The sequence below is a fragment of the Pinus tabuliformis genome, chromosome X (genome assembly GCF_031772625.1).
Source record: "Pinus tabuliformis cultivar Carrire ecotype Pingquan chromosome X, CPIR1, whole genome shotgun sequence".
NCBI lineage: Eukaryota > Viridiplantae > Streptophyta > Pinopsida > Pinales > Pinaceae > Pinus > Pinus tabuliformis.
This window is the reverse complement of record NC_142308.1, coordinates 554,641,807-554,785,985: the sequence shown is the minus strand read 5'-3', so window position 1 is coordinate 554,785,985 and position 144,179 is coordinate 554,641,807. Positions and strand designations below refer to the sequence as shown.

General features: G+C 39.0%; 4 protein-coding genes, 1 long non-coding RNA gene and 3 pseudogenes across 11 annotated transcripts; 5 read left to right on the top strand and 3 right to left on the bottom strand.

The window, feature by feature from the left end:
• The first annotated feature begins 1,903 nt into the window (after positions 1 to 1,903).
• Positions 1,904 to 4,141, top strand: LOC149141212 (uncharacterized). Its single transcript, XM_089451179.1, has 3 exons — positions 1,904 to 3,005; positions 3,301 to 3,352; positions 3,688 to 4,141. The coding sequence occupies exons 1-3, from the start codon at positions 1,904 to 1,906 to the stop codon at positions 4,139 to 4,141; spliced, it is 1,608 nt and encodes a 535-aa protein (XP_089307305.1).
• A 21,365-nt stretch (positions 4,142 to 25,506) lies between these two features.
• On the top strand, positions 25,507 to 113,216 carry AAK6 (P-loop containing nucleoside triphosphate hydrolases superfamily protein). Its single transcript, XM_089449462.1, has 3 exons — positions 25,507 to 25,922; positions 112,340 to 112,485; positions 112,681 to 113,216. The coding sequence occupies exons 1-3, from the start codon at positions 25,725 to 25,727 to the stop codon at positions 112,868 to 112,870; spliced, it is 534 nt and encodes a 177-aa protein (XP_089305588.1). The 5' UTR covers positions 25,507 to 25,724; the 3' UTR covers positions 112,871 to 113,216.
• A 2,210-nt stretch (positions 113,217 to 115,426) lies between these two features.
• On the top strand, positions 115,427 to 116,047 carry LOC149141210 (putative pentatricopeptide repeat-containing protein At3g23330 pseudogene; annotated as a pseudogene).
• Positions 116,048 to 117,912: 1,865 nt separating this feature from the next.
• Positions 117,913 to 118,547, top strand: LOC149141209 (putative pentatricopeptide repeat-containing protein At3g13770, mitochondrial pseudogene; annotated as a pseudogene).
• A 271-nt stretch (positions 118,548 to 118,818) lies between these two features.
• Positions 118,819 to 119,529, top strand: LOC149141208 (pentatricopeptide repeat-containing protein At2g22070 pseudogene; annotated as a pseudogene).
• Positions 119,530 to 121,593: 2,064 nt separating this feature from the next.
• Positions 121,594 to 126,081, bottom strand: LOC149141207 (uncharacterized). Of its 7 annotated transcripts, XM_089448780.1 has the most exons (9): positions 125,617 to 126,050; positions 125,456 to 125,582; positions 124,757 to 124,852; positions 124,452 to 124,521; positions 124,214 to 124,367; positions 122,408 to 122,503; positions 122,238 to 122,302; positions 122,034 to 122,102; positions 121,594 to 121,949 (listed from the first exon to the last, which is right to left on the bottom strand). In XM_089448780.1, the coding sequence occupies exons 1-6, from the start codon at positions 125,711 to 125,713 to the stop codon at positions 122,496 to 122,498; spliced, it is 552 nt and encodes a 183-aa protein (XP_089304906.1). In that variant the 5' UTR covers positions 125,714 to 126,050; the 3' UTR covers positions 121,594 to 121,949; positions 122,034 to 122,102; positions 122,238 to 122,302; positions 122,408 to 122,495. The 7 variants fall into 7 exon arrangements, with proteins under 7 accessions (XP_089304906.1, XP_089304905.1, XP_089304904.1 ...); XM_089448779.1 differs by having other exon boundaries at positions 122,238 to 122,503; XM_089448778.1 differs by having other exon boundaries at positions 122,034 to 122,302.
• On the bottom strand, positions 121,921 to 143,523 carry LOC149141205 (uncharacterized). The gene is made up of 9 exons (XM_089451178.1): positions 143,505 to 143,523; positions 143,140 to 143,239; positions 142,888 to 143,055; positions 140,191 to 140,286; positions 140,021 to 140,085; positions 139,826 to 139,895; positions 139,574 to 139,741; positions 134,145 to 134,240; positions 121,921 to 122,175 (listed from the first exon to the last, which is right to left on the bottom strand). The coding sequence occupies exons 1-9, from the start codon at positions 143,521 to 143,523 to the stop codon at positions 122,163 to 122,165; spliced, it is 795 nt and encodes a 264-aa protein (XP_089307304.1). The 3' UTR covers positions 121,921 to 122,162.
• LOC149141206 (uncharacterized) lies at positions 135,988 to 137,032 on the bottom strand. Its single transcript, XR_016264591.1, has 3 exons — positions 136,769 to 137,032; positions 136,511 to 136,580; positions 135,988 to 136,426 (listed from the first exon to the last, which is right to left on the bottom strand). It is a non-coding gene; the product is annotated as an uncharacterized LOC149141206 (long non-coding RNA).
• Positions 143,524 to 144,179: the final 656 nt, after the last annotated feature.

Here is a 144,179-nt window from a genome sequence, read left to right as displayed (position 1 = left end):
TGGAGGATAAGGCCTTCCTCCATATTGTCAGAAATCTGTGGAAAAGAAGTGAAGGGCAAGCTGTTTCAGCCCGTGGTGCGTCAGGAGGACTGGGCACCCTTTGGAATGCAAATAAATTTTCAAAGATCAAAGATGTCGCCAACACCCATTGGCTGCTCACTAAGCTGCAACATGTAGATTCAAATGAGACCCTCTGCCTCTTCAATGTGTATGTTCCAACCAACGCAGGTGAGAAAAAGAGCTGTTGGGAATCCATCAGAAATATGGCAGATTCGGAAGATTTAAGGAATGTCATCATCGCAGGGGACCTTAATCTTACCCTCTCTCTGGCTGAAAAGCATGGAGGAAGCGTTGTAAGGGATCCAGCGCGAGAATGGGTTGAGGACCTGCTTCAGGACTGGGACCTGATTGACATAAAACCCTCGTCGAGAAAATACACCTGGTCCAACAAAAGACTCGGTCCGGGACACATCGCTGCAAGGTTAGATCGTTTTTTTGTTCAAAGTACTTTTCTTCTCCTTGGATTAGAATCTAGAATGCATATTCTTCCATGCAGTGTATCTGATCACAGACCCATTAAGCTCGATCTACTGGAACACATGAATCAAGGCCCTATTCCATTTAGATTCAGTCCCCTCTGGGTTAAAGAACAGACCTTCATGCAATTAGTAAAAGATACTTGGAAGCAACCAATTAACGACTCTGCCTTCTTTGTATGAGAGGAAAAGATTAGGAGAGTGAAAGTTGCATTGAAATCTTGGGTCAAATCCCTTCCAAACCCAGCAGTGGAAAGGAAAAAGATCCAAGAATGTCTTGAGACTCGTCATATGAAGTTGGAAAATGAAGAAATCACAAAAGAAACTCTAGATAAGGAAGCTGAGCTACAAGGAAAATTTCTCAAGGCAAGTCTGGCCGAGGAAGAGTACTGGAGGATTAAATCCCGTAGGTTTTGGCTCAAGGCTGAAGATAGCAACTCCTCCTTCTTCAATAAGCAAGCCCAAGCCCAAAAAAGCTTCAACTCCATCTCATAAATCAAGGAAGAGAATATAAGTCACAAAGACATACAAAGCATAAAAAAGGTTGCCTACCTCCATTTCAAAAAGCTATATAATGAAGAAGAGGGACAGGGGTTTGCATCAAATTCAGTGGACGAGGTACCTTCTCGATCACTACCAGAAAGAAGCAGTTTTTGGAAGTAGAAGTCACCAACAATGAAATAAAAACCGCTCTCTTTGCAATGGAGCTAGATAAGGCCCCAGGGCCGGATGGCTTCACTACCAAATTCTTGCAGAACTGTTGGCAGATAGTGGAAAAAGATTTATGCATAATGGTCCGGAAATCTCAAACATGTCAGAAAACTGGGGGAAGCACCAACTCGGCTTTCCAGGCCCTTATTCCTAAGGAGAAAGGCGCCAAATCTTTCACCAGATTTCGCCCTATCTCCCTCTGCAATATAGGCTATAAGTTGATAATAAAAGTGATTGAAAACAGATTAAAAATCATCCTTCCTTACATCATCCCCGAGAATCAAGGAGGCTTCATCCAGGGAAGACAGATTGTTGACAATTTTATTCTGGTCCAAGAGGCGATTCATTCAAGCCTAAATAGGAAAGAGAAAGGAATGGTTATTAAACTAGACCTTGAAAGTGCCTTTGACAGGGTAAGACACAGATTCTTGTTCGAGGTCCTCCATAAATTTGGCTTTGGACTCAAATTCATCAATTGGATCAAAGCTTGTATTAGTGAGCCCTGGATTGCCCCTTTGGTAAATGGGAGGGCTACTGACTTTTTCAAAGCCTCTAGAGGGCTGAGACAAGGGTGCCCCCTCTCCCCCTTGCTCTTTGTCCTCCAAGCTTCTGTTCTTAGTTTCCTTCTAAACAAAAAACAGAATGATCAAGAAATAATGGGACTGAGCATTGCAAGAGGTGTAAAAAATATAAATCATGCGCTATTTGCGGATGACTCCCTTCTGCTGGGTGCTGCCTCCTTGACCACTGCTAATCATTTCAAAGAAGTGCTGGATGCTTATTGTGAAGACTCAGGAAGCAGAATTAACAAAGGCAAATGTCACATCTACTGTTGGAATTCTTCTGCCAGATCCCTTCAAGCTATCTCCAACTGCTTTGGCTTCGCAGCCTCCTCTTCTTGGACCTCTTTCAAGTATTTGGGGCTCCCTGTTTTCCAAAAAAGGGCCCTCAGCAAAGATTGGTTGCCGTTATTGGAAAAATTTAAGCTCAAAATTCACTCTTGGGGCTTCAATTGGCTCAATCTGGCTGGCAAGACAGTGCTAGTCAAAGCTGTCTTGAACAGCCTTCCCATATACCAATCTGCAGTCATGATGGCCCCTGTTGGTATTATGAGAAAAATGGAGGATTATATCAGGAATTTCTTTTGGAAAGGCGGCAAAGCTAATGAGAAAAAAATTCCCCTTTTAAACTGGGACACAATTTCCCTGCCCAGAATGGAAGGAGGCCTCAATTTCAAGAACTTCAGTAAGCAAAACATTGCTTTGGGCGCAAAGCTTCTGTGGAGGATAATCGCCCCAAATCCGGGTTGGGCTCAGGTTGCGATGTGGAGAAAATACTTCGGTGGGCAGAGAACCCGCTGCCTGGACAAACCCAAACCAAAAACCGGAACGATGGTTCACAAATTGTGCATCAAAGCGGCCCCCTTGATCAACCTTCACGCGCACTGGATTCCTGGAAATGGTAAGCGCATCAACATTTGGGATGACCGCATCATGGGTAGTGAGCCCCTCTCTGAAGATCGCTCTCTGGTTATGTTGAGAGATTGGATGGACAGAGCGGGTCTTAAAACGTTGTGGGATATTTCTCACTGGGAGAATGGCAAATGGCAGAACTGGATTAATCTTGAGGTTCCTCACAATCTCTCCAGCGATCTCGTCTCCTTCCGTTCCCACTTAGCAGGCAAAGCTCCATTGAACTCCAGGAAGCCCGACATCAGGGGATGGGGTCCGACACCTGGACGCTACACAGTTGCGCAAGGTTATAATCAACTCTCCCTTCGACCTCATGTCCACCCCCCCCCCCCCCCCCCCCCCCCGATCCGAAGCCTTGGCAAGGTATATGGTCCCATACTTCAATTCCAAAAGTAGATGTTTTATGTTGGCTTTTATGCCACCAAAGAATATTTACAGATGACAGGGTTCGAAGAAGAGGATACATAGGGCCATCCCGCTGCTCGTTATGTGGATCGATGAGGAAAACACCCCCCATCTTATGCTTCGCTGCAAGTTTTCTTTTGAACTTTGGACTGAAGCCTTAAAACCGTGGAATGTAGACTTTGCCTTGCCAAACCGCTGCGCAGATTTGTTTGCAAACTGGAAGTTAAGGTACCCAGGTGGCTCCCCTCAGAACATCCACATCAAAGAAGCCTAGCTCATCCTCCCTAAACTAATCTGCTGGCATATATGGCTGGAAAGAAATTAGAGAATTTTCAGAGATAAAAAAGTGATCTCAAGATCATATGGGAAAAAATCAAAAGCCATCTAAGAGATTGTTTGGGTGATCAGCTTGACAGGGCAGATCTAAGCAGCCAAGAAGTTGTATGGGGCGCTTACCTTAATCTCCAATTCACTGATATTGCCAGACTTCCTCCTCTCCTACCTCCTCTCCTAAAAAACTGGCAAATCCGTCTTGAGGTTGTAGAATTTTTTGAGTTTTGCAGCGAGAAGGAAAGATACACTCTCTTTTTTTACGGGGCAGCAAAAGGTAATCCTGGTATATACGGTGCAGGTGGAGTAATCAAAAGTGCAAAGAGCAGAACTGAACTAAGATTTTCCTGGGGAGTGGGCTTCAATACAAGCATCCAAGCTGAAGCACTGGCTCTCTTTCAGGGTCTCAAACAGCTCACTTCCCTGGGTTTCAAAGAGGCAACTGTTTTTGGGGACTCCCAATCCATCATAAAGATCATTGTAGACAACTCTCTTCCTACTGATCTAAGGCTATCAAGATTGATGAGCAGAATTAGAATTCTGATAAACTCTTTTCAAAACCTGGAATTCCTTCATGTAAAGATAGACAACAATAAAGAAGCCGACGCTGAAGCCAACAAAGCGGCTCTCCTCCCACACGGAGTCCTGCTAAGAAATGAAGACGAATGCTGGGATCCTATCCCTTGACTATTAGTTTAAAATGTTTTACTGTCTTTTATTGGAGCAGTTTGTTTGCATATGTAAATTAGGAAAGATAGAGAAGACCAATCGAATGATAGTCCACAGAATTCGCAGGCTCACTAGGAGGGAAACCATTTGGTTCCTATCTGAAGAGAAAACCGAGCTCTGCCTATTTTATTGTAACCTGAAATGAGGCATTTCTGCCAAGAATTAATACACCAAACTAACCGCTTCTGCCAAAAAAAAAACTAGTAATTAGTTAATGAAGAGGTATGTCCCTAAGGACATGACCGTTGGTGAAGGGGTATCTACCTAGGTATATAAGCAAGCCTCACCCTAATTTGTAACATCTCATATCTCATATATCAATTCTTTTATAATATTTAATATACAATTACTTGTCATACTATGGATGTTTACGTCTTCTAAGTATTTTGAAAGTTACTTCGTTGCATATATGAACCTTGTTCATTACATTGGTATTAGAGTTGTTCGATCCTTTGGCTGCTCAACTGCTACACAAAATCATTTTGATCTGGTCTTTGGTCATTAACTATTCGTCAACCTTGTTGCCATCACAATTCAAGTGTTTCGCTATATAATTGAAGATTATCCATTCAAGTGTCTGTGTATTTGCAATTTGATCGATCCGTTGCCTAAATAACATAGACACAACCAGCACATGAGTCTGTAATACCTTCAATTAATAATTCTTAACTAAGATCACTCACAGGGTGATTTTTAGATCAGTTATATATATATATATATATATCTATATATATAACTAATTACTAGTTACTAGTTAATTAATCATACATATATATATAGATATATATATATATATATATATATATATATATATATATATATATATATATATATATATAATATATATATAATATATATATATATATATGTATGTATGTATGATTAATTAACTAGTAATTAGTTGAGCGAAGACAGGCACGGAACGAACGCGATAAACCGCCCGGACGCTTCTATCAACACCTAAGAATTCGATGGAGATGAGTGACTAACATCGGATTGATTTAAATGAGAAAAACTGATGACGGGAATATAAATTTGGTATTTCCCTAAGAGAGAATATACCTAGCTCTGCACCCGCTGCGCTCGAGACCTGCCTCGGCCCTGTGGCCGCCTCGGAGGTTCCCTGCGCGGATCCGTCTCTGTGTGGCACCTCCCTTCCTGCCTGACGCTCCCTCTTCGAGTTGATCCCCAACCTGTGCGGTGTCCCATTGCTCCTCTGGGTTGGATTGAAGGACTATGAGATTTGAAGCCTAGGCAAGCTCGCCCCGCCCGAGCTAAGCCGTCGGTGAAATGGACCCGACATCGCCTCCCCTTACTGATGCTGAGGCTTTCATAAAGTTGCTGGAATCTCTCCCAAAGAAGAAAGCGACTGAAGCCGCGAAGTTTGTCAAGCGCCTGGATGACATTCCTGAGATTGAGCTCCCTCCTGAGGGGCCGATTCAGGTCGCCCTCTCATTGGCAGAGCGAGCTTTGGTTGGACAGTTCACTGGACTCTGGCCCTCCCCCAAAACCACGGAGAGCTGGGTAGCAAGGAACTGGGCACCGCTGATCAAAAGCAGAGTCACCTCATATTTTCTAGGGAAGGGTTTCTTCCTCTTTGAATTCTCTGAAAAGGAGGATAAGGAACTGATATTCCGCAATGGACCCTATTTCATGGGCCCTCAAGGGCTGTATCTCAACAAGTGGACGCCTGATTTTGATCCAGCAGTCGACGTTCCCACAGCCGTCCCTGTGTGGGTTAGATTGCCCAACCTGCCAATGCACTGTTGGAACTGGGAGTCCCTCAAACACATTGGGAATACATTGGGCAAGTTTATAGACCGAGCCAACAGCAAAGATCAATTCGATTGCGCTCGAATCTGCGTTGAAGTGGATCTTGAGGTGGGCTTGCCTGAGGCAATAAAGATAAAGGTTGGAAACTGGGTGCATCTCCAAAAGCTGGACTATGAGCAGCTTTCGTTTAAGTGCAGAAAGTGCCATGTCTATGGTCACTTTGCTAGAGGCTGTCCAAAGAATAGTGAAGGGGAGAAAAACAAGGAGGAAGGATGGACACAGGTCAAAAGGACCAAACCCGCTCATAAAAACCCTAGAACCGGAAATAAAAATGGCAAAGCCCCCCAGTCAGGCCCTGGGGCTCAATCTTCCCTCATGGAAGAACAAGGAAACAAATACACGCTATTAAGTTCAGCATCAGAAGACCCTCAAGAAATAGAGATTCAGAATGAAGTATCGCCTCACATGGAGCCCCCCTCGGGATCAAAGCAAGTTGAACCTAACTCAGACAAACAGAAAGAGATACCCACAGAAGAGGCTGAGGAAGAGCAAGGATCAGAGGACTCAGAAGAGGAAGGTGAAATAGGGGATTCACAAACTTCGGCTAGAAGATCACTGAGAGGCCGAAAATCAGCCCGTGAGAAAAGAGAACAGGAGACTTACAAAGATAAACTTCAAGGAAGCCAACCAACCCTCGAGAAGCTCTTGGCAAAAACTCCGAAGATGACCAGAAACCAGTCTCAGAGCTCTAAAGGAGCTCCCCACTCAAAAATCAAGTGATGAAGATCGTCTCCTGGAACTGTAGGGGTATGGGGAGCAGAATAAAAGAAGAAGCCGTCAAAAGCCTGATAAGAACTGAATCTCCTGATATACTCCTCATCCAGGAGACTAAAATGGAGGATAAGGCCTTCCTCCATATTGTCAGAAATCTGTGGAAAAGAAGTGAAGGGCAATCTGTTTCAACCGTGGTGCGTCAGGAGGACTAGGCACCCTTTGGAATGCAAATAATTTTTCAAATATCAAAGATGTCGCCAACACCCATTGGCTGCTCACTAAGCTGCAACATGTAGATTCAAATGAGACCCTATGCCTCTTCAATGTGTATGTTCCAACCAACGTAGGTGAGAAAAAGAGTTGTTGGGAATCCATCAGAAATATGGCAGATTCAGAAGATTTAAGGAATGTCATCATCGCAGGGTACCTTAATCTTACCCTCTCTCTGGTTGAAAACCGTGGAGGAAGCATTGTAAGGGATCCGACGCGAGAATGGGTTGAGGACCTGCTTCAGGACTGGGACCTGATTGACATAAAACCCTCGTCGGGCAAATACACCTGGTCCAACAAAAGACTCGGTCCAGGACACATCGCTGCAAGGTTAGATCGTTTTTTTGTTCAAAGTACTTTTCTTCTCCTTGGATTAGAATCTAGAATGCATATTCTTCCATGCAGTGTATCTGATCACAGACCCATTAAGCTCGATCTACTGGCACACATGAATCAAGGCCCTATTCCCTTTAGATTCAGTCCCCTCTGGGTTAAAGAACAGACCTTCATGCAATTAGTAAAAGATACTTGGAAGCAACCAGTTAACGACTCTGCCTTCTTTGTATGGGAGGAAAAGCTCAGGAGAGTGAAAGTTGCATTGAAATCTTGGGTCAAATCCCTTCCTAACCCAGCAGTGGAAAGGAAAAAGATCCAAGAATGTCTTGAGACTCATCATATGAAGTCGGAAAATGAAGAAATCACAAAAGAAACTCTAGATAAGGAAGCCGAGCTACAAGGAAAATTTCTCAAGGCAAGTCTGGCCGAGGAAGAGTACTGGAGGATTAAATCCCGTAGGCTTTGGCTCAAGGCTGGAGATAGAAACTCCTCCTTCTTCCATAAGCAAGCCCAAGCCCGAAAAAGCTTCAACTCCATCTCAGAAATCAAGGAAGAGAATATAAGTCACAAAGACATACAAAGCATAAAAAAGGTTGCCTACCTCCATTTCAAAAAGCTGTATAATGAAGAAGAGGGACAGGGGTTTGCATCAAATTCAGTGGACGAGGTACCTTCTCTGATCACTACCAGAAAGAAGCAGTTTTTGGAAGCAGAAGTCACCAACAATGAAATAAAAACCGCTCTCTTTGCAATGGAGCTAGATAAGGCCCCAGGGCCGGATGGCTTCACTGCCAGATTCTTGCAGAACTGTTGGCAGATAGTGGAAAAAGATTTATGCAGAATGGTCCGGAAATCTCAAACATGTCAGAAAATTGGGGGAAGCACCAACTCGGCTTTCCTGGCCCTTATTCCTAAGGAGAAAGGCGCCAACTCTTTCACCAGATTTCGCCCTATCTCCCTCTGCAATATAGGCTATAAGTTGATAACAAAAGTGATTGCAAACAGATTAAAAATCATCCTTCCTGACATCATCCCCGAGAATCAGGGAGGCTTCATCCAGGGAAGACAAATTGTTGACAATTTTATTCTGGTCCAAGAGGCGATTCATTCAAGCCTAAATCGGAAAGAGAAAGGAATGGTTATTAAACTAGACCTTGAAAGTGCCTTTGACAGGGTAAGACACAGATTATTGTTCGAGGTCCTCCATAAATTTGGCTTTGGACTCAAATTCATCAATTGGATCAAAGCTTGTATTACTGAGCCCTGGATTGCCCCTTTGGTAAATGGGAGGGCTACTGACTTTTTCAAAGCCTCTAGAGGGCTGAGACAAGGGTGCCCCCTCTCCCCCTTGCTCTTTGTCCTCCAAGCTTCTGTTCTTAGTTTCCTTCTAAACAAAAAACAGAATGATCAATAAATAATGGGACTGAGCATTGCAAGAGGTGTAAAAAATATAAATCATGCGGTATTTGTGGATGACTCCCTTCTGTTGGGTGCTGCCTCCTTGACCACTGCTAATCATTTCAAAGAAGTGCTGGATGCTTACTGTGAAGACTCAGGAAGCGGAATTAACAAAGGCAAATGTCACATCTACTGTTGGAATTCTTCTGCCAGATCCCTTCAAGATATTTGCAACTGCTTTGGCTTTGCAGCCTCCTCTTCTTGGACCTCTTTCAAGTATTTGGGGCTCCCTGTTTTCCAAAAAAGGGCCCTCAGCAAAGATTGGTGCCATTATTGGAAAAATTTAAGCTCAAAATTCACTCCTGGGCCTTCAATTGGTTCAATCTGGCTGGCAAGACAGTGCTAGTCAAAGCTGTCTTGAACAACCTTCCCATATACCAATCTGCAGTCATAATGGCCCCTGTTGGTATTATGAGAAAAATGGAGGATTATATCAGGAATTTCTTTTGGAAAGGCGGCAAAGCTAATGAGAAAAAAATTCCCCTTTAAAACTGGGACACAATTTCCCTGCCCATAATGGAAGGAGGCCTCAATTTCAAGAACTTCAGTAAGCAAAACATTGCTTTGGGCGCAAAGCTTCTGTGGAGGATAATCGCCCCAAATCCGGGTTGGGCTCAGGTTGCGATGTGGAGAAAATACTTCGGTGGGCAGAGAACCCGCTGCCTGGACAAACCCAAACCAAAAACCGGAATGATGGTTCACAAATTGTGCATCAAAGCAGCCCCCTTGATCAACCTTCAAGCGCGCTGGATTCCTATAAATGGTAAGCGCATCAACATTTGGGATGACCGCATCATGGGTAGTGAGCCCCTCTCTGAAGATCGCACTCTGGTTATGTTGAGAGATTGGATGGACAGAGTAGGTCTTAAAACACTGTGGGATATTTCTCACTGGGAGAATGGCAAATGGCAGAACTGGATTAATCTTGAGGTTCCTCACAATCTCTCCAGCGATCTCGTCTCCTTCCGTTCCCACTTAGCAGGCAAAGCTCCATTGAACACCAGGAAGCCCGACATCAGGGGATGGGGTCCGACACCTGGACGCTACACAGTTGCGCAAGGTTATAATCAGCTCTCCCTTCGACCTCATGTCCCCCCCGATCCGAAGCCTTGGCAAGGTATATGGTCTCGGACTTCGATTCCAAAAATAGACGTTTTCTGTTGGCTTTTATGCCACCAAAGAATATTGACAGATGACAGGCTTCGAAGAAGAGGATACATAGGGCCATCCCGCTGCTCGTTATGTGGGGTCGATGAGGAAAACGCCCCCCATCTTATGCTTCGCTGTAAGTTTTCTTTTGAACTTTGGACTGAAGCCTTAAAACCGTGGAATGTAGACTTTGCCTTGCCAAACCGCTGCGCAGATTTGTTTGCAAACTGGAAGTTAAGGTACCCAGGTGGCTCCCCTCAGAACATCCACATCAAAGAAGCCTGGCTCGTCCTCCCTAAACTAATCTGCTGGCATATATGGCTGGAAAGAAATCAGAGAATTTTCAGAGACAAAAAAAGTGATCTCAAGATCATATGGGAAAAAATCAAAAGCCATCTAAGAGACTGTTTGGGTGATCAGCTTGACAGGGCAGATCTAAGCGGCCAAGAAGTTGTATGGGGCGCTTACCTTAATCTCCAATTCACTGATATTGCCAGACTTCCTCCTCTCCTAAAAAACTGGCAAATCCGTCTTGAGGCTGTAGAATTTTCTGAGTTTTGCAGCAAGAAGGAAAGATACACTCTCTTTTTTGACGGGGCAGCAAAAGGTAATCCTGGTATATCCGGTGCAGGTGGAGTAATCAAAAGTGCAGAGAGCAGAACTGAACTAAGATTTTCCTGGGGAGTGGGCTTCAATACAAGCATCCAAGCTGAAGCACTGGCTCTCTTTCAGGGTCTCAAACAGCTCACTTCCCTGGGTATCAAAGAGGCAACTGTTTTTGGGGACTCCCAATCCATCATAAAGATCATTGTAGACAACTCTCTTCCTACTGATCTAAGGCTATCAAGATTGATGAGCAGAATTAGAATTCTGATAAACTCCTTTCAGAACCTGGAATTCCTTCATGTAAAGAGAGACAACAATAAAGAAGCCGATGCTGAAGCCAACAAAGCGGCTCTCCTCCCACACGGAGTCCTGCTAAGAAACGAAGACGAAGGCTGGGATCCTATCCCTTGACTATTAGTTTAAAATGTTTTACTGTCTTTTATTGGAGCAGTTTGTTTGCATATGTAAATCAGGAAAGATAGAGAAGACCAATCGAATGATAGTCCACAGAATTCGCAGGCTCACTAGGGGGGAAACCATCTGGTTCCTATCCGAAGAGAAAACCGAGTTCTGCCTATTTTATTGTAACCTGAAATGAGGCATTTCTGCCGAGAATTAATACACCAAACTAACCGCTTTTGCCAAAAAAAAAATAACTAGTAATTAGTGAATGAAGAGGTATGTCCCTAAGGACATGACCGTTGGTGAAGGGGTATCTACCTAGGTATATAAGCAAGCCTCACCCTAATTTGTAACATCTCATATCTCATATATCAATTCTTTTATAATATTTAATATACAATTACTTGTCATACTCTGGATGTTTACGTCTTCTAAGTATTTTGAAAGTTACTTCGTTGCATATATGAACCTTGTTCATTACATTGGTATTAGAGTTGTTCGATCCTTTGGCTGCTCAACTGCTACACAAAATCATTTTGATCCGGTCTTTGGTCATTAACTATTCGTCAACCTTGTTGCCATCACAATTCAAGCGTTTCGCTATATAATTGGAGATTTTCCATTCAGTTGGATTCGTTGTTAAGCCTTTAACCATTGGTTATATATATATGAAATAAAAAGTCAAAAACAAAATTAACAAAAATAAATAAATAAATAAATAAATAAATAAAAAATATATATATATCTATATATATATATATATATATATAAAAGCAAATTAAAAAAAAAAAAAAAAAATATATATATATATATATATATATATATATATATATATATATATTAAAAAATATAAAAGATTTTTAACCTTGTCGGATCCCTCATCATTTTCCCTTGAGCCCCCTAGACACAACGACGCAGCTGCAACCGCAACATTCCCGAGTCGTTGTAGTCACCACAACACCCGTCCTGTTCTGAACCACTACCGCAACAACACATGCAGTGGAATCTTGTTCGAACCACTGTCAGAATCCTGTCTATCATCCACGCTGCCACACTCGAACCAGTCGCACCTGCAGCTGGCTGATTGAACAACCATCGCTTAACCAACCAACGCCACTGGCACGATTGTTGAATATCATCCGACTTCCACCCCTATAGCTGCTGAATATTTTTGTTTATGTAACAGAACTTGTTGTAACGACTAAACCATGTAGTCATTCCCTCCAAGCCACTGTAGCCATCATATGGTGGATTGCACAAAAATGAATCTAAAGCAGTAGAAAGTAGAAAGAAGAAAAAAGGAAAGTAACAACGTTTAGAAAAAGGTACGACAATCCAACAACTTAAAACATTTTTGCTCCAAATTTGAATTAAGAATTAATTAGAATTGAAAAAAAAGTGGTTTGGCTTGATACATCCACGTCCGTACACGTGGAATATAACAAATATCATTATAATACTTCATATATAAAGTGGGGACAGACCTACCAAATAGTTATAGTGTTCTTTTATTATGTGGTATTATAGGGTATCATAAAATATATAAAAGGGAAAAATCGTGAAGATAGTTATAAAGTAGAAGAAAGTTATTAAAACGGGTATATATATAAGAGTTAGTTTATATATAAGGATATACAAGGCTACATCTTATAATAATAATAAGAAAAAGGAAGAGGTATTATATTATTATATTTTCTTTGAAGAAGGGGTATATCAGCAGAAAAAACATAAAATTTTTAGTCAAATGTTCAAATTATCAATGAATATAAAATGAAGTTTAAATTGGAAATAATGGAAGAATGATTTTCCTATAAGGGTATTTTAATCACACCTCACAAATTAGTTACATTAAGAGGGACTATCCAATGGAACAAAGTTAATATCGCTATTAGTACAAGCAATGACGAAAATTTCATAAATATTAATCTAGTGAATCAACTGTTAATTTCAGAGGCCAATGTAGGCGAAACAACATATTTTTTTGGAAAAAAATATGAAATTAATTATTTACAAATAAAAGTAGATCATTATGAGTACATATCCCAATTTTGTGTTGTAAAAATTTATGGCATAAAGGTTGACATAATTCTTGGTCAACCTTATCTTAGAGAATGGGGTGCGTTTATGTTATATATAGGGAAAAATGATCACATTTCGAGACATGACAATGAAGTCAAAATCGATAATGTCATCACTAGAAGACTTTAAATATATTATGAAATTAATACCTCAAAAGAATCAAAATACAATACCGGAGAAGCAAAAAGAGCTCGAAGAGGTCATATCCAATAAAATCAAAGAGAATTCTCGTTTAAAAGATCATATCCATAAACTACTTGCACAAGTTAGAACAAGAAAAATAAAGTTCTAACAAGAAATTCAATGAAAGTCTATCACAGAAAGAAGAAGAAAATTTATGCTTGAAGGACCTTAACAAAAAATTATTAGAACAAATCAAGTGTTTAAAAGGCAAGAAGCTTGAATGCCAAAATAAAGTTGACTCAGAAATTGAGGAACTCTTATGTCTCAAAAATCATAATCAAAGTCTACTCACTCAAATTAAGAAGCTTAAAAATGATGAGAAATCATTGAACAACAAATTAGAAGAATCTATCATGAAGGAAGTGTCAAAGTCTTCAATCCAAGTTGAAGAAAAAAATACGAACTCTAACCCAGTCAATATCACAACTCATGAAGAAGAGAAACCTATAGAAGTTAAAAACAATTCAGATATTGCAGTTAAAACAATGGAAATTCCAAGTGATGATTTAGTAACCAACTCAACAACAACGATACTTGATGTAAATCGGAAAATCAACACAAATAGATTAGTGCAAGATCAAACAGTAAGAGCTCCTTATCGACATCTAAATCACAAGAACAGACAACTAAGTCAGTCTACATATTTGAACTATTCAAAACAGAAGCAAATGATTTATGTTCCAAGGAATACTGAAGTTTGCAGGATCCAATCCTATGATAACAATTCATTACAAAATTTCAGCGATTAGATGATTCCACAGAAGGTTAATCTAGGATGGTCTAATCCATTCTCAATTCGACAATCTTGTTTATCGCTCAGAGCATCATATTGACTTTTATCAACAAAGACGAAAGTTCAAAGATGAGAAGATATTCAAAATAGGAAAAGAGATCAAGCCCTTTCATCAATAAAATTTGAGGATAAAGCTTTTTGAAGAGGAAGACAATATTATGAATAATATATATAAAAAATAATATAAATAATGTAAACAATAATAATAATAATAAATAATGATTAATTAACTAGTAATTAGTTAATGAAGAGGTATGTCCCTAAGGCAATGACCGTTGGTGAAGAGGTATCTTCCTAGGTATATAAGCAAGCCCTCACCCTTATTTGTAACATCTCATATTTTATATATCAACTATTTTATAATATGTAATATACAATTACTTGTCTTACTATGGATAGTTATGTCTTCCAAGTGTTTTGAAGATTACTCTGTTGCGTATACAAACCTTGTTCTTTACAACCCTGAGTTATATTTTGATGTTAAAAGGCAAAAATTAATCAAGGTCGTGGGACATGTATTCCAAGCTGAATTAGGGGGAACATCACATTGGGGGTCATTTTTGGTTAATTAATGACTATGGAAATTGACGTTGAGCATTGACAAAGGCAAAAAGGCAATAAATGGCAATTATTATAAGAAATAAAGGAAAAAAGGAGAAAAGGAAGATGAAGGGACATGAATATGCATGCAAGGAAAATTAAAGAGAAAAGAAAGGAAAAAGAAAGAAAAGAGGAAAGGGAAAGGAAGAGACACTAGACATTAATGATTAAAAAAGGCACCCGAGAAACAATTGACAAATTTTGATCAGTGTTCAGTTTTGACAGCTTTAGTTATGCTAAGGAAGAAATCGAACTCCAAGAGAGAGAACAAACAAGGGAGCATGCAAGCAAAGAGAGAGAGAGAGATGTGTATAGGGGGCTGAGATAGAGAGACAAATAAGGAGTGATGGAGGGAGGTATAGATATAGTGGTAGGGGGAGAGAGGGAAGAAGTTAAAGATAGAAAAAGGGAGGGAGAGGCAAAGAGAGAGAGAGATGTGGGAGAGAGGGGGGGGGGCAAGAGAGGAGGAGAGAGGGAGGGAGATAATCATAGAATGGAAGGTGGAGAGAGAGGGAAGAAGAAAGAGACACATAAAGACACATACATACATATAAGTTAGATCTAGAAAGTCATGAATATTTTGGTTTTTTACTAAACCAGATTTATTGATTTAAGTGTAGTTGTTGATTTCTAATCTTGTTTGATGACTTGCACTAGATGCATTGATTTCAATGTAGATGTCGATTTATAATCCTATTTAATACATTACACTAGATGCATTGATTTCAATGTAGATGTGGATTTCTACTCTTATTTGATTGCTTGCACGAGATGCATTGGTTTAAGTGTATATATTGATTTTTAATCCTATTTGATCGCTTGCACTAAATGCATTGATTTCATTGTAGATGTTGATTTGTAATCCTATTTAATACCTTACACTAGATGCATTGATTTCAGTGTAGATGTTGATTTATACTCCTATTTGATTGCTTGCACTGGATGCATTGGTTCCAATGTAGATAATGATTGTTAATCCTATTTGATTGCTTACACTAGATGCATTGATCTCACTGTAGATATTGATTTCTAGTTCTATTTGATTGTTTGTATTAGATGCATTGATTTCAGCGTAGATGTTGATTTCCGATTTGATGCAACTAGATGGATGATGTACATTAATTTCAAAGTAATTAGTTTAAAAGTGTGCATTTATTTAAGTGTAAGCACATCTATGCCCCCTCCATCTATATCTCTATCTCCCATTGTATCTCATTCTTTATCTCTCTATCTCACCCCCCAAACACACACACAATCTCTCCATATCTCTCTCTCTCTAACACTTCTCTCTCCATATATATATATATTCCTCCCTCCCTGTCTTTGCCTCTTTCTTCTTCCCTCTCTTTCCCCCTCCATATATATCTATATCTCCCCTTGTCTCTCCTTCTCACCCCCAAAACATACACACTCTCTCTGAGTGTAAGCACATAAAAATGATTCATGACGTGCATTGACTTCTGCGTTACAATAATTCAACCATAAATACAACTTGAATTTTCATCCTAAATAAAATGTTCACTTACCTAAAATGTTTGCTCCTTGAAACTGTAGACTATTTGTAATTGGCTACATTTTTATTATTCCCATTTTCCAACATTTAGCATTGTTAATCACTTTGCATTCAAACGTGGTAATATAAAATAACTACCATTGAAAATTATTTGGGGTTTAACACTCCATAAGTCATAATGATTGACTCTGGAGAAAATTACTATTAATATGGGAGAGCAACAAAGACAAAGTATGATGTTATAATAGCTCGAGTTAAATATTTGAATGGTCTATGATTTCAACTGACATTTTCATATGATCGATATGAGAAAATGGAAAAACTAATAGGTGTGACAATAAGAACAATAGAAGAAAATAGTTTCATATTGATCGTAATGAAGAGTGCTTGTAATTGAATATATTCTTATTATTCGTATTTTCTATCATTCAACATTGTTACATTGTCACTTTGCACTCAAAATTTTTATTTAATCATTTTTCATCATTCAAGTTACTAATAGTTTCTCTCATCTCAACAAACTAAGGTAACTAAGCAAATTTAAAATTAAATTGACCAAATTAATCTTAGACATATTTAACATATTTAAAATGATCAAAATAATTAGATGTTCAACAAATTTTGTATGACCGCACACGACTGAAACCAACCTATATCCATCTTAACCCCAGATCTATCAAGCACTGAGAGGGATCAAATCTCTTGAGGTGCAAACCTTTCCTCAAATTTTGCACTAAAAAACGAGGTTTGCACCTCGAGAGATTTGATCCCTTTGGACGCTTGATAGATCCGGGGTTAAGATGGATCTAGGTTGGTTAATTAAATTTAAAGATGGTCATAGAATCATTATTTTAATTTATATGGTAAAATGAATGTTTTTTTTTTCTAAGTTAAGACTAACCTAAGTACCCACGGGGGATTTGAACCGGTGACCTATCGCAAGGAGTGCCTTAACAGAACACCCATTCACCGTCAATCCAAAACCCCGTGGGCTATGGTAAAATGAATGTTAATTTATAAGTACTATATATTTTAATGTGATATGTATATTATATTTTCTTTTATCTAAAAAATTATTGCTGATTTTATTAATAAAAAACAAAATTACAGTATAAAAAAAAATTGAATTTAAAAATTATCTCACACCCACACATCTACCCTAATATTCTGTTGTATAGTGCCTCTCGCCCAATAACTTTTGTTTTAATTAATCAAGTAAAAAACATAACTACTTTGAAAACAAATCTCAACTATTAATTTGTTTATAGTAATAGGAATATTTTAATTTCCACTGAACTTAAATCCCTATCAAGTATCTAATAATTATTGATAATTAAATTAATTTTTTTGAAACCCTATTTGAGAATAAAGAAATGACCAACATTACAAGACACTATATTCTTAATATTGAAATAAGTAGTGGTCTAACTCATTTTAATAGAAAAAATGAAATTATATTTTATGAAAAATATAATTCACTAATAAAAATAAATAAATGTAGGTTTAAAATTAACTATTATTAAATTTATTTTAATTATAAAAAAATTATAAATATAAAAAATCATGTACAATATAAATTTATTTTTTTTGCTAAAGCAAGAGTCGAACCTTCTATTGACTTGGGAATGAAAATAAGTTACAACAGGTGTTAAGATGACTCATTAGGGAAGAAATAAGTAAGCACTTAGTACCCTTGAAGCAGCACTTAGGCGAACAAAAGGAAAAATAAAACCAAAGTACAAAAGATTTTGGATCCGCCAGCTGTCACATGTACCCACAAAACTGCTCGACTCTTAGTAGCCGTTGATCTGCCTCCTCCTGATCAAACGGATAGTATCCATATTGCGTGGAGCAGTAGCCGAAGGAATACCCGCCCGATGAGGGCGGTATTCTCTCTCCTCCCATCACCACGTGTAGATGTTTGAGTGGCATCACATGCAAATCGCAAAAACCACTTAAGGATTTGAGGGTGCCTGATAAGGGTGGTAAATCAGAAGTTGATTTGACCTTCATTGACTACCACCCGGACCCACTGACCTGCTCGACAGTCTATAACTGTCGATCTTCTCCCTCTTGAGCCGACGACCAATATCCATATCGCGCGGCACAAAGGCCCAAGGAATACCCGCACGATGAGGGCATTATTCACTCTTCTCCCCCAGCCACGTGTAGACAGCTGAGTGGTATCGCTTGCATTTCATGAAAACCACTTTAGGATTTGAGGGTGCCCGATAAGGGTGGTTTGGCAAAAGCTGTTTTGACTCCTGTTTCCTTTTCCCTGGACCCCCAAACTCACTCGACTGCTTATAGCCATCGATCTGCTCCCTTTTGATCGAACGGCCCATGGCCAAATCGCGCGAATTTGTTGCCCGAGGAATACCCGCCCGATGAAGGCAGTAATCCTTCTCCTCCCAAAGCCACATGTGGACAGTTGAGTGGCAACGCAAGCAATTCGTAAAAACCACTTTTGGATTTGAGGGCGCCCGAAAAAAGGTGGTAAGCTAGGAGCTATTTTGACTCCCATTGTCTTCCTTTCAAATTCACCATCCATCTCGATAGCCTATCGCCTCCGATCTTTTTCCTCATGAGAAAATGACCAATGGCACGAGGACTTCCTCTGGCCAGGCTTCCAGTAGCACTTGTGCTAATGCAAACGATGTTGATTTCCTTTGAGATCCTTAAGTTCCCATACTCTGTGTAACTTTCTAATGTACTCTTATTCTTCATTGACGAAAGGTGATATTCCATTTCCTTGTCTGTTCTGATATTGCTCCCTGTCTATGAGGGCTCGAGATGATCATCCTTCTCACATTTGTCTGTCTGTTACCTCCTCCCACTTGCAACACATGTTGGTTCGTGTGCATCTAACCCCTTCATTGGCAAGCCAGTCCGCTACTTTGTTGGCTTCCCTGCGAACATGCACAAACCTGAGAGTTCTTAGAATTCTTAGGTGTGATTGAATTCTGTAATAGACCTATAGAAGCCTCCAGTGGCTTGAGATTTTCTCTGGTGTTGATCCCGAGCCTATCCGCTTGATCGAATTGATGACTAATTCCGAGTCAGCCTCGATGATAACATTATGCGTGTTGTGCTCTATCAGTATTTCCAAGCATTGTTCCATAGCCATGAGTTTAGCCATATTGTTGGTGGCTTTTCCCAGATGACTGTGAAAGATTACTTGTATGTTGCCCTCCTCATCTCTCATGACTCCTCCATAACCTGCGTCTCCAGGATTGCCTTTAGAGGCTCCATCTATGTTGAATTTTAAAAAACCCTGTGAAGGGGGTTGCCAGAAAGCCTTTCCTTCTGAAGTATGCTTTGTGGTCTGATGAGGACTCTGAGGGATATGTGTCTGAAGCTCCAACCTTTCCAGGATGCTCGCCTCTCTGTGTCCAATGTGCTTTCCTGTAGAGAATCCCCCAAGGGTGTTGACTGTCTCCTTGAGTTGTTTAAGGATTAGCGTTATGATGCTACTCATTGGGCCCTTTTTATCTTTAAAAATCCTGTTGTTGCGCTCTTTCCATACATTCCAGATCAAGAACCCTGGAGTCAAAGCCCAGGCTGTGTTTGTTGTCTCATTGTCCGAGAAATTTCTTCTCCAATTTTTTAGCGTAACAATGATATTATTTTCATTCCTGTCTGTCTGCTTGAAGACGTCTCCAACCCAGTTCCATAGTGTTGAAGTGAAGGAGTAGAGATTGAGAAGATGATTTGTGGTTTCTTCCTGCTGACCACATAGGTGACATCTTGAGGGGCTAGCAAAACCTCTCTTTCTGAGATTCTCCCATGTTAGAATCTTGTCTTGTTGAACCAGCCACCTGAACAGTTTGATCTTCATCCATTGTGGGTTATTTCTGAGGTCTTTCCAAGTCTTGTCGGTGTTTGGAAAGTTAAGACCCGTAGCTATTCTTTTGGCTTCTTTGAGGTTGAAGAGACCCACAATATTTCTTCCCCATCTTAATTGGTCATCGGAGGTTGAGGTCAAGATTTTCCTTTTTACCATAATATATTCGAGGGCTTTAGCTTGAGTTTTCAGCGTGGTCAGCTCATTGTAATCTGGAAGTTTCCATATTCTCCATTTGCCATTGTTCCTTGACTTATCCCAATAGTCACTTACCCTCTTTAATCCTTTGTTATTGGTATCAGTATGGATACTTTCTAGTTCCTCGTAGCTGAGATTATCTTCCTACTGCCAATTGCCCTCCCAGAACAAGGCCACATTTCCACTTCTGATCTCCCAAAAACTGTGTTTTCGTACCAAGTCTCTATTCTCCTAGGCCATGTTCCAAATTTGAGAACCTTTTACTTGTCCTGTCATTCTTATGAGGGTCGTTTCTTGCCAGTTCATTGCATACTTTTGTTTCCATAGTTTGGCCCAGGGGATTTGTATTTCCTTTAGCCATCTCCACCACACTTTTGCTCCCAGAACTTTGTTTAGAATGCCTGGGTCATGTAGACCCAAGCCACCATGGGATTTGGGTTTGCATATCCTGTCCTAAGCCACCAGAGCCCATTTCTTTTTCTCTTCTCCTTTCCCCGAGAGAAAGTCTCTTTGCATGTTTCTGATTTTTTAAAGGACTCCTGTTGGGGCCGGAAGGGCTGATAGCATGTAGATTGGGATGGTTTCGAGGATCGCCTTAGTGAGGACCAACCTCCCTACTAGGTTCAAGGCTCTGTTTGTCCACTTGTTGATCTTGTCTTTCAATTTGTTTATTACTGACTCCCAGATGTCCTTGTTCAACGGTTTGTCGGTGAGGGGAACTCCCAGATACTTCGAGGGCAGTGAATCTCTTTGAAAGCCTAAAATTCTGGAGAGATTTATCTGAATAGAAATATCGGTATTGAAAAAGAAGATCTTTAATTTTGTGAGACTTACCTTAGTGCCAGCTGCCATTGCAAACTCATACAAAATTTGCTTGAATGCTTTGGCTTCCTTGACTGTAGGTATGCCTTGTAGCATAGTATCGTCCACAAATTGCTGATGTGTCACCGTGTCTCCATCTCGAGTGAGTCTCAGTCCTTGTATTCTTCCTTCCTCCTTGGCAGCTCTGATCGCTCTACCTAACCCTTCCATGATGAGAATGAAGAGGAAAGGGGAAAGAGGATCACCTTGTCTGGGACCTCTTGTAGGCTTGAAGGTTCTGGAAGGAGAGCCATTAAGAAGAATTGAACAACTGGCAGTGGTGACAAGAGCCATGACCCACCTTATCCAATTATGGTCAAAGCCATATGCTTTTAGAACCTCCCTTATGTAAGCCCAACTTAGTTTATCATAAGCTTTCGCTATGTCCAACTGTATTATCATCCCTGCTTGCTTGTTGGTTTTGAGGGAATGAACCACTTCATGAGCTTGAATTATGTTATTGAGAATTTGTCTCCCTTCCACATAACCCGTTTGCTCCTCTGACACCAGAGTTGGGAGGTGGGGCTTGAGTTTGTTGGCAATGACTTTGGAAATGATTTTGTACACCACATTGCATAATGCTATGGGTCTGAACCTGTCTGGAGAGGTGGCTTTTTCCTGTTTGGGGATTAAGGTAATGAAGGATTCATTGAGCGCCCTCAATACTGATTTAGAGCTTCTTGAGTCCTCCACTACCTCCAGAATATATTGTTTTACAATCTTCCAGCATGTTTTGAAGAAGTCCACATTGAAACCATCAGGGCCTGGAGCTTTCCCATTATGCATTTCTTTGATAACTTCCTTGACCTCTTCCTCTGTTACTGGTCTGTTGAGATTATAATTGTCTTCCTTGGAGACCAGTTTAGGAATATATTGAGTAAATCTTCTCGTGAATTGGGATCTATCTGCTATAGTTTCCTTAGGAATTCTCTGAAAATGCTGGACTAGAACATCTTCCATTTCCTCATGTGTATTTTTTTCTATTCCTTGAGGATCTGTGAGTTTCAAAATCCTATTGTTATTTCTGTGAGCTATGGTGGATTTGTGAAAGAATTTGGTGTTTCTCTCCCCTTCCTTAATCCATTGGACTCTAGATTTTTATCTCCAGAAGATTTCCTCTTGTAGACATTTGTTGTCCCATTCATGTTGAAGTGAGTTTGCAAGCTCTTTTCTTTCCTCTGTGAAGCCTTCTGTAATGAGAATTTGGTTAATTTCCTGTAATTTCTTTCCCACTTCTCCTTTAGCTTTGAAGATATTTCCAAATTCATTTTTATTCCATTCTTTGAGTCTACCTTTGATGTGTTTGAGCCTGAGATGTAGAAGGAACATCTTCGTGCCTTGAAAGTGTAGCTCTTCCTTCCACCACTTCTCAATGTTTGTGAGGAAATTAGAGTGAGTGAGCCAGACATTCTCAAACCTAAAGGGTCTGTTTCTAGGTTTGCCAGTTAAGGAAGCTTCCAGTTGGATGGGTCGGTGGTCTGAACCTCCAAAAGGTAGGATGAACACTGTCAGGCTTATTCTAGTGAGTAGAAGTTCTTCTGAGATTATGAATCTGTCTAATTTTGAGGCTACTTGGGTAGAACCCCCTCTTTTGTTATTCCAAGTGAAAATTCCATTGCCAGTGTCCATATCCACCAGTTTCATATTGGTGAGGAAGTTCTGGAAGGCAACTGAATCTCAACCAAGTGTTCTGGTTCCCCCTTTTTTTTTCGTGAGAGATTTGATCATGTTAAAATCTCCCCCTAGAATCCAGGGTAATGCTGGGTGTCTTTTTTTCATTTCCTCCAGAGAGGTGAGGAGCTGGAGTTTATCTTCCAATGGTTGAGGTCCATAGACATTGGTGATCATATAACACTCCCTATCACCCACCGGTTGGATAATCAAAGAAAGGTGGTGCCTAGACGCCTTCGCATCAAGAATACCAAATTTTTGAGGATTCCATAGAGTGAGAATGCTTCCAACTGAGTTAGTTGCTTTGACCTCAAGATACTCATATTTATTTAACCATTTGCTATGCTTTTCTCTGATATTCTCTACTAAGCATTTTGTTTCCTGTATGAACACTATGTCTGGTTTTTCCTCTTTGATTCTATTACTTTGATTTCTTTGTTTCCTTCTACTCCCCAGTCCTCTGATGTTCCAGGTTGTGAGCTTCATTGAGGGGGGTTTGCGAATGAGTAACTGGAGAGATGTTTCATCCCGCCTAAGTCAATCATGAGTTTTCCACATTCTAGAAGCAATTCTTTCTATCTCTTTCTTCCTCTTTTCTTGCCTGGGTTTTTCGCTGATTTTCCTATTATTAATCCCATTGAGGTAACCCCTTTGCTTTCCTGATTGTCATGTCCTCTTTTGACTCCTAGAGCTTTTTGATGTGACTTGTTAAGGAATAGCTGTTGCACCCTATCAACTTCCTCCTGTGGTAGAGAGTTAATTCCCTTATTGTCTCCTTGTTCTAGAAACTTTTCTAGTTCAAGGTTCTCCCTCTCAAGGATCTCTTGTAAGTCTTGGTCCTCTGTGCCACTTTCACTCTGAGTCATCTCATGGTCTCTTTCTATTTCCATGGTACTCAATGGGTTTGTTTTGTGTTCATTATGTTCCTGAGTGATCTCCATGCTAATCTCTTTTCCTTTCCCCCTTTCTTCCTGGTCCTTTGGTTTCATTTGAGTTCCCTCCTCTTCTTCTACTTCTTCTAGGATTTCAAAACTGTTATGACTTCTTGCTTTGCTTTCACTAGGGTTCTTTTGGGTCTTTTTTCCACCTCCTTTCCCTTTTCCTCCCACTTTAATAAAACCTGTGGGGTCTTTCCCTTTGTTGGTTTTCTGGTGTTCCTCCCTTTTATTAAGAGGGCAGTCTCTGAGTAGGTGTCCATGTTCATGACATTTGCGACATTTGAATGGTATGTGTTCATAGTCCACTGCCTGAACCCATTCATCATCATAGACTTCCAGGATGACTTCATCTGGGAGTGCTCCTGATAAGTCCATCTCAACACATATGCGGGCAAAGGAGGTATACCTTCCTCGGAGAGTTGCCTCTGAAATCTTTAAAAAATGACCTAATTTGTTACCTATAGCTTTTAAAGATTCTGGCATCCAATAATCTAAAGGTAAGGAGTATAGTCTGATCCATACCGGGACCGATGTGAATGTTTCTCGCTCTGGAACAAAGTTCATCGTCCATGGTCGCATATAGAGACTAGCAACCGCATAGAAGTATGGTCCTCCTTCAAAAATTCTGTCCCTGTCTTCCAAGTTCGTGAATACCACCGTAAAAAAACCTTTGGATCCAAGATGTATATTTAACTCTCCTTTTGGTTTCCAGGTGTATTTTATCCAAGTGTACAAAGCTTTCTCCGTCGGCCAGATTCCCATAAACTTGCATATTATCGCATAGTTTGTCATATGATCTATGTGCTCCTGCAGAGCTGGATCATTTAGGATTACCCTCGGTTTAATATTAGACTTTGGTTTACAGGGCCCCATCTTGGCTTTATTCTCATATCCTTGACCTCTGTCTTCTGCTTTCTCCTCCTGTCGGACTTCCTCGTGGGTCCCTTCCTTTTCATGGGGTTTGCTGCCCTCCGCCTTTTGGGTGTCAGAAATTTTTGTCTTGTTCTCCGAGGGGTTTTGAGGCTTGTTTCTATTCACTGCTCTGCCTCTGTTTGAAACCACATTACTGTAGGAGGGAGTGGAGCTCCCTCCTCCTTGCCCTTCCATGGTTATCCGCTTACTTCTGTCGCTTCCTGTGTTGAACCCTAGTTTTTCCTCTTAGAGCTCGCGTTTCGGTGTTTCATGTATAATATAAAATATAATTGAAAACAAATAATTTATATTATTATAAGGTGTTGTTTATTGCAAATTTGAAAAATTCCTTGAAATTGAAAGTTGATTTTTTTTTTAATAAATCTTACATCTTATTTTTCAGAGTGGAAATAGATTTAAGACTATGAAATCTTAAAAATCTTACATCTTATATTTATGAATGGAAATAGATTTAAGACTATAAAATTTAAAAAATCTGCAAATAGATTTAAGACCATAAAAACTTATAAATAATTGTAATTTAAATTTCCCAAAATTTATTGTGAATTTTATCAAAATCTTGATTAAGAGACAAATTACAACCTCGTTAGACTACGCGTTGATATAAGATTGATAAAAAAGTACATTTTTTTGTGCCGCTGGACTACAAGACCATAAAAACTTATAAATAATTGTAATTTAAATTTCCCAAAATTTATTGTGAATTTTATCAAAATCTTGATTAAGAGACGAATTACAACCTCGTTAGACTACGCGTTGATATAAGATTGATAAAAAAGTACATTTTTTTGTGCAGCTAGACTACTGTAATTGTTGAGAGCCGGGCCACATGACATCGTGTAGTATCACCATAATGATGACAAAATCATACAGGTGAAATTCCCACGATAATAAATGTAATGTAGCCTCAACCCATGTTTATATGATAAATGTAATGTAGCCTCAACCCATGTTTATATGCAAGGAATCTGGAAGCTAAGTTGCCTTGGAGTGTCTAAGAGAGTTGCCTTCCGCATTTTCAGTCGATTTGATAACAGAATCCCTGGTTAGTACTGAGGGTCTATATATATATAGATAGACGGTAAGGAGTACGAAATCAGAGGTTTAAAAAATATTTGTATACCGTCGGGAAGACAATATCAGAGGTTTAGGCAAGCAAAATGGGTTCAGTTCGGAGGAAACCGAACATTTTAGTGACGGGGACGCCAGGCACAGGCAAGACCACCATCTGCTCTCTGTTAGCGGACGACCCAAATCTCAACCTCCGCCACATTAACCTTGGCGAATTGGTCAAGCAGAAGAACCTACACAATGGCTGGGACGACGAGTTTGAGTGCTACATTCTCAACGAGGACCTGGTTTGCTTCTTTCTTTCCTTAACTTCCCATTCTCGTATTCTTCTTTCCTCTGAAATACTACTCATATAGAATGAGTGAGTATTTATTATCCTCACTTACCTAATCTTTTGCTTGCTATTATTTTTGCCCTTTTTTCTTTTGGGTAAAATAGCCTGTCTATAATCGTTTTTCTCTAACTGAACCCTTTGTGTGAGCTATAATTTGTTTTATTACTTTATGTATAAGCATTCCTAGATTACAGATTTTGTGTACGATCGGTGGAAAGTACAGCTAAAAATAAAATTAGGTATTCTCAATTTATCAATTCTCTGTCTTGTATTTTTTTCTTTTCTTTTTACTGCTTCTCTGTTTTTTGCCAATCTAGAAGCTAGCTTTGGGTGCAAGTCCCTGTGGCGTTGTGATAACATCTTCTCACTCAGGTACTAGTATGAGAGGCGGTTTTGATGTCATGGCTTGTGGGCCCCTTTTATCTTCTGGTTTGTCTATGTGGTATTCGTAATAATTACAAGTACCACTACTATAATGACATCTCTTCAGTTGGAATTTTGTTTCCATAACAGTACTCTTGCACTTATTTTTTTTTTGTTTTTTGTTTTTTGTTTTTGAGGCCAGGGTTCGGAGTATTTATCCAGAGTCGGTGGGAGGGGAGTAGCATTGGTGCTTGTTAAATATTCGTTTGCATTTTAGTTTATGACCCTTTATGAAAAATATTTCTATGAATTCCTTTGTGTTCGTAATCCCGAAGAATGGTAAGACCTATATTGTCAGAAACATGAAAGGTTTCAGGGTTTGACTTTGAATCCTTCGAAGGATAAACAATTGAAGTTGAAAATTTCAGGGAATTGTGAATAATGAAACATGGAATCTCAAATTCGATTTTTGAAATGCTGAATAGTAAACACTTAACCAAAACTGGAAAACCTCTGGATTGTAATTCATAGCAATGGAAGGAAGGAAGAAATGATATTGACCTCCTGAGATTGACATAATGAGAGGTAGGGTAGAGTGGAAACTAACATGTGACACTATATGAGACAGGGCAGCTGGTTGTCTAATGAGTTATGTGCGAGCAAACGTGAACCACTGTTTTGAAACAAGATGAAATATGTCATTTCACAATACTACTGAAATGCATTACTTACGTATGTGACAGTGGCACTATCACAAGACATTTTCACACTAAATTCTCTCAATTGAATACCAAAGATGATGCTATCTCCAGTATACCAAAGAATCAAAGTATATTTTTTCCTGGTTCATGTTAGAATCACACTACATTCTCTCAACTGAATACCAAAGATGATGCTATCTCCAGTATACCATCATAATTATATTTGTACTTCTATCAATGTAAATTTTATGAAAAAGAAAAGAAAAGAGAAAACAAATTTCATTTATTATTATTATTTTTCTAGATAAGCATGTTGTTCATGCTTTTAGGGTTTCTTGTGTCAATAAGAAATTGTGTCATGAGTCAAAGCCCCTTTCGGGCATTTTGTAATTAAAAGAAAATACTCTTTTTGAGTATAGAACATTCTATTTGATCCCAAGACCAAGTCGGCCCTACCAAAGAGAAGTCAGCCTAAAGGAGGCCTAATTCGACCACATGAAGATGCTATATATAGGAGAGACTTTGTTCTCATTTGGATATACACTCACAAGTTCGATCTCCGAGCAAGAGAAGCAGAAAAAGTGCGAAGGTCAAGAAGAAGAAGTGCAAGGGCAAGCAAGAAGAAGATCTTTCAAATTTTGTCATCTCTTATTCACACGTGCGTTCTGGGGCATCTTTTGAAGTTGCAAGGCTGGAATTTTCTGAAATTGCAGGGCCGAAGTTTTTGTGAAGTTGCAGGGCCGAAGTTTTTGTGAAGTTGCAGCGCTGAAGTTTCTGTGAAGTTGCAGGGCTGGAGTTTTAGTGAAGTTGGGCTGAAATTCTGAAGCTAGGCTAGTTTTGAAGCTGTTGACCTTGTGCACTTTGACTTGTTTGAGGAAGTATTCTTTGGAGGATTGACTTGTTTGGTGGAAGTGTTCAGTAGTATCAAAACTGTGGGGCGTTTTTTGGCCAGATTGGGCAATTCACACTGTTGGGGTGATCGGGGGTCAGTGGATTCAACCCAAACCCTTTCTAGGTTTTTGCGGGTTTATCGAGAGGAGTCTCTGACTAATTTTACAGATTTTTCTAGGCGATATTCAGGGCCAGAATCCTCATTCTTATTGCAAGGCGTATTGCTGATTAACTGATAAATTTGCATCATTTTGTGGGTTCAGTTTTGGCTTGGAGTTGGGCCAAACCCTTTATGGGTATTTTTGGGTATGAGGAGTGGAGGACGTGGTTGCAATTTCAGGGCAATCTAGGCATTTTTCAGAGCAGAATCTTTAGTTCCATTCTAGCAGCAACAACAGTAATTTCCTAGGTAGTGCATAGTACTAGTTTGGGCCAATATTTCCTCTAGATCAAAGTTGTCTCACCTGGGTTTTGCATAGCTTGCAGTAGCAAACCCAGGTTCCATTTTCCTTGCTCATTTTACTCATCATTCTCGAGATTAATAAAATGGCTCAATTGTTCTGCTTTGTTTTCCGGGTGTTTTGATATGCACGTGTGGTATTTGTTTATGGTTGTTGTTCCTTTTACACGTTTATGTTATTTGCTGTAAATATATTCAATTTGGAATATTACACTATGGCAGAAAAATCTCTTGGAGAACATCAATATTATGTTACCTCCATTGCTGATCACTCTAGAAAAACATGAATATATCTGCTCAAGTCTAAAGATGAAGTGTTTGAAAAGCTTCAAGAATTCAAGGTATAAGTGGAAAATCTGACAAAAAGAAATATAAAGATTTTGAGATCCGATAATGGGGGAGAATACACTTCCAAAGATCTTGTGGCTTTTTGCACGGAAGCTGGAATTAAGAGCGAGCTAATAGTTCCCTACAACCCTTAGCAAAATGGTGTAGCAGAAAGGAAGAACCGATCGATTGAAGAATGTATCAAAACCATGCTTCATGATCAAAACCTACCAAAGTTCCTATGGGGAGAAGTAATAGTTATGACTATATATTCAAAATCGAAGCCCTCACAAAATTCTCGATGACAAAACTCTAGAAGAAGCATTCTCAGGAAAGAAGCCCAATGTTGACCATCTTCGAATATTTGGATGCCCTGTATATATTCACATTCCAAAAGATAAAAGGAAGAAGTTGGACCCTACAAGCATGAAAGGCATCTTTGTTGGTTACAATACATCATCCAAAGCCTATAGAATCTACATCAAGGAAGAGCAAAGAATTGAAGTAAGCAGAGATGTTATCTTTGATGAAAGCATTGCATATAAGAAATCCAAGGACATTCCTATCGACTCTGATGAAGAAGAAGTTCCAATCTTTGAAGAAATCTTGGAAAATGACAATAATCAAGAACCTACAACAAACCATGAAGATGTTGAAGGACCAAGTGAACCTTTGCAGCAAGTCATCATTCCAGAGACTCGTAAAAGACCAGCTTGGTTAAGAACAACTCTTCAGGAAGCCGAAGGACATGCAACAACAAGAGGAACTTTTAGAGAAAGCAAGAAGCCAAAAAGATATTTAGGATATGCAGCTTACATGACTAAGCTCATTGAAGTAGAACCATCTACTTATGAGGAAGCAACAAAACATCAAGAATGGAGATGCAAGAAGAATATCGATCCATTATGAAGAATGATGTCTGGGAAATTGTTCCTAGACCAAATGACAAATCTATTGTCACTTCCAAATGGATTTACAAAATTAAACATGCAGTTGATGGGAGCATTGACAAATACAAAGCAAGGTTCGTAGCAAGAGGCTTCTCCCAAAAGGAAGGAGTTGATTATGAAGAAACCTTTGCTCCTACAACTAGATATACAACCATTAGATCATTAATCTCTCTAGTTGCCACTATGGGATGGAATATTCATCAAATGGATGTTAAAACAACTTTTCTAAATGGAACGATAGATGAGGAAGTCTACATTGAACAACCCCAAGGATTCAAAATCCACAATAGGGAATCACATGTTTGCAGATTAAAGAAAGCTTTATATGGTTTGAAGCAAGCCCCTAAAGCTTGGTATGTAAGAATGGATGCATATCTTCTAAGACTTGGCTTTGTTAAGAGTTCTGCAGATCCAAACCTTTACATCAAAGTAGTCAAGAATGAACCTGTGATCATACTACTATATGTGGATGACTTACTTGTTACAGGTGTAGAGCATCGTATTCAAGAATGCAAGAAGTAATTGGCAACCGAATTTGACATGAAGGATCTTGGGCTTATGCATTACTACTTGGGATTGGAGGTATGGCAGAAAGCAGGTGAAATCTATCTTGGACAAGGAAAATATGTGATCAAAATATTGCAGAAGTTTGGCATGATGGACAACAAACTGATGACCACTCCAATGATTACAAATTTGAAGAAGTTAAGAAGTTCAAAATCAAGCCTTGTTGATCCTACATGTTATTGACAGTTAATTGGCTCCTTAATGTACCTAGTGAACACTAGGCCCGACATATGCTTTGCAGTAAATGTTCTTAACTAATTCTAGGCGGAGCTAACACATATTGAGGTATCTTTGTGGAACGATACATCTCTGCTTGAAATATGTTGGTAAGGAAATTTAGCTAGTAGGCTATATAGATTCTGATTGGGGTGGCAGTGAGACAAATGGAAGAAGCACTACTGGTGGATGTTTTAGTTTGGGATCCTCTATGATCTCATGGATGAGTAGGAAGTAAGATTCAATTGCATTAAGTAGTGTTGAAGCATAATACATTGCAGCATGTGAAGTTGGAAGAGAAGCTGTTTAGTTGAGAAAGTTGTTATCAGATTTGTTCGAAGGACCAATGGACCCTACCACAATATGTTGTGATAACCAGAGTAGTATAAGGCTGACTGAAGACCTAGTATTTCATGCCAGGACAAACGATATCAATAATAAGTATTGTTACATTATAAGCTTGGTGTAGGATTTAAGAAACAAGCTTGGACTCGCTGACATCTCCTCTCTAATTGAAAGGGAGTGATATGGGACACTATATTCTCTTCCTCATGTGTCATGCAGTAGGCCAGGACTAATAGCCGTACGTTTAGTGAAGACCATGGAGGAAGAATGGAGATTGGAGGATTGATAAGCATCGGGGACTAATACTCCTTGAGGATTGGGAATCCCAAAAAGGAAGTAGTCCCATGGACTGATACTCTTTGAGGATGTGGTAGGGTATCCAAGAGAAGAGTAGTTGAAGAGGACTGATATTCTTTGAGGATTGGAATCCAAGATAAGAATAACTCCTGGGAGGACATACCTTGTGAACATCCGAATGAGGTATGTGCCTTGAGAGGCTGAGGTGTCCATATGTGTATACCTCTTAGCATTGTGCTCTAATCTTGTGGAGAGTTAGAGCTTGTTAGTAAAAAAGGCCTCATTATCTTGGTATTTTACAATGCTGGTCATGATGTTGATGCTTATAAGATGGCTTATCAATCCGACTCTTCTTATGAGAACTTTTCAATTTGAGAATTCATGTACCTTATTTTGAAATTATGAATACCTCCCTAGTTAAGAGGGAGTGTTAGAAAAATGTAACTAGGATCGGTCTTCATAATTATATTCTTACTTGTATCAATATAAATTTTATGAAAAAGAAAAGAAAACAGAAAAAGAAAAATTCATTATTATTATTATTATTTTTCTAGATAAACATGTTGTTCATGCTTCTTGGGTTTCTTGAGTCAATAAGACATTGTGTCATGAGTCAAAGTCCTTTTCGGACAATTTGTAATTAAAAGAAAATACTATTTTTGAGTCTAGAAGATTCTATTTGATCCCAAGATTAAGTCGGCCCTACCAAACATAAGTTAGCCTAAAGGAGGCCTAATTCGACCACATGAAGAGGCTATATTACGAGAGACTTTGACCTCATTTGGATATACACTCACAAGTTCAATCTTTGAGCAAGAGAAGCAGAAAAAGTGCGAAGGTCAAGAAGAAGAAATGCAAGGGAAAGCAAGAAGAAGATCTTTCAATTTTTGTCATCTCTTATTCACACGTGCGAAGTTCTTGGGCATCTTTTCATGTTACAGGGCTGGAATTTTTTGAAATTGTGGGGCCGAAGTTTCTAAAATCCTAGTCCTTGCTTCGGTGGACTTCGAGTGCCAGCCTAGGAGGGAGTTCTTTTTTCGGCCCAATTCGTACCAACAGCTGCCAACAGGAGGTCGATTTGCAGCAACAGAGAGAGCCACAACAGCGTAGGGAGTGCGCAGTCATTGCTAGAGGCACTCCGAGAGTTTGTGGAGTTGAGGGAGTTCGAGTTGGAGATTCGGTGGGAAGCCTTGGGAAGCCTTCTAACAGGGTTTGTAGGCATTTCAACAACAAATTATTCAGGAGGTCGAATTTCCCAACAGGAGAGCTAGTCAAGCTCAAGGGGGCCGAAATTCTGGGGTCAAGCTTTGGCCAAACCCTTCATGGGTTATTTTGGGTTTCTTAAGTAGAGGCCAGAATTAAATTCTCAGAATTTTCTGAGTAGTGGAGAAGGCTCTAGTAGTGCTTCATTTTAGGTAGCAACACCATTTTCTGTGAATTATAGTGCAACATTTGGGCCGAATTGACAGAGCTTGGAGGAGGGTGATTCAGGGATCATTGTGCGCTTTGCTAGCTTGCTAAGAGCAAGCCCAGGTGCACTCACTCCAACACCTTGATTGTACACCTTTTCCATTAATAAAATGAGTATAAAATGTTGTCTTGGAAGAATTTTCATGCTCTGATTGTCTGTTCTGGTTTTATGATGTGTTTGTCTATTTTGCTTTGAATATTTACTGTTAATTTTCCCTTAGGGATATTACAATGGTATCAGAGCTCATAGACTTGGCACAGCCTGTGGGAGTAGCGCAGTCTATGACACCGGAGGATAGGCAGAACGTGACATACCGGAGGCAGAGGTACAAGAGCAAAGAATGACAGTTAGAGATCACCCCTGATCCTGTGACTACAGAACTAGAGGTAGAGGAAACCAACATGGGGGATAACGAAGGAGACAAAAGGGATGAGGAGAAGGAGTTTGCCCAACTCCTATTGAAGGCAGTGTAGGATTTGTCTTAGAACATTGAAGGAATGGGGCAGCGAAATAGCAATGGCAACAAGGGTAAAGGAGTCCAAGGGGATTTCCACTATGGAGAAGGGTTTGGCACATCACACCACCATGCATCTCTCCATGCCAACATGCCATTGGTCCAAAACACACCCCCTAGATCCACCATTCCCACGTTCCTACAATCTGGAGCAAGAGGGCAACCAAAGCAGGAGGAAGCACCCTATGGAGACTATTTCCTGGAGTATCAATCTTATGGGCCTGAATTTGGGAGGGCCATCACTTTCAAAGATTTCTGTCAGCTGAAGGGCAACAACAAGTCCAAGGGACAGAATGGAGGAGGTTATATGCAGGGGACAAACTTGCAACGCACGGTGGGGAGGCTATTTCTCCCAACCTTCGATGGGTCCTCCAAGAGCTCGGCCAAGGCTTGGGTCGAGAAGCTGGATGTTTATTTCCAACTGAACCAAATGACAGAAGGTGAGGCAATCAAGATTGCCACGTTGCATCTGGAAGGGGAAGCCCACGACTGGTGGTTCCACGGATTGACCACGTTGGGACATGCTGGGGTGACTGCCTATGATGATTTCACCAGGAGGGTGTTGGAGCGATTTGAGAGGAAGGATCCGAAGGAGTTTTTGGGGAGCTGACTAGGATCAGGGAAACCGGGAGTGCATAAACCTACATCTCTGAGTTTTTGCATTTGTCTGTGATGGTCCCAGACTTGTCAGAGTCTAGGAGGATTTTCATGTTCATAGATGGGCTAGCAGAGCCATTGCGTGGGTTGGTGAGGTCCAACAGGCCCACTACATTGCAGGATGCAGTAGGGAGAGCCCGAGACCTATAGGATGCCCTACCCAGGACAAGGGCACCATTACCCCCTAGACAGGGCTTCCAGTAGAAGGGGAAGGACATCAGGGGTCCACCATCGAGAGCCAATCAGGGGTGTGGACAATTGGATGATGAGACCCGGAGAGACCTCAGGCGAAGGAAACTATGCTTCACTTGTCAAGAGCCATGGGCACCGAGCAAGGCCCACTATATAGAGGTCTTTTTTGATAGTGATGCAGAGGAGGAGAATTATTTTGAGATAACTGGGGGGACAACGCAACACCACGAGGAGGAGGACCACCACCACCACCACCACCAACAGGGGGAGTTTCCTTCACACCTACTAGAGGGGTACCCAAAATATTTGACCATGAGGATTAGAGGCATTGTTTAGTGGCAACGTGTTTCAGTGGTGGTGGAGAGTGGGGCTACCCACAACTTCATTGATGCGCAGCTGGTTCAGAGGAGGTGCATCACAACTGAGGAATTCGAGGGATTCTCAGTTCTTGTGCCAGGGGACAGAACCATGCAGTGCACTCGCTATGTGCCAACCTTGACAGTGACCATGGGGAACTACTCCATGACAAATAATTTCTTTGTGGTGGATGTACTGGACACCAACGTAGTGTTGGGGATCCAATGGCTCTATACGCTTGGCAGAGTCACAACAGACTGGCAAAAGCTGGAGATGGAGTGCGTAGGGCCAGATGGGAAGACTGTGTTGCTTTGGGGGATGCACTCATATCCACCACAGACTGTTTCGGTCCATAGGATGGGGGCTGACTTGGGACATGGAGACATTGAGTGGGCTATGGAGCTGAGGATCTCAAAGGCCGGGGGAAAGCCCAAGCCACCACATTCGGAGATACAGGCTATTCTTAACAGGTATCCAATGGTTTCTGGGGATATACCATCGGGACAACCACCAGATTGGGGGTTTGGGTCCCACCCTAACCCCCTTATTTATGTAATGGGATCACGTCATAGTCAAGAGTCAATAAAGCCCATATTAATAACTGTAAGTGGTTAATCCACAATTAATGACGGAACCACAGTTAGTTGCAAATGGGCCGTAGTATTAGATAGATGGTATTAATAAAACCCACGGTATTGGCCCGTGGTATTGCATGTATGAGTCATATATAAAGGATAGAGACTCCTTGCGAGGAGCATCGTGTCTTATTTTGTAATCGAGCTCTGCTCTATTGGAGGTTGCCCCCTCGAAGAGGCAAGTGAACATTACTCTATGAATAATAAAATCATTGCTATTCTGTGTTCTGGGTATCTTTTCTTTGCATATTTTGTGTTTGGGTATCATTTTTGCAGGTTAAGAGCATAACAAGTGGTATCAGAGCACTTTCCAAGGCCGGTGGGATCTCCATTTCTTAGCAAATTTTTTTTTTTGGCTAGAGACGTGTTCCGGCGTCTTTAAACCACGGGATTTATCGTTGAGCGCATAAACCTGCGGATTTGGGGAGGCATGCACGCAGGAAATACAAGAGGTGGTCACGTCTGTTGGACTCCCTTGTAACCCCTGTGGGTACCCCTTCGAGTAGTAGCGCATTAGACAGAACCGCGCACGGACTGTCTTCCATGTACCCTCTGGGTATATCGGAAGCCCCCTAGGCTCCCTTGAAACCTCACCATAGATAAACCGTCGGTCATCTCGCGGCTACAGTACACCGAGAACAGCACTCTCAGAGATTACTCGCCCGTACGATAGGGTAGTCGGGTTGTACGGCTAAGGGTACGGTCGATCCTCCTTAGTTAGAGCCCTGAAACATTGGGCCTAGTACTACTGCCAGACCCTTATGTATATTGCGATCTGTAGCACCTGACACTCCTCAAGACCATAGTTCCCTTTTCTATCGGGGGATCACACATCATCTCTTCCAGATCCGCTTGTGCAAAGAGGTGCAACAGCAACAGACCCGCAGTCTTGAGTTCGTAGATCAGCCATTCCGATCTATTAGATCCATCAGATCTGCAGAAGCAGTCTGTTCCGCCGCCCAGAGCTATCAGATCCGCCATTCAGATCTCTCAGATCCACCAGATCGGAGTCGTTGTGAAGGGTTCCTATATCGGGGTATAATTTTCGCAGGACTTTTGGCCGCATTGACATTTTGAGGATTTGGCCACCGCAGTATTGATAAGGAAGGATTTCAACAAAAAAAAAGAAAAAAAAAGAGTCTGAGATCTTTCGCCCAAGGTAATAATGTAATAATGAGATGGGCCATAGTAATAAATAAGGTGGTTAACCCATATCATGTAAGGGACCACATGTAGTTAATAATAATGTAATGGGCCCATGGTATTAGTTGATGATATGAGGGAACCATGGTAATGACCCATGGTATTGTATGTATGAGGCCTATATAGAGGCTAGAGACTCCACATGGAGATAGTGAAGGATTATTGTATGAACAGGCATATGGCTTGTGGAGTGTTCTCCTTCCTTAAGGAGTGAATGTATGGTGTTGCCCTACCTTAAGGGTTTGATATCAATAAAGAATCATTTCTATCTATTTCTATCTTGTTATTCTTGGGTTATTTCTATTATCATAATATCTTTGGGTTAGATCTATAACAGGCCGGGGGATAGCCCAAGCCACCACATTCGGAGATACAGGCTATTCTTGACAGGTATCCAATGGTTTCTGGGGATATACCATCGGGACAACCACCAGATTGGGGGTTTGAGCACACTATTGAGTTGAAGCCAGGGGTGCAGGCCGTCATCACCACCCATTATCAACATCCCAAGGCTTATCGAGATAAGATCAAGAGGGCCATCCATGAGCTATTAGCACTTGGGCACATCAGACCCAGCTCTAGCCCTTTTGCTTCATCAATTGTGCTAGTGAAAAAGAAGGACAGGTCCTTACGAATGTGCATTGATTACAGGGCCCTCAACAAGAAAACGATGAAGAACCGCTACTCCATTCCCCATATAGATGAGCTGATGGACGAGTTGAGGGGGGCGAAGTTCTTTTCGAAAATTGATCTGTGGTCGGGGTACCACCAGATCCGAGTGAGGGACCAAGATGTCCCGAAGACAACATTCTGATGCCATTATGGGCACTTTGAGTGCCTGGTTATGCCCTTTAGGCTGACCAATGCCCTTGCAACATTTCAGTGATGCATGAATGACATGTTTCGTGGGCAATTGAGGAAGTTCGTGCTGGTTTTCTTTGACGACATACTAATTTACAACCAGACGTGGGAGGAGCATTTACAACACCTTGAGACAATACTGCACATTTTGGAGGAGCAACAGTTCTATGCCAAACTGTCCAAGTGCGAGTTTGGGCTGACTGAGATGCTCTACCTTGGGCACATCATTGGGGAGGATGGTGTCAGAGTGCATGAGGAGAAGATTAGAGCTATCGGGGATTGGCTAGAGCCCCGAAATGTGACCAAGCTGAGGGGGTTTGTAGGCATTTGCACCTATTATAGGAAGTTCGTGAAGGGCTTCTCACAGTTGGCTGCACCCCTCACAGACTTGACGAAGAAGGGGGCTTTCGAGTGGACCACTAAAGCACAAAAGGCATTTGATCGCCGCAAGGAGGTCACGAGTAGCTGTCCGGTGTTGGCACTTCCTGATTTCACTCAGCCTTTCGTGTTGGAGTGTGATGCATCAGGAGTGGGTGTGGGGGATGTATTGATGCAAGGAGGGCCCCCCATAACATTTGAGAGCAGGAAGCTATTGCCCCATGAGCTAACTTTACTCCATCTATGACAAGGAGATGCTGGCCTGCATGCATGCATTGGCCAAGTTCAGGCAGTATTTGGTGGGGAATAGGTTCAAGGTCAAGACCGATCACAACAACCTCAGGTTCTTTTTGGAGCAAAAACAGCTACAGGAGAGGCAACAAAAGTGGGTGAGCAAACTACAGGTGTATGACTTTGACATCGAGTATGTCAAAGGGAAGCACAATGTAGTTGCTGATGCGTTGTCTAGGAGACCAACCACTTTGTCCTTGATGAGCATTGCCCTAGACTAGAGGGCGCAATTACTAGTTGAGTACTCCAAGGACAAGTTTGCATGTGAGGTCCTTGATGGGTTGGTGATGGATGATCGGTATCGGGTGATGAACGAGGTGATCTACTACCGAGATCGGATTTACTTGGTACCCAACTCCCCACTGAGGGAGAAGATTCTACAGGCTGCCCATGATTCACCACTAGCAGGGCACCAGGGATTTACAAAGACATATCAGACCATCAGGGAGCGATTTGCATGGAAGGGCCTCAAGGAGGATGTTCTGAGGCATGTCCGGGAGTGTGACACATGCCAATGGAACAAGGGAGAACAAACACACCCGTTGTCTACTACAGTTGCTTCCCATTCTGGAGGGGAAATGGGAAAGCATATCGATGGATTTCATCACCGGGTTGCCCACCGTACAGGGCAAAGACTGCATCTATGTGGTGGTAGATTGCTTGACAAAGTATGCCCACTTCTTTGCCATTCTAGCTCGGTACTTGGCCTCACAGGTGGCCGAATTGTTTTTTAGGGAGGTGTTTCAGCTACATGGTCTCCCCAAGACCATCGTCAGTGACTGAGACAACAGGTTCATGGGTGGGTTTTGGTAGGAGTTATTCAGGTTGGTGGGTACTGAACTCACCCTGAGTACTAGTTACCACCCACAGACGGATGGACAAACGGAGATAGTTAACAAGTGGCTAGAGGGCTACTTGCGTAACTATGTGGCAGGGCAACAAAAGGCATGGATACAATGGCTGCATTTGGGGGAATACTGCTACAACACCACACATCACATGTCTATAGGTATGTCACCGTTTCGAGCCCTATATGGTTATGATGCATTGTATTTCGCTGACGTAATGTTTGGAGACAGCAGGGCCCCTAGGGCCAAGGATTGGATACAGGAGAGCCAAGACATCTTGAGGGCTCTGAAGGACAATCTGCAAATGGCCCAGAATCAACAGAAGCTTTATGCAGACAGGGGCAGAGTTGAAAGGCAGTTCGAAGTTGGGGAGTTGGTCTTTTTGAGGCTCCAACTGTACAGGCAGTCTATGCTCAAGCAGAAGGGGGCCGAAAAACTCAAACCCCGCTTCTATGGGCCTTATCGTGTCACTCAGAGGGTGGGGGAGGTAGCATATGAGTTGGAGCTACCACCAGGGAGCCAGGTGCACAACTTTTTTCATGTGTCTTGCCTGAAGAAGGCACTAGGGCAGCAGGTCACCGCTGCCACAGAGCTACCCCCTATGGATGATGAAGGCCATTTGGTGTTGGAACCAGAGGCTATTTTGGATACCAGAGAGAGGCACCTGCGTAACAAAGTCATCAGGGAATTTTTGATTTGATGGAGAAATCTACTAGATGAGGATGCCACCTGGGAGGGGGAACAGGTACTGCAACATCCTTCTTTGCAGTTGCTTGAGGACAAGCAACGTTTTGGCGGGGAGGACTGTGATATTCCTGCTTAGTGTTTCACTAAGGGAATATCGAAATTTTGCTCAATTTTGGCATTTCGCATTATTTCACTTAGGGAAAGTGGGCCTAGGGGACCCATACGTGATTTTTGGCCTAAGAGGCACTCCAACTATAGTGCTCAGTGAAAGATTGCGGCTTTGGTGGAATGTGGGGGCCACCACGAAGGCATTTTCGGCCCACATGGAGAGTACGCTCTCATTGGCTCAAAGAAGGTGGGATCATTCATCATTTCAGAATTTGTCTTTGACAAGAGCACGCTTGAGCAGTGAGCCAAGTCTGCATGTGCTGTTCAGCACACTGGGTGTTTTTAAGTGGAAATCCTAGGTGCCAGCCCTAGGAGGGAGTTTTTCTTCAACCCAATCCGTAGCAGCAGGAGGAGGTCGATTTGCAGCAGCAGAGAGAGCCATACCAACGGGAGTGCGCAGTCACTGCTAGAGGCACTTTGGGAGTTTGTGGAGTTTAGGGAGTTCGAGGTGGAGATTCGGTGGGAAGGCTTGGGAAGCCTTCTAACAGGGTTTGTAGGCATTTTGGGGGCATTTCAGCAGCAGATTATTTAGGAGGTCGAATTTCCCAGCAGGAGAGTTAGTCAAGCTCAAGGAGGCCGAAATTCCAGGGTCAAGCTTTGGCAAACCCTTCGTGGGTTATTCTGGGTTTCTTGAGTAGAGGCCAGAATTAAATTCCTGGAATTTTCTGAGCAGTAGAGAGGGCTCTAGCAGCTCTTCATTTCAAGCAGCAGCACCATTTTCTGGGAATTACAGCGCAGCAGTTGGGCCGAATTGACAGAGCTTGGAGGAGGGTGATTCAGGGATCATTGTGGGCTTTGCTAGCTTGCTAAAAGCAAGCCCAGGTGCACTCATTCCAGCACCTTGATTGTACACCTTTTCCATTAATAAAATGAGTATACAGCGCTGTCTTGGAAGCATTTTCATGGTCTGATTGTCTGTTCTGGTTTTATGATGTGTTTGTCTATTTTGCTTTGAATATTTACTGTTAATTTTCCCTTAGGGATATTACAATGTAGTTTTGTATGCATTACACCTTAGCTCTGCAAGGCAAGCTGTAATAAGTAAACCTGCTTTCTCCATTACTGTGTAGGGTTTTCTACTATGCTAAGTAGACGAGGTTACTTTTCTTTGGTGAATTAACCATTAGTCAATAAAAGTGTAGGAAACTAGGGTGGAAAGAATACATGGTGGACTTTGTTACAAGGTGCACAGTGCACACACATTTACCCAATGGTGGAAAGAAAATATATGGTGGACATTATTGTTAATGTTGCAAATATATCTCTCATAAACATCGATGTCTTACATTACATATTGATAGCGTCCGAAAGTGGTTAAAGTGTTTTAAGTTTTAACCATCTAACTCCTAACCAGAATACCAAACATTACATTGGTGACATGTCTAACTTATATTGTGACCCAAGTATGAAGACTTATAAATATTCTAGAGCGTCGTCTCTTTACGACCTTTCCTTAACATATATGGCTTGTTTTATTTTTTCTTGTATTTTAATTTTTACCTTCTTCAACACAATATTTCAAAATTTTACTATACAAGAATTTTACAAAATTATTGATGTGAAGATTGCATATGGGTCAATTTCCATCCACTGGGTCCCCTGGGTGACCAGTCGTACTGCCCATGGGTTCTAGAAGAGCCACCTGGGTACATGTAGTGCTTCAATGCAATTGCTTGTCCTTCAGACCCGGGACTTTCTTAGTGCTCTATCTGACTAGCACAACCCTCTTGTTGAAGTTAGATTTCCACATTATTCCACTAAGTCATCTCCCACTGTCAGATTTCCATGACTCTTTTTCTTTGAAGGTAGAATATAATTGATCCCCTGAGCTAATCAATCATGTTTCAACTAGGCATACTTCCTCAATACCCTTCATTTGAAGACTTTTACCAGCTACTCAAAATATGTAGTATAAATTAATTTTTATTATTATCACATTTTCCATCCCTTTTCCTGTCTGTCATAATTCCCTTAGATAAAATGTTAAAAACAAACTACAGGGGTAAACTGAAAATATATATTGCAGGGCTTACGGAACAGTTTCTTCTGTTGGGATAAATACTTTTCTTTTTCTTAACAATTGTGACAAATATCCAACATGCCAGAAGGAAACTATATCTCTGCTAGCAACACCATTTTCCAAATATGCACCTGCTGGAAACAAATTGTGGCATGTTTTTCAACAGAAGAAGTATTGAACAGCCATGTTGACATTTCTAGGAAGAAGTAGAAATATTGAATACTTGTATCAACACTTCACACCTACTTCTCCGTTTCACATTACATTTCCTCCGGCTGTAGGCTGATTCATGTTTGTCATCTCCAAATGAAGTAATTTTTTAATTTTGTTTTTCTTATTTCTTTTTCCCATTTCTTTATTACTTTTCCTAACTTTTTTATTTAGCAACATTAAAATAATTAAATTGCCCTTTCATTTTATTCCCAAATTAAAAGATTTGACTTGTGGTCTTTATAATTCTGGATTTCTTCGTCTTGCCTTTTTTGCCTTAACTTGAGGCTCAGTGCACTTGTCTTTGATTTCACATGCTCTAATAATAGTATAGATCCAATACCATGTAGGAAATCAAGGTGTACACACATTTACACAAAAAATAATGGAGAGAGAAAATATAAGATATACTTTGTTAATGAGATTGCAATGATATCTCTCTACATACGTATCAATGTCTTACATTACATATGTATAGTGTCCTTACTCAGTTAAGGTGGTTTAATCACCTACAGGCTACCTCCTAACGACAACAACTAAATTACTAATGTTACATGAGTTAACATTCTCTTTTCTATAACAGAAACATAAACTTTATACGTTTTCAAAAGGCTGCAGCCGAGGCTAGCAGTGGACTAGACAGTGCTGATTCAAAGTTCTTTCACAAGCATAAACCATTGTCTGGGGTTACAAAAAGCAGTTTGCAACAGATTAAGAAGTAAATATCCCAAATTTGCATATAGGTGGCCAGCTTCACAAAAACATCTAACAACATTATAACACAAATACATAGAAATTAGCAATAAGCATTAACACTGTCTGCTTCTTCCTGACGATCATCAGAGCGTGGAAGCTCTGCTTCTCAATTTCCATTGGATCCTTCAACTGGTGGACTGTCTCTTCCTCTTGAAGCTCGACTTGCACTGAATTCTCTGAAGCCCTAATATTTGAACCCATAATTTATAAATATGGTATCCTTTTGAAAATTAAGAACCAGGTTATAGCGCATGTTACATTCTGCCTCAAGGATATTAATACTCTTCTACTGCTGCACTAACAAACTCATTATGTTTGCTTGCTGAGAGATACATAGATGCTTGTTTTCTGTGACTTGTGAGGTTGCTGAATGCACTGTGCTTTTATTTGGTGGATGAGATCCTTGTATCTTCTCAATACTCTTTGGAATTCCTGCATGTCCCTGTTATCCATGCCAACCAAACCTGCACAGTTAAGTTGGTGAAGAGAAACTAAACTAGCACTAGTTCTGTCCAGAGAAACACAGAAGTTGACAGCAGACCTTCTGATTGCCCAGAAATCAAGACCCAGAACATCAACAGAAAAGTTTATTCACCAAAGGATATGACTCATGAGTTACTGACCCAGAAACCAAAGGAGGCGAGTATGTATTGCTCCTAAACCAGAGTTCAAGCACCTCCCCTTTCTAGCAATTGTTACCTTATCTTCACTATAATTCCAGTCCTCCACTTATACCCATTTTTCACTGAAATTCTTTTGAGAGACTAAACTGAGAGGGAGGGTGGGGAGTAAAATGCAAAAACCAAGGTAGACCGAGCAAACCAGATGGGGACTTTAGAACAGAGGCCAAGGTTTCCCCAATACTCAGTCTCCAGTGTAATGTTCCTAGGGGATTTTGCCCTTAGGGCTATTAAGATCAGAAGATAATTCTACTGATTTTGCAGTATTCTATTCAATTTTAGGCAGAGATAATATAGGACACACAACAAGGTATTCATACTGTATCTTCACAGTACAGCAATAGTTCATATCAGCTGCAATTTAACAATTAACCCCAGGGCTTTTACACCAATAGGCCTGGTTGTATAGCATCAAATCCTCCTAGCAATTTATAAATTATTTCAACCACAGTCAATAACAACCTGATCCAAATACTCTCTTACAGGGTTGCTTTCTCGGAGACAGCTTGACATCGACCTTACAGCTACGATAATAAGCCGTAGCAGCCCTTTATCTAGCTGTCGCCTTCTGCGGTACGCCTTGCTGCCACAAACCCTGACTGATGCCCAGATTCATCCACAATTGCCTTCACTGCCTCAGAAGATTCTGAAAAGGGATTAGACACCAGCTCCATATTGAATCTTAGGCCTTGATCTTTCCTCAATCACTGATTTGGTGATCCGGTTGTACCAGTTAAACAAAGGATCTTTGCTGTCTATAAAGATGACTTTCGCTGCTCCCTAAACAGAATTTTTTGACCTAAATAAACCTCAGAAAAACCACAGAGAGTCTCGCTGCTTTTAATTCTCTTCAATCAGACGTTTTGTGGCCAGACAAACCACAGAATCCATTTCCTTGCTTTGCCCAAATCAGATCATAGATGCCCCAAGATAATATGCTGTAATAGAGATGAGAAAAGAGTGGATATTAGCTAGGGTGGAATCTCTCACCACCGAAACTAATCAATGAGAGAGGATTAACTAGCGTGGGATCATCACCACCAAAATTAATCAAAGAAGAAGGGGTCTTAAAACCCTTGGAGCCTCATTTCAAGAAAACAGAGATATTCCAGTCCACAATGGTGATAAAATGATTTGATCTCTCTCTTATTTATAGATTCCTCATGGGGGTCTATTTTCCTTAGTTTAATGTGAGTGATTACAAGTGTAGCCCCTAATTTTCGGTTTTTGCACCAGCCACCCCAAAATATACCTAGTGTTGCCCCAAAACATTGGACAATGGGTTTCCCCCTTATCAATAGACTATAGCCTGTGGGGTTGGATAGGCTATTTTGTCCTTCCGTGGGCAATTAATCAATAGGTAACATTATAGTCCTCCTCCCTGAAATTACCCGTCCTCAAGCAATTGCAAGTTTGGGTGCTGCCAACTTTGTTCTCCTCCCTTGATGTTAGAAATCTGACCAGTTAGATGTTCAACCATTTTGAGGGCTCCTTCAAATTCACACTTCTCATAATCATATCGTCCATAGGTTGCCCAATGTTCTTTAGCAGTGTCTGCGACAGATACCAACTTTTCACCAACCTTCTTGTCTTTATTCTTATAAGCAATAATTGAAAGCCAAGCTAATACAGCCCAAATTTCATCCTTCTCATGAATGTGATCAGAACTAGTCTCAAAACTGCCCTCCCCACATAGTGACAGTCTCCCTGCATCCATGAGATTGCCAAGGAATCTAGCAGCTCCAATTTTTGGTGCATCTATTCTAAGCATAATATTCAGCAACTCCTTAGCAGGCGTTAGCTTGGTGTCTGTATGTCCATTCCCAAAGTCCTCTAAAGGAATTTTATTGAATATAAAGTCTGCATTTGCCCTGAGTTGATTCTCAAGGATAGGCTGAGTGTAGTCACCGGTTCTGGCATGCATTGCATCAACTTTGATCCTGAGGGCCAGCCGTGTTATGAAGACCTTTATGAGTTCAAAATCAAAGACACTCTCTAGCATCTCCATGTATTAAAAAGTAGGGCCAACAACTTCTAGAATAAAGCTGTGAAACTTGGTAATTCCAAATCTAGATAAATACATCTCTAAATTGTTTACCATCTGGATTTTTGAAATGGGCTGAATGCTGCCATATATTTTGTCAGTAATAGATTCAGTTGCTGGTTGGCCACTGTTGTAAATAAACCTGATACCCTAGTTGATTTCTGGTTCTCCAAGATTGTGGCTTGCACTCAATAATAAAACCCCTATCAGACTTATGTACAACTGGTGGACATTAGTCCATCCTAGGTGATTAGAGGTGGCTCATATTCCTGTCTTTTTGGAGCCTTGAATGATGTTTGTTGAATGGGATCTGCAACTTTCCATTGATTCTGCCATTGCCTTAAACCACGGTTCAAGGTACCAAACTCTTCCTTAATGGCCTGCACATTCCTTTCTGCTTGAAGGATCTGCTTTTTCAAGAAATCCAATCTTTGATCCAAAAAATTCACGCTTTCCTGAATTTTATCAGTGTGGCGGAATGACCCTTTCATATCAGGCAACAACTTTTTTTCTTCTTGTAAAAGACATACTCTCATGCTTAATTCTATTTTGCATTTGGTTTATCCTCTCATCCATTCCTTTCAACCTTTGTTTCTGTCCAAAATTATTCACAAGATAGACAGTGGAGTTTTCCTTTTTTGAAGAATCATCTGAGTTAATGAAATTCTGCTTGGGAGATGGGTTGGGCTTCCATTTGACAGCAGGCTTCAGTATACTAGATGTTAGCTCAGGTTGGCCCTGTAATCTCTTTGACATATGCTGAAACACACAATATCCTAATTTCCTTTTGTCCAGTCTTGAATCTATAACCTTGTAGAAATCAACATAAACCTTTCCAGAAAGATTAGTGTTGTCCTTGATACCTTGAATCATTCTAACTTCGAAACCACGATGCTTGCTTTGTTTAAGGGCAAGATTGCCTCTCTCAAGCTTTTGATCAAGGCTCTGCTTCTTATCTGCAATGTAATTACTCCCGCCTTGCCTAGTGTAGGTCAACACATCACCCCACCCCAATCCTCATCATTTCAAGGTTGTCTTCTTAACTGGAATGTGAATATTGAGTATCCAGATGCTTTTTTATCTAGCCAATATTTCTCCATATCATAAAGCCAATCATATGTATATATTACATTGATAGTGCTTTTTTTGTTTTCTTGATTTCCAGTATTTTTTTGCTTGAATCCACATATAATTCTTATAGGTATCATCCTGTCTATGCTGTTCTTAAGAGCCAAGTTTCTGTGTTCAAGTTTCTGGTGATTGTTCTGCCCTTTGTCCCCACAGTAGTTATTTCCACCATGGCTAGTGTATATCAACAAATCCCCACTGCCGAGTTCTTCATAACCCCTCCTGATGTCACGATGCTAGTAGCCAATTGTACATTTCCTCGTTTCAAGAAATCAACCCCAGCCTCTATCTGCTGATGGATACCCATAATGCAAAGTTCAATTCTATAATGAAATTGGTCTCCAACTTGGGCTTTCTGGTTTTGCAACAATTTCTGACAAATGACTTGAAATGATTAGAAGGCTTCTTTAACTTTTGACTGGGTGGTCAGCTCTGCATTAGTCAGAGATTTAGAGGCTGGAATCCTTGGGGAATTTGTCACAAACTTAGGCAGATAGAGTTGATCTCTGGGTCTGCCATTCTTTAAAAATAACTCCTTAGGAGTTGCAACACCCTTATATGAAGCCACTTTATTGTTTTCAGTTGTATTATGTTGAGAACATAACCCTTCAACCTTGACTGTAGAATGTCCTGGTTTAGCTTTTGTCTTGATCATATGGGCCAACTGATTAACATGCTCTGTTTTAGGTGGCACCTTGAAATGTCCCAAGGTTGTGTATGTTACTTGACTAGAGTGTTGAGAAAGATAATGTGATTCTTTCAATGCTGGTCTACTAGACTGGATGATTTTATTCTCTCGGTTTCTAAAAGACATCATGCTTTTCTTCCCTCTGTTTCTAGCACCATCTTCTTGGTTCACACAATTAGTCTCAAGGTTTCCTCTATTTTCAGATTGCTTTACAGGGCAAGAACCTTTTGTATTTCCATCATTGGCTAAACTGGAAATCTCAGGTCCTCTACTAATATTATTGCTTACTAGTTCCAGATCCATTGGCTGACCCACTTCATCATTAATAGCATGACTCATATCACTTTCACCAAGAGATATATTTTTCTACCTTTTCATGTTTGTGCCTCTTATCCTCTAATTCAGGTGCTTGATCAATCTTGGGAGTCACGGTTGTTTGATTCTTGCAATCTTTTTCATGACTTTGCAGTTCTGTCGCAACCTCTCCTCCACCTGGAATTTCCATGCCATTTTTCCCACTTAATGATGCTACCTTTGCATTCTGTTTTTTGTTTTTGTTTTTGGCTTATCATCAACTAGCCCAAAAATCATTCCAGTTTCTTACGATTGCTTTCTGTTGCGTGCTCTTACCATCAAGTTCAAGAGAATGATCTCTTTTATTCTCTTTTGGAGGATATAGCCATGGCAAATCATTTGGGTGTGCCTTCCCCATGCTTCAAATTGTTTTGTCTTTCATGCTAGGTTCTTGTGATATTCTTCACATTTCCACCAAGACTCTGTGTACTCTTTTCTAACAACCAATTCCAACAGCTCCATTTTTGAAATAACACCTCCAGGCTGGCAGGAGCACCAGCTTTGATACCACTGTAATGTGCCTAAGGGATTTTGACCTTAGGGTTATTAAGCTCACAAGATAACTCTACTGATTTCTCAGTATTCTATTCAATTTTAGGTAGAGATACTATAGGACATGAAACAATATAGTCATACAGTAGCTTCACAGTATGTCAATAGTTCATATCAGCTTCAATTTAACAGTTAATTCAAGGGCTATTACACCAATAGGCCTAGTTGTATAGTATCAAATCCTCCTATCAATTTATAAATGGTTTCAACCACAGTCAATAACAATCTGATCCAAATACTAACTTACAAGACTTGTTGTCTCAGGGACAGCTTGACAATGACCTTACAGCTGTGATAATGATGCCTTAGCAGCCCTTTTATCTAGCTATTGCATTCTGCGGTATGCCTTGCTGACACAAACCCTGACTGATGCCTAGATTTATCCACAATTGCCTTCACTGCCTCAGAAGATTCCCAACAGGGATTAGATGCCAGTTCCAGATTGAATCTTCAGCCCTGTGGCCTTGCGGCCCTTGGCCCTGATCTTTCCTCAATCATTGATTTGATGATCCGATTGTGCCACAGAAACATAGAGGATCTTTGCTGTCTATAAAGGTGACCTCTTGCTGCTCTTAAACATAAGGAGCAAGAGACACCAAAATCCAATAGATTCTTAGATTTATTCACCCAAGGCACCATTCAACAAAATTATCGGATTATGAGATTAATGTGCTTTAGAGAGTGAGCTTATTTGTGTAAAGATTGAAACCATGAAACTTAAACAACTCACAAGAAACAACAATGTATTAGATGCTAGCAATCTTGTTCACAATAGCACATTTAACAATGTAAACAAACCCTTTCCACAATGAGCAATAGAGCATAACCAAATGAAAAGCTTTATGTTACTTATATTCCAATCACATCCAATGAGCAACAAGTAAATTTTATGACAGCAGAGAGTAAATTAAGTTTAGGGCACTTAAGATACAAAGTGTGATATGCCTATGAGTGCTCAAATGCAAGAGAGATATGCTTAAGTGTTAGATTATTTTTCCAACACAAATTTCTTTGATGGTTGGGTTCCTTTTTAGATGCTAATAGCACTGTTTCACTTCAGACTTTAGCATGCAGTCCCAAAAGAGATGACAGTCATCAAAATAAGTGAAATTTATCCAAATGATGAATGCCCAATTTACACAAGTGACTTGTCTGTGTGCAAGATGATTTATTGGTTGATTTTATATCACTTAAATGATGTAAATGTCATTGTTATCAAGAGATCAGAGGGCTGCAAGTGAACAGTTAGGAGGAAAGGGTTTGGGAGGCAAACCAAAAGGCTTGTACCCTTGTTGATGACTTGAGGACCTGTTTTGTCCAACTTCCTCCACTTGCAAAAGAATTGTTGCCATCAAAACCTCTGCAAAACCAAGTATTAGTAATGGGAATCCACAAAAATCAATACAGTCACAAGTCAAGAGTAAGGATGAGGGGTTTCAAGGCCTATTAGGCCCGCGACAGCCAAGGAAGAAGCCAGAGGCTTGGCATCAAAGTGGAGGAGGGCTAGAAGAAGGCTCAAAGGCTTGCAACAGGGGCTAAGGAAGGCTATCGTGAGGCAACGTAGGAGAAAAGGGACAACATAGAGGAGGATGAGGCTAGCAGATGAGGGGATGAGGCAGACGACAAGGGTTAAGCAACCCTGATGGCCTATGACAAGGGTGAGGGAGGTAGATGGAGGGCAACAGAGAAGAGGTAAGGCCACGACAGGGCTAGAGGGGCCCACGACAAGGTTTCCAAGGCCTAAACAAACCAGCGTCTAGCCAAGAGACGATGAGAGAGCTGCGACCAAGGTTATGGGAGGCAAAGCTAGGCTTAGGAGGCCCAAAAATTAGAACTCCTACAAAACAACTCAAATTTGCTTCAAATCTTGAAATTTCTCCACAAATCACCACAAAAAAACTCCCTTGACCTTGGAGGAGAAAAAGATGGTGGATCTTGCCTTCCTAGGCCTAGATCCACCTTTAGAAACCCTTACGAAAATATTCCAAGGCTTGAAACCCTTTAAATATTTAGATCTAGCTTGAAGCTCAGTTGGACAAATAAAAACAAGAATACCCAAAACCCCACTATAAACAAAAATTCAAAAATAAATCCCAAACCTCAATAGCTGCAAAACAAGGGTTAGAAAAATATTTTATAAGAAATTATTTTACAAAAATATATTTACAAGATATATGCAAATATACAATGCTTGTGATTTTTTTTTTAAACGACAAACACTAACACTAGATCAAATGTGTTTTGAAAGTTATGGTATTGCATACAACCTTGGCGAAGTAAGAAAACCGTACAAAAATACCCAAAGCCCAAACAAGGTCGGCTCTTCTGTGAACTTGGAGCTTAAGGGCCGGTGTACCTGCAAACTCTATATATTTCTTCAATCAAACTTGTTGAACATATGGTGAATCAGATCACCTAAGATAGACCCAAAATCTACCAATAAAATGTTTTTATCAGTGACAAATGAATAAATAGGTTTATAAAAATTTTGAAGGACAATATAGGAAATCACATAACCAACACGTACCACAGATCATCGGACAAAGAACACCATGCACTGAACCCCAAAGTCTTTTTATTATGAAATTCAATCGATCCCAACATATCAGTGGATCAATAATAACGTTACAAAATTACATAGAGCAGAGTCAGAAATTTCATCATGACTTGAGAAGCAAAATCGCTTCTAATTTATAGATAAATCCTTCAAGTGGAAAATAACGACTAGTTGGTTTGATGCCTATCAAAATAATCTCGATCATCGATAAATATTTGATCATCTTTTATTCTTTGCCGTCGAAAATATTTGTTATTGAGGAATTTTCAAATTTCTCATAAAATCTAAATTTTATTAATCCAAAAAAAATATTTTTTGGACCAATTTCCTAAAAATATGATTTTGACTTAATCACCAAGGTCCAAAAGCGTAATTTAAAAAAAAAAATCCATTTCTGCCTTGGTGGGGGACCTCCAAAAATCGGCTTCTTTTTGACCCACGAATTTTTTGGTGATTTTCCACTTGGAGAGATTAATTTCTCTAAAATAATTTTTTTGACTCTAAATTAATTAATTTTCTGGCTTAAGATTTAATTTAATTTTTGCCAGAAAAATTAATTAATTGACACAAGAGGGGATTGGTTATTGTTTCACTCTCGAATACTTTAGCCAAGGTGTCTAATTGCGAGGGACCATGCACAAAAATATTTTTTACATCTGATAATTAGAAATTCAACCCTCAAAGGGGGAATACCCATTTGTTATAGACCTTCAAAATAATTACCCAATTCTGCGACACAATATGATCTAGTAGACCAAGAGATTTGTAATAAAATAATTTAGCTAAATAACTTAAATTATTCCCAAACCACTTTTACAAAAACTTGATATAATACTAGGATTCACTTAATCATTTGTCAATAAATTCCACCCTAGCTTTGGGGTTTACGCTGGTTTAAGCGGTGAGACAAAAACCTCCTAGGATGAAATTCATTGCCAAAAACAGAGGCTTACCTAGGTTGTTACATAATAAAACGACCGTACCAGCATCATTTACATTATAATTTCCAGAAATTGGGTTTACAATGATATAAGAATTGGCTGGCTGATGATTCTAAACTTTGAAAATTTTTGTACAACTGCTTCCGTGGGCTTGTGACAAAACAGGTGCAACATCTTCAAGATAATATGTTGTAATAGAGCTGAAAAAAGAGTGGAGATTAGCTAGGGTGGAATCTCTCAACACTGAAACTAATCAAAGAGAGAGGATTAGCTAGGGTGGGATCATCACCATCGAAACTAATGAAAGAAGAAGGGGTCTTAAAGCCCTAAGAGCCTTAGCTCAATAGAACAGAGAGATTCCAATCCACAATGATTGCAAAATGATTTTATCTCTCTTATTTATAAATTCCTTAGGGAGTTTATTTTCCTTAATTTAATGTGAGGGGTTACAAGTGTAGCCCCCAATTCTGGCTTTTTGCCCTAGCTACCCCAAAATTTACCTAGTGTTGACCCTAAATATTGGATAATGCGTTTCCCCCTTTCTCAAGAGATTATAACGTATGGGGTTGGATAGGCTATTTTGTCCTTCCTTGGGCAATTAATCAATAGGTAACATTACATCCAGACTCAACTAATTTCAAAATATGGGCATTCCAAAACACTATATGAAGGTTAATACTATAAATGTAGACTACAACCGACACCTAATCCTCACTGAAGTTCTTTTGAGGGATTAAACTAGAAGGGAGAGTGGTGAACAATGTACCAAAAGAAAGGCAATCCCATAAATCTGAGATGAAACGTTTGAATGACAAAGGCCAGGATATCTTTGACACGTCTCCAGACTCGGACAATTTCACAATATAAAAATTCCAAATCAAAACATTGAGACTGATAGGCTACCTAAGACCCTGAGATTTACTTACTAGATGGCTAGGCACACCAACTGACTTGTTGATTATGTGTCCATATCCAAGCTTTGGTCAAGCCATTATACAACAAGCTCTGCATCGCGCACCAAGTGAGCATTCATTAACCATGAGTAGGGAGACTACTTGCATGTTGCAGGGCTTATATCCTATCCTTGACTCCCCCATCTTAATACGACTATGCTGCGATGTGAAGATTTGGTTCATGTATTTATAAATGAGAATGATTTACCCATTCAAATGTTGAAATTTGGTAGCTTAGGGATGATTTTCCTTATAAAATTTCATTTCTAACAATTCTGGAGTGACTTTCTAAAATTAGAAAGTCATGTCTAGCATCTCAAGCATGACTTCCCAAAAATAGTAAATCACCTCGCATCAATTGGTAATCAAGTATAGATGTTGGGAAAATCTTAATAATTCAATTTTTTACTTAATCATCAATATTATCATTATGTTTATTATTATCCTTATGATACTATGACATTATTATTATTAAAAGGAACTTCAAGTCACCTTACCTTCATCACTTAATCGCTTCGTACCTCTATGTCTCACATAGCGCATCGTAACTCTCTCTCTCTTAATAGATACATTTCACTCTCATTAAAGTCTTATCATAAAAGATTTTCTTATGCTTTCATTAATGCAAACGTTACCCTCTCTCTCTCTTACGCACTCATTTAGACATGACATATTCCTCTTACTCACAATAATAGCATGTCATAAAAGATTCCTCTTACATCTCCTTAATGACATGAGTTACAAAGGCATGCATACCTCCTTAATGGCATAAGTTACGATGACATGTGTACCTCCCTAAATGACACATGTAACTCCTCCTCAAGGCATGCGTATTGCTCCTACTTTATGACCATAATTTGTGCTCCTCCTATATATGTATCTCATATCATGTCATTCTCACTAGTTGTGAATTGTGAAAGAAGGATTCGAACTTGAGCGAGAGAGTTGGGGAGACTTGAAGAAGACTGTGAGAGAGACACTTGGAGAGTAGAGCAAAACTTTAAGGTTGATTTAGTGTTTGCATCAACTATTGCTACCAGTGATCTTCATGCTACAACTTCTTCAGATTTTGGGTGAACTTATTCATTCTCTTGATCTCTTATTATACTTTGTATCTTTGCTGAACAATTGATATCTAATAGAAGAAGAATCTGATTGGGTTTTCCCTTGTGAATTTTTCCCTCGTCATTGAACCTAAATTCTCTGTCTTATCTTGTTCTTGGTTGTCTTCAATTGTGCATTTGGTTTATGTTCTATCTACAATTTCTTAACTTATATTGCAACAAAAAGAAGCTTTGGAATAAGTAATTGTTTCGACATAGAACATCATAATGTTAACATGGTATTAGAGCTTTGGTGAAGATAAGCCCAAGAATATAAGAGTTGTCATCCTTCTATTTTCTGCTGAGATATCAGTTGTTGCTCCTCTTATTTACTGTTGAAATATCACTTGCTGTTGACTGGATCGTGATGTCTTCTTCTTATAAAAAGAATGAAGAGAAGCTGAATGTTGTTTCGAATTTTGGCCCATGGAAGGCAAGATTAGATATTACTCTTGAGGAACATGATATACTGGAATATGTTGAAGGTGAGGTAGTAGAACCACCAAAAAATTCAAATGTTGCTATCAAGGCTAGATATAAGAAAGGAGAAGTCAAGGCTAAAAAGATTATCCTTGATTTTCTTGGAGACCATCTCATCACGTATGTCTCCAACTTAAAGAAATATAAGGAAATGTATGACAAGCTAATTGGAATGTATCAAGTAAACAACTTGAGTGAAATCCTTGCTTTGAAGAATCAACTCAAGGACATTAAGATGAACAAAGGAGAGATCATTCAAGCATACTTCATGAGGATATCAAAAATCAAGGATTAGTTGTCAACTGCTGGTGAAATTGTATCTGATAAATAGCTGATGCTGATTATGCTTGGAGGTCTTTCTCCTACTTGGGAGACTTTTATTACTACCATTAGCAACAATGATAAGTTTCCCACATTTGATGAGCTTGGTATGCCTGAATTGATAGCTTCTTGGTGAAGCATGGTTTTATCAGAAGCAATGCTAATCCAAATATCTACTTCAAGACGGTCCAAAGTATGACTTTGATTTTGGTAATTATATGTTGATGACTTATTCTTGATTGGTGGAGAACCTCTTATCCTCTAGTGTATGAGGGAGTTAACTTCTGAATTTGAAATGAAAGATTTTTATTTGATGCACTACTTTTTGGGCCTAGAGGTATGGTAGAGATGTGGTGGGATTTTCTTTTTTCAAGGAAAATATGTTGTCAAGCTTCTGGAAAGATTTGGTATGACAAAATGTAAGTCCATGAACACACCAATGGAAATGAATTTAAAAAAGTTATGTGGTGAAGTTGCAGTACCTGATTTGGCTAATCCTTTCGAGTATCGACAACTGATTGGGGCACTAATGTTCTTAGTGAACACTAGACCAAACATATGTTTTGTGGTCAATACTCTGAGACAATATATGATTAAGCCATCACATGCACATTGGATTGTTGCAAAGCATGTGCTGAGATACCTACATGGGACCATCAATCTTGGATTGAGATATACTGCCGGAGATGTGAGACTACATGGGTACTCTGATGTTGATTGGGCTAGTAACTCTGCTAATAGAAAGAGCACATCTGGATGCTGCTTTAGCTTGGGATTTGCCATGATATCTTGGATGAGCAGAAAACAAAAGTTTGTAGCCCTTAGCACGATTGAATCCAAGTACATTGCTGCTAGCGTGGTTAGCTGTGAGGCAGCATGGTTGAGGAAGCTCTTTGAAGAGTTGTTTGAGCATGTGCTAGATACGACATTAATACACTGTGACAATAAGAGTGGGATTCGACTTGCAGAAAATCTCGTGTTCCATGACAAGTCCAAGCACATTGAGATCAAATGTCACTATATTCGGGATATGGTGCAGAGAGGAGTAGTAAGACTCCATCATATTGCAACTGATGATTAGATCGCTGACATACTTACCAAGCCTTTGCCGAAAAGGAAGTTCTTGGTATTCAGAGAGCAACTTGGACTAATGGATGTGACCCTTCTTGGTGGGGGCAGTCATGGATGATCGAGAACATTGAGCTATGCTCTTCCCTCTTGTTTGAACTCCCAAGTTGGGAATGGAGCCAAGAGAGCTCCTAGGGTTGAGGGAACTCTTGATTGTAGGTTGTGCATGATCCTTGTCTTATGTTGACAAGTGGTAATCCCCCCTACCATCAAGTCTGGGACTTGCCAAGAGTATACCCTAGTATGCATCCTACCCACAAGCTAGGCTTGTTGGGAGTACCACCCATCTGGCCAATGGGTGTGGTAAAGCTTGGTTGTGCGTGATCCTTGACAAGTGGTAATCCCCCCAAGCAGAGGTGAGACTTGGTTGTGCGCGATCCTTGTCAAGTGGTAATCCCCCCAAGCAGAGATGAGACTTGGTTGTGCACAATCCTTGTCATGTGTTGACAAGTGGTGATCTCCCGCAAAGTCCATGGATGCAAGTGTTGTACCACTTGACTATTGTGGTAAAGCTTGGTTGAGCGATCCTTGCCATGTGTTGACAAGTGGTAACCCCCCCCCAAGCGGGGGTGAGACTTGGTTGTGCGCGATCCTTGTCATGTGTTGACAAGTGGTAATCCCCCCAAGCAGAGGTGAGACTTGGTTGTGCGCAATCCTTGTCATGTGTTGACAAGTGGTAATCCCCCCAAACCTGTGTTAAGATGGGAAGATAATTGGATATAAGCTGATAGATGAATCTCACCTATGATGATTCTTCTTCATTAGATTGTGACATCATTGTTCCAGAGTAGAGATGATCAGGGGTGTGCAGAGAAAGTAGAGATCTTTGCTACAAAAAGAAATTCCTCCCTAGTTGAGAGGGAATGTTGAAAATTGACAGCTTAGGGATGAATTTTCTTAACTAATTTCATTTCTGACAATATTGGAGTGACTTTCTAAAATTAGAAAGTCATGTCTAGCATCTCAAGCATGACTTTCCGAAAATACTAAATCACCTTGCATCAATTGGTAATCAAGTATAGATGTTGGAAAATCACTTAACTTATCATTAATCAATCTTAATAGTTCAATTTTTGACTTAATCATCAATATTATCATTACCTTTATTATTATCCTTATGATACTATGACATTATTATTATTAAAAGGAACTTCAAGTCACCTTACCTTCATCACTTAATCACTTCGTACCTCTATGTCTCACATAGCACATCGTAACTCTCTCTCTCTCTCTCTCTTAATGGATACATTTCACTCTCATTAAAGTCTTGTCATAAAAGATTTTCTTACACTTTCATTATTGCAAACATTACTCTCTCTCTTATGCACTCATTAAGACATGGCATATTCCTCTTACTCACAATAAAAAAGATACCTCGTACATCTCCTTAATGTCATGAGTTACAAGGCATGTATACCTCCCTAAGTGGCATATGTAACTCCTCAAGGCATGCGTATTGCTCCTTTATGATCAGAATTTGTTGCTCCTATATTTGTATCTCATATCATCTCATTCTCACTAATTGTGCATTGTGAAAGAAGGATTCGAACTTGAGAAAGAGAGTTGGAGAGACTTGAAGAAGATTGTGTGAGAGAGACACTTGGAGAGTAAGAGCAGAACTTGAAGGTTTGGTGTTTGCATCAGCGGATGCTACCAGTGATCTTCATTTTACAACTTGTTCAGATTTGGGTGAACTTACTCATTCTCTTGATCTCTCATTGTACTTTGTATCTTTGCCGAACAATTGGTATCTAATAGAAGAAGAATCTGGTTGGGTTTTCCCCTTGTGGGTTTTGCTTTGGTCATTGAACCTAAATTCTCTATCTTATCTTGTTCTTTGCTGTTTTCAATTGTGTATTTAGTTTATGTTCTATCTACAATTGCTTAAATTATATTGCAACAAAAAGAAGTTTTGGAATAAGTAATTGTTTCAACACAAAACATCATAATTTTAACATTAAAATTAAAACTTAGGGTATAGGTGTGGTCTCATACCCCCCATTTTTAATCAAGATTCTAAGACTTTGTGACTTGTTTAGCCCATCAGTTACTTCATCATTGGGATTTCTTTTGATGTGATAATAGAAGGTCTTGGATAAGGATCCGGCTTCTTGCTTTATCCAAGTGATGCTATTGTTTAGTTTGCTTCCTTGCGGAGAGGATTTGCCAAGCATTGTCTTGATGACAATTGCTGGGTCTCCAAAAATAGAAATGACGCTAACATTTGCTTCTTTGGCCAAGATAAGAGCATGCAAAAGAGCATATGCCTTTGTCAGGTAATTTGTTGCGTCGGGTTAATGAAGAATATGCATAAAACCTTGATGCAAGTAAAATTTCTGCTTTCTTTGGTTCGTAGACATCAAAACTTATTTTCTTCTTCCTTTGGTGCATTACACTCCTCTTCCATTTGATTTCTTCATTATCTTGTAACCCTTTTTTAACCAAGCAATTCCCACATCAATTTTTATGTGTAAAGGGCGGCTTTGTGCATCAAAAGTTCAATGTTTTCCTTCCATTGCCGAAAACATATTATAAGAAGGGCTTTACATGTCATTTTCACCACTGAGATGCAAGCTACCATTGAATTTGAAAAATTTGCCTCGACAAACAAAGATCTGAAAATTGATTTCTTGAAGATGGTACATTATCTTGGGACCTCTAGTGATTACAACACTCTTAGTAATGAGAAAAACACTTGCTTTCTCGCTACAATGGGTTTGTATGTGTGTAGGGTTGCAAAACACAATGGAAATAAGAGAAAGCAACCAGCAATGCGAAAATGGGAAATGAGAGAAACAAAGGTAGCGTTGAGCATTAAATGGGTCCAATGCTTCATCTTCTAGTAAGAAATAAATGTTTTACATAGCAGGTAGCTTAATTATCAATCTCAATTTTTGAGAATGAATGATGATAACTAAATCATTGAGGAAGAAGGGCAACTTGCAAATATTAAGTGAGTGATTTGAACAAGAGGGGCAAATCATTGAGTAAAATTGTCATTGGGGCCAATCGTTGAATATGAGAGGCAAGTTGTGCTTCACAATTGTTGATCTTAGGTAGCTAGATGACCTGATCACTGTCCTTGGAGGCTTGTTAGCCCCTTAAGGCAATGATTTGCCTTGCCTTAGCCATTTCATCAAAAATAGTAATTTTTAGACATCTTTCTTTGCCCTAGAGTGGAAATTTTTGCTCACCTCTATCACCTAGGGCAAATGTGTCACCTTGAAGGCTTGTTGGCTTCCATATTCAACGATTTTCCCTCATGAGACAAATTGCTAACTTTAGAAGCTAACATGCTTGGTAAGTGAGTGATTTTGTCTTGTAGTATGCACTTGAAGAAATCACTTTTGAAGCAAAGGAAAGCCTTCAACTTGATGTGCAAACATAATCTTCATCCTTTAGTGCTAAATGATTTCTTTTCGGCTGAAGCATTCAATTCTTACTATTGTTTGGTGATTTCATGGTTTTTTTTCAGCTTGCCGACAATTATGGAGACTCATTGGATTTTGGTAAGTCCATCTCTTTCTATACTTTGCAACAACACTTAGGAATTGATTGTTTATCTCTTAGAGTCATCACCATGCTTTATGAGTGAGATTGGAATCGAAAAGAGCCTTGGATTATCTCTAACAAACAACTAAAAATTAATTAAAATTGAGCGTCAACAAGACCTTGTGGTTTGTTTCCTTTATATATGTATTTATGTATAACAAACTAGTGAATTACATGTACAAAAGTGAAATATATAGACAAAGATTCAAATATTGTTAGAATTAGAAAATTTATAAACCTTATAAAGTTTAAACCATAAAAAGTGCAATTTAATATTACAAATAATCATAAAATGCAATGTCTTCAGTACACATGATGGACATACAATCATGGTTTGTCTAAGAAAGAATCACAGGTGGGAGAGGAGTAATGAATCAGGTGTGAAAGGAGCAAACACCATTGCATATGCTTGGTGAACTATGGTAAGAGTGGAGTAATGCTATCCAGTCTTCTTGTTGGATACAAAGCAATGTTCCACCAAGAATCCGGTGCGGGTAGATGCGGGTGTGGGGAGATGCACAAGGGGGACGTGTGGGAGTACCTTCAAATTTTAGGAAAGTTTTGGGGGTGCGAGGGCATATGTCGGACACAATTTTTGGCATGTGTCCTCTGATTGAGGTGATACCTTTCCAACAAGTGGTTGGAGACACTATTCTGACTTTGTTTTGTTAACTTTCATACAATAGAAGTCATGCTACTTTACTTGCAAGTTTTTTTTTTTTTATTCAGTGTTTTCATTGTTGTAGCCCCTAGAATCAAATTTTGTTGATTTCCTTGAGTTCGTATGCCCCAAAAATTTCCAAGTAGCCAAAGTGAGCTTGGTAGATCACAAAAATGGCGCGAGAAAGGCCCTTGGAGGCTAAGTAAGAATGTTTCTTCACTAGAATCAAAGTTGCTCTACACAAATTTCGACCATGTTATATGGAATTTGATTCAAGTGCTTGATTGCTAATTTTATTTATTTATTTTTAATATATGAAACAAATTTTAATCTACGAAGGAGGTCTTTGGGCCCCAAATGCACTTATGGGGAAAACTAGGCAAAACTCGTCACTTCAACTTGAAGCTTAGCCACAAGACTTCCACTAACCAGTCATCCTTTTTTTTAATACCTGTTTGGTGCTTTTTCTTAGGGCATGGGTCCTAAATGCAGGGTATAAGTAGGGCACTTGTCGGACATGAGTTTTGGCATGTGTCTTGTGACTTAGTTGAGACCTTTTCAATGAGTGGTTGGAAACCCTATTCTGACTTTGTACAATAGGGAAGCCAAATTGCCTTACTCTTAAGAATTTTATTTTTTAAGCGTTTTCAATGTTGTAGCCCTTGGAATTGAATTTTGTTGATTGTTTTGAGTCCACGTGCCCCATAAATGTCCAAGTAACCGAAGTCAATAGGGTAGATCACAAAAAAGGTGTGAAAAAGGCCCTTGGAGGCTAAGCATGGATTTCATGCAAAATGTCGCTTCACCATAATTTCTCTACACAATCCCCCCCCGGCCCCCATGTTATATGGAATTTGATTCGAGTGCTTGATGTTGATAATTTTTTTATATATGAAACATATTTTAATTTGCGAAGGAGGTCTCTTGATATGATATTCACCCTATGAGTGCCATCAGTTAAAGATTTATTAAACTAAAGGTATTACAGACTCATGTGCTGGTGTGTGTATTCTGTGTTATTGAAACAACGGATCAATCAGATTGCCAATACACAAAAAATAAAATGGAAAGATAGTAGAGAAATACAGTAAGCAACACAAAGACACAAACAATTTTAATAAGGAGTTCACCCTATTCTCCAGGGCTACGTCTCCGGTCCAGCTTCATTGGTGGCCTTGTTTTATTGTGTCTTTCAGCAGAGAGATTACGATACAAGGACTCAATATGAGTTCTCCTGAAGCAGATTTTTGCTTGGCAGGGTGGTTCTTGGATTCCCCAAGCCACTCGGAGTACACATACTCTTTTTCTTCCTACTAGCTCTGTGACCCTTGGTCTACAGTGGAAAGAGCCGAATGTGATGCTCAGTCCGGACAGATTCCTCTATGGGAAGGCTTGAATCTTCAAGCTCTCTGGTGCTCGACGCTGCCTATGATCAGCTCGACCCTTTGTCTCTTCTGCTTGGCTTTACTGTTCTCTGTGTTCAGTCCTCCTCTCAAGGTTCATTGTTCACTGTCTCTCTTGGTCACTTGGACTCCTCTCAATTCTGATTCCAAATCCAACTCTAACTGGTTCGACTGTCTCTGTTCATGGCTTTAGCCATTCGATCCCTATGCCTGTTCGGTTCCTCTTCTGCCTGTGTCGATTCACCTTCTGCAACTGTGCTTGGAGTTCCTTGTGTTCGGCGTCATCATGAACGCTCAGGGAGTGGCCACTTGTCCTCCTCTAAATGGTGCCAGCATGCTTCGTCGGTTTGTTTCTTCAATTACGCCGTGGATGCGTTCTTCCTCCACCGTGGCAGTCAAATGGATTCCAAATCCCTTTAGAACGCGACTTAATTCCTTGTTGATTCCGCTTCTTTCCATCGGGCGCAATCTCAGCCGTCCGATCTGGGCCCTCCAGATCCGACGCCATACGCACGTTTCGCGCGGTTGACTTGCTCGACCGATAGCGCACGATCAACGACAATTTTCTCTCACCTCCGCCTGCCACGCGTCGATCGGTGTATGGAATCGCTCCGCTCCTGTCCAAAACCTCTTACCGTTCAAGGGCGCCCCGATCAAAACTGCCGGTTTCCAGAGCGCGGGTCCCCCTTTATACTTTTAACGCTTTTACCTTTTCCTGCTAGCGGTCCTCCGGTTCCCCCACGCGACCGGGTGCTTGGGCTTTCCCATTTTGGCCCTGGTTGCTTAGCGATGCGTGATTAAGCGCTAATCGCGCATCAAAAACTTCACCCTTTTCCCATTCCGGGGCTCCCAGGGGCTACTTTGGCCTTGTGCGGTGAAAAAGGCCCTTGGAGGCTAAGCATGGATTTCATGCAAAATGTCGCTTCACCATAATTTCTCTACACAATTCCCCCCCCATGTTATATGGAATTTGATTCGAGTGCTTGATGTTGATAATTTTTTTATATATGAAACATATTTTAATCTACGAAGGAGGTCTTTGGGCCCAAATGCACTTACGGGGAAAACAAGGCAAAATTTGTCACTTCAACCCAAAGTTTAGCCACAAGTCTTCCACTAAGCGGTAATGTGTATGTTATGCTTAGATGAAGTTGGAAATCAAATTTATGGGCACTACTTTAGGCATTTCCATGATTTCATCACTTTCCTACCACACTTATGCTTACATTTTGGGCACTGATATTTTGAACCTTGTAATGTAATTGTGTGCATTGCATGATTATGATGTTCTATTGTTTTTGTTGAAATTGGGTAGCATCGGGAGGTACTCTCACATGCCCTTGGTTTTAGGCTTGTGAGAGAGAAACACCCACAAAAGTGAGTGTGTGGGCAATGTACCCAAAGTTTGGGGTTTTGGACCCAAAGGAGTGGGCTTGGAACCCAAGGAAATTCTAATTTATTGTTAAGGTTGAGTTGGAGGGCTCTTGAAGGAAAGGAGGGCTTCCTAAGGTGACCTAAGGACAAGTATATATAGAAACCCAATGGAGAGGCTTAGGAGAAGAAGTGTGATGGACTATTCTTCTTGTGAGGAGGAAAAAAGTGACCTAGCCACAGACCTAAGGAAGGAAGAAGGTCGCAGGAGCAAACTGCTAGAGAGGTGGAATCTTTTATGTGTTTTGGACAACAAAAGGAAGCTGCTACCAATGGAAGAAAAGAAGTCGAGTTCTATGGTCAAGGAGGGCCTATGTAAGGAAGATTTGAGTGTTGTTGTAAAGGGTCGAGCCTTAGATCTGTGGCAGCACTGGTAGCCGCAGCGCTGGAGGGTTTAATATGCCCTAGCTGTAGGATAGAGAAAGAGAGGTTGAGGGTTGGTATAGATGCAGGCTGCAAGGCCTGCCATGGACAAGCAAAGGCTGGCCAAGGTTTGTACAACAAGGCTGAGGGCTTAAGGGAGTAGGCCAAGGTGGTCTGCAGTTGGCCGAGGTGGACAATAAGACTACAACATGCTGACAATAAGGTGACCAATATTTTCGCCTCATCACTAATCCCTGTATGCGACCAATAGACGGACACCATGTATCATGAATCAATCCAACGCATGCTAAACTGCCCTACTACTGCCTAATCACACAATAGACTGTGCTATCCAGTCTCTTAATGACGTACCCAATTAATGTTTGGAGTCTAAACACCCTCCTATAAGAGAGGTCTACCTCAGAATGTCTTGCCAAAAGTTTTTCATGCACCTCCCTAAGTGTGAGCTCAAGGGTAGAAATATGATATCTCTACAAAAGATCAGACCATCCCCAAGTTCGAATTTACGAACTCTTGCCCTGACCATATGCCACAATTGGGAAGTCTCTCTTCTGATGCACTGTGTCCCATCCAGTTGTCTTAAGTGAGCCTCCTGCATCATGCTGCTTGTGATGAGAGCATCAAGGGACACAAACCAAATCCCCTGTGACTTTAAGTAGTCCGAGAGAGAGATGGGCGTGTGAGTCTCTAAGGGTATGATCAAGAGATGCTCATCTGTCCCCTCGTTGATCCCGAGTGAGCTAAACCCAAGATCCCGCTGTGAATCACCATCCATCATTGCATGCAATCGCGTATCTCAGTACCCCTCTGCATACCTCTGCACACTATGGCATATCCCTGTACCCCATTGGGTATCGCCACGTGCTGTTGTAGCACCTTGTACCATTTGGTATTCCACATGTGCTAATGTATATGCCACTCTGCTAGTGAACCCACCAGGATGTGAGTCATCTCTTCTTCTGTTTTGGTAGACCTGAGTGGCATAACTCATCACATGCTAATGGGGATGTCACCACTGTGCCGATCCTCATTGGCTCTTGTGCCCAATACATCAATGGAAGAACATCATCCTTGTATAATGCTCAGTTTGGGGCTATACCAGTACCATCCCATCTAAATAACTCCTGATAGGGCACACTGACCACCCTACAATCCCATGCATGAATGATGTGCCAAGACATCTCCCGAAGTCTGCACACTCTATGAAACCAACTCGCCACCAACACTGACCAGAACTCTGATGGAAGTGTGAAGGAACGTGAGTGCTTAGTCACTAGGTCAATCACCCCACCAATGCCGTAGTCGCCCTGTGACTCTAGTATATGATGGAAAGCCCCACCTGGATCCCAGTGCCAACTAGGGCCTCCAACATCCCACTCCACTTGTGTCAATTGAACCTAGATCCCAGATCAATGTATCCTCATCTAAAATATATCTGTCTCCACATCCCATGGGTGTATAATCAGAAACTCCTAGAACATACTTCTTTGCAAGTGCTAGTTCATCTAGGTGCTCCTCGTGTTCCACTATCACAGTAGGCTCCTCTATCAAATCATGAGTGCCTCTAACATCCTCTGGTGCGATGGTTGCCATAGAAGATCGTACACAATTCAACTCCATACAAAGGTGCTCGACCTGCAACTCTGATTCTTGAAGGGCCATCTGAGTGCTCTTCAATGATTCCTTAGAATTCTCAAGATCATAAGTAAGCTTGTCAACTTCCTCCTCTTTCCCTACCAGCGCATCATGATATATCTCAGCAAGCATGAGCAGGTGATCTCTGTTTGAAAAGAGGTGTAGGTAGTTGGATTTCATTTCTACCAATGCCTTTCCGAGAGCCTGAAAATTAGCAAGTGAAGGCTCTCCTCCTGTATTGTCATGTGCCACTGCAATTCTCCAACAATAATTTGTCACCAATATTTGTGGATCATCATAATGCATTGTGGTTGCCCTAATCTTGTCTACGTTCATCTTCAATTGGTTTTCCAAGTTATAGGCATAAGTAGGCTTGTGAGCCACATCTACCTCATCAACTGAGGGGTCTGGATTTGTACCGTCGACTACTTGTGTGTTATCATCTTTGCACACCTCTTGGGAATCATCATCAATTGTCATAGTCTCATAATTTTCTTTGTACTCATCATCTAACTCAACAATCTCGTTAAGTGACAACAAACATTCTATAGCAATTTTTGACTCCATCCCAAACCCTTGTACCAACCTGTTGGGGTGGATCTATGCTAGCTTCATCTTCAATGGGTATGACTTTTCCCAATTCGTCCTGGGAGGTTTGGTTATGGTCTTCACCTTCAACTACAGGCACTGTCTCTTCTGTTTGAGTTAATACCTTTCTTCTATCCTTATCTGAATTATTATTCTCCTTTGAGCTCCATTCAATCCTTACTTCTTGGTCCCTAGCTACCTTTTCATCTTTGCATCCGCTATTCCTTTTTGTATTCGCTGCCTTTGATGACACCCTTGCTTCCATGTGCTTTATCACCTTTGCAAAGGTTTTGTCGTAATTTTCAAATTTTTGGGCAACTAGTTCTTCTTGACTTGAAGGCATTTTCCCCTTGTTATAATCTTCCCTTTAAACCCAACATTTGTGTCTTGGCATCTTCAAAATAAAGCCCTCGAACTTGGTTTTTCAAAGATAACCACGGCTGAGCCCAGATCAATGCTCTGATACCACTGGAAGATACCCTTCTTGTAATACTTCAGATTTCCCAATAAATGACTGAGTTCTAGTGTAAATTTCAGGGAGAGTTTTTGTCAAACACTTTGTTCACACACTGCTGTAGATGTAAAATTTTTGCTTGTTCAACTAATACATCAATATACCAAGATAAGAATGTATAACCAGATTGTAACCAGCTACTAGCATGACATTTTAAACTCAGAAATAACTTAGATATGCTGATATAAATTGCATTACTAACACATTGGCAAATACAGATTCATCATCTCAATTCTGGTAAAAGAAATTTATCACGGTAAGCACAGTATGGAACCTGATTTGGTCATGATGAAATGTCCAGCCCTTGTTGTATATGTATTTATATATCAGCATTGCAACTTTCAGAGAGTAGCTGCTCCATTCTTCTACTTTATGCCCTCTGGTACAACCATGTGAAGCTACAGGAATAGATTCAATTGAAGAGTCATAGGTACAGTCAATCAAATGACTGCATCCCTCTAGGTAAACTTGTTTTTCTGCTACTGGAAAGGCACACAGTCAACAGAGAAGAAGAGTGGTTCTGTTCTGCGCAAACAGTGGTCTAATCTTCCTCAAAGAGCACCCAACAAGCATAATAAAGGCAGTGGCTTAGTTCAGCAAGAGAACATGGCTATCTCAGGGCCACTTTTGAAGTCCAGAAAGGAAACCCACACAGCCAGCAAATAAGGAATGCAGACTCTCCCTTGGCAATGGAACTCGTGCCTTTTTACTCAGCCATAGACCCTCCAATAAATGCAGACACTCTTGATAACAGTGATAAAATTGACCCTTCAGCTGAGAGAAAGTAGGGCCAGCCAGCAAGCAAATCTTCCCTGCTATACAAAGGGAACTTGGCCTCTATTTCACCTTCAGAACTTGTCTTTCTTGGGCTTGGAGTCCTCATCTCTTTAATGGTGATGTGCTGCCTGTACAGGAGATGAATAGAAAAACTATATTAGAGATAAATCAACTGATAAAACCTCTTCCAACTCAATATCTCCTGCAAATTCTTTTCTCTTTGAAAGCGCAATGGTGAAATCTGTGTGATTTCACTCTTAAATCCAACTAGGGTGTCTAGTTTCAACACTGAAGTCAACTATGGCGGCTAGGATTCCAAAACCTTAAGCTTCTCCTTCAAACTCTCTCCAAGAGCTCCTTTCTCCAAAAACTCAAATGCAAGAATGAATGAAGAGAAATCCCCTCATTTCCCTTTTTATAACTTACTTATTTTTTCCCTCCAATTAAATATTTAAAAACACTTTTCCTTTCTCTATTTAATAAAGTGACATTTATAAACTAATTAAAGTCACTTTTAATGCCAGAAAATGGTTAATTCGCCTTTGTGGTCACACTGGCCACTCAAAGTCCCTTTTTATCATCCTGTCCTATAGATCTTTTCGCCCCGATTCTAACGAGCTATTACACTAAGGTGTTTCTCCAAGTAATTAGTTTGAAACAATACCTTAAGCGTAATTAATTAAAATATCTCTGTTAATAACGCTGTTTTATGGAAATCATTGGAATGCAATGGAACCAAGAGCAAACCGTGCGGAATTGATCTCGATGATGAAATATGGTAAGTGATCCCAGTGGAACCCATAAAACTCCTTTAAAACCCTCCGGGCCCACCATTGGAGTAATCCCGCTCCTATGACCAGGCTGACACAAGCTTTGGAAAACCCTCCTAACCACCTCACCAGGTAATCCAAAATTTGGGGACATTAAAACAGCGCTGGAGGGTTTAATATGCCCTAGCCGCAGGACAGAGAAAGAGAGGATTAGGGCTGGTATATATGCAGGCTGCAAGGCCTGCCTCAGACAAGCAATGGCTGGCTGAGGTCTGTACAACAAGGCTGAGGTGGTCTGCAGCTGGCTGAGGTGGACAATAAGACTACAACATGCTGACAAGGTATACAAGCCTGGCTGCAAGGGGTAACAAAAGCTGAAGGCGGACAATGGGCTAAAGTAACATGCCTAGGTAAGTGAATTGGTTTGCTGATTAACCTAGTTTGCTACGGCAGTAGTATTTGAAGTGTTGTAGGTGTTGGTTGTTGGGCAGATGAGAGCCTAAGGGACTTGGCCTCAGCCCTAGGTGTATTGGTCAAAGGATAGACCTGCTATTGGCATTGTACATGGATTTTAAAGGGCCACTATCCCTGGTATGGGAGCCCTAAATTTTCTTATTGAAGGACTAATAAGAAATAAGTTTTGGGCCATAAATTCTATGTACTGTACATTGATCTGATTGCTGGTATATTCTGCCATGCAAAATTGTTTAAAGTTTGGCATCTTCAGTGTGTTTATGTTTCCTAGCTAAGGCATAGACCAGACCTGGGGTGCGTGAATCTCTAACAGTTATCTAGTTTGACATCATTGCCATATGCTTTAAATTCTTATTTTTCATTGCTTCATGCCCTTCCCATGCCCATGTAACACTTGTTGCTTTTGCATTTGTTACTGGATGCTTGACACCGTAGAAAATCTTGTGTTATTTGTCAGTTGGCTGTGATTCCAACTTGTTTGAAAATGAAATTTGAACACCTCACACAAGGATATGGGGAACACCAAATTTTAAAATCACATAAACCATTAATAATTCAATTGCTTTACTGAGCTAGGACAATCTTATGTGAAGGCAGTATCACGTTAGCAAGATACAATCTAAATATCAACCATGCATAAGACAAACATTTGAAATCGTCATCATTTCACTTGCAAGATTTCATTAAGATGCAACTGATCAAGCTCAAGTACTCATAGTGCAAATGCAAGTTGCATTCAATCACTAGTGAAAATAATTGGTTAGTATCCTCAATCATCTCATGCAACTCAAAAGACAATCATCCAAAGACAGATAATTCAAGAAATACATGCTTGAAGATGAATCTAAAAGTATGAAATTTCAGAAAAATTGGGGGTTCCCAACTTTGTTGACTTAGGGCCAGTTGAGGCCTCAAAAACTATATAAGTGGCTTGCCATATATTTTATCTACAGTGTAAATGTTTGGAGACTACTGTCTTCTCCTTTTGCCAATCCTAAGAATATATGGAGCCAATTCTTCACCTTTTTGCAACTTCCATAGTTCTGTTAATGTTCGTTGTGTTTCTGCCTTCACTAATTTATGGAAAACTGCTCTAATACCAATATGATCCACAACTACCATGGGTACCCCTCTAGATTGTTCATTGTAATAGAGCATTTTGCGTATTATTTAAGGTCACTGTTATAATTAACAAAGTGATAACAGTGATTAAAGGTACATTGGAACAGATTCACATACAACAATAGACACATAATTTACCTTGAAGAAACATAAGAAATCCAATATGGGAAAACTCCAATGAGGGTTGGCTATGGCTACATTCTTTATTATTTCTTCGTAAATTTAATAGTAAAAATACAAAGGGCTTTCAAGAGCCACAAATTCTGTGCGTGGGACTCTGTATATGCTGCATCGACACTAACTTTCTTTGCTACTGAACTAATTCCTTCACTGTGCTTGGTTTTTTTTTTTGGTATTAGACTTTGAACTAGCAAGTCTTCTCTCGTTCTTCAATTGACACTCACTTGTACTCCAATGGCTGATTGAATCAGACTCTAGCAAGTCGTCTCCCAATCTTTTTCCTGGGTATATGTAACATTCCCTTCAAGTGTTTGTTACAACTGCTTGCCAATAAAATCATTCATTTAAAACCATTACTCACTGCAACTGTCTCATCTAATTATGTTAGTCATCGTCCCAGGTGTTTCCATTCTTGTTGTAGAAAGTGACATGGGGCTGTTGTGGATACCAAAACCTTTGTGCTCAAATTTTGTTGAAGGTGAGGTCTTGTTCAATGTTCATTCATTGTGAAGTAGGGGTTTTTAGTGTTTCAAGCCTACACCATGTGGTGATTGTTGGCTAATCACATAGCAATCAAACTGCTCTACTAATCTTGACCTCCAATGATTCTTGGCCTTGTGCCTTTGAGCCCAGAGTCCAGACTCTTTGATGTTGCTTGCATGCTCCTCAACCATGCTTCATGCTGACACCACAATGCATAAAACCTTTTAGTGGCCCGCATGCATATCCATAATGCTTGGTGTGGCCAACACCCTGCTATTCATGTTGTCGCTGTTTGGGTGGAGTAGATGAGATATGACTTTGTGTTCTCTTCTACTGTCATGAATTACACAATCACTATCAATAATGTCACTTCCTTTACTCCATGTGTTGAGATTCACAAGCATTAGCAAGAGAATTGAACATAACAAAAACCAACCCAAATCCTGTGATGAATAAAGAGATAAACAACACTAGGGCAACCAAGGGAGATGCAACTTTAGAGAGAGAAATAAACTCTAGCACTAGTGTCTTATAGAGGGAAATTCAAATAACCCAACCATAGGAGATCAAACGAAGAAGAGAGCATGATATTTGGTCGTGCCCCTAGGCTAAATCACTTGTACAAGAATGAATGAATAAACGATCACAATATGTGAAATAATAAGTAAGACTTATGTATTTATACACAACTAAAGAGGTTTGTTGCGTTCCCGATGGATTGCTTATGGGTCTTCTTTAACTTGACTAGGTTGACCTTAACAAAACATTTAAAGACAATAGCATTGTTAACACTTAAAACTGTCTTGTTCCAAATATCAACTCTTGAAGAGTTAACGCTTTAAATTAGAAGAGTTAAACCGTATTTGGAGAATGTGCATTGTCACCTCATACATTCTCACTGCACTTTTGGTTAGCACTTGCTAACCATGGGGGGAATCCCTATGCAAACAGTAAGCAAAGCGTGAACCCCAAAGATCAAAGAATGCTGCCAAATGGCAATAAATGCTTGTTGTAAATTGTGATAAAAGATATTGGATTCCTAATCAGCATTAAAACACAACAAACGGCAATCCAAAACTCAGATTTACACTTAAGGATAGATTTATGCCTTGGGAAATGTGTAAATTTGCTGTTAAAACCTGAAAACCTGCTCTTAAAAGTGCAGATCCTCATGCATAAATATGAAAACAAGCAACTTTTTAAATATCTAAATTATGAATGATGAGGTCAGTGACTTGATTCCTAAGGTTTATTGAGTTAGAAAATTGACTTGGAAGGAGTAATTCTTGATGTTAACCAATTCAATAGATTAAAGCAAAGCAAGAGACACAATAAATCAGTGAGATATAGTTGTCAAATAGGTGTTACCTTTATTTCCAAAGCTGTAAGTACAATTTTTAGGAGAGTAATAGCATCAGCTACTAGAATTGTAGGGGTTATCCAACCACTTCTGAAACACCACCTCATACATGTGTCCAGGGATGACTTTGACGTGAACAAAATGGGAGCAAACTCTACCTCATTAAAAACTATGCATTCAATCGAAAAGCGGGGTGTGAGGAGAAGAGAGTCAAGCAAGGTCACTACTGAATACTGATTAACAAAATCTACCTCCTCTTCATCCTACTCCATCTGCCTTATAGAATAGGCATCAGAACAAAATATTCGTAGCTATCAATAAAAGGAAGAGATGAAACTCCCAAGATAACTCCTCCAAAGAGGGCACAAGGGGTCATAAAAGGACAATTGTCTGAGATAAAGGAAATTTAATTCAATTAGACTTTCCTCCAAGCCATGAACCCCATCATATGCTGAAAATATTCCGAGTAGGCTTGACAAATCTTCCAAAGGCCCTCTCCAAGGCCATGCACTTTTCCTGTGATAAAAATATTATGCATGAAAGGGAAAGTCCACCACTCAACACTCCCATTCATCATAAATAGGAGTAAATATGTGTAGTTAAGAAATTTTCCTTAAAAAACATCCTCATTAAGCCATATGCTCCATCCTGTAGACAAAAAAGTAGGTTTTTCAATAAGGGAACTTCACAAGAGATGTAAGTCCACCACTCAACACTCCCATTCATCATAAATAGTCTACTCATAACAGTGTTTGTTCCAGTCACAGGAGTAAATAGAAGGTGTAGTTAATAAATTTTCCTAAAAAACATCCTTATTAAGTCATATGCTCTATCCTGTAAATAAAAAATAGGTTTTTCAATAAGGGAACTTTACACGAGAAGTTTCTTTGACCGATATGCTCTAGTACTTGACCAAAATAGTATGATTTCCTTGAAAGTAAAAAATTTATCAAGCCCAAAACATGGGTGCTCCCCCATCTAGCCAAAAATAGCAGTGCACAACTCCCAACAAGTCACATGAAATCTCCTCATCTATAGCTCTCCATCTCCAGGTGAAAACAATAGTGAAATGGAATCCAGATCTTACTCCATCCCCAAACCTCTCGAGTGTCAGATGTAACTCGTCTTTGCAAAATAAAAGTGCTTAGAATGGCTTGAAAATTTACACTGATACTCCATGCCATAATGGGTACTCAAAAGATAATCACCTTGCCTGAAATATCATCCACCTGCTAAAAGTTGACTGCCCAGAATAGACTAAAACTTAAAAGTTCATGGCTTCAGATTTACCTAAAATTCAATCCATAGGCTTATCTTCAACTTGGGTCCTTGGAAATAAATATGTTTTGTCATTTTGATGACCTAAAATATAATTTCTCTGAAAATAACAACTCCTCCTTTCATCCTAAATTTGAAAGCATGTGCCCCCAATTGGTATCCAAATATTGCCATCATCTGGCGGTGAAAAAGATCAGGCTTTTAGAAATAGAAATTGCTACAAATCATTAAATCAAGCATATGAAAGTGCCCATTTGACTATACTCCATTCCCCATGCATGCTCAATCTTCATGTGGATCTGATGTATGCGGAAAACTGGAAAAAATATGATGCTAGAACCCTGAATCGAAAAGCAACTAATAAAAGCACATGATGTGCTATCCCCTTGAACATTGATTTGAATACCCTTGAAAGCTCTTACAATACAACTATGGACTATGGTGAAACTGGAACAAAGCTATGAAACCATGCATCCATATGACTAAGGTACTCATGAACCATCGATATTGAATGGTAAACTCTAAAAATTGAGTTCTCGAACGATATCTGTGAACATATGCTGGAAACTAACACTCAGATTTATGAAGATTGCTAATGTTGGTCATAACCAAATGTGAAGATTACAATTTTAAGACCCCCCTTGGTTTGAACAAGGGATCATGGAGAAAAGATATTATATCACATACCCCCTTAATGGCAATCACACACTAATATGACTTTGTAAGTTGTAACATGTATGCTATTGAAGGTGGTCTTGAACAAAGATTTGGTGAAGATGTTGACAAGCATTTGCTAAAGTGACAAATATTGGTACAATTGTTCTTGGAAATAGAGGTAATGAATGTAGCAGTGTGGAAAAAGTCTGCAAAAAATCCCGATTTAATCCTCAAAATGCGATCTTTTAAACTAAATGATTTAATCCACCGACTTTTTGGCGACTTTTTCAGAAAGGAAAAAATCGCGATTTAATCGTTATACTCCCTATTTAATCGGGAGTCGACCCAAAAAGTCTGCCTCCCTCCCAGGCCGCGGATAAAGAGGCCGCAAAGGCGAAAATGATATAATTTTATCCTGTTTAATCTTAAGGCAGATAGTGGAATCTTTCAAACATAGCCCTAGAAATTTGGTGATAACGTTGTGCTATGCAATTTGTTTTGTTGTTGAATCTTAATTTCAAGCATTATAGTTGGTTGGTGTTAGTGAGAAAATTAATTGCTTGGTTGCTATATTATGTTGAATGTTGAAACATATATTATTGGTTTGCTCTTGCTGGATGTTATGTCTGCAAAACAATAGGGATCTATATGAGATGTGTAAAAAAATATAGAGAAGAGACATTAGCCAAAGGCTAAGTTGTCAGAAGGCTGCTATAAGAAACTGAGAAGACTACGAAAAAGAAGTGCATACCTACCTCGACGAGCATGATTGTGAGACATAAGAGAAAGAGGACAAGGAGTATCCCGACTAGCAAGCAAGGAAGTGTAAATAGCTGATGAACATTCCCAAGAATCAACACTGTTATGATCATATTTTTTGTGGATAATGTTGAAAAACATTGGTGATAAAATGCACTTAGAATGCATACTGCAAGTGTGTAACATCCTTTTAGTGATCGAATTCACATGTAAAGAATGACATTGTAGTAAAAAAACACCTCTAAACTATGACTTCGACTCTAGATGTTAAAAAAAAAATTGAAAAAATGAATAATTTTGTGTTTTTTTAATTTTACCGACTTTTTCAAAAAACTCCCGACTTTAACGAGTTTTTCAACTTTTGGACCCTTGACTAATTAATCCCGACTTCGACTTTTTCCACATTGGAATGTAGTACACCTAGACATTAACGTGCTTTGAAGTTTGCATTTTGATGATCCAGAGGATTGTGAATAAGCTGAATGGTGCTTTGTTTCTCACAAAATATAGTGATGAGAGTTTTGTGAATAAGACACAATTGGTCAAGAATCATCCACATCTACGGAAGGTGCTTACTAGTGAGAACAATACTAGCATAAATCAACCTTGATGGAAGAGAGGCACACAAATTTGTTTCTTCTGGGGACACTAGGAAATTGGTTTGGAACCAAGAGTGAATAAGTACCTCGAAGTGGACCATCTCCCATTATGATCATCAATCTAGTTAGAGTCAGAAAAACCATGAAGAAGGATGGGAGTGGCCATTGAATGGTGAGTGCCCATGAGAATAGTGGCTTTCAGGTAGTGCAAAATATATTGTGTAGCTTGCTAGCGACTCTCATGAGGCTCCTTTAGATATCTAGAATACATGTTGAGAACAAAGACAATTTTTAGATGAGTATGAGTAAGGTAGAATGCACTACCTACTATAGATAGTAGATAGTAGCACCAAGTAATGGAGGAAAATCTACCTAAAATTTCAACCTAAAACTCTTAGCTTTTTGGGTTACTCCAAAGTGATTTCACTTTGCTATGAGAATGCTATGTCTTTAGCCCCTTGTTGGTGCTTCATGGACATATGGATGGCTTAGTTTGGATGGATGCTTGAACTTGGTTAGAGTGTTGGTATGCACCACTACAAGGTTGTTACCTTGATCGACATGTTAACTAACTTGTTGGGTGCACACAATGAGGAAAACGGTTGCTTGATTAGGGGATGTACTACCTATGAGGAGGATTGCTTGGCACTTGGAGGAGGGCACTCAACCCTTGGAGCTTGGGACCATGTGATGCACACCTTGGAGGTTGGACAGTTGACTTGAAGATGCTTGGGTTTAGGAGCATACTTCATGGAGGTTGGTGATGGCCTTGAGCATATATGTTGAAAAGGAGCAGTTGACTTTTGTGACAACATTGACATGCGTGAGAGTAGCAATGGGCATATGAAAGGGCATGTGGCATATAGTTAGGGGAGGGGCACCTTGCATTAGAACACTTAGGTACTCGACCACCATAAAAGAGGTTGGTATGGCACCATTACAAGGTTGTTACTTGATTGACATGTTGACTAACCTGTTGGGTGTGCACAATGAGGAAAACGATTGCTTGATTAGGGGATGTACTACCTATGAGGATTATTGCTTGGCACTTGGAGGAGGGAACTCAAGCCTTGGAGCTTGGGACCATGTGATACACATCTTGGAGGTTGGACACTTGTTAAAATTGGCAACTAGGGCCAAATTCCACTCTGGGTAGGTCTTTTGAAGAAGATAATTATAGCATTGAATTCCTCTTTTTGAGAGGACCAAAATCGACATAAATATCGTCTAATTTGGATAAGGAGAATTGGGTTTTTGAATTTATGTTCTCTCACATGTAAATTATCAAGGTCGGCCTCACCTTTATGTAGGCTCATCAAGCCCAATGGTCATGTCACTTGACCCCCATTGAGTTGTATATATAGAGGTGCATTCAACCTCATTTACACACACACATATCTCATTCTTCTCTCTGAAATAGCCGCAAATGAAAGAAGATCTCCAACGAAGGTAATGAGGGCAAGGTTGGGATCAATTTAGTCTCCTTCATGGGCTGCGTTCCATAGGCAAGAGGCCGAAGTCAGTTTGGAGAAAGTCTGGGCTTATCTGTACATTATTCTGGGCTCATTTATCTTCATTTCAGGACCGAGTTTGAGCAGAAAGGGAGCCGCACTTATCAAGGGCTATTGGATGGTGTTTTTGGCATACTTATGTATGGGTCTTCTCTTCAACTGTAAGCCACGCTCCTAACAGAATGGTACAAGTAGGCCACAATACTTATGTCTCTTGACACATAAGGCAGAAAGGCTGGTTGGTATCACATCTAGGCCGCAGGCCTAGTCTCCATGGATCAGATGGACCGAAAGGCTTATGTAGGGGCTGACATTAGCTTAGATCTGTTGATTGAATGTGAACAAATATCCTAGAAGAAAGGCCGCAACATTGGAAGGAAGTCTGGAGGTATTATAGTCATGAACCCATAAGCCCTAACCTAGATTTAGTCTATGCTTTGTCTACCGTTGACCACTGAACATGACAAATTGTGAGAATGCATACTTGATTGGGGTGCTTATTTGGCTTTTGAACAATGGTTCTGGTTATCACATTGACAAGTCAATGTTGACTTTGATTGTACTCTCTCATCCTTTGCTGAACATTTGATAATAATAATAAGAAGAATTGATCAAGGGTTTTCCCCATCTTGGGGTTTTTCCCTGGCTTGAGCCATATCTTTGTGTTCTCTTGTCTTGGCTTGTCTTCTGCATTTACATTTAATGTTCTTTCATTAGTTATTATCATATGGAGATGGTTAAAGTGATTGCTTATGAATTGATAATGGGCTAATGAAGTAAATAACCTAAGCAAAGAACATGTTAACTCAAAATTAACAACACTTGAATTGAGGATGCTTGGGTTTAGGAGCACACTTCATGGAGGTTGGTGATGAACCTGAGCATATACGTTTTAAACGAGTAGTGGACTTTTGTGACAACATTGGCATGCGTGAGAGTAACAATGGGCATATGAAAGGGCATGTGGCACATAGTTAGGGGAGGGGCACCTTGCATTAGAACACTTGGGTACTAGACCACCATAGAAGAGGAAGCATCAAACTAACATCTTGTTGGAGAGTGCACCATCTTATAGGATTAGCATTGGGCCTAAGATCACGACTTGGAGGGAATTTCACTTTGGGGGTGCATAAACCCTAGTTTGACACATGCATCCTTGTATGGTAGATTGCTTCGTCTAGGGTTGTGTTGTTGGTTACTTGTATTGACACATCTGTACATTATGTTAGCCTCCCTTACCTACTTGTATAAGGGAGGAGAGAGCTCTTGTATCCATTCATTATTTTTGTGTACTTCTTTCTACTCATTTTAGAGAAGTTAGGGTTCACGAGGAAACCTTGGGACCTAGACATTAGGGTTCATGAGTAAACCTTAGCAGAAGATTGGAAGGCGAGAGAGAAATCTTTGACATTCCTGGAAAGATTGCTCCTATGTGATGCTAAGGTTTGCTATTGTGATGACTAGGTTTTGTGCTATACACATAAGGCCTAGAGAACATGATGTTGAAGATGATGATGGTTCTCATGGCTCTTGTTGTGGCACTATTGTTTCTACCCTAGTAGAACACATGGATAGTAGAGTTAATGCCTTTTTGGGATTTGGAGCTTTGCTCTCTTGGGATGTAAGGCTAAGGCAAGATTGTGGAATTCTTGTATTCTTGATGATCCATGGAGGTCTTGGTGCTTGTGATGATGCAAGAGTGGAAGATCTTGGGTTTGAAGATACAAATCCAATGGTCATATAGATTTGGAGTTTAGTGCTAAAGTTGTCTTGCCATGTATTGTGTAACATGGCTAGGGTTTGCAAAACCTAAGTAAATTGATTGTGCTAGTGTAGAGAGCTTGTGTGATACAAGCTTGTTCTTGATGTCGAGGGGGACTTGTTAGTGTTGATGCTTGCTTTTGGGAGATTTCGTGGCTAGGGTTTTCATTGTTGAAGAATGTAGCTAGGTTTGGTCTTCATAATTATATTTGAGTCATAATGAAATGTATTTATTAAAAGAAACAAAAAGAAATTTGTATTATTATTAAAATGACTTATTAAAGCATGGGTTTCATGCTTGGGTCATCATGTTCTAGGTCAAAGTCGCCATTGAGGACTTCTAGGTTTTATCTTGAGTCATTAGAGTCATTGTCCATTTTATGAGACCCTTCTTGGGCTTCTGAATCATGTAAAAATAATTATTATTGAGTAAAATAAGTCTTTTTTCACCTCCACACCCTTACCTGATGAAGTCGGCCTACATTAGGGCAATTTGACCCACATAAGAGGCTATATATAGAAGTGTAGTTCGATCCATTTGTTCACTCACTCAACAAGTTCGATACACAAGAAGGAAGTGCAGAAAAAGTGTGAAGTTCCATGAGAAGAAGGAGAATTGTAGTAAAAGAACAAAGTTGAAGTTTTTGGGCTATCTCTCTTTCATTTGTACAAAGTTACTGGGCTACTGCTGGGGTCGAAGTTCTGCTACTGGATAGGTTGAAGTTCTGCTGCTTGATAGGTCGAAATTCTAGGTCGAAGTTCTGCTGCTGGGAAGGTCGAAATTTTGCTACTGCAAGGTTGAAGATCTAGATCAAAGTTGCTAGAAGGAAGGGTTGACTTGGTGACTAGAGGAAGTCTGTGTTTAGGTTGAAGAGTCTTGGATTATCTCGTTTTGTCTTGTGAAAACTATTGAAGGGAGAGGTTTGACTGGGTTTTCCCCTAAATAGGTGTTTTTCCCTAGCCGAGTGCCTATATCTTGTGTCTCTTGTTCTGGTGATATTCATGCACACATAATTTGGTAATTGCTTGATGAAAGATAATATAATAAAGAAGTAAAAGAAGCCAACATAATTCACAAGTAATTATCAAGAAAGAGGAATCAAACCCTAATTCTACTAGCACTGATTTCTCAACATGGTATCAGAGCTAAGGTCAAGGAAGATTGGAGATCACTCTATTGGCTTGAAAGGAAAGATTACTCCCTCTATGATAAGATACTTGAAAATGGGATTCAATATTGTAGGAAGCTGGATCAAAAGAATCATCTACAACTTATTCATTAAGGCCAAAAGCAAAGGGTTCTTGACTGCACTCACAGGATCACTCAATGATGACAATTCATGGATTATTGATAGTGGAGCATCATGATAGAAGAAAGTAAACAACTTCACACTCTATCAAAGGAATCATCTTCTCATGCAGTGGAGTTGGGAGACAACAATAATTATGCAATTAAGGGTCTGGGATCAACTTCATTGAAGTTGAAAAATGGAGCAATTCTGCATCTCAATAATATACTCTATGTTCCAGGTTTGAAAAAGAACTTACTTTCAATTTTTTGCTTAGAAGATACAAGAGATAGAAGTGCTTTCATAGATGGAAAGGTTTTGGTTTGGGGTGAAGATTCAAGCATCGATAAAGCTAGGGTTATTGTAGTACGTGAAGGAAGTCTATATAGAGTTATAACACCATCTCCTCAAGCCCTAGTTCACATAGAAATCAATCCCATTGAGCTATGGCATAGAAGATATGGACATATACATTATAAGGTCATCCCCTCCCTTAACCGAATGGTAAATGGCATCCCCAATATCAAAGAAGATCGTGAAAGAATATACATGGGATGTGCTTTAGGAAAGAATACAAGGAAGCCCTTCACAAGCAGTGAAACAAGGTCTAAAGAAATATCGGACCTCATTCATTTAGATGTGTGTGGGCCTATGTTTGACAAATCACTTGGAGGTCTCTTTATTGTATAACCTTCATTGATGATCACTCTAGAAAGACATGGCTCTATCTACTCAAATTAAAGGACGAAGTATTTGAAAAGTTTGAGGAATTTATATCTAGAGTGGAGACCTTAGCCGAAAGAAGAATAAAGACTTTGAGATCTGATAATGGTGGGGAATACACTTCAAAAGAAATAATTTCATATTGCAAAGAAGTAGGAATTAAGAGGGAGCTTATTGTTCCCTGCAATCTCGAGCAGAATTGAGTTGCAGAAAGGAAAAATAGAACACTTGAAGAACGTATACGAACAATGATTTTTGATCAAGATCTACCAAAATTTCTATGGGGAGAAGTAGCAATGACCACAATATATATACTAAATTGAAGTCCTCATAGAATCCTCGATAATATGACACCCGAAGAAGCATTCACAGGAAGGAAGCCATCTGTGGATCATCTTCGAATCTTTGGATGTCTCGCATATATCCACGTTCCAAAGGACAAGTGAAAGAAGTTAGGCTCTACAAGTATTAAAGGGATCTTTGTTGGCTACAATTTTTCTTCAAAAGCATATAGAATCTACATCAAGGAAGGAAGACAAATCGAAGTAAGCAGGGATGTTATATTTGATGAAAATCATGCCTACAAAAGATCCAAAGATATTCCTATTGATTCCGATGACAAAGACATACCACTATTCGAAGACGAAGAGCACCATGACAAACCTACTACAATTCAAGAAGAAGAAGGACCAAGTGAGCCTATTCAACCTGTGATTATACTCAACACAAGGAAAAGGCCAAATTGGTTAAAAGCCACTGTTGAAGATGCCAAAGTACACGGGGCTATGAAAGGAACCTTTAGAGAAAGCAAAATACCAAAAAGATATTTAAGATATGTTGCATACTAGACAAAACTAATAGAAGTTGAACCAACTACATTTGAAGAAGCTGCTCATCAACAAATATGGAAGAAGGCAATGTAGGAAGAATATCAATCTATCATGAAGAATGGCGTTTGGGAAATCGTTCCTAGACCAACTGACAAATCGGTTGTCACTTCTAAATGGATCTACAAAATCAAACACGCTGTTGATGGAAGCATAGACAAGTACAAAGCTAGATTCGTTGCAAGGGGTTTCTCTCAAAAGGAAGGCATAGACTATGAAGAAACCTTTGCACCTACCACAAAATATATTACTATAAGATCCTTGGTTTTGTTGGCTGCTACAATGGGATGGAATATCCATCAAATGGATGTAAAAACAACATTTCTGAATGGAACCATTAATGAAGAAGTATACATTGAACAACCTGAAGGCTTTGAAGTAAATAGCAAGGACACTCATGTTTGCAGACTCAAGAAGGCCCTATATGGCTTGAAGCAAGCTCCTAGGGCATGGTATGCAAGAATGGATGCATATCTACTAAGAATTGGGTTCGTCAAAAGTACTGTTGATCCAAACCTCTACATCAAAGTTGTGGATAATGAGCCAGTCATTATTCTACTATATGTGGATGATCTATTTATTACAGGTGTGGAGTGAAGGATACAAGAATGCAAAAAAGATGCTGGCAACCACGTTTGAGATGAAGGATCTCAGACTTATGCATTATTACCTAGGTTTGGAAGTATGGCAGAAACCTGAGGAGATATATCTGGGGCAAGGAAAGTATATAATCAAGTTATTGCAGAGATTCAGTGTGATGGATTCCAAGCCCATGACTACTCCCATGATCACCAATCTCAAAAAGTTGAGAAGCTTTGACTCCATTCTCATAGATCCTACTACCTATCGTATGTTGGTGGGTTCTCTAATGTATCTGGTAAATACTAGACCGGATATATATTTTGTTGTGAACATTCTTAGTCAATTTCAGTTGGAGCCTCATCATGATCATTGGATAGCTGCCAAACATATATTAAGATATGTACGTGGCACTATACATTGTTGCCTAATGTATGACAACAAGGAAGTGAAACTGACAGGTTTTACAGATTCTGATTGCGGTGGCAGTGAGACCGATGGAAGAAGCACTACAGGCAGTTGTTTTAGTTTAGGATCTGCTATACTTTCATGGATGAGTAGAAAGAAAAATCCTATTGCTTTAAGTAGTGTTGAAGCTGTGTATGTGGCTGCATGTGAAGTAGGAAAGGGGTTGAGAAAACTTTTGTCAGATTTGTTTGGGAAGCCTCTAAGTCCTATTGTGATAAATTGTGATAATCAAAGCAACATTAAGGCATTAAGATGCCCGAAGATGTCGTGTTCCATGCAAGGATGAAGCATATCAACAATAAGTACCACTACGTTAGAATCTTGACACAAGATGGGATTTTGAAGCTACAATATATCTCGACCGACAAACAAGTAGCTGATGTGTTAACAAAGTATCTTCCTAATAAAAAGTTTGAATATCTTAGAAGCATGCTTGGTTTGGTTCAATGTTACTTGGGAGCGGGAGCGGGAGCGACCATTTTCAGAAGCTCCCGGTTTGGGAGCGAATCCCGGAGCAATTTTTTAAAAATATATATTTTTTTATATTTTTTAATTTTTGATACATATATGTCAACAAAAACATGTAGAATGATGAATTAGATATAAAAAACATAAAAAAGCATAGATTGAACCATATAACAACAATCATCTAGAAGTTATAATCTTCATCAACCACATTCGCAAGTTAGTAACATAGTAACATACAACATATTGAGTCTCATGATTCATCAATCTTAAAGTTTCAAGCTTTCAAAATTCAATATATAACATTTATCATCATTGATCACCAAAGTTGTACTTGTAAGCTAAGTGTAACCATTACAACAAATAATATCTAACATGAAATGAAATGTTATAAAATGAAATGAAATGAAACAACTTTCAACTTTCATGAAGCATCATATTCATAATTCATTACTAATGAGTTATAATTGCCAACTTCAAACTTAAATTGTCATATATTGTTTAAAAAAATATCATAATAAATATGAAAGAGTCAATAGTTATAAAAGCTACTAGAAACTAGAAAAGAGAAGTAAATCTATTATCTATTTCTTATGCTTGGGACTCTTGCCACCACGAGAAATGTCTAATTTTTTAGTCTTGTTGCAAAATCAGGATCTTTGTCATTAATATCACCCTCCAAGCATTAATATCCAGAGGTATCTTTGTCATTACCTTTGTATCTGTATAGGGATCTTTGTCATTAATATCACCCTCTAAGCATTAACATAAGATAGAAAAAGCATAGCATGTCAAGTCAAGATTTTGTTTGAGTGATGCGTACATTTTTAGAAGGGTCATGATAGAGGAGTTCGACAACCAATGTCACTAACATCAAGGTACATAGAGGGATTGGTACTCTTGATTAAATATGAGTTCCATACCCTAATACATGACAAAATTCAATGGAAACATTGCAATCCCCCAATCCTGAAATCCTGAAAAACTGATAAGTCTGCTGGATTTTGAATGAAATCTAAAATTCTACTTTCTCCATATGAAATCCAATGAGGACGAAACCACTCTCAAACATCCTGAGTCATTTCATGGTAATGTTAAAAATTTAAGTAAAAGGATGAAAATGAAAATTAAAGAAAATGTCACTTTTACTTTAAGAATTTAACATTACCATGAATAGCATATCAATACTAGGGCCTAGACTTGATCATTAAGTTGCCCCACTCAAAAACTATTTGTTTCTTTCAAAACAAATTGCATTTCGAACATTACTACAAAAAAAAAATGCAAAAAAGGCAAAACGCTCCCGAAAAGGCAGGGAGCGAAATTTTTTTTAGGGAGCGCGCTCCCGACCCGCTCCCGAGTCGCTCCCGCCCGGAGCGCGGATCGGGAGCGGGAGCGAGGGGGGGGGGCGCTCCCCCGCAACACTGGTTTGGTTGATATTGCTAATCTTGTTGATGACAAATATTTGGAAGAGATTTGATGAGACATCTTGTGTAATACAAAATGCTTGGGAGGACATTTGGCCGGGCCTCTGTGTTGATGTCTAGTTCCCAAAGTAGGCAGGGTGGTATTGGTCATAGAGCTCTGACCTTGCATTACACACCTAGTTCCCTGGGTTGATGGTTAGCAAGTAAGCCTGATGGTACCTAGAGAGGCTTAAAGCTTTAATCCATCTTAGTCTCATCCTGATAGATTTACCTGGTCAGGAATCTAGTCCGTGGCACCGTCTGTGCCAAAACTCTTCGTAGTTCTTGTGTTTTGAGATCTTCCATGTACTTGTATATACATGTGTATCTATGAATACCTCCCTAGTTAAGAGGGAGTGTTGAAGAATGTAACTAGGTTCAGTCTTCATGATTATATTTGAGTCATAATGAAATGTATTTATTAAAAGAAAGAAAAAGTAATTATTATTATTATTATTAAAATGACTTATTAAAGCATGGGTTTCATTCTTGGGTCATCATGTTTTAGGTCAAAGTCCCTATTAAGGACTTCTAGGTTTTATCTTGAGTCATTAGAGTCATTGACCATTTTATGAGACCCTTCTTAGGCTTTTGAATCATGTAAAAATAATTATTGCTTTAAATAAGTGTTTTGTCACCTCCACACCAAGTTGGCCCTTAGCTGATGAAGTTGGCCTACATTAGGGAAATTTGACCCATAGAAGAGGCTATATATAGAAGTGTAATTCGATCCATTTGCTCACTCACTCGACAAGTTCGATACACAAGAAGGAAGTGCAGAAAAAGTGCGAAGTTCCAAGAGAAGGAGAATTGCAGTAGAAGAACAAAGTCGAAGTTTTTGGGCTATCTCTCTCTCATTTGTACAAAGTTACTGGGCTATTGCTAGGGTTGAAGTTCTGTTTTGCTGGATAGGTCGAAGTTCTGCTGCTAGATAGGTTGAAGTTTTGTTGTTGGGAAGGTCGAAATTCTAGTGCTGCAAGGTTGAAGATCTAAATCGAAGTTGCTGGAAGGAAGGGCTGACTTGGTGATTGGAGGAAGTCTGTGTCTAGGTCGAAGAGTCTTGGATTATCTCGTTTTGTCTTGTGAAGACTACTGAAGGGAGAGATTTGACTGGGTTTTCCCCTAGATAGGGGTTTTGCCTTGGCTGAGTGCCTATATCGTGTGTCTTGTTCTTGTGATATTCACACATAATTTAGTAATTGCTTGACGAAAGATAATATAATAAAGAAGTAAAAGAAGCCAACATAATTCACAAGTAATTATCAAGAAAGAGGAATCAAACTGCAATTCTACTAGCATTGATTTCTCAACATTCATGGCTTCTCTAGTTAGGGTTTTGGAGAACTTGAACATATTAAGGTAAATATTAGCTTAATAATGATTAAATAGGTACTAGACTTGGGCATTAATAAAAGTGAATTCGACTTTAGTTTATCTAATGCTTTTAAGTTTTTATGCCTTATTTAACTTTAGTGTATTTTGGTCTATCCCACACTCATAAAGTAGTTTGACTTGACTCTATTATAACCTATGTAAGAAAGCTTTTGCTTTCTCACTATTTACTCGATACAAATAACTCTTTTGATTTTTCTTGGTTTCGTTATGTGCTTGGTTTTTGTAAGATGGTATTAGAGCTAATTTAATCCACTAAATATGCTATTCTCTTGCATCATATAATCTAGAGAATCAGAGAAGCGTGATCAGATTTGAGTATATGAGAGCGTGAAGACCTAGGGTTTAGGGACTATTGCTGGTAGAGTTGTTTTGAGGGATCGCTAGCATAGCACATTAAAGAGCCAAAAGGGTTCCATTGAAACTAGGAGTTCTTTTTTTTTGAAGCAAAGTCATTTTGTTAGGATATTCGACACATAGGAAATAGTTAAGTATAACTTGGTCTAGTATAGAGTTAGGTAAATTGTGTTTCTTTACTATGTACATTTTGTAACTTACAATCCGACGGTCACGATATGTAGTGATCCGACGGTTCATTCTCTCCTCGGTATTACCGACACTTGATCCGTGGCTTAACACCCGTTTGGTCCATGATCTCTATTTAAAGAGCATGGAGGGTCATTTGTAGGTTAACTGTCCATGAGAGAAGCTTATGTAAATTTTCATTCTTTTATTAATAAATTCCCTGAAGTGGCCGCGTTGGCTTAGGCCGCGGACTATTTCCCTCTTTGAGGGTTTTAACCACGTCAAAAGTACTGGTGTATTGATCTGTGATCTGTTTGTGAGCGGTGTCCTTTGGTGTTCTGTCTGAGGAACTTACCCTGTATATTCCTACATGGTATCAGAGCTATTTGAGGGCTGCGTCCGTTGGTGATCCAAATCTGAAGCCGGTAGAACTGCATCCGACTACCGTTTCCTAGATCTACTATTTTTGACTGCTTTCAGGCCGAGAGGACTGCTCTGTTGCGTTGGGAGCATCTGTTCTAGTGAGGAACCCCTTTCGTTTCATGCGAAAAGGTTTCTGGTAGCCCTAGCTGCGTCATTTTTAAGATCTGGAGGTATACAATGTTTATTTGCAGTTTACAGTTATTTTCTCTCTGTTTATTTCGGTTTCGGTTTATTTAGCTTTTTTTATTACCGGATCTGAACCTTTCATTTCTGCGTATGCTCTTTGCCCCGCGACTCTGTGCGATCTGGGCAAATCAGAAACAGAAAGGAAGGATTTTTCTCATGCGTATGCTCTTTTCCGCTGCGCCTTAGTGTGATCTCGGAAAATTAGAAACATTGAGGAAAATATTTAGTTTCCGGCTAAAGCTAACTTCGAGCCGCAAGGTTCGTTTTTTTTGTATGTCCGTGTTGGGTTTTGTGTTTTTTGTTTTGTAGGGAAAAATAACTTTCTCAAAGCAAGCACGCAACCCAAAGCTTCAACCCCCCCCTCTCTCTCTCAAACTTTTTGTATAGCTCACTTGGTCCAAAGCTAATTTATGAGAGTAGAGGTCTTGAGTTCAAGTCTCCTTTTTGTGGGGGCGGATTTTTCATTTCCGCACATTCCCGCACTTCGTCGGCATCTTCATCAAATTTTCTTCAAAAAGCCATAACTTCTTCATTCGGAAGCCGTTTTCAGAACCGTTTTTTTTTAAACAGCCTAATTTTTCGAGATCTTTCCATTGAAACACTTAGTTTCAGCATCTATAGCTTCAGTTTCTGTTAAAATGGAAAGTCCATGCCAAGTTATTCTTGACAGCACCAACTACTTCCAATGGTGGTCCTACATTGTGCATTTACTTAGAAGTAAAGGTCTCTACAGAATAGCCTCGGGCCAAGAAACCAATCTGAAAGATGAAGATAAGGCAGCTAAATGAGAAAATAGGCAAGATCAAGCACGTGGGTTGATAGGGATGTCTATTTCTCCAGATCTTAGATTCCATATTGCAGAACTTGATACTCCTGATGAAACATTGAAATAGATTACTAAAGTTTTTGGAATAAAAAATGAACTTAGAGCCCATCAACTTGAAAATGAGTTGCTTACATTGGACCCCAATAATTTTTCTTGCATTGAAGATTTTTTGTCCAAGTTCAAGACCCTTAGACTTCTCTTGGAAGGTGTTAAGGTTAAGAAAGAAGATAGTAACCTTATCTATTCCATTCTTACTAAGTTGGGACCAGCCTACTCTGTGTTTGTTTCCACCTTCCATTCTACAAGAGAAGCCTTCATTTCTCAAGGACAAGACTACAAGTCCCCTTCCTTTGATTCTTTTTGTGATTCTTTAATAAGAGAACAAGAAAAACTCTTACACCTTGGTCTTCTTAATCTTGGAAACTCTTCTAAGAAAGCGTTAGCCGCCCAGCAGCAACCAAATCCAAGGAATCCTAAGAAGTTGTATCCTAAAGGAATGGTCCTAAACCAAACAAGGGTCCTAAGCAATTTCAGTCTCAAAATGAAAAATCATTTCAACAAAATGATAAGACAAATAAAAACAAAGGGAAGAAGACTGATAGACATTGCAACTTTTGTAATCGAGATGGCCACTTAGAATCCAAATGCTTTAAGAAGATGGAAGCCTTGGAAGCAGCAATGAAGAAGCATAACATCCATTTGGAGCACTCTTCAACTTCAACCTCATCTTCAGGAATGGCACTTTCTACATGTGGTTGTCAAGCATCTTGGTCTGGCTATGCACTAAATGTATCTTCTTTTTCTCATTCTCATGAGTGGCTCATTGATTCTGGAGCTTCTTATCACATGGCCAAAAACAAAGCCATGTTTTCTTCTTTAAATGATTGTAACACAAAAATATATATGTTGGTGATGATAGATTTCTTAGTGTTGTAGGGACTGGAACTGTTCATATAGACAATGGTCAGTTTAATGATGTATTATGTGTTCCAACCTTATCCTGCAACCTTCTATTTGTATATCAGATAACTCATTCAGGTGAAGGTAAAATTGTTGAATTTTCACCTCACGATGTTGTAATTAAGGACCTAAGAGATCCTAGACAGATTTTAGCTACTGGCATTGTTGATGATTCTACAAGGTTGTATAAGTTTCACAACTTTGTGTCATCAAATCTTCCCTCGGTATTTGTTGCTCATAATGATGAAGTGAGCAAACTTTGGCATGAGCGATTTGGTCACTTAAACTATCGCTCCCTTCAGAATCTATGTAAAGAAAATATGGTGACAGGTCTTCCAATGGTATCTTGCAGAGATGGTGTTTGTTCCAGATGTGTACTTGGAAAACATCATCGGGATAGTTTTGAAAAATGTGCCTCTTGGCACGCCTCAGCCCCTTTACAGCTCGTGCATAGTGATTTATGTGGTCCACTTCCAGTTGTTTCATTCTCTGGCTACAAGTATGTCTTAACTTTCATTGATGATTTCTCCAGACGCACTTGGGTATACTTCTTAAAACTCAAGAGTGAAGTATTTAACATGTTCTTGGCCTTTAAGGCCTTTGTTGAAAAACAATCTGGACATCAAATTCTTAAGCTAAGATCTGATAATGGCGGAGAATATGTTAACAACAAATTCATCAACTATTACACTGAGAATGGAATTCAAATGCAACATACTGTTCCATATACTCCACAACAAAATGGTGTAGTTGAAAGGAAGAATCGCACCTTAAAGGAAATGGCTAATTGTATGCTTCAATCTAAAGGACTTAGTCTTAATTATTGGGCAGAAGCAATTAACTGTGCAAATTACATAATAAATCGCACTCCTACTAAGGTTTTAAAGAATATCACTCCAGAAGAAGCATGGAGCTCAATCAAACCAGATGTAAGTCACTTTCATGTTTTTGGAAGTGAAGCATGGGCCCATATTCCAGATGAGAAACATAAAGCTTTAGAACCTAAGAGTGAAAAATGTATTTTTGTTGGATATTCTGAAGATGCCAAAGGATATATACTTATTCCACTTAAGTCCAAGAATGTTATCATTATAAGAGATGGAAAGTTTGCTGAAAATATATCGGCCTACGAGCCTAGTTCGGCGGATGTGCCACCTCTTCCTATCTCTTCTACTTTTGAAAATATTTCTTCTTCAGATGATGAAAGCGAGGATGACAATCCTCCCCCACCTTCTCAGGATCCTCCTTCAGCTCCTCAGCTTCCCAAATGGGTCCGTGCTACTCGAGATGCAACAGGTGATCTTGCTGGTGATCCTACAGATTAGCGGCGTACACGTTCTCAATTTGATAGAGCCTCTTCTTTACTGGCTCAAGCTTCAGTGAATTATGATCCTGACACCTTTGCAGAAGCTTCAGGCCATCCAGATTGGGAAGCAGCTATGAATGAAGAATATCATTCATTATTGGCAAATGATACATGGGATCTTGTTCCTCTACCAAAGGGACGAAAACTTGTTAGATGCAAATGGGTTTACAGAACCAAGTATGGACCAGATGGGAAAGTTGATAAACATAACGCTCGTCTTGTTGCTAAGGGTTTTTCACAAGTTGAAGGCATTGTCTACACTGAAACCTTCTCCCCTGTTGCCAAAATGAACTCTATCCGCCTTGTTCTTTCCCTTGCTGCCTCTTTCAAATGGGAAGTCCATCAGATGGATGTTAAATCTGCCTTCTTGCATGAAGAAATCTATATGGAACAACCTATTGGCTTTATACAAACAGACTCCAGCGTTGTATGTCGGCTTAAAAAATCCCTTTATGGTCTCAAGCAAGCTCCTCGAGCTTGGTATGCCAAAATGGATAACTTTCTTTTAGAATCTGGCTTTTCTAGGTGTCATTCTGACACTACACCAAGAAAGTGAGCAAGTCTCTTATCATTCTTGTTCTTAATGTTGATGATCTTATCCTCACTAGTAGTGATCCCAACCTTATCAACCATGTGAAGTCCAGCCTTAGAAAGAAGTTTGAAATGACAGACTTAGGACACTTACATTATTTTCTTGGTCTTCAAGTCTTGCAATCCAAGGAAGATATTTCCCTTTCCTAGTCCAAGTATTTCTGTGATATTCTACGCCATTTTCACATGGAACACTGTAAGCTAGCCCCTTCAAACTTTCAGTCACTTGTACTTCTCCTGAAGTTGATGCTACCTTATACCGTCAACTTGTAGGAAAACTTTTGTATCTAACCCATACTCGTCCTGACCTTTCCTTTGTTGTTGGCCTTGTTGCTCGGTGTATGCAAAACCCACGTGAAAGTCATTGGAAAGCAGCTAAAAGAATACTTTGTTATGTTTGAGGTACAGTTCAGTTTGGGATTCATTACAGTGCCGAAGCTTCTCCTCTATTGGTTGGTTTCACTGATTCCGATTGGACTGGTGACCCCGATGATCGGAAGTCTACTGCAGGTTATGTGTTCACTCTTGGTTCAGGACCTGCAGAGTATCGTGGTGCTGTAGAAGCTAGTAAGGAAGCCTTGTGGCTTCGTCAGATCCTGTCAGAGTTTGGATTTCAGCAGCAACATCCGACTACACTTTGGTGTGATAATCAAAGTGCCATTCAACTATGCAAAGATCCAGTCCAACATCAGCGCAGCAAACACATTGAACTGCACATGCACTTCATCAGAAAGCTCATTCACGACCATGTTCTTGAAGTGCAATATTGTTCAACAGATGATCAAGTTGCAGACATCTTTACAAAGGCTCTCACAAAGGCGAAGTTCACTAAACTTCGATTTATGGTTGGAGTTCAGGAAGTTGTCACTAAGGGGGGATAGGCTCTAGTGCCTCCTTCCTTCTCCTATTCTGTCATATTTGTAAATCCTTCAATCCTATCCCAAGTTGTTCTTAAGGGGGGATGTTAGGATATTCCGACACATAGGAAATAGTTAAGTATAACTTGGTCTAGTATGGAGTTAGGTAAAGTGTGTTTCTTTACTATGTACATTTTGTAACTTACAATCTGACGGTCACGATATGTAGTGATCCGATGGTTCATTCTCTCCTCGGTATTACCGACACTTGATCTGTGGCTTAACACCCGATTGGTCCATGATCTCTATTTAAAGAGCATGGAGGGTCATTTGTAGGTTAACTGTTCATGAGAGAAGATTATGTAAATTTTCATTCTTTTATTAATAAATTGCATGAAGTGGCCGCGTTGGCTCAGGCCGTGGACTGTTTCCCTCTTTGAGGGTTTTAACCACGTCAAAAGTATTGGTGTATTGATCTGTGATCTGTTTGTGAGCGGTGTCCTTTGGTGTTCTGTTTGAGGAACTTACCCTGTATATTCCTACAACAATTTTCAACCGTTGTTTTTAGCCATCATTTCTAGAGGTTGTACATAACAATCGTGTAATAGAACAATGTGGTCATATGGAATATGTATGGCTCTGCTTAAAAAAATTGAGAAATTTTTGATTTTTGGCCCATACTATCTTATTTCTCAATTTCGTTGATAGTATAAATGAATTGGAAGTAGAGTGACACTGCTTTTTTCTTATATTGCTCCCTAGATTTGTTGATCTGGAAGTTTTAGTTGTTGGTTTATTATTCATTAGCATATCCAAGGAGAAATCCCGGTTTTGATGCTGGTTATTAACAAATTTGATTGTTTTTGAGCTGTTTGAGGGCAAATTTGTCTAGATTTGTAGAGTTTCAACTATTGGTACTTAGATATTATTATTTTTTGGGATGATTTGGGGCAGGGCAGATTTCATGTTTCTCAGTGGTGCATGCCCGCCACTGTCCAATATCATGCTAGAAGATAAACAAAAGTTCTTTTGGAAGAACTACAATATGTGGAAGCAACGTATGTTGGCAATTTTTTAGTATATGTGTTTGTCAAACATTGTTCTCAAGTTTCAACAAAGACACATGACCCATTGTCGTAGGTTACGACCAGGACAAGTTTGATGGCCAAGATAGAGAATTTGTACAACTAATCAAATTGTTTATGGAAGATGAAATGCTTTGAGGTTCTGGCAGGGAAGAATTTAGCAGTAATTTGGAAGCATTTTAAAGATTTGCATGAGACTTTAGACAAAGATAGAGCCTTCTTTTTGAGGAACTTGTTTTTGATCATGATGAGTGAGGGTGCATCATTACAGGAGCACTTACTCAAGATCAAGGATATCTGAGAACAATTGGAGGCCATTGGTCGAAATATGGAAGAAGAGGACATGATGGTAATCACACTAAAAAGCTTACCATGTGCTTATGAGCATTTCATTGAGACCCTGAACATCACTACTATGGATGTTGATCTAAATATTGGAGAGCTTTGTACTAAGCTCTTATATTAGGACAGATGGAAGAAACAGTTTTGGTAGCAACAGTGAGAGAAATGGTTCCAAGCAAGCCTTTGTTGTCATTTTTAAAGGCAAAGGAGCTGGGAAGAAAGCCCATAGTAGTGGTGAAGATGACACCAAGGGTTAAAAGACCATTACTTGTCATTAATGTGACAAGGAAGACTACATGAAGAAGCAATGTAGAAAAAGGTTGGCTAACTAGAAGACCAATTGGGGAGGGCCTCAATAAGATGCTTATGTTACAAAGCAGATAGAGGAGTCAACCTTCTATGTATTCATGGCCACAACACAAGTCGATCAACCCAGGTCATTTGCTTGGTTCATCGATTTATGTGCATCATGCCATTTCGCCAATAGGAAAGATTGGTTCACATAATACAAGCCTTGTTCATCCAAGGATTTGATGGTATTCGGTGTTGGAGAAGAGTATACAGTAATTGGTAAAGGAAATTTCTAGATTTCCTTTGGAGGGACTATGTTGACATTCCTCAGTGTCCACTATGTCCTAGGTATTGAGCTTAATCTGCATTTAGTTAGTTAGGTTATGAGGCATTGCCCCCACCTAAATGTTAACTTTAGCAATCACAAACGCTACATAGTTGACATGGAAAACAAGAAGACTATTACTCTTTTGGTGTGGAGGACCATGGGTTGTTCATAATGATGCACTGGACACTAAGAATGCATCTGGCATCAGAGGTATGGGCATCTCAACTTGACATACCTCTCTTAGTTGACATGATAGAAATTAGTAGATGGAATTTTGGACCTTCAACACCACATCCAAGGAGCTCGTGGAGCTTGCTCGGTAGGGAATCAACATCGTGGGCCATTTGATGAAAGACAAGCTTGGAGAGCATAAAAAGTCCTTCAATTGCTTCATGCAAACATTTATGGACCAATGAAGATGGCATCAATCACTGGCGCTAGGTAATTCCTTTTGTTTGTTGATGATTATAGAAGGAAATTGGGTGTACATTTTGAAACTAAAATTTGAAGTGTTTAATGAATTTCAAAAGTTCAAAGCCTTAGTAGAAAAGGAGTTAGGTTGCTAAATTACCTCTCTTAGGTTTGATCATGGTGGAGAATTTTGTTCCAGATAAGTCAAATAATTTTTGTACTAAACATGGGACCCAATACTACACCTTATAGTGCACAGTAAAATGGAGTGGTTGAGAGGTGAAATCGTACTATCATAGAGATGGCTTGGTGTATGTTGCAGAATAGTTCTATTCCAAATAGGTTTTGGGATAAGGTAGTGTTCATAGTATTATGATTGCTGAATAGTTCTCCCACGATGGTAGTGAAGCAGAAGACCCTAGAGGAAGCATGGTCTTGAAGAAAGCCATCTTAATGTTTTTGTTTCTATTGCCTACACTTGCATTCTAACTGAGAAGAAAACCAAGTTAGATCCAAAGAGCAAGAAGCTAATGATTACAGGGTACAATGACACTTATAAGGCTTATAGGTTGGTCAATACTAATATTGATAAAGTGAGCTTTGCTGAGATGTTGTTGGTGAGGAATTTGGACTTTTCCAAACTTCTTTCGAGTTCAAAATTACCGTGTTGTCAAAAACGGTGAAGGATTTAGGTGTCAAGCTTTTGGTAGCTCCACCTGAAGGAGAGGGGGGTGATTTCAAGCTTAAGGAGTTTCCTAGACCAATAATTATTGATCCAAATACAAGTGGCCTAAGTCATGGTGGCAATATTGACTTGGATGAGGAAAATCCAAAGATAGACCCAAGTGGTGGCACAACACCATTGGAGATGTTTAGATAAGAGAAATGATCAAGGGATGATCATTGACAGGAAAGAGAAAATAGAAACCAAACATGGTTAACTTGGCTTTGATGGCTAATATACAAGAAATCTATGAGCCACAATTCTTTGAGGGGGCGAGAGGAAGACTTGAATGGGAAAAGGCCATAACATTCGAACAATGAGAGTTTGATGAAAAATCAAACTTAGGATCTCACATCTCTTCCACTGGGGAAGAAACTTGTCGGCTGCAAATGGATGTACAAGGTCAAGTACAAGGTAGATGGTACACTTGACAAGTATAGACCATGGTTGATTGCGAAAGGGTTCTGTTAGTGTAGAACCGAAATTTTGAAATATAACAAGACATTAAATTTGATCTGGAATTTAAAATTTAAATGCAGAAGAATGCTAGCAAATTAGTTTGGAGACTTTTCTTGTTTGCTGTTGCTCCCACTCCTGCTACCAAATAGACCGTTTCCTCCCAGCTTATCTGGGATCAACCTGATCGGTTCCCAGACCCAGAAGACTTCGAATTAGAGATCTTCTGGCCCCCGTGCCCAAAACCCCAAGAACAATGGCTCAAAACTCTGTGTTTCTCTCAATAGTAATTGTTTCTCCCACAGTTCAGAAATAAAAGTTGTCTTTTGTGCCTCCCTCTCTCATGGCCTCCTCGACTCCTTTATATGCTCCAAACTCCACCGTCTCAAAAACCCATCACCGTCGTCTCTTTTTCTTTGCTGTCCATCCTGTACTTTCTAGAACCCTCCTTTATTTTTGAGTAGAGACGGTTATATTAATGTGATGGAGCGTTAGATGTAATTGTAATGTTAGTATATGAGCTGATATATTTCAATTTATTTAATTTGTACTTTAACTAAATTACTTCATTTAAAAGTTAAGTAAATCACTTTAATTATAAATTAAATAAAGTACCTTATTTGTATATTAAATAAATTACTTTATTTATTTCTATTAATTTAAATTATAAATTAAACAAATTTGATTCATAATTCATTTTTTTATAAATGCGTTATATATATATATATATATATATACATACTGGTGGTATACATATCAAGTACCCCGCTTGATATATTCATTATATTCTTGGTGAGTTAGGGATTTACTTCAATAATCAATTAATTACCCGAAATTTTGACATTTTCCAATATTAGCTAGTATGTATACTAGTGCAATACATAAGATGCATATGTATGTAGCTATCATATGGATGCATCGTGTGCACGTTAATTTTCTTGTGTACCCTATAATAAGCGATGGGTCATTACACTTAGCGAGAGGACATTGACTACAAGGAGACCTTTGCTCCTATGACAAAGATGAGCAACATCTAAATTGTTCTAGCTGTGGCATCACAATTTGGCTAGAAGGTCCATCAGATGGATGTGAAAGTGCAATTCCTTAATGGAGATTTGTAGGAAGAACTCTACATGTATCAGCCAAAGGGTTTTCAGGTTTTAGGGAAGGAGTATTTGGTCTGTAGATTGAAGAAGGCTCTATAAGGTTTGAAACAGGCACCTAGGGCAAGGTACATCAAGATTGATAGGTATTTGGATGAACAAGGGTTCCCTCAAAGTCCTTTAGATTCAACATGTAAGTCAAAAGAATTGGTGATGATATCATTCTTCTATTCATTTATGTAGATGATATTATTATTATAGGTAGTGAGGAAAAGGCAATAGAACAAATCAAGTCTAGTATGAACAATGCTTTTGACATGATTGATATAGGTCTCCTACACTATCATCTAAGTGTAGAAGTTTGGCAAATAGGCAGTGATGTTTTTGTCTCACAGGCAAAATATTCTAGGAGTTTGTTGGGCAAGTTCATAATGATAGATTGCAAAACAAGGATAATATTAGGGGCGAATGTTCGCCCTTTGGCGAAATTAATGGGTTTTAAATTTTTAGTGGGCGAATATTTTGTATCATAGTACATTTTTACAAATCACCTCAAATAGCCCACCTTATTTTAAGGGAGAGGGTAAAAAAGGTAAATTTAGCCCTTGAAATTAGGACTTACAACCTTCCATTCGCCCATTTTCAAGAATAGGTTTTATTTAAGTGAATCCATTCGCCCATTTTCAAGAATAGGTTTTATTTAAGTGAATCCATTCGCCCATTTTCAAGAATAGATTTTATTTAAGTGAATCCTATGGGCCAAATACCATATTTATAAAAGAGGTATGGTAAATTAATAAAAATATAAATAAATGAGAGGTATGGTAAATAAATAAAACGTTTTTTATATTTACTCCATAAGTCACCTTATATACATGTAAGGGTGTAAACAAATAAAAATATAAGTAAAGTGGAGGTATGGTAAATAAATAAAACGTCTTTTTATACTTACTCAAAAGGTATGGTAAATAAATAAAAATATAAATAAACTAGACATATCGTAAATAAATAAAACCTCTTTTTATATTTAGTCCATAACCCTCATTCTATTTACGAAGGCTCAAGAAAGAGGTTTTATTTAAGTGAATCCTATGGGCCAAATACCATATTTGTAAAAGAGGTATGGTAAATTAATAAAAATATAAATAAATGAGAGGTATGGTAAACAAATAAAACATTTTTTTATATTTACTCCATAAGTCACCTTATATTTATGAACACTCAAAAAATGGGTTATATTTAGGTGAAACCTATGGCCAAAATACTATGGGACAAATACCATGGACTAGATTGTTATTAATACCATGCAAAAAAACATTATTAACACTAATATTAGAATTAATAAAAATAAAAATGGCACATGGTATTGACCCATGGTATTCACCTGGAATGTAGCCTATTTAAATGGGGGAATTAAACCAGCATGTAGCCTATGCTAAGATTCACTAGGACTTTACAAAGTTTTATTATTTAGTGAAAGACTCTCCAAGATCTTACAAGATTTTATAATCGAGTAAAATATTTGACATGCCTAGTGAGAGATTCGCCAAAAAATTATATATACATATTATATTATTGATAAAATCGCCTTCCATTTTTCCTATATACCATGGAGATTCGCCCATTTATTATATTTATAAATTTAGGGGGGGTTCTTAAAATTTTCCCTGTTGCAAAATCTCATCTACACCAATGGAGAAAGGTTGAAATTTCAACGAAAACTGAACCTAATGCAGTTAATAAGTTAGTAACAAGCAACTAGTGGGTAGCTTGATATATCTTACAACCACTAGACCTGATTTGAGTTTCACTATGAGCTTCATTTCCAGATTCATGACAGTGCCAAAGATAGATCATTGGACAATATTGAAGTGAGTTCTGAGATTGTGGAAGGGACACTTGAATTTGTCATTCCTTACAATAGAAACAAAGACCCTACACTATGTGGGTATATAGATTCAGATTGAGCAGGTTCTTTTGATGACATAAAACCCACCTTTGGATATCTTTCCAGCCTTGGCACATGTAGTCACATGGAACAAAAAGATGCATTGTGTAGTATCCCTTTCCTCAATAGAAGTAGAATATCGAGGAGTGAAAGGAGCATGCGAGGCAGTGTGGCTTAGGAGGATGCTTTCAAATGTGTCAACACCTCTGTTATGTGACAACCAAGGGGTGATGAAACTTGCCAAGAATCCAGTCTTCCATGAGCATACCAAACATGTTGATGTACACTAGGCCGCATCAAATAACTTGTAGAAGATGGATCTATTAAGCTGCAATACTGTCCGACAGAGGATCAGATTGCAAACATTCTCACTAAGGCTTTTGGTCCTGAAAAATATGTAAAATTCCAAGATAAGCTTGATGTAGTTAGTAGATTGACCATTAAGGGACGTTGTCGCTCTCTCTGTTGGCTCAATACAAATAAATCTTTAGAGGTTTCTTGGTTTCTTTATGCGCTCAGTTTTTATAATAGAAAGTTTGTACCAACTCTGTGGTAAAGTTGTGGTATGTACATGTACTTTCTATTACATATATATGAGGTTTCCAACTTTGCAATACTTGTGTAATTGCAAATTTGATTTGCAACTTTCATTGTCTTCTCGATTGGGTAATTTATAGTGCTTATTGTTCATGTTGATTTTGTTCAATTTTCTAAGTCTATCCGTTATAAAATTAATCTGTATTCTGCTGGTTTATTTCTTCTACTTGTTTCAATTTGAACAAGTTATTTAATACATTTAAATATCAAACTAAACACAATACAGTCACAACATCTACAGATCATCAACTGAAAGAAAACAAGCACACAAGTGACACAATTAAAACCCAATGCAGGAAAACTGATGCAGCTATTCAGAGGGTTATATTATTATGCAGTCTATCTGAGTACAACTAGGTGCCTAACCGGCTCAACCGACAGAGAAAAATACATGGCAACAATACCTCTATATCTGGAAATAGGTATTCAGAAAACAAGTCCCACGAAACCCTCTCCTGCACAACTGAAGCTCAGCTCTGGCCCTTATGGCCTCTGCGTCAACCTCCTGTTGACCTGCGTCAGTGCCAAGACCCTCTGCGTCAGCCCTTTGAGGCACTGCGCAGCCTCTGGGAGCCTCTGCGTCACTCCCTCTGCCCTCTGCGTGGATGACGCAGTCTCTCTGGGCTTTGCGCTGCCTCTGCTGGGCTCTGCGTAGCCTGGATTGACTGCTGCTCTCGCTCTCTCTGCTTCTGTGCTGGTCTCCCAGTATTGTCCCTGCCTCTCTGCCTCGTACTCACTGCCCCTCGCTGCTGATCACTGATTCAACTTTGCTTAGCAACCCCGCTCTAGCAAAATGAATGACTGATCACTCTGGTGTGTTCTCCAATTGACCCTCAAGCCTCCTCTTATACTTTTCTTGTTGGTCCATCAACGACCAAGATTAAATCTCTAATCAACGGCTAAGATTAGATTTGGCTTGATCCATGACTTTTGGAATCTTCTAACCCAGTTTTATATTAATACCCATTAATATTTTATTTTTCCTAAGTTTAGACTTAGGAACTCCATTAAAAATATTAATTATTTTAATATCTTCCAAACTGGGTACAATCTGTCCAAACCATTTCTAGGTCTTGGAGATCTCATGTGCTTTAGCCTCTCCACCAATTTTTATGGCTAGAGCACATCCGATGCTACCCAAAATCAACAGATTTGATTTATTTAAGGGCTGAAATTTTTTAGTGATTTGACAAACAAATTGAAAATAATACGCTAGATTTACTACTGTAAATCTGTAGTAATTAAAGTTAGTTTAGATCTGGTTTATACTTGGAAAAGTGTGCATCAAGCATTGAAACTTGCTGAAATATGTTTGGCATCTTTTCTCTTGCATTGCTTAGTGTGTTGGGTTGAAGTGAGATGAAAGATTGTTCATTATTTGTTATTGTAGATTAATATTTCAAATCAACCCTAAGATTGAAGTTCATACAGACTATGTTTTGGAAACCTTCACTGTGAGCTGGAATTTCTGAATTTGCGATAAAATTCATTAACATATAAATTCAACAAGAATCAATAGGCTTTGAATAAGCTGATAATCCATCTTGAAGCATTGTAGAAGATTTAAAGCACACTGGGGCTGAGAAAGCGCTATCATAGAGAAAAACTAAATAATCCAGAGATTGAGAAAGTAGCGGAGTAGGCCTAGATCAATGATTGCAAGAGTCTTAAAGTCATAACTTTAGTTCTATAATCATGGATGGTGAATGATTAACGATGATGAAGTCATCAACATAAAGCACTTCGACGAATTTCTAACTGTTGCAATGATGAATATAGAGATCATTCTCAACCGCACAGTGGGAGAGGCCTCAACTAAGAAAGAATGTGTGAATTTCTCATACTAAGCTTGAGGTGCCAACTTAAGCCCATACAAAAACTTCTCAAGTTTACAAAGTAATGGTGTAGGATCATTTTGGACAAACCATGGAGGCTGCTGCATATGAATTTCCACTTCAAAGTCTCCATGAAGAAGGCACTTTTGACAACCATTTGACGAATTACCCAATTCAATGAGTGAGCAATAAATTGTGTCATCTGAATGAATACATTGTTAAAATCTCTATGTCAGCAACCTAGGTAACTTGATTCCTTATGATTTCCTTACTGAAAAATTAGTTTAGATTGAATTCTTCAACTCAAAGAATAAAATGCACTTGCTAGAAATTTAATTGGAAATAAAAAATTAGCGGGAAGCTGCAGGAAACCAATTTCCAAAATACACACACAAATTTCTGCCCTTCAAATATTAGCTTTTCATTGAAATTACTCGAAGCTTACAAGTGTTCCCAAACTGGGAAAATAGCCCACTGAGAAAACAAGAAAAAATTTACAGCAAAACTTGGCTGTTCTGGTGCATTGTACAACCTATATGGCCCTGCTAAAACCTCGTGTAAAAACCTTCCTGCTGCTGCTGAAACTCATCTGAGAAATTTGTATGGCCACCTGAAGTTGCCTCTGTATCTGTTTTGTATGACCCTTTCAATTTTTGAGAGTTGGGTTAATCTCCTTTTGCTGCTTACACTGTTTACTATTTTCTCCTTTGGACTTGCACATTGAGTGAAAGTCCTTTATTACTCGTGTTTTTGGAACACTCGGTGTATTACACTCTCCGTGTCTTTTTCTTTCACTTCATCTTTCTTTTATAACATTGAGTTGATGACCAAGTCTCTGTAACTCTATAATCTGTCAATGAGATTGATGATTGAGATTAAATCTCAATCAACAAGGGAGACTACATCTAAATCTTTAAAGTAAATACTTTACATTTTATTAGACATTAATCATCTCCCTAATAAAAGACTTTTCAGTTTACTAATTAACTTTAATTAAAATGAGTTACAAAATAGAAAGAACCTTTTGGACGACTTCCACACGTTTGACGCTAAACCTGTGTGGAAGTGCTTGTCCGATGCTACAAACATCAACATCAATCCTAGTAACTAGAGCAAAAATCTTAATGTAGTTAACATCCTTCTTTGGTGAAAATTCCTTAGCAACAAGTCGAGCTTTATGGCTTTCAATCAATGCATTGACACCAAACTTGGTCACATGGACTCATAATAACCAACAATATTTTTACCCTTTGTAAGGGAACAAATTCCCGAGTCTAATACTTGATCAATGCATCATATACAATACATGAAAGTACATTCTGTTGAGGAGATTCTTTGCTTGATTATATGCATTGGAATCTCCATCATCATCTACTTTGGTGAGAAAGCATATGGAGCATGAGGCTTCTAGTGAGTTTGAAATTCTCCTTTAGATGGAAGAAAATTGACGAGGTCTTTGAGAGTGGATATGGCCTAATTAGGCATAGGCCTTGTCCTAGTCTGAGAAGGAAGACCTGCGAGAGTGTCTTCAACATTATGGTGCTGCAGCCACTAGAAGAGGAATACTAGATGGAGCATTTTGTATAAGAGGAGGCTTTTGTATAAGGTCCTCATCATTATCTATACAAAAACCTCCTCTTAGACAAAATGCTCTATCTAGTATTCCTCTTCTAGTGGCTGCAGCACCATAATGTTGAAGACACTCTCTCGGGTCTTCCTTCTTCGACTAGTGGAGGCTTTTGTATGGGTCCTCATCATTATCTATACAAAAACCTCCTCTTAGACGAAATGCGCCATCTAGTATTCCTCTTCTAGTGGCTGCAGCACCATACTGTTGAAGACACTCTCTTGGGTCTTCCTTCTTCAACTAGTGGAGGATTTTGTATAGGTCCTCATCATTATCTATACAAAAACCTCCTCTTATACAAAAGGCTCCATCTAGTATTCCTGTTCTAGTGGCTGCAACACCATAATGTTGAAGACGCTCTCTCAGGTCTTCCTTTTCTCACTAGGGAAAGGCCTATGCCTAAGTAGGCCATATCCACTCTTAAGGACCTTGTCAATTTTCTCCCACCTAAAGGAGAATTGCATACTTGCTTTGGCCAGTCATTGTAGGAGTGCTTGAGAAAACACACATAAATGGAGGATTATCATCAGGATGTGAAGAAGGGAGATCCTTTGAAACATGCTAAGAATCATCTATAGGCAAATCATTTGTAAGAAGTAGTGGAGTTAGACATGCTAAGTAGGGTGCATCCCCTGAGAAGAAATTCCTTGCTGCTAGTATCAGACAATTCCTTTCATGAATGTATTATTAGCCATTACTTTTGTGACTGCTTCTCCCTCCCTTGTCAAGTTTGACACAGTGAGAGAGAGCACTCTAGTTAGGCTTATATATAGTGAGCTAAAGTAGAGTGATTCTATCAAGAAAGTGTGCAGGGCCTGAGTGAAGCCATTGTCTTCCCCTGATGATGGTATTGTATTTTTCTTATGTGTTGATGAGAAGATAGTGATTGCTGTTACTGATTTTCAGCTTCTTGTTTGCTACATTCATGCTGTAGTATGTGTAGATTAGGTTTCTTCCTTTGCAGCATTGATCTCATCTCTTGATATGCTTTGGTGTTTGGGCTTCCGAGATTTACATTCAGTGCTTCTGTTTATACAAATCTGAAGCTTTGATTGGTGTTTAAGTCTATCTGTTTTTAGTTGTAGGACAAATTCTTTCAGTGTAGCTCTATTTATTATGTGGATGTAAAATGTTGACAAAGCCTTTGGAAACTGGCCTTGGTGCTGAAAAGTGCCCATTTGCATGGTTTCTTATTGTGGGGGATCTACCAGTAGACAAAATTATGGCATACCTTGTAGTTAAAAATTTCTGTTGCCTTTGATGTGGACAAGTTGAGGCCTTGAAACATCATTTCTGGATTTGTCCCTTAGCCAGTTCTGTATGGACCTGGATTCAAGCTTTTGTGTCAGCAATATCTCCCTGCCTCTATTTCATGGAAGGATGCTTTGTCAGGCAATCATCTCTCTTCACATTGATGTGTTGGATAAAGAGCTATATTGCACTAGTTTTGGGGACGGGGAACAGTAGGGACGGGCAGATGAGTCCTTGGAACAGCTAGAGCGCACCCCCAAATTTTCAGGGGACGGCAATTATATATATGCAGAATTCAATATTAATATTTCTAGTTGTTTCAAGCTTGTAAGCATAACAAGCTATACTTTATAGTATTATGCACAACCCTTACACTTGTCAATTAAAATCTCAAACAATTTAAAAAATGGTTGAGTGACATTCCATTATTGGCCACTAGACATGAACTTTAGCTTTAGGAAACTTAAGTGTAACTACTTTAAATTTGTAATAAGGTCCATGAACAATCTATGACAGAGAACTGTCTTTATAGCAGTTTTTTTCCTCATATTTCTTGTTAATGATGACTATGTTAAACATAAAAGGCATTCTCTTTTCAATAGGTTTTGCAAACTTTTACAGTTGTGTTGAAAACCACTATAAAATACTTTGGTTTTTTAAAGATATTAAATTCATATTTCAGATTAAGAAAGGGATTGAATAGGAATTTATTTAAACATTTAGTACCCAATCCAATTCACTACTATCTGATTGTTTTCACAATGCTTGGGGTTGGGATGATGGAAGCACTGAACTTGAATGACTCTTTGAAACCCATATACAATATGTAAAAGCTGAGATGATCCAAAAAGTGAGAAAGAACAAGAAAAATAACCACAAGGATCAGCCTTTTAAAACGTATTTTCTGTTTTCTTGACATGGAGGCTGCGTTTTGTAATTTTACCATTGAAAATACAATATCTAAATCACTAGAAATCCAAAATGAAACCCATCATACAAAACCCATGTTTTGAGCTGCAACTTGTACAAAAAATTTAGATTCAATGCATTCCAAAAATAAATAAATGGGAAAAATGATCATATTGTTCAATCATCAATGTCTATGATTGTAAAAAAATGAAGCTATATGCTTGGATTATCCCTAAAACCTGCCCAAAACATCCCTGAAATCTGCCAAAAACATCCTTGAAATATGTCTGGAATGTCTTGGGGACGGCCTGCAAGTCCTCGAGTCCCCGATGGAGTCCCTAACAATTTGGGGACATTTTTTATGGTGTAATGTCCATGTCCCCATAGGAAGCTTATGACGGAGTCTGCTAGCCTAAGGTGGTTCGTGTAGGCTAAAGCGGTGAAATAATTAATAAGGGGACTTAAATTTGCTTAAGGAGACTTTATTAAAGGAGAAAGGAAAATATTTTCTAGGCAAGTTGGATGTCACTTTAACTTTATAAAGTGACTTTAATAGAAAGGAAAAAGAAAAAATAAATAAAGAGGGAAAAAAGGGAAGGTGAAGATGAAAAGACAATCCTAACTCATTAAAGAAGGGAATTGAGGAGGCTCCTTGCATTCGTACATTGTGTGAGTTTGAAGAGAGAGCTCTTGGAGAGAGTTGGAAGAGGAAGCTGAGGGCTTTGGAGCCCTAGCTACCATAGCAGACTTCGCTGTTGCAACGAGACCCCCTAGTCTGAGAGTGAAGTCACTCAGATTTCACCGTAGAGCTTCAATGGAGAACGAATTTTCTAAGAAATATATATACATATATATATATATATATATATATATATTGTTGTTGTTGTTATTTTCTCTAAGTTATGCTAATTCTATTAAGGTAAAAAATATCATACACTGAGGCTGAAGCCTGTACTTAGCTATGCCAGAGGAAAGACATCAACCAGCAAAAAACTAGAAATGAACTGCCCATAAGGGAAGCCAGTTCTTAACCAAAGTGTCTCAAAAAAGTTGTCTTGCTGCCCATGCAGGGGAAACCAGCAAATTAACTAGTTTTGCAGCCTTGTTACTAAGGAGACTAGAAAAGGTAAACCCATTTCAAGAATCTAAACTTTTAGTTTTCCCCAAAAAGCAAATGAAATCAGAAACAAAAGAACAAAGTCCCAATGAACCTGAGACACGAGGCTTGCTGAGTGGCAGTCTACTAGGCATACGCGTGGCATGTTGAGTAGCAGCAGGGTGGCAGCTCAGGCGACGAACACATGGCAAAGAGGTGGCAGCTAGATACGTGGCGGCGACGGAGGGTGCTCCTCCACGATGAAGCATCTGTATGTGTCCATGTCGCCACTTGGCAGTTGCGAAGTCTCCGTGTCGCCCACCTGCAACTCCGGTTGTTCTTCCTCAATGATGCAACAGTATTCATCAATGACCCAGTTCCTCTGCGGAGCCGTTTCCACTTCTTTCCCTGCGCATTTGGTTTGCTGTTCCTAGCTTCGCTCCTCCACACCTTGACGACTCGTCTGAGCCAGCTCTGCTTTGGCCTTGATTTGGCTACTCCTTGCTATGGTGCTTCCACTACCAGCAATGTTCGAGGGCCCCATTGCTGCGGTGCAACCAACATCCATTGCACTTTGTTCCTCAGTGGCTATGAGTTGACCACCAGCCTGAGAGTCTTATGCCTCAGAATTTTGCTTTTCCTCATGGAAGCTAACGATGATGGTGGTGGTGATGAGGGGTTGGTTTAGGGCAGAGCGAAAGGTAAATTGGGCGTGCTGGGAATGAGGTTGAGGGGTTGGTGGAGTGCTTCTGGGAGAGGGGCCAGAGGTGGAGGGGAAGTTGCTAGGAGGTGTTGCAGAGGCCACCAAGTGGGAGCGACCTCTGCCACTGCGCATGTTGGGGTAGCGGTCCGTGTGCTGCTCAGCGAGAGAGGAGGTGGACTTCGAAGCAGAGGAGTGCTGTGAGCAACTCAAGCTCCCTCGGTTCCCACCTCTTCGGCTATGCATCCTATGGCGCACCATGCTTTCTGCAAATGGAGGCGAATTTTGGTTTGAATTGGGCACAGTGGGATGCACAGTCGTAGTGGAGCTAACAAGCAATTCCGCAGAGGGATGAGCAACCAGGGCCAAAGGGATGAGAAATTGAAGATTCAGACTGTGGGTGAAATGGATACCCGAGCCAAAATCGATGCAGCAATAAAGACTACAACGTCTCCCAGTGGTTGTGCGAGAGCTGGGTGCCGCCACTGCATGAGGGCAGAGGCATTGCAGGGGCCGAGGTTGCAGGGGAGGAATGGCAGGATCAGAGGCGGTATTTTCCCAAGAGTGCATCGTTACCTTGAGCCGAGGGTGATGGTGGTTAACCGAGTGATGGCAGTCTTCATTTGAGGTGCAATTATGGCGATGGTTAATGCCATTTTTGGACCACTGTGCAGCCCTGTTGGAGGCCATGTGCTCTCGCCACATGCCAACCCAACTGGCAGCCACCTCATTGTCCTTTGTTGTCACCCGCATCCGAGATTCTGAGAAATATTGAGGTACTCAAGCTTATCAATTGTTTTATATCCTCATACTGCATTTTCCTATTTCCTATGACAAGATGAAGGTTTCATGGACAATGAAGAGCCAACGAAAAATTAATAAATACTCTAGTTTCATGGGACCGACGAATTACTGAGAGAGCTGCATATTTTATGGTGGGGCAAGTTCAGATCCCTTTTTAAAGAATTAGAATGGCAGAGGCTTGCGTGATTGAATCTACAGGGTAGAATGGGGAGCGCAATTCCCACAAATTCTAATGGCTGGGTCCACTGCTTAGTGGAGGCACCAAGCAAAGGAGTCAAGTTAATTTTCTTGTGGTTGAATGTATTTCAAGGTGTGCTGGGACGAGTTCTGGCTTAAGTAGCTCAAGTTTCATTGTTTAAGGAAGAACGAAGCTCTCCATTTGTGACTATGACTAAGTCTGCAACCCTGAGGCCAAATTCATAGTGTTTGACTGAGTCGTGTCTCCCTCATTGCCTTGGACAAGTTAAGTTAGTAAATGGAATGATTTATTATGGTTATATGAGTGAAATCCTTACTGTGTCATTGGCTGAGCGTTTGTGCTGGAGATGGACGTGTTCTGCATTCAGAAACAGAGCCATTAAAATACATACAACAACAGATTCGTTACAGGACTGAAGGTAGCGTTGAAGGGTGATAATCTAGTCCCACAAGAAGGTCGAATCCCTGGTTCCTGGCACATTCTGGCTGCTGTTCACAGAGAGACAAATTCTGATATATGTATCCAAGTTGTTGAGGGCTGAGGAACTTCCTCTAATCTTCTGTTGTACCCATGTTCCTCTAAACCAATTAATTTCCAGTGTACTTGCACAGTGAAATATAATGGGTCTGTTCTAGTTGATATTTATTATGAAAAAAACATATTTCCGGTCCATATAACTTCTTGGGATATTAAATATATCAGTTGAATGCTTGGGAGGTCTTGTTTGAGTTACACACTGCTCTCTGTTTATATTTTTCTGAAGTGGAATTCCTAGAGAACACCTACAACATAATATAAGCAAACCGTTAGAAGAAATACCACACTGAAACAAAAACTAAAAACTCGGAAAATTTTAAATGAAAATCATAAGTTTGTGGAGAAGGGATATTACAGTGGTATCAAAGCCTTAATCTTGGCTCAGCCTGTGGGTTTGGCTTGAAAACAGTGGGCTGAAAAATTCATGACAGAAGAAAATCCATACACAGGAATAACATATAGGAGGAAGCACAATTACAGAGAACCAACTCCCCTTTCAGAGGAAGATATCCCTGATACAGAAAGTGAAGAAACGCCAGAAGGGGGCAAGGGGTTAGAGAAAACACCTGAGTTTGAAAGGCCAGATATGGGGGATAAGGAGGAACAAGATTTTAATAGCTTACTCAAGGCCATAAATGACTTGGCCAAGGGCCAAAAAGAGATAGTGGAGGCAATGAAGGGTATGACACACATAAGGGCTTCCACTGGAAAAGAGCCATTGAATGGGGAAGGGTCCAACAGTGCTGAAAGCAGTCAAGCCCAGACTTACAGAATCCATCCCAAACTCCATCCCAAACTAATGGCAAAATGGCCAGACCCAATATGCCTCAGTTTGTGCAGCAGGCCACAGAAGACTTAACAAAGCAGGCTGATTTTGGAATCCCTTATGCAGATTACATGGAACAATATCAATCTTTAGGACGGGATTTCCACGCTGCTATGAGCTTCACGGATTTTTGCCATCTTTAGCTAAAGAGCAGGCCCAAACCATCTCAGAGGTTTCCAAGGCAGAATCATGAGCTGCAGAAAACATTGGGGAAGGTGACCATCCCTTGTTTTGATGGGTCGTCCAAATACTCAGCTAGATCATGGGTGCAAAAATTGGACACTTATTTTCAGCTGCATCATATGACAGAGGAGGAGGCTATCAAATTGGCCACCCTGCACTTGGATGGTGAGGCCCATGAGTGGTGGTACCATGGGTTGGTGACGTTGGGACATAACAACATCATCTCATACACAGAGTTCACTCAGAGGCTTATTGAGCGCTTTGACAGGAAGGATCCAAAGATACATTTTAGAGAGCTGGCACAACTCAAGCAGATAGGTAGTCCGGAGGCTTATATTGCAGAGTTTCAGAGACTAGCAGTCATGGTCACAGATATTTCAGAGGCCAGATTGGTGATGCTATTTGTAGAGGGGTTGGCAGAACCTCTACGTGGATGGGTCAAGAGTTTTGAACCCACCACACTTCATGCAACAATCAATAAAACCAGGGACTTACAGGATGCAACTTCCAAAAATAAATTCACTCCTAAGGGTAATGAGGTCAAGCCCTTTCAAAAGGAGTGGACCAAGAAACCAAAGTTGGATGAGGAGACTTGAAAAGAGTTGAGGAAGAAGAAACTTTGTTTCAGTTGTCAAGAACCTTGGGCACCGGGGCACAAGTGTGCGGGCAAAGACAAAGCGGGCAAGGCCCACTACATTGAGGTGTGCTCAGAGAGTGACAATGATGAGGAGCAGGGACATAGACCGATACAGGGACCAACACAAGGACAAATACAGGGGAAGATGCACCAAACCGTTGGAGGTGAGTCCTCGCATGCAGAGGGCCAAGCTCCTATTCTTGCCTCTATGTCAGGATTCCCTAGATACCATACCTTCAGAGTTAGAGGGGTTATAGCCAGGCACAAGGTGACAATACTGGTTGATGGTGGGGCTTCTCACAACTTCATAGATGCAGAGCTGGTGGAACGAAGGGCAATTCCTACAGCAGAATTCAATGGTTTTACAATCATCATACCCGGGAAACATCATATGGACTGCAACAGGTACATCCCCAAGCTACAACTCACCATGGGAAACTATACAATGACAAATGACTTCTTTGTAGTGGATGTGCCAGACGCTAATGTGGTGTTGGGGTGTCAGTGGCTTTATTACATAGGAAAGTACACCACAGATCAACGGAACATGGAAATGGAGTTCAATGATCCAATAGATGGCAGGAGGGTAGTCTTGAGAGCCATGCATAAATACTTGCCAAAGCTCGTGTCGTCCAACCACATGGAGGCTGTATTGAAACACGGTGATATCGAGTGGGCAGTAGAGTGCCTTATTACAGATAACAGACAGTTAGAGCATCCATGACCACACTCAGATGACATACAAGTATTACTTCGTAAACATCATAAAGTTTTTGATGATATTCCTCTAAGTAGACCACCAGATAGAGGCTCTGAGCATGTTATAGAACTCGAGGAGGGTGTGCAAATAGTAATAACCACTCCTTATCAACATCCTGAATTGAAATTGTTTGAGGAAAAGCAATCTTGGGCGGGGATGACTATAATCCTCCCGTCCCCAGAGGAAGCTTATGACGGAGTCCGCTAGCCTAAAGTGGTTCCCGTAGGCTAAGGCGGTGAAATAATTAACAAGGGGACTTAATTTTGCCTAAGGAGAAAGGAAAATATTTCCTAGGCAAGTTGGATGTCACTTTAACTTTATAAAATGAAAGTATCATAAAGTGACTTTATAAAAGTGAATTTAATAAAAAGGAAAAAGAAAAAATAAATAAAGAGGGAAAAAAGGGAAGGTGAAGAGGAAAAGACAAAAGGGAAGGTGAAGATGAAAAGACAATCCCAAACTCATTAAAGAAGGGAATTGAGGAGGCTCCCTGCATTCGTACATTGTGTGAGTTCGAAAATAGACCTTTTGGAGAGAGTTGGAAGAGGAAGAGGAAGCAGACTTCGGTTTTGCAACGAGACCCCCTAGTCTGAGAGTGAAGTCACTTAGATTTCACCGTAGAGCTTCAATGGAGAACGAATTTTCTGAGAAATATTGAGGTACTCAAGCTTATCAATTGTTTTATATCCTTATACTGCATTTTCCTATTTCCTATGATAGGCTGAAGGTTTCATGGAGAATGAAGAGCCAACGACAAATTAATAAATACTCCAGTTTCATGGGACCCACGAATTACTGAGAGAGCTGCATATTTTATGGTGGGGCCAGTTCAGATCCCTTTTTAAAGAATTAGAATGGCAGAGGCTTGCGTGACTGAATCTACAGGGCAGAATGGGCAGCACGATTCCCACAAATTCTAATGGCTGGGTCCACCGCTTAGTGGAGGCACCAAGCAAAGGAGTCGAGTTAATTTTCTTGTGGTTGAACGTATTTCAAGGTGCTGGGACGAGTTCTGGCTAAGTAGCTCAAGTTTCATTGTTTAAGGAAGAACAAAGCTCTCCATTCGTGACTGTGACTAGGTCTGCAACCCTGAGGCCGAATTCTTACTGTTTGACTGAGTTGTGTCTCCCTCATTGGCCTGGACGAGTTCAGTTAGTAAATGGAACAATTTATTATGGTTATATGAGTGAAATCCTTGCTGTGTCATTGGCTGAGCGTTTGTGCTGGAGATGGACGTGTTCTGCGTTCAGAAACTGAGCCATTAAAATACATACAACAACAGATTGGTTACAGGACTGAAGGTAGCGTTGAAGGGTGATAATCCAGTCCCACAAGAAGGTCGAATCCCTGGTTCCTGGCACATTCTAGCTGCTGTTCACAGAGAGACAAATTCTGATATATGTATACAAGTTGTTGAGGGCTGAGGAATTTCCTCCAATCTTCTATTGTACCCATGTTCCTCTAAACCATTTAATTTCCAGTATACTTGCACAGTGAAATATAATGGGTCTGTTCTAGTTGATATTTATTATGAAGAAAAACATATTTCTGGTCTATATATCAGTTGAATGCTTGGGAGGTTTTGTTTGAGTTACATACTGCTCTATGTGTATATTTTTTCTGAAGTGGAATTCCTAGAGAACACCTACAGCAGAATACTGTTCGAAGAAATACCACACTGAAACTCAAATTAAAAACTCAGAAATTTTTAAATGAAAATCAGAAGTTTGTGGAGAAGGGATATTACATATAGGTCCAAAAGTCCCTAGAACGCGGGGACACAGTGTACGTGAGTATTTTTGGGGGGGACGGGTCCCCATGCAACATAGATAAAGAGCCTTTTCACACATTCTCATGGTATGCTGATGCCTTGACATGTACCAATCTATCCTTGTAAGTCACTGTGCAAGTATGTGATATTTGGATGGTGATGGACACACAGAAGTTCTAACTCTTGGAGTTCTTGAGTGGAACCTTCTCTGCAATGAGCATGCAACTACTTGACCCCTCTCGGCCCCAGTTAGCATTGTCTCACTGAAGTGGCAATGGATATTGTTGTTGAGAAGGTAAATGTGTTCAAGATTGTAGTAACTGTGGGTATTGTTGGTCCTGACTCCCATGCCCCATCCAAGAATGATAAGCTATTTCCGACCTTGGCCTTGGTCGTTTCTGAGAACCCCAAGCCTCCTAAGGTTACTAATGATGGTTGGGAGCAATATGTAGATGATGCTCCTGCATTCACCGGTTGGGTCCCTGCCTTTGATGCCCATGATAATTTCTCACTGGCTGCTGGCATTATTCTTTCTCAGTGTTTATGATTAGGTGGCCCTTGGACCTGGTTATTTTGCTACTTTAGACACTAGTTCAGGGTTGGCATCAGCCAACATGCATTTTTGAGTTTTTGTAGATTTTCTAGCGCTTGTGGAGGCTGCATGCATGCCATATGTTTTTTAGTATTAATACTGTACATAACATTTTATTTGTAAGCTTTAAACCTTTTCAAGTGAGGCAATGCATACACATTCTTAAGCAAAACAGACAGTAAACGATGGCATATACAAAAAGATAAATTCCTTGGAAATCCTTAACTGGGGAACCATACTAAGGGGTTTTGGATGCAGAATACCCAAATGTTGCATTTGTGAATGGTTAACGCACTAATCCAGATTAAATTACTGACTGTAATCCTTTCACTGATATTAGACTACAATGGTTTGAAAACCGTTGATCAAAAGAACAAAAAAACTAAAATAACAAACCCAAACTTTTTTTCAGGGTGCTGCCCCAAACCCCATCTAATGCTTGTGGATGAATTTGTATAAACACTATGTACATAATGCTTTATTTTTCAAGTTTTGAACCTTTTCAGGTGAAGCAATGCATGCAGTTTCCTAAGAAAAACAGAAAGTACACAATGACACACACATGGAACATATAAATTTACCCCGAAGACCCTCAACTGGAAAAACCATCTTAACTTAGAGCTGCAGCTCTATCTTCTTCACAAATACAACATTTAAGTATTCTGCATCCAAACCCTAACTTGCTACTCCAGATTAGATTACAACTCTAATCCCTTCATTGGTATTAGATTACATTGGTTTGAAAACTCTTAAAAAACACACCAAAAAAAAAGAAAAGGAAAAAAAATAACAGAGTGAAACCTTTTTTCAGGGTGCTGCCTCAAACACTATCTAATGCTTGTGGATGAGTTTGTGGCTAAAACTTTGTGCATGAATGCACAGTATACGTGTAAAGAATATAACACATCTCCAACATTATTAATAGCCAATTTATTTAATTGGTTGATTTTTCAATTAAACATAATGACCATTTTTAAAAGTAATTGCTTTGTAAATCTATACAACAGGAAAATACTTAAATCAATTTATTCAGCATGCAGAGTTTGATGGGGATGGAATTAGGTGGCCGTGAAATGTATTATCACGCTCCTACATTTTTTTCAATAATTATAATATAATATAATGTCAATTGTTACCTACATATTTTTGATTTGTTCGCCAGGTAAATGATGAGCTTGAAGGCGTGATGGATGAGGGTGGAAACATAGTTGATTACCATAGCTGCGATTTCTTTCCAGAGCGATGGTTTGATTGTGTGGCGGTTTTGCAAACAGATAACTCTGTCCTATATGATCGCTTGACTAATAGGTATATCTATCAGAAAACATAGCTGTCATCGTATCTAGGATGTATTTGGCTTAGCAGTGTAAGTTTATATGAAAATGTTTGGAGTTAAAGAGTGTTTGCAAATGTATATAAATCATACATAAACCAGCTTGCCATTTTAAGATTCTTGATTCTGTTAGTTTGTGTTTCTAGCTAACATCATTTAGTATTTGCCAGGGGTTACATGGGACAAAAGCTCCAAAATAATATTGAATGTGAAATCTTTCAAGTGTTGCTCGAGGAAGCACATGAGAGCTACTCAAAGGACATTATCATGACTTTGCAGAGTGATACAATTGAAGATATAAGCAGGAATGTTGACTTGTTGAAAGAGTGGGTTTCAAATTGGAGTCCAAGAGATCAATGATGCTTTTTAGCTATGATCTCCCAGAGTATGTATTATAGTACATCCTAGTTTTTGAGATGCATGACAATTTTCTCTGAAGTTGAGTCATGTGACTGTCATTTAGAGGTCTTACAACTTCAATATTTTCCAATCAGTTTGGAATGCTTAGAGCTGCACTGACACTTTGAATCTTTCTCCAGGATATTATTTGTATTTGAATGTGCATGTTGTTTCTTTTGGAGATTCAGTAATCGACAAGTCTGATATATAATGAATTTTATATGCCATGTCTTGTTGATTATACTGTTTTGTATATCTGCAATTATCTTCGAGGTTATTATTTGTATTTGAATGTGCGTGTTGTTTTTTTTGGAGATTGAATAATTGACTAGTTTGATGTATAATGAATAATGTATGCCATGTCTAGTTGGCTATCTTTTTAGTTTCTGCAATTATCATCTTTATGTTTTTTTTTTCAAGATTGTTTTTATTAATGCGGATGGATATCATTTTCCAGTGGGTTTTTTAAGGTGGCTGTTGTTGACACATATGATGTGAGAAACACGATCACAAAATACTACTCTATATAACTTGATCAAAGATGTAAAATAAATAATATGTATTGAACAAACCAGCATAAACAATTGTTAACTTGATCAATATATAAATTATATATATTGAACAAACTAGCATGAAAAATTGTTGAAAATCACCTTTAATAGTTAAAGGCTCTATTATGTAATTTGTACCTGATGTATAAAACAAACCAGCATGAACAATTGTTGAAAAGGTCTGGCCTTTAATAGATAAAAGTGCTATTATGCAATGCCTTTTTGAGAAAGGAATATATTGACGATCACAATCACTTTTTCACATAAATAGTAGTTTACAAGTAGATTTCAAATTACATGCTATAATAAATTTCTGGCCTTTAATAGATAAAGGCGCTATTATGCAATTTATACCTAATGTGTAATCACCCTTTTTGAGAAAGGAATATATTGATGTTCACAATCACTTTTTCACATAAATGGTAGTTTACAAGTAGATTTCAAACCGCATGCTATAATAAATTAACTAGCATTTGCACCTGATGTTGCAAAGGAAACACTGTAAGGCATAAAGTGTGGAAGAATAGGAACATGTGAATGGGCATTGTTGAAAGCAAGGGTGGATGATAAAGAGTTGCAATTGAAATTGTTAGTTATGTGTATGCTGAATATAAATATTTTATAAATAATAGTGTGTAGAAAAATAGTGACATGTGAATGGACATTGTTGAACGCAAAGGTGGATGATATTGAGTTACACTTGAAACTATTAGTTATGTGTGTTTTGAATATGGATAAGTAATAGTAGTGTGTGGAAGAATAGAAACATGTGAATGGACATTCTTGAAAGCAAGGGTGGATGATAATGAGTTATAGTTAATGTTATATAGAGGTTATCCATTATTCATGTAACAGTTGTTGTTTATGTGAACATATTTTTGTACATTATTTTAAGTTTCTTTTTGTATTTGGAGATTTTGTTTTTCCATATGTTACATATTTAAGAACGAATTGTCACTTTTAAAGAGGGCACACAAGGTTGCTAGCTGTCACAAACCATCATGAAAGTAAAAATTAAATGTCCTTTTCCTACTACATGGTTCTGTCAACTAGGTGTTTCGAAAAATACAAGTGAAAGCCATCAAACTCCTTGCTGAAATCAAACTCTTTGGTGAAATTTTCGTAAATATAGGGATGAACTTACCAGAATTCTATTAAAATGACATTTTTCACTACTAACTTCATATGAGATGTTATGAACGTTCTTTTGGATAAAACCTCAAATGTGAAATTTTCGTAAATATAGGAATGCACAAATTCCTTAACTTGCCAGAACTATATTAAAATGACATTTTTCACTACTGACTTCATATGAGATGTCATGAACTTTCTTTTGGATAAAACCTCGAATGTGTTTTTAATAAACCAATTCAACTCTCGGTGACATTTTCGTAGATATAGGGATGCACAAATTCCTTAAATTGCTAGAACTCTATTAAAATGACATTTTTCACTACTAAGTTTATATGAGATGTCAATTAAACTGTTTTATTATTATTATTTTAGTTTAATGTTTCATTATGCATACTAAATCTTTTTTCATATAAAACTAAATTTGAATGTTTACTCATTTACAAATACTACAACACATACTCCTTTTTTGGATTGATGTTTATGAGTAGTAGGCCAAAACTTGCCAAATGCTTAAATTTCTTTTCCAAAATTTTAGAGATGCCCATTTGAAAACCCTGGATATATTAGTGTCTGATATGAACAAGTTTCGAGCTTACTAGTTGTTGGGGTACAGAGTTTTCTGTAAATTGCTACCAAGCAAGGAAGAAGTCAAAAGTGGATTGGTATTAAAACCATGGCCGCAGCTCAAGGACCTGTGTTCTTGTCCCCAAATAAGGATGCATGCCAAGTGTTTGACACAATCCCTGAATGAGATGTTTGTTCATGGACTACGGTTCTTACAGGCTATGCAAAATGTGGGTATGTGGAAAATGCACGATGTCTGTTTGACAAAATGCATGAACGTAGCATAGTTTCCTGGAATGCAATGATTGCGGCATATGCCCGATGTGGTGATCAGGTTGAAGCCATGGATTTATATGGCCAGATGCAATGGATGGGCACAAAACCTGATGAGTTCACCTTAGCCAGCGTTGTAAGTGCATGTGCAAGCATGGTGGATTTGGGATATGGGAGGAAAATTCATGGACAGGTTGTTAAGCTCGGATTTGAGTCAAATGTATTTGTTGGGACTGCTCTTGTTGATATGTATGCCAAATGTGGGAGAGTAGATGGTGCACGCCAAATGTTTTATTTAATGCCGGTTCGAAACAATGTTTCTTGGACTACCATGGTTGCAGGATATGCCCAAAATGGGCAAGCGGACGAGGCCACAAGGTTTTTTAATGAAATTCACCAGACCGGTATGAAGCCAAATGAGTTGACATTTGTCAGTGTCGTCAATGCGTGTGCTATTCTCATTGATTTGAGGTTTGGCAGACAGGTCCATGCGTACATTATCAAAAGTGGATTCCAGTCCCAAGTTTCCGTGTGCAATGCTATTGTTACAATGTATGCCAAAACTCAAACCATAGAAGATGCACTATGTGTGTTTGATAAAATGCACGAGACTTAATCTCATGGAATGTAATTATTGTAGGATATGCACATTGTTATCACCAAAATAGGACCCTGATAGGCTGCTGATCAGACTATCTCAGTGTAACTGTTTCAAACCAATCTTTTAGCTAAGGGTTAGCCTCCTTAGCCTGAGAGGGCTCTCTCAAAGGGTTAATGATATTGATTAAAGATATGGATAGATAACTCTATGAAACAAGTGAAAAATATGAATGGTTGAACATGATCAGTAAACATCCATTGGGCTTATGGAGTCAACAACACCTCAATATAACAATGAACTCAACCCTACATGGAAGTCAGGGCATTCAGCATTTAAACATTCAGAACATAAACTCATATGGGACCACATAGTTTATAAATGTATACAGAAAGTCAGAGCACATTCAGTGAATTCTGAGTGATTATACATCCATACCACTGTAAGAATTAAGAAAAGGACAACATCACATATTCTGAACATTAAAAACCCTTCATGAATCCTGAGAAGTAAAGTCAAGCATGTATTACTGAAAATGAGTCTTACATAGGCCAAATACAAGCTTTTCCATAAAATGTTCCAACCCTTTGTACATCAGCTCTTCTTCTATATATAGAGCTCTTTACATAACTGAGATTCCTCCTCCAGCATGAGGGAAATTCGAATTCACCCTACTATGACACCTATTGATACATAAAACTAATTATTAAATGCAAATGACACCTAACTAGCAGTCCTAGAGACCTAATACAACTAGAAGTGTAACTCTTTATCATGATTCAACAACCTTATCTAAGCATTTAAAACATTATTTGACAACTTGCAACCTCAAGAAGTCGAATTTGATGAAGCCTCCCACGTGGTCACCCAACTGCTGATGACAAACCCTAGAAATTAGGGAACATGTTTCCCTGTTTTTAGGTTTAGATCCTTGAAAATTGGCACGTGGGACAAAGCCTTTATCTCTTCATCCATGACACATTTTACGAAACAGAAGGAGGTTTTTGTAGCCCATGTTGTCCAGAACAAAAACCTCTCCTGGTTTTTTAAAACATTTCTCCAACTGTCTAGAAAATGTCTTTGAAAAACATGTGGCAAACAGGAAAAATCCATTTTCTGAAAGTAGGGTCTCAATGAAAGATTAGTATCTCCCTATTGAAAACACTTATGAAGAAATTGAGATAGGTTATTGTAGTAGGAGAGTTGATGAAGATAAACCTCCTTCAGAATTCCAAAATACCCTTTCATGTGACCAGAAACTGATTTTGAAAAAACAGGTGTAAAACAGAGAAATATGCCTGTAGAAAACTTGCACCTACAACAGTTTCGTAGCGCAAGTTTGATCATAAATTCCTCCCACCTCAGAATGGATTTGAAGAAAATGAAAGAGGTTGTTGTAGTTTGGTATGTTAGGAATAAAAGCCTCTTTCATTTTTCAAAATTAAGTTTTCTGCTGCTCAGAACCCCTTCTGGAAATTTACTAGTAAACGCAGAAAACAAAGTTTTTTCTTCTGAAACAGGCTGCTACAGGGGTTTCGTAGCGCGCTACGAAAACTCCTAATTCAGTGATTTCGTAGCTACTTTCAAAATTTCTTCAAAAAGATGTGAAATATGACTTATAAACACCTGGTAAGACTTCTAAAACATGGAATGAGGCTATCAAACATTATTTGGAAAAGAGATATGATCTAAAAAGACTTTTAACCTTATGACCTAACCCTTAAAGCATGAAATGACCTAGAGACCCTTTAACACCATGACTTGACCATGACTGATACAAGAATTGAGAAACCATGTAAGTTGTCCAATTTTTTTTAAGGAAATTTTACAGTGATAACACACATAATAACCATTATCAAGAGGCCTTAAAGGTTAGTTTCCAAATGAAACAGATAGGTGTGAAACTGAATCAATTCACTTATGCAAGCATTCTCAGTGTAAGTTGCAGCTTACCTACTTTTGAAGAAGGTAAACAACTTCACGGCCACATTATCCAGACTAGTTTTGACTCAAATATGTTTGTTGGAAGTGCTCTTGTAGACATGTATGCTAAATCTGGCAGCCTACAATATGCTCGTCAAGTGTTAGACAAAATTCCTGAACAAGATGTGATCTCTTGCAATGCAATGATTGCAGGGTATGTGCAGCATGGGTATAGTGAAGAGGCTCTAAAACTCTTTTGTCAAATGCAACACACTGGTTTGAAGCCAAATGAGGCAACTTTTGCTAGCATTGTTAGTGCGTGTACCAACCTAGCAGTGCTTGAGCATGGAAGACACATCCATGCCCACATTCTCTGTATGGGGTTTGAGTCACCCATGTCTAGATGTCTATGGTCAACGCCCTAGTTACTATGTATGCCAAATGTGGAGGCATAAAAGATGCACGGAAAGTTTTCGAGAAGATGATTGAGTGTGATGTTGTCTCATGGAATGAAATGATTGTTGGTCATGCTCAGCATGGGGATGGGGTGGAAACCTTGAAACTTTTTGAGCAAAATGCTACTGACAGGCATTAGTCCAGAGATGCCATAACCTTCCTTGGTTTCTCTCTACTTGCAGCCATATAGGTGTGATGTTGTCTCATGGAATGAAATGATTGTTGGTCATGCTCAGCATGGGGATGGGGTGGAAACCTTGAAACTTTTTGAGCAAAATGCTACTGACAGGCATTAGTCCAGATGCCATAACCTTCCTTGGTTTCTCTCTACTTGCAGCCATATAGGTCTAGTAGATTGAGGACATTATTACTTTCATTCCATGAGGCATGAACATAACATCACACCAAGAATGGATCATCATGCTTGCATGATTGACCTTCTTAGTCGTGCTGGTCGTCTAGACGAGGCAGAAGATTTCATCAATAAGATGCCATTTGAACCTTATGTCAGTATCTGGGTGGTACTACTCAGTGCTTGCAGAGTTCACGGCAATATGGAAATAGGAAAGCGTGTCGCACAATTTCTTTTCGATTTGGAGCCGAAAAATACTTCAGAATATGTGTTGCTTTCAAATATCTATTCTGCAGCTGGCAAGTGGGATGATGCAGCCAAGGTTAGAAAAATGATGAAAGACAGAGACGCTAAAAAGAAGCCAGGGTTCAGCAGGATTGAGGTCAAGAATAGAGTACATGCATTCATGTTAGCAGATAGATCACACCCACAAATAGAGGAAGTTCATACAATGTTGAATACATTGGCCAGGCCAATGGAGGAGGCGGGTTATGTACCGAACAAAAACTTTGTCCTCCATGATATGGAGGATGAACATAAGGAACATGTCCTCTACCATCACAGTGAGAAGCTAGCCATTGCATTTGGGCTTATGAGCACACCTCCGGGGGGCCCTATTCGAATAATAAAGAAGCTTTGTGTATGTGGTGACTGTCATAATGCTGTCAAGTTTATTTCTAAGATTGTTGGACGTGAAATTGTAGTAAGGGACGCTATACGTTTTCACCATTTTAGGAATGGAACGTTCTCTTGTCAGGATTATTGGTAATACAAGATGAAGTTTGAGCACTATTTGGGAGTGGGTTGAATGCTTCTCTATGCTATCCTCTATTGGTCTAGAAGTTGCTTCTTGTGACACGTGGAAATAAGGAGAAACATGCTTAGAATATGTAAATCGTCTCGTAGCTTCTTCATGTGGAGCAAGCTCACCTCTGGTAAGTTTCACACAAGATTCTGCATTGCTTTGATAGCATGAATGGATGCGTTAAAAATTTAGTATGTTAAGCTTGATTATTGACAAGACGGTTCTGATCTTGTTGCATGACACATAAGACACTTTCTTTTATAGTACTCATTTCTAACATTTTTGGCTGTCTTTATAGCTGCACCAGTTTGGCAAATTGTCAAAATTTCCCTTTGGATAAATGTTAGGAACATCACTTTCTAAAGAGAACAAAAGCATGGGTGAGAAGCAACATTACAAAACATATGTTTTTTCACAATTCTGCTTTTTATATGTTGAAGTGTTAATTCAGTCATTTATCATTATTGAGTTGCTAAGAAGGAGGGATGCAATCGATATTTCTTGATCAGGAAACCAAGTTGAACTTTTAAATGGAAGGGAACAAATGGCATGTTGATTAATGTCAAACATTGATAAATCCCAACTTTGGAACGGCGCGACATTGTTTATGTAAGCCCCCATCATTGTAAGTCAGGTTTATACTAATTTTATATTATTTCAGAATCAAGTTTTGATTTAATTTAATTATAATTTTAAGCTAGTAAAATATCAAGTACCCTAGAAGAATAAGACCTTTAAATAATGATTTTAATTATTATTTTTAATAATATTGAAATATAAATAATTGTTTTTCAAAGTTAAACATTATAAATTACATTGGTCAATAAACAAAAATAAACAAAAAAAATACTCGAATCTTATCTCAGTAAAAACTAATAATAATTATTTGTTTTTCAAAATTAAACATTGCATAATTACATTGTTCAATAAGTCAATAAGCTTTTTATATTGTAAAGTCACTTTTTATATTGCAAAGTCTTACCTCAGTAAAAACTAATAATAATCCAATTACTATAAGAAAATAGATCCTTATATCATAAACAAATTATCTTTATACTAATTCAATATTTAACTTCACCATAATATTATATAGAAACTTAACATATGTTCTTTCTCAATAAAGAAAGAAAAAATTACTTGTTTTATATGGAAACTCATTTAGAATTGAAGTCACAGAGGCTTAGAAACAAAAATGGGATATTGCCTAAAACAGCCTGCATATCTTGACAATTGTGAGTTATATAATCCGTGGTATTATCTTGTTCTAAGAAGACAGAAGGCTCGGAAAAAAAATGGGATATTGCCTTAAACAACCTGCATATCTCGACTTATTGCGAGTTATATAATCCGTGGTATTATCTCGTTTTAAGAAGACAAAAGGTGCACTGGAGCAACAATATCATATAATGGATTGAAAATAGAATGTGTTGTAATCGGATCGAATAACGGATTGAAAATATCAAAATTAGCAGACTGAAAGTAGATTCTGTATCCAGTAACAAATTTGGCATCAAAATAGTAAGGATGCCAGATTAAGCGACATAAAAAAATTGACAGAAAACAGATAGAAAATATCAAAAAATTGAAAATAAATATTGTGCACAGGAGCTCCACAATATTTCAGAACTGTGAATAATGGATAACTTTGTGTGATCATGCCTCGCATGCATAAAAGGCAAAGAAATAAGTTATTTAACCTGAATTTTAAAACCCTCCAACTCAGTATACTCTCATAATATAGAGGATCCTTTATTTTTTAAAAGCAAAGGAATATCAATGCATGTATGGTATCTGCAACTTTGAATAAAAGGCATGGTTTGACCACTGAAAAAACCTTGTGTTCTTTAAAATATTATTCATACAGTTTTTGTCTCCATGGACAAAAATAGTGCTTTCAACAAGTCAGCCAACCAGCTACCCTTGCAAAGGACAGAGGAGGTTCAAACATATCTAGAAAGAGCAGATCTAATTTTCTCAACCAATCTCTCATGCAATCCAAATTGACATGATTTGCCAAGAAGACAAGGCTCCCAAGGAGTCAATCATGCAGCTTGTTGGACTTATTTATATACTAGATCTTTATTACACAACACCTTACATGTACTATTTTCCACAATAATAATTTGAAAATTTTAAGTAGGGAGTCAAGATGGCTTCACAAATATGGCACTGTTTAGGCCTGACACCTGGTTAAATTAAAATATATACCCTTTAACGAGGAATATGAACAGCACACACAGCACACAGATAAGGCACGCAGCAGCAATGGTGGGGACAACAACTCCCTGATCAAAAGCCTTTTTAATACCCCTGCCCTGGTGACATGTTGATAGATCAAGTATGCAGAAGCCGCTATGGAAATGACCATTCCAGCTTGAGTTCCTCTGCAAACCAACAACATCCCATAAACTACCATCCACATTTCCAAACACCAATCCAATCATTTGTTAAGGAAAACAACAACTTGCCTCAGGTTCATGGCTTGATAAGGAGCAATAATCACCAGTAACACAAATAAAAATGGCAGTTCCAATTCCCTTGTTCCCAACAAATTAAGTTTGTAGTGCTTGTCAAGCACTACAGTTATGTCATGCAATTCAACTCAATATACTGTGCAGGAAAGAACGACCAAGTAAGTAAAATAGGATGGCATTTGAGTTCTTGTGACTCACCAAGAATGTAGTAAAATAGTCTAACAAGGAAGACCAAAAAGGCAGTCCACAAACCATAATCACCTCTGTAATAATGTAGACAAACAAATCCAAATGTGGGGCGAAGTTTAAACTCTCAGTTCACTTCAATGGAATTTGTCTAATTTTGCAACTGGGAAGAACCTGGTCACCTGATCCAAGAAATGACATCTCCAGGTGCCTCTAGGGCCAACAGTGGAGCAAGGAAAGATTTGTCGATGGCTGTGTGCTTTGATAACATCAAAACCCTGCAACACCATAATTGAATCATTTTTTGCCTCAACAACTACTTGAGTCCCAAAAATAAAAGTTGAATTATGACTCAAAAAAGCCTAATGCCTTTTTTAGAGTACTGACCTTTGGATACATTCTTGGATATGTGGGCACATTGTAATATTTTCCTACTGCTATTTGGATTTGAATCCATGAATACATTCTAGGATATGTTGGAATTTCTGTACACCCTACAACTTTTTTCTTGTCCCATTTAATGACAACAAGGAACCCACCTGTTTTTGAGGAATTAAGTAAGCTAATGTGGGTGTCCTAGCAAATAAAAATGTATAGCTTGTTATAGTTAAGTGTTTCTTGTAATGGATTTTGTTAATCTCAAGGTAATGGATGGATTTTGTTAATCTCAAGGTAATGGACTGAATGTTTATATGATGTGCATAGTTGACTATTTCCAAATAAAGGTATGCAAAGAGTGAACAATGCAGAAATATTTTTAAATGAAAACTATCAACTGATTTTTGATGGACATGAGCAAAGTCAACTGTTTGACTTTGATCATATCAATCATATCGGGTATTCCACTATAATAAGATAGCTTGCCATCACATATATGACAACTACAAGTTAAATTGTCTAAGAGGATTTGAAATCTTTTGCATCCCTGTTGATGAAAATTGTTTCACCATTGATTGCCTTTAGGTTCAAGGATTATATCAGAGGACACGCCGATAACATTTGTGGATTATATCTTCTACTTGCTGCATGTTGTAATCTATGTACTGAAGGAATTTTTCATAAGCTAATGGTTCATCTGAGGATCTAAATGTGTAGATTACAGAGGGCTTGTTTAGGCCTGCCTAGGAGGGAAGTCTGAGGATCTCTTATGATACTTGGAGAAAAGACCTACAATTGACACAAAGTCAAACGCTTGTTCACTATCTATGCAACAAATTCCAGGTGATAAATGAGAGGTTTGAAATGATATGATGGCATCCAATATTGACTACAGCAGGATAAATTTGCACATGTCAAGTCTGATGAAATTTTGGGCTTCGGGTTTGTAAGCCCTAGAAGATCTGAAGCAAATCTTGAGTTAATTCTAAATTCTGTGGCATTATTGATGCCGTGGCATAAAATCGAATACTTTGAAACAAACCCTGAGCCCCATTCTAAATTGATCTTTAGACTTTTGTTGTAGCGAGTTTGTGCTCGTTGCTGTTCAAGGGTTCATTAACAAACTCATGTTTAACTTGCCATGGCTATGTTGAGCTCATAATGATGCCATTGACTATAGTAAGGTTGTTGGTTGTGTCACGATTAATGCACTTAAGTATGCTGAGTGAAAAAAACCTTGTGTTCTTTAAAATATTATTCATACAGTTTTTGTTTCCATGGACAAAAATAGTGCTTTCAACAAGTCAGCCAACCAGCTACCCTTGCAAAGGACAGGGGAGGTTCAAACATATCCAGAAAGAGCAGATCTATTTTTCTCAACCAATCTCTCATGCAATCCAAATTGACATGATTGTCCAAGAAGACAAGGCTCCCAAGGAGTCAATCATGCAGCTTGTTGGACTTATTTATATACTAGATCTTTATTACACACCACCTTACATGTACTATTTTCCACAATAATAATTTGAAAATTTTAAGTAGGGAGTCAAGATGGCTTTACAAATATGGCACTGTTTAGGCCTGACACCTGGTTAAATTAAAATATATACCCTTTAACGAGGAATATGAACGGCAGGCAGCAGCAATGGTGGGTACAACAACTCCCTGATCAAAAGCCTTTTTAATACCCCTGTCCTGGTGACGTGTTGATAGATCAAGTATGCAGAAGCCGCTATGGAAATGACAATTCCAGCTTGGGTTCCTCTGCAAACCAACAACATCCCATAAACTACCGTCCACATTTCCAAACACCAATTCAATCATTTGTTAAGGAAAACAACAACTTGCCTCAGGTTCATGGCTTGATAAGAAGCAATAATCAACAGTAACACACATAAAAATGGCAGTTCCAATTCCCCTGTTCCAAACAAATTAAGTTTGTCAAACACTACAGTTATGTCATGCAATTCAACTCAATATCACCAGGAATGTAGTAAAATAGTCTAACAAGGAAGACCAAAAAGGCAGTCCACAAAGCATAATCAACTCTGTAATAATATAGACAAACAAATCCAAATGTGGGGTGAAGTTTAAACTCTCAGTTCACTTCACTGGAATTTGTCCAATTTTGCAACTGGGAAGAACCTGGTCACCTGATCCAAGAAATGACATCTCCAGGTGCCTCTAGGGCCAACAGTGGAGCAAGGAAAGATTTGTCGATGGCTGTGTGCTTTGATAACATCAAAACCCTGCAACACCATAATTGAATCATTTTTTGCCTCAACAACTACTTGAGTCCCAAAAATATAAGTTGAATTATGACTCAAAAAAGCCTAATGCCTTTTTTTAGAGTACTGATGCCCTCCAGCAGTCACCAAGACAGTAAGTCACCCTGTGCAAGCACAGAAAAAATAAAAAGCGCACTCCCTACGCAGGCATTATCCTGCTCAGGTTCAAAGGGACTTTCTCAGCCTGCTCCTGTCAACAACCCCAGCTTCGCTAGCGGTGTAAACAGGGCAAGCACCCCTGGTGCCGAACCAATTAGCAAGTGTATATTTAAGGCTGTAAATGGAAAAGAGGAAAAAATAAATAAATAAAGCAAACTTTTCTTTGAATTAAAAATATGTATTTCACAATTCACACCAGAGAGTCTCCAATTGTTTGATTGCCTTGTGATCAAATAAAATTGTTACCCATCTAATGGTATCATGACAAAATTAAAAAAAAACACACTAAATTATTGACAATGTAAATATTTTAAACCCGATTTATTTGAGTGCTTCACAACTGAATGTCTCCAGTCACTTGCCTCGCTTCTTTAAGAGGGGGCAAGCTTTGAATAGGTGTCCCACCTGATCGCACTTTCTGCAACGATGGGGATACCTTCATAGAGCCGCTGTTTCCGCGAAAAAGACCTCCATTGAATAGTGACGAATTCTGTAGACCTTTTATGGTATCTAAGTGATGAATCCTGTAGACCTTTTATGGTATCTAAGTGATGAATCCTGTAGACCTTTTCGAAGAATTGAACAGGTATTATTGCATATGCCATCATTCCCATGGTCTGATATGACAGTGGGGTGACGCAGTGGGGGCACACGATGGACCATGGGGACAAAGTTCTGGTCAGTTCTATCAGGGAGAAACTAAACTATATAAATTATTGGGGTGCTACACTGAAAGCTTGGCCCACGGAAATATGGGATATGGGCTATGGGGACAGCATTTCGCTGATATCCCTTTAGCTTGGGCCACGGATATCCCTTTAGGTTGGCCCACGGAAATATGGGACACGGAAATATGGGATATGGGCTATGGGGACAGCATTTCGCTGATATCCCTTTTGTCCAGACTTTTGTCCGTGGTTGGTTTGCGTTACTGTTTGCAAGTGCGGACCACACCTCGTGGTTTCTCTTCTCTTCCTTTCCACACCTCGTGGTTTCTCTTCTCTTCCTTTCCCAAAGCTCCCAACCCGCTTCCTTTCCCAAAGCTCCCAACGCGCCAAGAAGAGTTGTCCGTGGTTTCTCTTCTCTTCCTTTCCCAAAGCTCCCAACCCGCTTCCTTTCCCAAAGCTCCCAACGCGCCAAGAAGAGTTGTCCGCCCTTGCAAACCGTAACGCAAACCCAGCACGGACAAAAGTCTGGACAAAAGAGATATTAGCCAAATGCTGTCCCCATATTTCCGTGGCCCAAGCTTTCAGTCTAGCCGCCGAATAGTTTCTCCCTTTGATACAACCGACCAGAACTCTGTCTGCATAGTCCATCGTGTGCCCCCACTGAAGGTCTTCCTCAAGTCGAAGTATAATATCAGTGCGCCGGGATTTGAAGCACCTCTGTTTCTTCAAGGGGCGGGAAGGTGGGTGGCTAGGGTTTGCAGAAACCCTCGCCTCTTCCGGAGCAGCGAGTGGGGGGAGGGGGTTAGGGATTGAGGGATTTACAGGAGAAGGTGGGTGGCTAGGGTTTGCAGAAACCCTCGCCTCTTCCGGAGCAGCGAGCTGGAGGGAGGGCGGGTTAGGGATTGAGGGATTTACAGGAACGGCCTCAGAGAGAAGGGGAACCGTGGAGAATCTGCCCGAGGGTATGGAATGTGCAGAGGACGAGGGAGGGACAGCCCGCAGGGGGGCGGTGTATCAGGCAATGGCACCAGTAGATCAGTAGATGTTGAGCCAGAACCCACATATCCGTAACTAGTTCCAGCACCCGATCAAAACTACAGCGGAGGAAACAATAAAGAAGCAGAAAGCAGAGGTGGGGTCACCTTATCTTGAATCCATACGGGGCTAAATGAAAATGGGTTTTGATAATGGGTATAAATGGCCAACGAGATCCCTGTAAGGTGGTACTGTTTGTCCCCTCTACTTTACTTTATGGGTAAAGGGAGGCTGTCTTTGCCCGTTGTATCCTCTTCTTCCATGATCTTAACACGTGTATTATTAAACATCGTGTGAATATATTATCCGGCGGATAAAGAAACCTGCCAGTTTTGCTTAAATTATTTAATGATTTATTAGAGGATAATGATTTTGCTGAAATCATTTAATGATATGTTAGAGGATGATGATTTTGCTTAAATCATCTGGTTATGGAAATTTGGGAAAAATGATTTTTGTTTAAGTCAGGCAAATGATTTAAAAACAATCCTAACCTTTAAAAACAAAATGGTAAAAATCACGTGATGTGACAAACAAATTAAAAACAACCATCCTATTTATAGATGGACAAGATGATAAAATCTAGTGTTGATGATTTTCTTTAAATCATGTGCATTTAAATGACTAAAGTATAGCCATATGATTATGATTTTGTGATTTTGGTTAAATCATGTATATTCATATGATTATGACTAGCATTTGCACCTGATGTTGCAAAGGAAACGCCGTAAGGCATAAAGTGTGGAAGAATAGGAACATGTGAATGGGCATTGTTGAAAGCAAGGGTGGATGATAAAGAGTTGCAATTGAGATTGTTAGTTATGTGTACGCTGAATATAAATATTTTATAAATAATAGTGTGTAGAAAAATAGTGACATGTGAATGGACATTGTTGAACGCAAAGGTGGATGATATTGAGTTACACTTGAAACTATTAGTTATGTGTGTTTTGAATATGGATAAGTAATAGTAGTGTGTGGAAGAATAGAAACATGTGAATGGACATTCTTGAAAGCAAGGGTGGATGATAATGAGTTATAGTTAATGTTATAGTTAATCCATTATTCATGTAACAATTGTTGTTTATGTGAACATATTTTTGTACATTATTTTAAGTTTCTTTTTGTATTTGGAGATTTTGTTTTTCCATATGTTACATATTTAAGAACGAATTGTCACTTTTAAAGAGGGCACACAAGGTTGCTAGCTGTCACAAACCATCATGAAAGTAAAAATTAAATGTCCTTTTCCTACTACATGGTTCTGTCAACTAGGTGTTTCGAAAAATACAAGTGAAAGCCATCAAACTCCTTGCTGAAATCAAACTCTCTGGTGAAATTTTCGTAAATATAGGGATGCACAAATTCCTTAACTTGCCAGAACTCTATTAAAATGACATTTTTCACTACTAACTTCATATGAGATGTTATGAACTTTCTTTTGGATAAAACCTCAAATGTGAAATTTTCGTAAATATAGGGATGCACAAATTCCTTAACTTGCCAGAACTCTATTAAAATGACATTTTTCACTACTAACTTCATATGAGATGTCATGAACTTTCTTTTGGATAAAACCTCGAATGTGTTTTTAATATCCCAATTCAACTCTCGGTGACATTTTCGTAGATATAGGGATGCACAAATTCCTTAACTTGCCAGAACTCTATTAAAATGACATTTTTCACTACTAAGTTCATATGAGATGTCAATTAAACTGTTTTATTATTATTATTTTAGTTTAATGTTTCATTATGCATACTAAATCTTTTTTCATATAAAACTAAATTTGAATGTTTACTCATTTACAAATACTACAACACATACTCCTTTTTTGGATTGATGTTTATGAGTAGTAGGCCAAAACTTGCCAAATGCTTAAATTTCTTTTCCAAAATTTTAGAGATGCCCATTTGAAAACCCTGGATATATTAGTGTCTGATATGAACAAGTTTCGAGCTTACTAGTTGTTGGGGTACAGAGTTTTCTGTAAATTGCTACCAAGCAAGGAAGAAGTCAAAAGTGGATTGGTATTAAAACCATGGCCGCATCTCAAGGACCTGTGTTCTTGTCCCCAAATAAGGATGCATGCCAAGTGTTTGACACAATCCCTGAATGAGATGTTTGTTCATGGACTACGGTTCTTACAGGCTATGCAAAATGTGGGTATGTGGAAAATGCATGATGTCTGTTTGACAAAATGCATGAACGTAGCATAGTTTCCTGGAATGCAATGATTGCGGCATATGCCCGATGTGGTGATCAGGTTGAAGCCATGGATTTATATGGCCAGATGCAATGGATGGGCACAAAACCTGATGAGTTCACCTTAGCCAGCGTTGTAAGTGCATGTGCAAGCATGGTGGATTTGGGATATGGGAGGAAAATTCATGGACAGGTTGTTAAGCTCGGATTTGAGTCAAATGTATTTGTTGGGACTGCTCTTGTTGATATGTATGCCAAATGTGGGAGAATAGATGGTGCACGCAAAATGTTTTATTTAATGCCGATTCGAAACAATGTTTCTTGGACTACCATGGTTGCAGGATATGCCCAAAATGGGCAAGCGGACGAGGCCACAAGGTTTTTTAATGAAATTCACCAGACCGGTATGAAGCCAAATGAGTTGACATTTGTCAGTGTCGTCAATGCGTGTGCTATTCTCATTGATTTGAGGTTTGGCAGACAGGTCCATGCGTACATTATCAAAAGTGGATTCCAGTCCCAAGTTTCCGTGTGCAATGCTATTGTTACAATGTATGCCAAAACTCAAACCATAGAAGATGCACTATGTGTGTTTGATAAAATGCAGGAGACTTAATCTCATGGAATGCAATTATTGCAGGATATGCACATAATGACCATTATCAAGAGGCCTTAAAGGTTAGTTTCCAAATGAAACAGATAGGTGTGAAACTGAATCAATTCACTTATGCAAGCATTCTCAGTGTAAGTTGCAGCTTACCTACTTTTGAAGAAGGTAAACAACTTCACGGCCACATTATCCAGACTGGTTTTGACTCAAATATGTTTGTTGGAAGTGCTCTTGTAGACATGTATGCTAAATCTGGCAGCCTACAATATGCCCGTCAAGTGTTAGACAAAATTCCTGAACAAGATGTGATCTCTTGCAATGCAATGATTGCAGGGTATGTGCAGCATGGGTATAGTGAAGAGGCTCTAAAACTCTTTTGTCAAATGCAACACACTGGTTTGAAGCCAAATGAGGCAACTTTTGCTAGCATTGTTAGTGCGTGTACCAACCTAGCAGTGCTTGAGCATGGAAGACACATCCATGCCCACATTCTCTGTATGGGGTTTGAGTCACCCATGTCTAGATGTCTATGGTCAACACCCTAGTTACTATGTATGCCAAATGTGGAGGCATAAAAGATGCACGGAAAGTTTTCGAGAAGATGATTGAGTGTGATGTTGTCTCATGGAATGAAATGATTGTTGGTCATACTCAGCATGGGGATGGGGTGGAAACCTTGAAACTTTTTGAGCAAAATGCTACTGACAGGCATTAGTCCAGATGCCATAACCTTCCTTGGTTTCTCTCTACTTGCAGCCATATAGGTGTGATGTTGTCTCATGGAATGAAATGATTGTTGGTCATGCTTAGCATGGGGATGGGGTGGAAACCTTGAAACTTTTTGAGCAAAATGCTACTGACAGGGATTAGTCCAGATGCCATAACCTTCCTTGGTTTCTCTCTACTTGCAGCCATATAGGTCTAGTAGATTGAGGACATTATTACTTTCATTCCATGAGGCATGAACATAACATCACACCAAGAATGGATCATCATGCTTGCATGATTGACCTTCTTAGTCGTGCTGGTCGTCTAGATGAGGCAGAAGATTTCATCAATAAGATGCCATTTGAACCTTATGTCAGTATCTGGGTGGTACTACTCAGTGCTTGCAGAGTTCACGGCAATATGGAAATAGGAAAGCGTGTCGCACAATTTCTTTTCGATTTGGAGCCGAAAAATACTTCGGAATATGTGCTGCTTTCAAATATCTATTCTGCAGCTGGCAGGTGGGATGATGCAGCCAAGGTTAGAAAAATGATGAAAGACAGAGACGCTAAAAAGAAGCCAGGGTTCAGCGGGATTGAGGTCAAGAATAGAGTACATGCATTCATGTCAGCAGATAGATCACACCCACAAATAGAGGAAGTTCATGCAATGTTGAATACATTGGCCGGGCCAATGGACGAGGCGGGTTATGTACCGAACAAAAACTTTGTCCTCCATCACAGTGAGAAGCTAGCCATTGCATTTGGGCTTATGAGCACACCTCCGGGGGCCCCTATTCGAATAATAAAGAACCTTCGTGTATGTGGTGACTGTCATAATGCTGTCAAGTTTATTTCTAAGATTGTTGGACGTGAAATTGTAGTAAGGGACGCTATACGTTTTCACCATTTTAGGAATGGAACGTGCTCTTGTCAGGATTATTGGTAATACAAGATGAAGTTTGAGCACTATTTGGGAGTGGGTTGAATGCTTCTCTATACTATCCTCTATTGGTCTAGAAGTTGCTTCTTGTGACACGTGGAAATAAGGAGAAACATGCTGAGAATATGTCAATTGTCTCGTAGCTTCTTCATGTGGAGCAAGCTCACCTCTGGTAAGTTTCATACAAGATTCTGCATTGCTTTGATAGCATGAATGGATGCGTTAAAAATTTAGTATGTTAAGCTTGATTATTGACAAGACGGTTCTGATCTTGTTGCATGACACATAAGACACTTTCTTTTATAGTACTCATTTCTAACATTTTTGGCTGTCTTTATAGCTGCACCAGTTTGGCAAATTGTCAAAATTTCCCTTTGGATAAATGTTAGGAACATCACTTTCTAAAGAGAACAAAAGCATGGGTGAGAAGCAACATTACAAAACATATGTTTTTTCACAATTCTGCTTTTTATATGTTGAAGTGTTAATTCAGTCATTTATCATTATTGAGTTGCTAAGAAGGAGGAATGCAACTGATATTTCTTGATCAGGAAACCAAGTTGAACTTTTAAATGGAAGGGAACAAATGGCATGTTGATTAATGTCAAACATTGATAAATCCCAACTTTGGAACGGCGCGACATTGTTTATGTAAGCCCCCATCATTGTAAGTCAGGTTTATACTAATTTTATATTATTTCAGAATCAAGTTTTGATTTAATTTAATTATAATTTTAAGCTAGTAAAATATCAAGTACCCTAGAAGAATAAGACCTTTAAATTATGGTCCAATTAAATGTTTAAAAATTATTATTATTTTTAATAATATTGAAATATAAATATTTGTTTTTCAAAGTTAAACATTATAAATTACATTGGTCAATAAATCAATAAACAAAAAAAATACTCTAATCTTATCTCAGTAAAAACTAATAATAATTATTTGTTTTTCAAAATTAAACATTGCATAATTACATTGTTCAATAAGTCAATAAGCTTTTTATATTGTAAAGTCACTTTTTATATTGCAAAGTCTTACCTCAGTAAAAACTAATAATAATCCAATTACTATAAGAAAATAGATCCTTATATCATAAACAAATTATCTTTATACTAATTCAATATTTAACTTCACCATAATATTATATAGAAACTTAACATATGTTCTTTCTCAATAAAGAAAGAAAAAATTACTTGTTTTATATGGAAACTCATTTAGAATTGAAGTCACAGAGGCTTAGAAACAAAAATGGGATATTGCCTAAAACAGCCTGCATATCTTGACAATTGTGAGTTATATTTGCCTAAAACAGCCTGCATATCTTGACAATTGTGAGTTATATAATCCGTGGTATTATCTTGTTCTAAGAAGACAGAAGGCTCGGAAAAAAAAATGGGATATTGCCTTAAACAGCCTGCATATCTCGACTTATTGCGAGTTATATAATCCGTGGTATTATCTTGTTTTAAGAAGACAGAAGGTGCACTGGAGCAACAATATCATATAATGGATTGAAAATAGAATGTGTTGTAATCGGATCGAATAACGGATTGAAAATATCAAAATTAGCAGACTGAAAGTAGATTCTGTATCCAGTAACAAATTTGGCATCAAAATAGTAAGGATGCCAGATTAAGCGACATAAAAAAATTGATAGAAAACAGATAGAAAATATCAAAAAATTGAAAATAAATACTGTGCACAGGAGCTCCACAATATTTCAGAACTGTGAATAATGGATAACTTTGTGTGATCATGCCTCGCATGCATAAAAGGCAAAGAAATAAGTTATTTAACCTGAATTTTAAAACCCTCCAACTCAGTATACTCTCATAATATAGAGGATCCTTTATTTTTTAAAAGCAAAGGAATATCAATGCATGTATGGTATCTACAACTTTGAATAAAAGGCATGGTTTGACCACAAAAAAAACCTTGTGTTCTTTAAAATATTATTCATAAAGTTTTTGTCTCCATGGACAAAAATAGTGCTTTCAACAAGGCAGCCAACCAGCTACCCTTGCAAAGGACAGAGGAGGTTCAAACATATCTAGAAAGAGCAGATCTAATTTTCTCAACCAATCTCTCATGCAATCCAAATTGACATGATTTGCCAAGAAGACAAGGCTCCCAAGGAGTCAATCATGCAGCTTGTTGGACTTATTTATATACTAGATCTTTATTACACAACACCTTACATGTACTATTTTCCACAATAATAATTTGAAAATTTTAAGTAGGGAGTCAAGATGGCTTTACAAATATGGCACTGTTTAGGCCTGACACCTGGTTAAATTAAAATATATACCCTTTAACGAGGAATATGAACGGCACACAGATAAGGCACACAGCAGCAATGGTGGGGACAACAACTCCCTGATCAAAAGCCTTTTTAATACCCCCTGTCCTGGTGACATGTTGATAGATCAAGTATGCAGAAGCCGCTATGGAAATGACCATTCCAGCTTGAGTTCCTCTGCAAACCAACAACATCCCATAAACTACCATCCACATTTCCAAACACCAATCCAATCATTTGTTAAGGAAAACAACAACTTGCCTCAGGTTCATGGCTTGATAAGGAGCAATAATCACCAGTAACACAAATAAAAATGGCAGTTCCAATTCCCCTGTTCCCAACAAATTAAGTTTGTCAAACACTACAGTTATGTCATGCAATTCAACTCAATATACTGTGCAGGAAAGAACGACCAAGTAAGTAAAATAGGATGGCATTTGAGTTCTTGTGACTCACCAAGAATGTAGTAAAATAGTCTAACAAGGAAGACCAAAAAGGCAGTCCACAAACCATAATCACCTCTGTAATAATGTAGACAAACAAATCCAAATGTGGGGCGAAGTTTAAACTCTCAGTTCACTTCAATGGAATTTGTCTAATTTTGCAACTGGGAAGAACCTGGTCACCTGATCCAAGAAAAGACATCTCCAGGTGCCTCTAGGGCTAGCAGTGGAGCAAGGAAAGATTTGTCGATGGCTGTGTGCTTTGATAACATCAAAACCCTGCAACACCATAATTGAATCATTTTTTGCCTCAACAACTACTTGAGTCCCAAAAATAAAAGTTGAATTATGACTCAAAAAAGCCTAATGCCTTTTTTAGAGTACTGACCTTTGGATACATTCTTGGATATGTGGGCACATTGTAATATTTTCCTACTGCTATTTGGATTTGAATCCATGAATACATTCTAGGATATGTTGGAATTTCTGTACACCCTACAACTGTTAAGAATGTTTTTTCTTGTCCCATTTAATGACAACAAGGAACCCACCTGTTTTTGAGGAATTAAGTAAGCTAATGTGGGTGTCCTAGCAAATAAAAATGTATAGCTTGTTATAGTTAAGTGTTTCTTGTAATGGATTTTGTTAATCTCAAGGTAATGGACTGAATGTTTATATGATGTGCATAGTTGACTATTTCCAAATAAAGGTATGCAAAGAGTGAACAATGCAGAAATATTTTTAAATGATTACTATCAACTGATTTTTGATGGACATGAGCAAAGTCAACTGTTTGACTTTGATCATATCAATCATATCATGTATTCCACTATAATAAGATAGTTTTCCATCACATATATGACAACTACAAGTTAAATTGTCTAAGAGGATTTGAAATCTTTTGCATCCCTGTTGATGAAAATTGTTTCACCATTGATTGCCTTTAGGTTCAAGGATTATATCAAAGGACACACCGATAACATTTGTGGATTATATCTTCTACTTGCTGCATGTTGTAATCTATGTACTGAAGGAATTTTTCATAAGCTAATGGTTCATCTGAGGATCTAAATGTGTAGATTACAGAGGGCTTGTTTAGGCCTGCCTCTGAGAGAAGTCTGAGGATATCTTATGATACTTGGAGAAAAGACCTACAATTGACACAAAGTCAAACGCTTGTTCACTATCTATACAACAAATTCCAGGTGATAAATGAGATGTTTGAAATGATATGATGGCATCCAATATTGTGTTATGAAACCAGCTCAAGAAAAGATAGAAAAGATAAATCCACGCCTTAGAATTCAGCCTCTTCGAGGGGGCAACCTCCTTTACATTACATAAATGAACAATTCTTGGATGATACAAATGACAAAACCTCCTTTCTATATATAGGAGTCTAAGGAGTCACAATATAATCCAGCCGACCTAACAATAATAATATAAAGCCACAAAATTAACAATAGAGGGAGTCTATGGGGCACAGAAATAACAATATGGGGGTAATAGGGGCACAACAATATAAATAGGGGGTATAACTAAAATAGTAATGGGGTAATCACTAGTATTATAGGGACCCAACATATTGACTATAGCAGGATAAATTTGCAAATGTCAAGTCTGATGAAATTTTGGGCTTCGAGTTTGTAAGCCCTAGAAGATCTGAAGCAAATCTTGAGTTAATTCTAAATTCTGTGGCATTATTGAAGCCGTGGCATAAAATCGAATACTTTGAAACAAAACCTGAGCCCCATTCTAAATTAATCTTTATACTTTTGTTGTAGCGAGTTTGTGCTCGTTGCTGTTCAAGGGTTCATTAACAAACTCATGTTTAACTTGTCATGGCTATGTTGAGCTCATAATGATGCCATTGACTATAGTAAGGTTGTTGGTTGAGTCACGATTAATGCACTTAAGTATGCTGAGTGAAAAAAACCTTGTGTTCTTTAAAATATTATTCATACAGTTTTTGTTTCCATGGACAAAAATAGTGCTTTCAACAAGTCAGCCAACCAGCTACCCTTGCAAAGGACAGAGGAGGTTCAAACATATCCAGAAAGAGCAGATCTATTTTTCTCAACCAATCTCTCATGCAATCCAAATTGACATGATTGTCCAAGAAGACAAGGCTCCCAAGGAGTCAATCATGCAGCTTGTTGGACTTATTTATATACTAGATCTTTATTACACACCACCTTACATGTACTATTTTCCACAATAATAATTTGAAAATTTTAAGTAGGGAGTCAAGATGGCTTTACAAATTTGGCACTGTTTAGGCCTGACACCTGGTTAAATTAAAATATATACCCTTTAACGAGGAATATGAATGGCAGGCAGCAGCAATGGTGGGTACAACAACTCCGTGATCAAAAGCCTTTTTAATACCCCCTGTCCTGGTGACGTGTTGATAGATCAAGTATGCAGAAGCCGCTATGGAAATGACAATTCCAGCTTGGGTTCCTCTTCAAACCAACAACATCCCATAAACTACCATCCACATTTCCAAACACCAATTCAATCATTTGTTAAGGAAAACAACAGCTTGCCTCAGGTTCATGGCTTGATAAGAAGCAATAATCAACAGTAACACAAATAAAAATGGCAGTTCCAATTCCCCTGTTCCAAACAAATTAAGTTTGTACAACACTACAGTTATGTCATGCAATTCAACTCAATATACTGTGTAGGAAAGAGCGACCAAGTAAGTAAAATAGGATGGCATTTGAGTTCTTGTGACTCACCAGGAATGTAGTAAAATAGTCTAACAAGGAAGACCAAAAAGGCAGTCCACGAAGCATAATCACCTCTGTAATAATATAGACAAACAAATCCAAATGTGGGGTGAAGTTTAAACTCTCAGTTCACTTCACTGGAATTTGTCCAATTTTGCAACTGGGAAGAACCTGGTCACCTGATCCAAGAAATGACATCTCCAGGTGCCTCTAGAGCCAACAGTGGAGCAAGGAAAGATTTGTCGATGGTTGTGTGCTTTGATAACATCAAAACCCTGCAACACCATAATTGAATCATTTTTTGCCTCAACAACTACTTGAGTCCCAAAAATAGAAGTTGAATTATGACTCGAAAAAGCCTAATGCCTTTTTTTAGAGTACTAACCTTTGGATACATTCTTGGATATGTGGGCACATTGTAATATTTTCCTACTGCTATTTGGATTTGAATCCATGAATACATTCTAGGATATGTTGGAATTTCTGTACACCCTACAATTGTTAAGAATTTTTTTTCTTGTCCCATTTAATGACAACAAGGAACCCACCTGTTTTTGAGGAATAAAGTAAGCTAATGTGGGTGTCCTAGCAAATAAAAATGTATAGCTTGTTATAGTTAAGTGTTTCATGCAATGGATTTTGTTAATCTCAAGGTAATGGACTGAATGTTTATATGATGTGCATAGTTAACTATTTCCAAATAAAGGCATGCAAAGAGTGAACAATGCATAAATATTATTAAATGAAAACTATCAACTGATTTTTGATGGACATGAGCAAAGTCAACTGTTTGACTTTGATCATATCAATCATATCACGTATTCCACTATAATAAGATAGCTTGCCATCACATATATAACAACTACAAGTTAAATTGTCTAAGATGATTTGAAATCTTTTGCATCCCTGTTGATGAAAATTGTTTCACCATTGATTGCCTTTAGCTTCAAGGATTATATCAGAGGACACGCAGATAACATTTGTGGATTATATCTTCTACTTGCTGCATGTTGTAATCTATGTACTGAGGGAATTTTTCATAAGCTAATGGTTCATCTGAGGATCTAAATGTGTAGATTACAGAGGGCTTGTTTAGGCCTGCCTCTGAGGGAGGTCTGAGGATCTCTTATGATACGTGGAGAAAAGACCTACAATTGACACAAAGTCAAACTCTTGTTCACTATCTATGCAACAAATTCCAGGTGATCAATGAGAGGTTTGAAATGATATGATGGCATCCAATATTGACTACAGCAGGATAAATTTGCACATGTCAAGTCTGATGAAATTTTGGGCTTCGGGTTTGTAAGCCCTAGAAGACCTGAAGCAAATCCTGAGTTAATTCTAAATTCTGTGGCATTATTGAAGCCGTGGCATAAAATCGAATATTTTGAAACAAAACCCGAGCCCCATTCTAAATTGATCTTTAGACTTTTGTTGTAGCGAGTTTGTGCTTGTTGCTGTTCAAGGGTTCATTAATAAACTGATGTTTAACTTTCCATGGCTATGTTGAGCTCATAATGATGCCATTGACTATAGTAAGATTGTTGGTTGTGTCATGATTAATGTATTTAAGTATGCTGAGTGAAAGGCTGCCTGAGCTAAGATGGCAATTGTTGCCATGATGACCAGGAAGAGGTTTTATACTGCGATGTGTATTGCTCTATCCAAGAATCTTTTTTACTAAAGCCTGCTACTGCCAGTTTTGTTGAAACAGGAAGGGTATATGGAAGAATCATTTATAGCAGGAGTGCTAACAGGAGAGTGGTGATACAAGTTAAATTTTCTAAGAGGATTTGAAATCTTTTGCATCCCTGTTGATGAAAATTGTTTCACCATTGATTGCCTTTAGCTTCAAGGATTATATCAGAGGACACGCAGATAACATTTGTGGATTATATCTTCTACTTGCTGCATGTTGTAATCTATGTACTGAAGGAATTTTTCATAAGCTAATGGTTCATCTGAGGATCTAAATGTGTAGATTACAGAGGGCTTGTTTAGGCCTGCCTCTGAGGGAAGTCTGAGGATCTCTTATGATACTTGGAGAAAAGACCTACAATTGACACAAAGTCAAACTCTTGTTCACTATCTATGCAACAAATTCCAGGTGATCAATGAGAGGTTTGAAATGATATGATGGCATCCAATATTGACTACAGTAGGATAAATTTGCACATGTCAAGTCTGATGAAATTTTGGGCTTCGGGTTTGTAAGCCCTAGAAGACCTGTAGCAAATCCTGAGTTAATTCTAAATTCTGTGGCATTATTGAAGCCGTGGCATAAAATCGAATATTTTGAAACAAAACCTGAGCCCCATTCTAAATTGATCTTTAGACTTTTGTTGTAGCGAGTTTGTGCTCGTTGTTGTTCAAGGGTTCATTAATAAACTCATGTTTAACTTGCCATGGCTATGTTGAGCTCATAATGATGCCATTGACTATAGTGAGACTGTTGGTTGTGTCATGATTAATGTACTTAAGTATGCTGAGTGAAAAAAACCTTGTGTTCTTTAAAATATTATTCATACAGTTTTTGTCTCCATGGACAAAAATAGTGCTTTCAACAAGTCAGCCAACCAGCTACCCTTGCAAAGGACAGAGGAGGTTGAAACATATCCATAAAGAGTAGATCTAATTTTCTCAACCAATCTCTCATGCAATCCAAATTGACATGATTTGCCAAGAAGACAAGGCTCCCAAGGAGTCAATCATGTAGCTTGTTGGACTTATTTATATACTCGATCTTTATTACACACCACCTTACATGTACTAGTTTCCACAATAATAATTTGAAAATTTTAAGTAGGGAGTCCAGATGGCTTTACAAATATGGCACTTTTTAGGCCTGACACCTGGTTAAATTAAAATATATACCCTTTAACGAGGAATATGAACGGCACACAGATAAGGCACGCAACAGCAATGGTGGGTACAACAACTCCCTGATAAAAAGCCTTTTTAATACCCCCTGTCCTGGTAACGTGTTGATAGATCAAGTATGCAGAAGCCGCTATGGAAAAGACCATTCCAGCTTGGGTTCCTCTGCAAACCAACAACATCCCATAAACTACCATCCACATTTCCAAACACCAATTTAATCATTTGTTAAGGAAAACAACAACTTGCCTCAGGTTCATGGCTTGATAAGGAGCAATATTCACTAGTAACACAAATAAAAATGGCAGTTCCAATTCCCCTGTTACCAACAAATTAAGTTTGTCAAACACTACAGTTATGTCATGCAATTCAACTCAATATACTGTGCAGGAAAGAATGAGCAAGTAAGTAAAATAGGATGGCATTTGAGTTCTTGTGACTCACCATGAATGTAGTAAAATAGTCTAACAAGGAAGACCAAAAAGGCAGTCCACAAACCATAATCACCTCTGTTATAATGTAGACAAACAAATCCAAATGTGGGGTGAAGTTTAAACTCTCAGTTCACTTCACTGGAATTTGTCCAATTTTGCAACTGGGAAGAACCTGGTCACCTGATCCAAGAAATGACATCTCCAGGTGCCTCTAGGGCCAACAGTGGAGCAAGGAAAGATTTGTCGATGGCTGTGTGCTTTGATAACATCAAAACCCTGCAACACCATAATTGAATAATTTTTTGCCTCAACAACTACTTGAGTCCCAAAAATGAAAGTTGAATTATGACTCAAAAAAGCCTAATGCCTTTTTTAGAGTACTGACCTTTGGATACATTCTTGGATATGTGGGCACATTGTAATATTTTCCTAATGCTATTTGGATTCGAATCCATGAATACATTCTAGGATATGTTGGAATTTCTGTACACCCTACAATTGTTAAGAATGTTTTTTCTTGTCCCATTTAATGACAACAAGAAACCCACCTGTTTTTGAGGAATAAAGTAAGCTAATGTGGGTGTCCTAGCAAATAAAAATGTATAGCTTGTTATAGTTAAGTGTTTCTTGTAATGGATTTTGTTAATCTCAAGGTAATGGACTGAATGTTTATATGATGTGCATAGTTGACTATTTCCAAATAAAGGCATGCAAAGAGTGAACAATGCAGAAATATTTTTAAATGAAAACTATCAACTGATTTTTGATGGACATGAGCAAAGTCAACTGTTTGACTTTGATCATATCAATCATATCATGTATTCCACTATAATAAGATAGCTTGCCATCACATATATAACAACTACAAGTTAAATTGTCTAAGAGGATTTGAAATCTTTTGCATCTCTGTTGATGAAAATTGTTTCACCATTGATTGCCTTTAGCTTCAAGGATTATATCAGAGGACACGCAGATAACATTTGTGGATTATATCTTCTACTTGCTGCATGTTGTAATCTATGTACTGCAGGAATTTTTCATAAGCTAATGGTTCATCTGAGGATCTAAATGTGTAGATTACAGAGGGCTTGTTTAGGCCTGCCTCTGAGGGAGGTTTGAGGATCTCTTATGATACGTGGAGAAAAGACCTACAATTGACACAAAGTCAAACTCTTGTTCACTATCTATGCAACAAATTCCAGGTGATCAATGAGAGGTTTGAAATGATATGATGGCATCCAATATTGACTACAGCAGGATAAATTTGCACATGTCAAGTCTGATGAAATTTTGGGCTTCGGGTTTGTAAGCCCTAGAAGACCTGAAGCAAATCCTGAGTTAATTCTAAATTATGTGGCATTATTGAAGCCGTGGCATAAAATCGAATATTTTGAAACAAAACCCGAGCCCCATTCTAAATTGATCTTTAGACTTGTGTTGTAGCGAGTTTGTGCTTGTTGCTGTTCAAGGGTTCATTAATAAACTTATGTTTAACTTGCCATGGCTATGTTGAGCTCATAATGATGCCATTGACTATAGTAAGATTGTTGGTTGTGTCATGATTAATGTACTTAAGTATGCTGAGTGAAAGGCTGCCTGAGCTAAGATGGCAATTGTTGCCTTGATGACCAGGAAGAGGTTTTATACTGCGATGTGTATTGCTCTATCCAAGAATCTTTTTCACTAAAGCCTGCTACTGCCAGTTTTGTTAAAACAGGAAGGGTATATGGAAGAATCATTTATAGCAGGAGTGCTAACAGGAGAGTGGTGATACAAGTTAAATTTTCTAAGAGGATTTGAAATCTTTTGCATCCATGTTGATGAAAATTGTTTCACCATTGATTGCCTTTAGCTTCAGGGATTATATCAGAGGACATGCAGATAACATTTGTGGATTATATCTTCTACTTGCTGCATGTTGTAATCTATGTACTGAAGGAATTTTTCATAAGCTAATGGTTCATCTGAGGATCTAAATGTGTAGATTACAGAGGGTTTGTTTAGGCCTGCCTCTGAGGGAAGTCTGAGGATCTCTTATGATACTTGGAGAAAAGACCTACAATTGAAACAAAGTCAAACTCTTGTTCACTATCTATGCAACAAATTCCACGTGATCAATGAGAGGTTTGAAATGATATGATGGCATCCAATATTGACTACAGAAGGATAAATTTTCACATGTCAAGTCTGATGAAATTTTGGGCTTCGGGTTTGTAAGCCCTAGAAGATCTGAAGCAAATCTTGAGTTAATTCTAAATTTTGTGGCATTATTGAAGCCGTGGCATAAAATCGACTATTTTGAACCAAAACCTGAGCCCCATTCTAAATTGATCTTTAGACTTTTGTTGTAGCGAGTTTGTGCTCATTGCTGTTCAAGGGTTCATTAACAAACTCATGTTTAACTTGCCATGGCTATGTTGAGCTCATAATGATGCCATTGACTATAGTAAGATTGTTGCTTGTGTCATGATTAATGCACTTAAGTATGCTGAGTGAAAAAAACCTTGTGTTCTTTAAAATATTATTCATACAGTTTTTGTCTCCATGGACAAAAATAGTGCTTTCAACAAGTCAGCCAACCAGCTACCCTTGCAAAGGACAGAGGAGGTTCAAACATATCCAGAAAGAGCCGATCTAATTTTCTCAACCAATCTCTCATGCAATCCAAATTGACATGATTTTCCAAGAAGACAAGGCTCCCAAGGAGTCAATCATGCAGCTTGTTGGACTTATTTATATACTAGATCTTTATTACACACCACCTTACATGTACTATTTTCCACAATAATAATTTGAAAATTTTAAGTAGGGAGTCAAGATGGCTTTACAAATATGGCACTGTTTAGGCCTGACACCTGGTTAAATTAAAATATATACCCTTTAACGAGGAATATGAACGGCACACAGATAAGGCACGCAGCAGCAATGGTGGGTACAACAACTCCCTGATCAAAAGCCTTTTTAATACCCCCTATCCTGGTGACGTGTTGATAGATCAAGTATGCAGAAGCCGCTATGGAAATGACCATTCCAGCTTGGGTTCCTCTGCAAATCAACAACATCCCATAAACTACCATCCACATTTCCAAACACCAATTCAATCATTTGTTAAGGAAAAAAACAACTTGCCTCAGGTTCATGGCTTGATAAGAAGCAATAATCACCAGTAAAACAAATAAAAATGGCAGTTCCAATTCCCCTGTTCCCAACAAATTAAGTTTGTCAAACACTACAGTTATGTCATGCAATTCAACTCAATATACTGTGCAGGAAAGAACGACCAAGTAAGTAAAATAGGATGGCATTTGAGCTCTTGTGCCTCACTAGGAATGTAGTAAAATAGTCTAACAAGGAATACCAAAAAGGCAGTCCACAAACCATAATCACCTATGTAATAATGTAGACAAACAAATCCAAATGTGGGGTGAAGTTTAAACTCTCAGTTCACTTCACTGGAATTTGTCCAAATTTGCAACTGGGAAGAACCTGGTCACCTGATCCAAGAAATGACATCTCCAGGTGCCTCTAGGGCCAACAGTGGAGCTAGGAAAGAGGTGTCGATGGCTGTGTGCTTTGATAACATCAAAACCCTGCAACACCATAATTGAATCATTTTTTGCCTCAATAACTACTTGTGTCCCAAAAATAAAAGTTGAATTGTGACTCAAAAAAGCCTAATGCCTTTTTTAGAGTACTGACCTTTGGAAACAGGCAAAAGCAAAAGCAAATAAAACTTGATACATTTATGTATAAAGATCTAAAGCTGAAATAAAATTTAAATTATGAACCCCAAGAGAGCCTTTGAGGTATTCCATTTTCTGAGAGGAATATATTGACAATTGGAAATAGCCAGAAAGCAAAAGCTAAAAATCTCAACAGATTGCTGTAGTAGAAAAATCTAGTAAATTGAGGTTGCCTATCCCAAATTAGTTAGCATTCTGAAGGAGCCCCTTGTCTCAACAGTCGGCTTGAGAGAGATTGTCCTTAACAAAGTTATCCTTAGGAGAGTTTTGAACTTGAGAGAGATTGTCCTTAACAAAGTTATCCTTAGCAGAGTTTTGAGCTGATCTTTAGAGGGGGGGATTGTATAGCTGGAAAACCAATCCGAGATGCTCTAAGAGAGATTGTCATTAACAAATTTATCCTTAGCAGAGTTTTGAGCTGATCTT

What these genes read in the sequence shown, in the direction of transcription:
- LOC149141205 (XM_089451178.1), bottom strand. An exon ending in TATCAAGCCATGAACCTGAG is followed by an intron (nt 143,056 to 143,139) that starts GCAAGTTGTTTT and finishes GTTGATTTGCAG; the next exon opens with AGGAACCCAAGCTGGAATGG. An exon ending in TTCATATTCCTCGTTAAAGG is followed by an intron (nt 140,287 to 142,887) that starts GTATATATTTTA and finishes ATGGTGTTGCAG; the next exon opens with GGTTTTGATGTTATCAAAGC.
- LOC149141207 (XM_089448776.1), bottom strand. Translation starts at nt 125,713, where the DNA reads ATGGTCCATCGTGTGCCCCCACTGCGTCACCCCACTGTCATATCAGAC. An exon ending in CTGTTCAATTCTTCGAAAAG is followed by an intron (nt 125,583 to 125,616) that starts GTCTACAGGATT and finishes ATACCATAAAAG; the next exon opens with GTCTACAGGATTCATCACTT. An exon ending in GTTGCAGAAAGTGCGATCAG is followed by an intron (nt 124,853 to 125,455) that starts GTGGGACACCTA and finishes ATGGTGTTGCAG; the next exon opens with GGTTTTGATGTTATCAAAGC.
- LOC149141212 (XM_089451179.1), top strand. Translation starts at nt 1,904, where the DNA reads ATGGGACTGAGCATTGCAAGAGGTGTAAAAAATATAAATCATGCGCTA. An exon ending in ACGCTACACAGTTGCGCAAG is followed by an intron (nt 3,006 to 3,300) that starts GTTATAATCAAC and finishes CGTGGAATGTAG; the next exon opens with ACTTTGCCTTGCCAAACCGC. An exon ending in TTTGCAAACTGGAAGTTAAG is followed by an intron (nt 3,353 to 3,687) that starts GTACCCAGGTGG and finishes TGAGTTTTGCAG; the next exon opens with CGAGAAGGAAAGATACACTC.
- AAK6 (XM_089449462.1), top strand. Translation starts at nt 25,725, where the DNA reads ATGGGTTCAGTTCGGAGGAAACCGAACATTTTAGTGACGGGGACGCCA. An exon ending in ACATTCTCAACGAGGACCTG is followed by an intron (nt 25,923 to 112,339) that starts GTTTGCTTCTTT and finishes TTTGTTCGCCAG; the next exon opens with GTAAATGATGAGCTTGAAGG. An exon ending in TATGATCGCTTGACTAATAG is followed by an intron (nt 112,486 to 112,680) that starts GTATATCTATCA and finishes AGTATTTGCCAG; the next exon opens with GGGTTACATGGGACAAAAGC.